This window comes from Sarcophilus harrisii, chromosome 2 (assembly GCF_902635505.1).
Source record: "Sarcophilus harrisii chromosome 2, mSarHar1.11, whole genome shotgun sequence".
Taxonomy (NCBI): domain Eukaryota; kingdom Metazoa; phylum Chordata; class Mammalia; order Dasyuromorphia; family Dasyuridae; genus Sarcophilus; species Sarcophilus harrisii.
The window spans coordinates 259,803,392-259,947,570 of NC_045427.1; the positions used below are offsets into that span (position 1 = coordinate 259,803,392).

The 144,179-nt window shown below is 34.8% G+C and overlaps 1 long non-coding RNA gene across 1 annotated transcript; it reads right to left on the minus strand.

Annotated features, from left to right (window-relative positions):
* Window positions 1-22,898: 22,898 nt before the first annotated feature.
* Window positions 22,899-109,708, minus strand: LOC116421545. The gene is made up of 4 exons (XR_004231949.1): window positions 108,971-109,708; window positions 32,633-32,759; window positions 31,428-31,616; window positions 22,899-23,207 (listed from the first exon to the last, which is right to left on the minus strand). It is a non-coding gene; the product is annotated as an uncharacterized LOC116421545 (long non-coding RNA).
* Between the last annotated feature and the right edge of the window lie 34,471 nt (window positions 109,709-144,179).

Sequence of the window (144,179 nt, forward strand, 5' to 3'; positions counted from 1 at the left end):
TGGTGCCTGCCCTATCTTTAGGGGGTCTAAATGTGTGGTTTGGATCAATATGAATTTTAGTGTCTGGGTTTTCAGGGTATTTCAAACAATCCAGTAAAAGATAGAAATGTTCCATGACTGAAGCAATTTTAATTAATTTAGAAGTTTTAACTAAACCACATGGCTGCATTTTACAAACTTATATACTCCCCCCCAGTCTTACCTCTACATGGTTTCTGCCTCAGGATAATAGGTAGTCCCACTCTCACTGTAATGAAGTATAAGCATCCAATCTTTACAGATTAGAGAGTCATAAGAGTTACTATAGTTATGGTGGCAAATATTTTAGAATACCTTTGTTTCACTCCTACCAGAGGCCCTGTTAATAGTTTTCTTTTGTGACTAATGAAAAAGCAAAGAGAATGCAGGGAGGAGATATCTGATCTGAAATTATTTGCCAGTAATTAGTGAATTTGATACCTGTGAGAAACAGGTCACATTCGTATTATCTGCAGGTGGTTTTCTCTAGCAATCTTTACACTATCAGCACATCTCTAATATTACTGTAGATTTCTTTATTTTTTTCTTCCCTTCATGAGGAAAAGAAATAAATTAAGAAGCCATACATTGGACAAAAGGGTTAGAGAACAATAGGCCAGTCAAATCAATCCTCTCTCCTGTTCTTCTTATATCCTGCAAGTAATTAATATCTATTGCATTTCTGAGTCAGCTTAGCCATCTGGAGCAGTGAATAGACAAAAATCTTCATTAGCCCCTTATCATAGAGGCCCTATTCACACTGCCCAAAGTCAAAAGCACAGTCTCAGTTTAAAGCTCCACTTTCTGGAGATTAATAATTGGGGCATGAAAGTAACCACTTGATGCTTGTCATTAAATTCCAGTCCCCAATCCCATACTTGATCTCCACCCAAACCTTTTGGCGATAAAGAAACTTAAGGTTATTTTAAGTTTAAAGTGAGAAATAGATAGAAGTGAACTGCCTTTTCTACTAACTAAATGACAAGAGTTTGATAATGAAAGAATAGAATACAATAATGATCATGATCTCATTAGAATATGAACTCCTTGAGGGCAAGGACTGTTGGGGTTTTGGGGGTGGGGGTGGGGGGGGGTTGAAGCCCCAATCCATAATACAGTACCTAGCACATAGTAGGTTTTTAATAAATGTTTGTTCATCATTTATTTGATTGATGATAATGAACTTCATAATTCTGTTTCAGACAATTCCTAATTGGTCATAAAAGGTTAACTGTTTAAAGAAAAGAAATTATGTTGGGTTTTGTTGGGCTTTTTTATCTTCAGCACTTTATTCTTACTTAATTTTCATAGTCTTCCAATCTTGTCATCCCCTTTCTCTCCATCCACAATGCCTATACTATAGTTTAGCCTCCTAATTGAGCTACTTGCTCCAATTCTCCCCTCCCTAGAGGCAACTAGGCTGTCCAGTGTACAGGATCCTAGCCTGGAATTAGGAAAAACTGAGTCCAAATCCAATGTTAGACATCTACTATATGTCTATTTCTAGATAAGGTCACTTAACTTCCATCTGCCTCAGTTTCCTAAATTGTAACATGAGAATAATAATAGTACCTACCTCAGAAGGTTTGGGGGAAGACTATGTGGTAATATTTATAAAGTGTTTAACACACTACTTGACACATAGAAGAGTCTTAATAAATGCTTGTTCCCCCCTCCAATACATACACATTTCCATCTGTAGTTACTTAAAAGATTTTCCTAAAATGCAAGTCTGAGCACAGGCATTTAATGTGCTTCATATTGTCATATTATCCTTCTCACGTTGTCAGTTTAATTCAGATCAACAAACATTTATCGAATTCCTACTATGTGCCAGGCACTATATTAATCAATCTTTTGGTGTCTTCTCTTCTTGATATCCAAGCCCTGACCATGTCTCTCTCAGGTACTGGCCCCAACATACCTTTCCAGCTCCATACTTTAACTGCTCTTTCTATACTCTATAATCCAGTTCAAAATGTACTTTTTCCTGTTCCTCATTCACAGAACTCCATTTCTTACTTCCAAGCCTTTTATATACTTTGAACTTCAGATACTCTTCTCATGTTCATCTCTTAGAATTCCTAGTTTATTTTAAGACTCAGTTCAAATATTACCTTCTACATGAAATCTTTCCTAATCTCCCCAGTGCCTGGGATGTGACCCACCAAAAATTCCCTCATATGTATATATTATATATTTTTGTATATCCCTTTTTATTTATATTTTATTTCCCCTAAAAAGAATGTCAGCTCCATAAGTACATGGCTTCTTATATTTTTGTTTTAGTATCACTGATGCCATCACAATAAATAGTGAGGCACTTAAAAAAAATAAAATTTGTTGGTTAATCAATTCTCCCTATTCCTACTATTATGCATTTGATATTCACAGCTTCTCAAAAGAAACTTAATCCTAAAGATCTTATGCCTAAATTCAGCAAGTTAGCACCTATATTGACTACCAATGCTTCTTTTCAAGATATTGCTTCCTTAGTTCCCTGTTGTTTGGAATTCCTTTAATAAGGAACAAAAGCTTCCATGATTCACAATAACTTTCATCAACTAAAAATTGGCTGTAGTTTTGAAAACATTGGAAAAGTCCACTCTGTAACAACTTGGAAAGCTGAGAATGATCCTTCATGCCATCTCTTTTTTCTTTTTTGTTTTGTTTTCTTTGTTTTTAAATTAAAGCTTTTTATTTTTTGAAACAGTGGACAATTCTTCAACATTAGCCCTTGTAAAACCCTGTGTTCCAATTTTCTCCTGCTTCCCCCATGCCCTCTCCTAAATGGCAAGTTGTCCAATATATGTTAAATATGGTATAAAAATATACGTTAAATCCAATATATGTATAGATATTTATACAATTATCGTGTCACACAAGAAAAAAAAGAGAAGTAAATTAAATTGCAAGTTAACAACAATAAAAAGAGTGAAAATGCTATGTTGTGAATCACACTCAGTTCCCACAGTCCTCTCTCTGGATGTAGATGGCTCTCTTCATCAGTGAACAATTGGAACTGGTTTGAAGTTGAATTGTTAAAGACAGCCATGTCCAGACATGATCATTGTATATTCTTCTTGTTGATGCATATAATGATCACCTGGTTCTGCTTATTTCACTTAGGCCTCACTGAAATCATTCTATTGGTTGTTTCTTACAGAACAGTAATATTCCATAACATTCATATACCACAGTTTATTCAGCCATTCTTCAAATGATGAACGTCCATTCAGTTTCCAGTTTCTTCCCACTACAAAAAGGGCTGCAGCAAACATTTTTGTACATGTCAGTCCCTTTCCCTCCTTTAAAATCTCTTTGGGATATAAGCCCAGTAGAAGCACTGTTGGATCAAAAGGTATGCACAGTTTGATAACTTTTTGAGCATAGTTTCAAATTGCTCTCCAGAATGATTGCATCCATTCACAATTCCACCAACAATGTATCAGTGTCTCAGTTTTCCCATATTCCTTCCAGTGTTTGACATTATCTTTTCCTTTCATCTTAGCCAATCTGAGAGATATGTAGTGGTATCTCAGAGTTGTCTTAATTTGATTTCTCTGATCAATAGTGATTTAGAGCACTTTTTCAAATGACTAGAAAGAGTTTCAATTTCTTCATCTGAAAATTGTCAGCTCATATCCTTTGACCATTTATCAATTGGAGAATGGCTTGAATTCTTATAAATTTAAGTCAATTTTCTATATATTTTACAAATGAGGCCTTTATCAGAACCTTTGAATTTTCCCAATTTATTGCTTCCCTTCTAATCTATTCCACTGATCAACTGGTCTACTTCTTAGCCAATAACAAATGGTTTTGGTAACCGCTGCTTTATAATATAGTTTCTAAAACTATAGTTCTAAAATTATATTATAAAAGCAGCAATCATCAAAACCAATTGGTACTGGCTAAGAAATAAAATTATATTACTATATTATAAAGCAGCGGTCATCAAAATCATTTGGTATTGGATAAGAAATAGAATAGTCAATCAGTGGAATAGGTTAGGTTCACAGGACAAAATAGTCAATGACTATAGTAATCTAGTGTTTGACAAACCCAAAGACCCCAGATTTTGGGAATAAGAATTCACTCTTTGACAAAAACATCTGGGAAAATTGGAAACTAGTATGGCAGAAACTAGGCATTGACCCACACTTACCACCATATACCAAGGTAAGGTCAAAATGGGTTCATGATCTAGGCAGAAAGAATGAGATATTAAATAAATTAGAAGAACATAGGATAGTTTACATCTTGGATCTATGGAGGAGGAAGGAATGTGTGACCAAAGAAAAACTGAAGATCATTATTGATCACAAAATAAATAATTTTTATTATATCAAGTTAAAAAGCTTTTGTACAAATAAAACTAATGCAGCCAAGATTAGAAGGGAAACAATAAACCGGGAAAACATTTTTACAGTCAAAAGTTCTGATAAAAGCCTCATTTCCAAAATATATGGAGAATTGACTCTGATTTATAAAATATTAAGCCATTTTCCAATTGATAAATGATCAAATGATATGAATAGACAATTTTCAGAGGAAGAAATTGAAACTATTTCTCACCATATGAAAAGATGCTTCAAGTCATTATTAATCAGAGAAATGCAAATTAAGACAACTCTGAGATACCACTGCATACCTGTCAGATTGGCTAGGATGACAGGAAAAGATAATGCTGAACGTTGGAGATGTGGGAGACATGGGATACTGATACATTGTTGGTGGAATTGTGAATACCTCCAGCCATTCTGGAGAATGATTTGGAACTATGTTCAAAAAGTTATTAAACTCTGCATACCCTTTGATCCAGCAGTGTTACTACTGGGCTTATATCCCAAAGAGATATTAAAGAAGGGAAAAGGACCTGTATGTGCAAAAATGTTTGTGGCAGCCCTCTTTGTAGTGGCCAGAAACTGGAAACTGAGTGGATGCCCATCAATTGAAGAATGATTGAATAAATTGTGGTATATGAATATTATGGTATATTATTGTTCGTTAAGAAATGACCAACAGGATGATTTCAGAAAGGCCTGGAGAGACTTACACGAACTGATGTTGAGTGAAATGAGCAGGGTCAGGAGATCATTATATACTTCAACAACAGTACTATATGATAACCAATTCTGATGGACCTGGCCATCCTCAGCAATGAGATGAACCAAATCAGTTCCAATGGAGCAGTAATGAACTGGACCAGCTATGCCCAGCGAAAGAACTTTGGGAGATGACTAAGAATCATTACATTGAATTCCCAATCCCTATATTTTTGCCCACCTGCATTTTTGATTTCCTTCACAGGCTAATTGTACAATATTTCAGAGTCCAATTTTTTTGTACAGCAAAATAATGGTTTGATCATGTATACTTATTGTGTATCTAATTTATATTTTAATATATTTAACATCTACTGTTCATCCTGCCATCTGGGGGAGGGGGTGGGGAAGGACGGGAAAAATTGGAACAAGAGGTTTGGCAATTATCAATGCTGTAAAATTACCCATACATATAACCTGTAAATAAAAGGCTATTAAAATAAAAGAAAAAGAAAAAGAAATGACCAGCAGGATGATTTCAGAAAGGCCTGGAGAGACTTACATGAACTGATGCTGAGTGAAGTGAGCAGGACCAGGAGATCATTATATACTTCAACAACAATACTATATGATGATCAATTCTGATGGACATGACTGTCTTCAACAATGAGATGAATCAAATCAGTTCCATTTGTTCAATAACAAATAGAACCAGCTACACTCAGTGAAAGAGCTCTAGGAAATGAGTGTGAACCACTACGTAGAATTTCCAGTCCCTCTGTTTTTGTTCACTTGCAATTTTGATTTCCTTCACAGGTTAATTGTACATTATTTCAAAGTCTGATTCTTCTTGTGCAGCAAAATAACTATATGGAGATGTGTGTATATATATATGTGTATATATATATATATATATATATATAATATTTAACATATACTTTAGCATATTTAACATGTATTGGACTACCTGCCTTCAGGGGAAGAGGGTGGGGGGAAAGAGAGGAAAAATTGGAACAAAAAGTCTTGCAATTGTCAATGCTGAAAAATTACCATACATATATCTTGTAAATAAAAAGCTATAATAAAAAAATAAATGCTTGCTGAATGACTGATGTAAATATATATATATATATATATATATATATATATATATATATATAGTTTTAGATCTGATACAGCTAGGCCATCTTCATTGCATTTTTTTCATTGATTCCCTTAAAATTCTTGACTGAATTCTTGACCAGATGAATTTTGTTATTTTTTTCTAGGTCAGTAAAATATTTTCTTGGGAGTTTCATTGATATGGCTCTAAATAAATAAATTTGTTTAGGTAGTATTGTCATCTTTATTATATTCGCCCAAACTATCTAAGAGCACTTGATATTTTTCCAGTTGTTGAGATCTGCATGTCATTTCTTTCTATGGTGTAAATGATTGGTATCTAATGATATTTTTTTTCTTAAGAACAGACTTTGGTACAGATTTTGAATATAATGAATGCCTTAAAAAGAAGGGAACAAGACATTGGGTATCCTAAAGAGGGAAAAGGACCTTGAAATAAATCACTCTCAGCAATTCTTACATCATTCCTGGCAAGTATTATTTTTATTTCAAATATTGGCTAAACTGAATGTGAAAAGGCCGAAGTCAAATCTCATTGTAGTTGAGACTATGTCTTTATAGCCAATTCCAGATTTTATAAATATAATTACCAGACTCTCAGGCAATTCTAAGCAAATCCCACTGAGATAAGTGTTTTTATAACTCACAATTAAAAGAAGATAGTACTATTCCAGTGAGAATCCTACAAATTCTGCTGCTATTTGGAGACTATTTTATTCCTGAAATACCTCCATGGACATGCTAGGCACTATCCAGGAGAATTATTGACATCTGGAAAGACAAGCTAATAGGAAATTAAAGACTGTTTTTGAATCTCTACCAAAAATAACTCAGAAGAGTGCACTTCAATTAATCAGGAGTTAGAAACCCTTAGTCTCCAAAGAACCACAGACAATGTGCTTGCTAATGCTGAAGAAAAAAGGAAAGTCCAGTGCTAGGTCACTTTAGGAACTTAGACCCAAAAGAAATGGAGAGTAAAGAAGCCTAAAGAATTTAGGCTTCAAGCAAGAAAAACTGGGTCTGATAAACAAATAAATAAATATGTATAGATAGATAGATATGTGTGTATGTATACACACACACATGGAATAAAAACACACGCAAAAAACCTTCCACTGATATCCCAATACTGAGAACCTTGTCTATCATAGAATAGACATAGGGTATACATCTGTTAATTTGCTAGCAATAGTAATGCCCCTTCATGTATTTTTGGCACCTTTGCTAGAGCGTGGGACCTTAGAGATTTGCCTAGAGCACTGAGAATTTAGGTGACTTTGTCACCTAATAGATACTAAATAATTATTGATTGATGGATCTTCTCTCTGTGAAATTATCTTCTATCTATTAAGGTGTCTTTAGGTGAAATTTCTATAAAATTCTGGGACTGATTACAATAGCAGGCTGTCATTGGCAAGCAAGAGATCCTAGAAGGCTTTAGGAAAACACTTATTAACTCAGATGTTGTACAGTTCATTCTCTTTGACAGGGGCAAAGCTCTTCATGTATCATGTATCAAAGCATGTATCATGGTGTTGATGGATAAGCAGAAAACCTTTGAACAAAGTTCTTCCTCTGGTGACAACTGTCAAGAAATGATGGATGATCTTGAATGAGAATCTTGGAAGTCTGAGTTTTTCTTTGCTGAATCAAATACTTTATATAAAAACAAATTAATATAGCATAAAATAATAGTAATATTAATAATAGTATTATTAGCAGTCTTTAGAAACTACTAGTAATTATACTAATTAATAAAATGAGAGTATTAATTAATATAAGTAGATTAATAATGATGATATCTTGCATTCCTTTGTGAACATAATATCTTTTTATTTTTTTTTACTTAATACTATTTAAATTTTTCCAATTACATGAAAAAAATAGTTTTCAACATTCATTTTTATAAGATTTTGAACTCCAAATTTTTTTCTTCCTTCTTTCTTTACCTCCCTCCTCCCTAAGACAGAAAGCAATTTGATATAGGTTATACATGTATATTTTACAAATATTTCCATATTAGTCATGTTGTGAAAGAAAAATCTGAACAAAAGAGGAAAAAAAAAACATGAGAAAGAAAAATCTTCTCCAAAAAATGAAAATAGCATGCTTTGATCCACATTCAGTCTTCATACTTCTTTCTCTGGAAGAGGATGGAATTTTCCAACCCAAATCTATTGGCATTTTCTTGGAACTATATGTATTACATTTGTGAATATGTAATGTTTATAATATATGTAATATATTATTCTTTTGTGTACATATATATGCATTCTGTATTCTGCACTGTATATTACATGTACATATATTATGTATTCTTTTGTGTGTATATACAAAGATTATAATGTAGATATTTTCTCCCCATTAAAACGCAAGTCCCTGTTTTTGCCTTTCTTTATATTACCATCACAGAGTAAATGCCATTTAATAAGTGATTGTTGATCATTTGATTAGGCTATTGATGCTCTGTTTCCTGGGAAAATGAAGACATTTTGTAAATGGGCAGTAAGCTTTGAAGGTCAATCAATATTTTTTCACCTATCTTTTTGTTCTCCCCTCAAATATTCATTGCTTCTTTCCAGTTCTAAGCCATGTCTCAACTTCTCTCTACCAATTTCTGTTCTTCTCTTTCTTCAAGGCCATAACTAGAACTTCTGTCTTCAAGGCCTTCCCAAATTGAACCCAACCAACTTTTGATATATTATTTAACTTTGTATATATACCCTTAGCAGTATCTTCCATTCATGTAAGAGAAATGCACATGGAAAAAAACAATGCCCCCAAAATGAAAAAACAAACAAAAACAATATTTAAAAATTCCCCCCAAGGAATCCATTCACATATTATACCATTCAGTTAAAAGGAAAAAGTCAAAATTTTCCTCCAGTGCAATTTAGGTACAATCCAGATTCTAATCCAGATTAGAGTGTGGGATCTAGTATCTATCAAGTCCCTTTCATCAGGTTTCCTATGAGACTCACTTATTTTTATAGATTTCTTGGCAAATGTCTTCTTTCCCCAATTAGACTACACATTCATTGATGTGAGGGATTATAACATTTATCTCTTTTGTATTTCACTACCCCATTTTTTTCCTCAGTGTTTTCTGCATGCAATAGTTATACATTTTGTGACTTATTTTATTGGAAAAGCAGAATCAGGATAAACTAACCAAATTTCTGAGCTGGCTCTGTTCAAAGGTTTCTGGAACAAAATATAGAGATGAAAAATTGGTTTACATAGCAGCCATTTTATTTGCCAGCTATAACATAGATTAAAGTTACTTAAACTTCATCTTAGTTTTCTTATCTGTAAAATAGGAATAGGAAGAATCTATCCTTTTGCTTCATAGTGCTGTTGGAAGGATCTGCATAAATGAAATGATGTGTGTAGATATAGCTAGAAAACTGAAAAGTGATCTAAAGATTATTTTTATCACTCATAATCATTATTTATATACTTCCTCAAAAAATTCATCTTGTTCATATATTTTAGCATTACTGTTACAGATTGAATCAGAATCAGTCTAAAGATTCACCAGACACTTGAATGCTTAACCCTGAGTAGTCCATCCTTAGCCTACTCAAAGCTTGGAACAGCTTAGTGTGGATGTATGGCAGTAGAGGGCACTATGAGTATGTATCAAAGCAAAACACCATTCCTCCCAGAAAAGAGGTGTTCAGCTCTATAAGTCATTATCTCAGAATGTATATCTTATGTTGTACTACTGCAATTACTGTTTCCCTATTGAACCAACCAATAACTTACTGGAGAAAATCAGTCTTTATAAAACCTGACAAGAGACTCAGCTCAGCCAGATCAAGAATATTAATAGGTAAAAATAGTGGAACATAACAAATAGGTGAAAATTGGAACAGATTTGTCAGCATCTCTCTAACAAATTATTTATATCATTGAACAGAGAAAATTATGTTTGCCTCAGCTTAGTTTCTGATCTGCTTTATGAGGAACTAGAAATGATGCCATAGATAAATATGGGATCAGATCTAGAACTCATAGGAAATATATATATATGCTGGGTATGTCACAAGTTTGAAAGACTCAAAGAATGAATTTCTAATCTATTTGAGAGGGAGGAAGATATCTTATGATTAGGGGGAAATGGAGAACATTACTATGCCCTGTTCCATCCCAGGCAATCAAGAGGACATCAATAAATACAGATTCAATATGTCTACTGTCATGTCTAAAATTATTATGAGCATGATAATGAATATGAAGACTATATAAGATGAAAATATGAGAACAGGAAGTCTTTCAGAAATGATTGGAAGATATATCTTTAAAACTATGCAATTAACTGGAAGCCATAGAGAATATAAATCCTGCTATGCCTAGGTTTTTTTTTATTTTATTTTTTCTTTTCAATTTCAAGTTTTTTTCCCTCTATCTGCCCCCACCCCCATCCATTGAGAAGGCAATAAATACAATACTATATGTGTGTGTATGTGTGTGTGTGTATAGTCATGCACAATATATTTCCTCATTAGGTATGTCTTCCCCCCCCAAAAAAAAAAAATGCCAAGATGACCTAGGTTCAAATCCTGCCTTAAAGACTTACTAGCTGTATTACTCTGGACAAAATTATTTAACCTTTCTGAGTCTCAGTCTACTTAAATATAAAATGAGGAGGTTGGATTTATTAACTAAGCTATATTATGATATAATATATTTCTGAGCAGTTTTTCTGGCTCTCTTCAGAGATTATTAAGCTATATTATAATCCTAAATTGATGATTTTACAATATCTTAGTCAATTAATGCAGAGAGACAATAAGCTGGGTCCTTTATTAACATGTCCAGGATTCAATTGTGTAGTATTCAGGAAATAATAAAGCTCTAACAATAGTAGCAAGAAGCTTCTACAAATACACACACAGAGAGACACAGACACAGATACAGAAACACACACACACACACACACACACACACACACCAAAATCACTCAGATTCAGCTAAATGGTGCTGTGGATAGAACTCTGGAACTGGACTCAGGGAGATGTGAGTCCAAACCCAGTCTTAGGCACTTCCTAGCTCTGTGACCATGGTCATGTCATTTAACATCTGCCTCAGTTTCTTCTTCTGTAAAATGGAGATAATAATAGGATTTACCTTTCAATATTGTTGTGAATATCAAAGGAAATAATATTTGCAAAGCACTTAGCACACTGTGTGTGCTTAATAAATGTGTACTTAATAAATGATTGCTCCTTCTCTTTTAATACTAATATTTTTTCAATGATGCTATGTGTGTTGTTTGTCCATCACTCTCAAAAATGACCAATGATATTATAATGATGTTTGATTTGCAAATGAATTACACGCAAATGAGGCTGAGTTGAACAAAGTCATCAATCTAACTGTCTCTTCCTTAGTCATTGAAGCCCAGTGCCAAGACATAAGTCAAGATGAATGGTGATGGTCCAATATGTAGTGGATGACTTTGCCATCTTCAATGTCTGGCCAAGGTCTAGGTGTTCCACAGTACTTGCTTTAGCTACCTTCTTGGCCACTGGATCAAATGGTTCCATATGTTCACTCTATATGTCTGTAAATCATGGAATACCATAAACTCCAGAGAATTAAAGCTATAGATAACACAAAGGACAATGAAGGCATGATTTTTAAAAATAAAAGAATGATATGTAATTTACAATGATTTGCATACACAAGAAATCATCTAGAATCATAAATTGAAATTGGAAAGTAACTTAGAGATCATCAGATCCAATGCCATCATTTTATAGATCTGTAATTCAAGAGGCCCAGTAAGACAGCTAAGGGACTTGCCCAAGATCACATAATAGTGAGCATCAAAAGGAGGATTTAACTCATCTTCCTGAATCTGATCAACCATTCTGAACTGCCTTCTAGAGGATAAAATGGAACTATACTTAGCTCATACCAACTTAGGAAACCTGATTGTTAAATTGTCTGTGTGAGTATACCTACAGAAAGCAATAAATATTATAAGTTCTCCATTTGTTGTTGTGTTGATTGTCTAGACCTTAGAAAGTTAGAGAGAAAATATTAATAGTGTAGATTATGGTTTAATATATATGCTTTTTTAAGAGAAAGAATTGTTAAACATTTACTGGCATATCCCTGCCTTGGGGCTTCACAGAGATGGAGCTACTCTTGAGATCAGAAGTCCAGCAGAAGAATTTCCAGAAAAACAATGCAACTAAAGTATATGTTACAATCAGAATTAACTAGGCAAAAATGTAAAGTACATAGAATTGGTCTTCAGCCCTTATTCTTTACTTTCTGTTTTCTTTTTCATCCCCATATCTGGAATAGGATGAGGCTAGCTAGCCAAATATTAAGAATTTCTATTCTCAGACATTAATTTGCAATCCAAGATTTACAACATCCCCAGAAAGTCTCCAATTAGCTCAAGCTTTGTCACAAAACTCATTAAATTTTGAATAATAATGATTTACTTGAATTTTAGGGTATTGGGAATTACACTTCTAAGAAGTACCCTATATGGGAGTCATGACACAGTATAGTTATTCTTGATATCAGGGAAAATGAGGCAGATGGATCATCTGAGTTCTGAGTGACAGAAATTTCTTGGATAAATTGAGTTGGGGTTGTGGAAGAAGGAAAAAAAGAAAGGGAGACAAAGAGAAGGTTTTCCTTTCTTAAGGAAAGAAAGAAAAAAGGAAAGAAAGGAAAGAGAAAGAATGAAAGAGATAGAAAGGAAGTATAAAAGAAGGAAGGAGAAAAAAATAATGGAGGCAGGAAAAGAGAGAGGGAGGAAGAGGTGAACAAAGGAAGAAAGGGAAGAAGGAAAGAATGAACAAAAGGAAGGAAGGGAGGGAGGAAGAAGTGAACAAAGGAAGGAAGGCCCTGTTTATGCACAGTCTCTGTTCACAATTAAAAGCAAGGCAACTTATCCTGTTTTCTTGCATCCTTCCTTTTATCACTTTTTTGTTTTCTCTTTCTTTAAGTTCTCTTTCATAAGGATCTTGAAGCAATTCTCAGATATTCGAGAATCTTTACTTAAGTCTTCTCATCTGGGTCAATTTCTTTGATGAGACAGGATCTAAAACGGTATTGCTAGGCATTTATCTTCAGTCATTTTTTTTCAATAAGAATTGATTAAATGATTGAAAAACACAAAGTAGAAGTTGATGTTAGTAACTCATATTGGAACATCTAAGAGAAGTGAAAGCTAATATATCTCGACCTCGAGGGAAGCATTTTGTCCAACTCACATTTTGCAGAAAAGGAAATCAAGTATAGCTCCCTCTCTAATTTTATCTTCTTTATCCTCACCCCTCCTCTCCTTTCATGGAGTAATGAAACTAGACCAGTGGAAGAGCAAAAGAGGAAGTAGACAAGAAGAAGTGATGACACAGGGAAAGAGGTGCTAAGGTCAAAGTCACAGGGACCTGACAATATTGTCTGGTACCAACAGCGTTCACCAAGGTACCAACAAGGTGAGTGAACCTTCACCCTCCTTTATAAAGTGATGAGCTTGCTAAAATGAGAAAAGTTTGGCAGTCTCTGCCAGTAACGTGACTGTTAATAATAAGAAAAGTACCAGCCATAAATGCTTCTATGTTCTCCTGAGTCCACCAGAGTTCAAGTTCATTTCATGTATTCATGAGTCCTAAGTTCAAAATTCTTGAATCTTCAATTAATGCCTGGCTGTGATGGGCAAATGAATGAAATATCAGTGCAAATTATATTCCATAATGTCTCAGGGTATCCCACAATTTAAAAATTGGTTTTGTCTGTTGTTTGAGCCCCAAGTCATCATATGTGCATAAATACTTTGCTAATTAGACAGAAGATGAAATTAGTTCAAAGCAAAGGCATTTAATAAAACTACAAAAGAAAACCCATAACAAAGCATTTTATAGCAGCAAACATTTCCTCCTAAACCCATTGTCTATGGGAAAAGCAGACACATAGAGGAAATTGTGTGTGTGTGTGTGTGTGTGTGTGTATACACACACACACATATATATTCTCTCTGTGTATGTATATGTTCCATGTGTGTGAACAGGAAAAGTAGCCCCATAAGAAATATGTGTTCTAGATCCACATGTGCAAGAGAAACTCATGCATGTATATATGTGATGCTACAAAGTTGTATCAAGAGCAGGAAGGTATGAGAATTAAAGGAGATTAAGAAATGCTTTTTGTAGTAGATGGGATTTTAGCTAGAACTTAAAGGAATCCAGGAGGTAGAAATGAAGAGGAAGAGCATAACAAGGATGGGAGATAACCTGGAGTCAAAAGATGAAGTACCTTGTTCAAGAAACAGCCAAGAGCTCAATGTCACTGAATCACAGAATACATAGGGGAGTAAAGAAAGTTATGAAATTGATGTAATGTCTGCTAAACTGTACTCTGAAGCCACTGAGTGGCTGAAGATGCAATCTCTCTCAGGCTTAGACACTCCAAATGCTCTTCTGTCAAATATGTAATCTTGAGCTATTGACTCAGCTGAAATACTTGACTGACTCTTCAAGGGGAAAGTGGATACAAGCATACTTAGAGAGAAATGCATATGTGAGCTTTTTCCAATTTTTTTTTATAAAAGGCAGAAAAATTTTGTCATAAGACTGGCAATAATTCTCTCCAGTATTGTTTCCTCAGAATCTTAACTACTGAGGCTTCTCATCTCCTCCTTAAGAAATCCTTGTCCTAAGTGCCAAGTTCTTCAGAACAAAGAGCAATATCCTCATCACTTCAGTTTGTTATTTGGTCTCTTCTTGATTAAGGGGTTTGAGTCTTTGTCCAAGTCCTCAATTCAGCTTATGATGATTATTTCATATATTTCCCAATTTTCCATCTCTAGAGACTACACTTCAAAGAAGCTTATTGTTTTTCAGCCAATAACTATCAATTTCCACTTCTTATGTGTGTGTCTTTGCTTTGGCTAATACAAGCTTATATCTGTAAATTACTCACTCCTTATCCAGTTTCTTTCAAGACTCAGCTCAAACACATTTTTGACAGGAAGCTTTCTCACGATCACTCAAATATACTAATACTTTCCCTCCTAAAAAGCTTTTTTTCCAATCTTCCCTTATTTCCCAGGTATACTAAAGCCTTCCTTCCTAAACATACCTCATATTTATAATGTCTAAGTGACATAACATAGTTGTCCCTTGTTGGGGAGACTCTTACTTACTCTATAGCAATGCCCACAGTATGATGGATAGAATAGCAGGTGATATGGAATACAGCATTTCAGATGAAGACGATAGTTGAGTTCACTAGGAGGCTGGAAGAGCTGGCTCACAGAGCTAAGGTTTGTTTGTTTGTTTGTTTGAAACAAATTTATCTTAGTATTTCCTCATAGTGGAAAATATTTCATAGGAAGACAATTACATAGATCTAGAGATATCTGGGTAGCTGGAATGGAGAAGGGATTCCAAAGGAGAACATTCCCAGAAGAATGCTACATAATAACAATAACAGAAGATATAGTCAACCCTACGGTTTGGGAAGAATGAAGTGCTTTTTCATGAATATGCTATTTCACCTGGATTTCCCAGTCATGTAGTATATGCATATCTCATATATGATCCCTAAAAATGCCTATTATTTCCACTGAGCTTATGCTCAACACAGGAAAAATGAACTCCCAGTCTATAGGCAGATAAGTATGTTCTTACTGTCCTTAATTTATTTCAGTAAATGTTCTCATTTTGAAATAAGCATTAGCTGTCAATGAGTCACATACAAATTAAAACAAAGCTGAGATACTTGTCATATTGGCTATGACATGCTGGAAAGGATGTGGAAATTTTGGGACACTAACACATTATTGGTGGAGTTGAGAACTGATCCAACCATTCTGGAAAGCAATTTGGAACTATGCCCAAAGGGCTATAAAACTATAACTAGCCCTTGACCCAGAAATCCCAAAAAGATTTTAAAAAGGAAAAGCATCTATGTACATCAAAATATTTGTAGAGGTTTTGGTTTGGTTTGATTTTTTCCTTGTTTTTTTTTTGGGGGGGGGGGTTCTTTTGGTGGTAGCAAAGAATTGGACATTGAGAGGATGTTCATCAATTGAGAAATGGTCAATATATTGTGTCACATGATTGTGATAGAATATTATTAGGCTATAAGAAATGAGAGCAGGATAGTTTCAGAAAATCCTGGAAAATTGCAAAGGACTTAGAATGAAAAATACTATCCATTCTCCAGAGAATTGATGAAGTTTGAATGCAGATCAAAGGATAGTTTTTAATTTTTGTTTTTCTTCCATTGCATATTAAAATTATTTTTTTTTCTTTTTTTTTCTAGTTTTGAGTTCCAAATTCTATCCCTCCTTCCTGATGCAGTAAGCAATCAGATATAGGTTACAAATGTGCTATCATGTAACATATTACCATATTAGTCATTTGGTACAAGAAGACTTGAATAAAAGAAAAAGAATGAAAGAAAAAAAGTGAAAAACAGTATGTTTCAATCTATATTCATACAGTATCAGTTCTTTCACTGTAGGCAGGTAGCATGCTTCTTCATTAGTCCTTTGAGATTGTCTTGCATCATTTTATTGCTGAGAATAGCTTTTATTCATAGTTCCTCACTGTACAATATTGTTGTTACTATGTACAACATTCTCCTGGTTATGTTCATTTCACTTTGCATCAGTTCATGTAAGTCTTTCCAAGCTTTTCTGAAACCATTCTGCTTATCATTTCTTATAACACAATAATATGCCATCACAATCATATATCACAGCTTGTTGATTCCCCAATTGATGGGCCTCCCTTCTATTTCTATTTCTTGCTACCACAAAAAGAACCGCTATACAACTTTTTGTATAAATGTTTCCATTCCCCATTCCCACTTTCTTTTAGATGTCTTTGGAATATAGACCTAGCAGTAGTTTTGCTGGATCAAAGGATATGCACAATTTTATAGCTCTTTGGGGATGGTTCCAAATTTGTCTTCTGAATCATCAAAGCATAGTTTAAAATATTTTTTAAAACTTTATTTTTCTTGAGGTTTTTTTTTGGGGGGGAGGGTCTGTGTGTTTTTTCACAACATGGCTAATATAGAAATATGCCTTATATGACTAAACATTTATAATTTATAATTTATAGCAAATTACTTGCCTTTCCATGGAAGGCAGAGGGGAGGAAAGGAAGAAGATAATTTGGAATGCAAAATTTTAAAAAGCGTATAGGTGGGGATTCATGAGCTAAATTTTGGAGAATATACTGACTATAAACTAATTAGAACTTATTCTTGCTTTCTAGATATACAAGGTGGACAAGGATTCTACTGCATCAAAAAAAGATGATTGTGAAATTGTATTTACATGTAGACCTTGTGCTTTTTCAAAACTTCTGGGATTCAATGAAAATATCATTATTTCAATACAGCAACAAAATCATCTGCTGATTTATTTATTTATGATAATAAAACTTTAAGCACTAATAGAACTATCAGGGCTTTTAATCTTTGTCTAAAAAAAATTACACTATTAGAACTGTAATCTTAAAGATTCTTCAGTCCAAACTTCTCATTTTTCAGATGAGGAAGCTATGACCCAGAGGGATTTAATCATTTATTTAAACCCTAGAACCAATGAAAAATAAACACCTTAGCTTGTATAGGTGACCATCTCCTCTTTATTATGTCCTTGGATGAATGGCTGAAGTCTCCATATATATCTTAGAAAAAATATTTCCTAGAATCTAAGTTAAGTAACTTGGTCAGCTTCATATGGTTGCCTATTCTAGTTGAGATTTGAATGCAAGTGTCCTGACTTTAATGTTATACTATATGGACCTTAAGTTCCAAGCCATAGTCATACTCTGATTAACTATTCCTAGATCATATTGACTAGAAAATAGGTGGAGGCAAAGGCATTGAGTTCAAATTCCATTTCTGTTAAAGTCCCTTTCAACTCTAAATCTTTGATCGTACTTCCCTGAGTAATTAGAAAAATTAAGAAAAGTCAATCATTCAGGCTGGATTGTAAGTATAAGAGGGAACCTGTTAGCACAGCAGAGAAAGCACTGAGTTTGGAATCAAAAAAATCTGAGTTCCAATCCAGCCTCCAATATTTATTAGCTGTGTGACTTTGAGTGACCCATTTAATCCTGTTTACCTCAGTTTTCTCATCTGTAAAATGAAAAACTGCTACAATGTCTTTGCCAAGAAAATTCCAAGATTCAGACATGACTGAAACGACTGAGCAACAAACTTGGCCTTGACTCTTTACTACTATAATATGCATATTCAATCACTGGTGAAATTTTATTTCTGCCTGCATAATATCTATTCATCTTGTCTCTTTTTCTCAGTTTGCTAGGCCACTCCCCTGGATCAGGGTTTCACCACCTCTCACAGTAGCTTCCTTACTGATCTTTTTCTTACTGGTCTCTTCCAGAACCAATCTATCCTCCACAGAGCTGCCAAAGTGTCTTTCCTAAGCATAGCTCAGACTATGTCACCTTCCCACTCCACAATCAATAAAATCTCATGATTCCCAACTATTTATAAGATCAAATACCATCTCATTAATTTTTCTTTCTAAATTTCTATTTTGTGTAAGTTCTTTAATGCATATTATTATTAATATAGTAGTACATATATAAAGTTTCAAATGAATATATGTATGTCTGTGTGAATAAACAGAGAGAAACAGAGAGACAGAGAAACAGAGAGAGAGGAAGACAGAGAGACAATTGGAGAGATACACAGAGAGAGATAGAGCACTCACTTTTATTTGTTTGCTCATAGGAATATAAAATCAAAAAAGTATGGACACCACTACAAGCAAATTGTCACCTTGAAGCCAATGGTGCCGAGATCCCCAAGTACATAATAAATGAAAAACATCAGTGCAATTTGAGGAAACTTGAATTCTGATGTTTGTTCTGATGTTAACTGAATTATCTGAACTTGAGCAATGTAATTAGCCTCTCTATGCCTCATTTTCTAGGCAGTAAAATGAAGTTTTGAATATTGATTCTTTTTATCTCAAAAGGGTTATAATTTTTGTATTAGATTTTTGATTCATTTGTTTGAAGAGCTCCTAGTGAAGAAACTCCCTTTGCTGCTAATGCAAACAGAATCTGTTGGGCTATTGATAATGTTAAGTCTAAAAGATAACATCCTATGTGTGTTGGAGGTGGGATGTGAACTCAGGTTGTCTTGACTGAAACATTCCCTTTCTATTCACTAGAAAAAAAATAGCTGAGCTACCTGTTAGGTATAGAGGGCCAGTATTGAATAAGTCCATGAACAGCTACAGTCCAGTCCAGGTATTATCTGAGACTTACTCTGTTAAGGTGAAAGATTCAAACTATCTTGGCTCACCACCTTCCTAACAACTGTAAAATCATAGTAAATTTAAGATAATCTTGATTATCTTAACAGGAACGAGGCATTTTAACTATAAAATAAATCAAAGACATCCTTGGTAAATGTAGGATAATCTTGACAGGACCAAGGCTATACAATGAATCAAAGACATATTTGAGGTAAATACATTAGCATGATAATTTCTGTTCTGTATTGATCAATAACACAACTACAATTCTGTTGATGTTGATGAGCATCACAAATATACTATTTAAAATTCTGTTTTTACAATACTATATGATGACCAGTTCTGATGGATCAGGCCCTTCTCAGCAACGAGATCAACCAAATCATTTCTAATGGAGCAGTAATGAACTGAGCTAGCTATGCCCAGAAAAAGAACTCTGGGAGATGACTAAAAACCATTACATTGAATTCCCAATCCCTATATTTATGCACACCTGCATTTTTGATTTCCTTCACAAGCTAATTGTACAATATTTCAGAGTCTGATTCTTTTTCTACAGCAAAATAACGTTTTGGTCAGGTATACTTATTGTGTATCTAATTTATATTTTAATATATTTAACATCTACTGGTCATCCTGCCATCTAGGGGAGGGGGTGGGGGGGGTTAAGAGGTGAAAAATTGGAACAAGAGGTTTGGCAATTGTTAATGCTGTAAAGTTACCCATGTATATATCCTGTAAATAAAAGGCTATTAAATAAAAAAAATAAAAATAAAATAAAATTCTGTTTTGATAATCATCTTAGTGTTTACAGTTAAGGTAGATATAGAAATGCCATGGAAAGAGGTAGCAAGTAGTTTTGTAACACTAGCCCAAAAGGTATATAAAGTATGATACTTAGATTAATAAATGGAGATTGCAAAGCATATCTTCTTGCCTGGCCTCGCATATTTATTTGCACTCTTGGTATTCACTGGAGCTGGACTCCCCAACAGTTATGCAGTTTTTTGTGAGATTGCTCTCTTGTGATTTTATATTCATAAGAAGTACAAGGCAATATACAAATGTTAACACGAAGTTTAATGAATTCTATCCCCATTATTACCCACCCATCCAGTCTTCCTCAACACAAGAACATTTGCTTGCCCAGAGGCCACCTATAAATGATTTTTGCCCTCAGTAAAACTCTAGAAATATATTGAAGACAGGCAATTAGCAGACTTTTTCTCCATTATTCTATATTTGAATAAAATCAGAGGGTAATATTCTAATGGGTTACTGTGTTTAAAAAATAATCATCCTTTTTTTTGGTAATTGAGGTCATCAGAACCAAGCACATGCTAGAGGCTTAGATGAAGGAGACTTATTTTGTTGGATTATATCTTCTAAAACCATCTTTCCTTGTACCTATTAGAAAAGTAATCATCTAGATCTCTGATGGAAACTGTGTTCTCTTACTTTTACAGCAGGAAACGTGGAGATTAGTTCTAATTATGATTCAGGGTATATCCTCTCTTATATGACAAGGACCCAGGGGAGACTCAGCCATCTAATCCAAATCCTAGGAAGTGAGAGAAGGGTTAAACTTTCTTCTTATCAAAACCCATGAAAGGTTTCACTGTATGGGACATGGGGTATAAACATAGAAGGATATATGAATGCACTGAGCTCATTTTAGCTGTGAAGTGATGTCTTCTCAACTGCTGCAATTTTTTTTCCACCACTTCTTTCCATTTTAATGAATACTAAATTCCATATGAACACAGAAAGGGCCTCATTATGGTGAGATAATCCTGACAACACCCTTTTAAAGGTAGAAAATACAATTGACACATAGAAGGAGATTGATTTAAAATATTTGTGAAATGATTAAATACACATTCGTCATCTGGAATAAGATGGAAAGAAAAAAAAAAAAGGTGTGAAAAACCCCATCTAGAAGTGCCTTATAAAGTAGAATCATAGGATTTACACTTAGAAGATACCTTAGAGATCAAGTTCAGTATCTTATAGATGAGCAAATTGAGTCGCAGAAGGGTAAAATGATGCTCTAACATATTGTAATTATTAAGTAGCAAACCCAGGACACTGGAATGCAAATCATTTACCATCATAGGATCCTGTCTATCCAATAGTGTTAAGTATGATGCAGTCTTCCTATGCAAGAAACTGAAGATCTTAGTGGGGGTAGGTGGCATGCTGTTTAATTTGTTAATTTGCTTAATCCCTAGTGCTATGTTAAAGTAAGATGTTCAAAAGACAAAAGCAGAATGGGAAAGTGAACAAGCTGTATGTTTAAGAAGATGTATGAGAACAGGGACTTAGTTTTCTGGACCACAGTTTTAAACATAGGCATGAGCAGTTTTTTTTTTTTTTTAAACATAGGCATGAGCCAAACACAGAGTATGACTCCCAAAGGCATATATTAAGAACATATGTATTCATAATTGAGAAGATATATTCCATATTGAGAATATATATTCTAAGTTGGGAATGTGTATATTCTAAATTGGGAATATCACTATTCTGGGTGCTAAGTGAATAAAAAGGAAAACCATTAACTATGATTATCAACATTTCTTAGATAATTTAAATGTTGAATAATAAATTGTTGCTTAAGGGCAAACTCTATGTACTTTCTTATTAGACTTTTCCATGAGGGGAGGCAGGTGAATGTTTTCCTGATATTGATTAACTGAGGTTGTTCTTTTCCTAAGTAAAATAGCCAAGGAAGAAAAAATCTTGTTTGATTGATTTTTCCTCCATAATGTAAAGGGGGAATAATGGAAACAAGAAGTAGAAAAATGAACTAGGACAATCTGGAGATCCCAGTTTCAGTAATAGTAGAGAGGGAAGGAGGAAGGAAAGAAGGAAGGAAGGAAGGAAGGAAGGAAGGAAGGAAGGAAGGAAGGAAGGAAGGAAGGAAGGAAGGAAGAAGGCCAAGCACACTGTTAAATTCTGGGGATAAAAGGGGGAAAGAGGCAGTTCCTACCCTCAAGAAATTTGTAATACATAAAAGGGAGGTAAAAAACTGAAGAGCTGGGGCAAAGTGGGTATGGAGTGTGAGGGCGGGGTGGTTCTGCTGGCTAGGAAGTCAATTTCTGAGCGTGAGCTCAGTCAGAAGTGAAATGGCATACCTGGGATCAGTCATAAAATGCTGGTTCTTACAAGCAGATTACCAAACAGATTAGTGAGTCTCCAGGAGGAGTGTAAAAAGTGAGTTGAGATGAGAGTTTAGTAAAAAACAGAAACACAAAGCAATTTACCAAATCCCATAAATATTTGTTCAACATCTCCTGTGTGCACACTTTGCTAAGTATTTGAGGAAAAAAGACATAGCCTCTTGCCTTCATGGAACATATAGCCTTTTAAGGGAATTATATACATAGACATAATTATTATTTAAAAAAAAAAAAAGTGAAGCCTAGTACTGTTTCCTTAATTGTACAGGCTACAATAGCCCAGAATGGAAATGCCAAACCAATCCCCTCACCTCACAGCACAGGGGAATACTCTTGGAACAGACTGCAGTCATTATGCTCTCTTCTGTCTGCACACTCTGTTGTACTTCCTCTCCCTACCACACTGAACTTCCTTAGATTGGTCTTTACATGACATATGTAATGCATACCTGAGCACATACTCCAAACCTCTTCAGCTCAGTAGGGATCCCCCAGGCTTCATACTCTGCTTGGATAAGACTTCAAGAACCCAGGGTCATTTTCTCCCTCCTCCTACCCAAAAAAGCATCAGAACAAGACTTGAATAAGTCATATAAGAGATATAAAAGAATAACCATTTCTCACATTTATACACATTCTTATGGTTCATAAAACATTTTCTTCATAAATTTTTATGTTCTGTAATTATTATCACTCCCATTTTATAGAGGAGTAAAGTAAAGCTTAGAGAAGTGGCTATCCTATAATTAATTACATTGCTAAAAACAGAGATAGAAATCTTGTTCTTCTGACACCAAACTAAAGGTTTTTGTGACTATATTCTTGGAAGAACATCTGGAATCCAGAGGGAATTGAATTCTCAAGTAAAGAGAAAGTTTGATACAGTTGGGAAAGCAATTGTTTTGGACACAGAGGACCTGAGTTAAAATCCCCTTTTCCCCCCAATATTTACTACCAGTAGGACTTTATTTACCAGTAGGTAAATCATTTAACTATACCAGGTATGTTTCCCTTTCCATAAAAAAGGGAAACTGCATTACATTGGAGCTCCCACAGTCCCTTTGTACTCTGGATCTGGGATTCTATAAGTCACCATGTTAAAACAAAATAAACAAAACTCTGAACTAAGATATAAAATTGGCAAGTACAAGAAAAAGGAGCTAATCCACATGGTGGATAATGGAGAACTGGTGGCTTATATTTAAACAAAGATTCTTATTCATCTATTCACAAGTAAAGATGACATTCCTAACTCAGTATGAGCTCTTAACCCACACTGAATTTCAGTATGGCACACAGAAAGAGGAAATTCATGACTAAAACCTTTGGGAAAACATACATTCTCTACTTTATCCTATTGGTAATTAATTTATTAGTCATGCTTAAAACATTACTTCCATTTACTCTATTAAGTCCTCCCACCAACGCTTGCCATAAGTTGTACCTAGGGAGTAGGATTTTGAGAAAAATAAAAGAAAATAAGCCAAGGGACTATTAATAACATAGACTTCTTCACATGATTCTCAAGCATATGATACAGGAAGAAACGCCCCCATACTTGTCACCAGGAAGAGTTCATATCAGGAAGATGTAAACAGTTGATTATGTGAGTCCAAATTCTATATAATACTCATAATTAGTCCTGAATGTTTGTTAAATACTGCATACAGCAATCACTTAGTGTCCATCTCATGACTTATCTACTGGGGTCCTAAATATCTGGTATATACATACCCAAGAAAACAGACAAAGGTCTTATCAAAAAGATATCAACAAAAAGATGGAGTTCAGGCTTTGTAACAGCATCATCACTATCAAACTTGCATGATCTTTGTACTCAAGACCTCAAGGCAACTTACAGCACAGCCAGGCACAAGAAACTCCCCAGGAAAGACATAAAGCTTAACATATCACAAATACATATAGACAGAAAAAGCCATCCAGAGCCCTGGTGCCATGTTGCTTTTCCATGAATTTTTTTTTTTTGTTCCTGAGTCTCTTATTCTCCTTCCTTGTGAGATAATTAGCTTTGCGGCTTTATTATCATTATTGGGAATTACCTATCTAGTCTATAATAAATATTAATCTAGAAGGTATGATCCTTGGGGTTTTTTTTTTCTCCTGCCTACAGACAATACCAAAATGGAATAAAAATTAAAATTGTCTTCATTAAAATAACTGTCAGCTTCTTCTGACTTCCTGCCCTGACTTCCCTCCCTAATTGATTTAAAACCTTATTACAAAGTCTTCTGCTTCTCCTCTTAAACCTGCTTCTACCTTACTTTCCAACTCATTAGAATCTTTCTTACAAGCTGGATGAAGGATAGAGTCAGAAAGAGGAATTATAATCAATTATTTTGGCTGCTTTTTCAAAGTTTCATTTCAAAGTTTTGAGGAAAAAAAAGAAAAGAGGCTGAAATCAATATTTAAAATGAGGTCATAGAAAAAGGTCTCAGTAATAGATTTCTTTATACTTCCTGAATTTTCAGTAAACATTGGTAATCACAAATTTCTCTTCATGGAAGATCAACATGACACAGGACTCTAATATTTCTGGATGGCTTTTCCTGTGTGTCTGTATTTGTGATGTGTTAAACTTCATGTCTTTTCTGGGGAATTTCTTATGCCTGACTGTGCTATAAGTTGCCTGAGACCTTGAGTACAAAGATCATGCAAGTCTGATAGTGATGATGCTGTATTACAAAGTCAGAACCCGCTCCTGTTTTTGACAAGACCTTTGACTATTTTCTTGGGGTATGTTCTCTAACCTGTAAGAGTATTTGTCCTGGCATCTCTGAACTCCATAGCTTACTCACCTAGATAATGTAGAAGGGAAAGTGGGGAAGGAACTTGGTTTTAGAAAGACCTGAATTTGAATCCTGCCTTAGATACTTATTAAAGAGTGACTTAATCACTCTTAACTTCAACCCTTTCACTTGTAAAAAGAGTGGGTTGGGCTAAATGACCCCTGTGATCCCTTTAAACTCCAAATTTCCAATCTTCCTTTGGCTATAAATTGTGCATGTCTAACACAAGAAAATGACTGAATTAATGCCAATTGATCTTAAGTAACTAATAATAATGGCATATTTTATTTCTATAGTGCTTTTTATCTTTTCATAGCACTTTCATTTGTGTTATTTCATTTAATGTCCCACAACATCCATTTGAAGTAGAAGGTAGGGGAAGAAATTCATAGATAAATAGAATTTGAGAGTTGGAAGGGGACGCAGCAGCCATCTAGCCTAACCCAAAATGGGATCACAAAATGTCAGACATGACTAAAATGACTAAATAACACATGCATGTGTGCATAAATTCATACATTATAATATATACAGATATATGTATATACATACATACATGTGTGTACATATATGCATGTGTCTATATGTGTATATAGAATAAATGGGTGATATAATTAACAATAATAATTTTAAAGAATTTTGAAGCTAGTTTTTCTAATGAAGCCCTCATTTTTCAAATATGTAGAGAATAGGATCAAATTTATAAAAAATAAAAGCCATTTTTCAACTGATAAGTGATGAAAAGATATGAACTATGCCCAATGGACTATAGAACCATGCATATCCTTTGACTTAATAATGCCACGACTAGGCATGAATCCCAAAAGAGATTTTAAAAATAAAGGAAAAGGACCTATATGGTCAAAAATGCAAATTCAAAATTGAAGGGATGCCCATCAATTGGAGAATTGGCTGAATAAATTGTGATATGTAATTACAATAGAATAATATTGTTCTGTGAGAAATAATAAGCAGGGTGCTCTCAGAAAAACTTGGAAAGTCCTCCATGAGCTGAAACAAAGTGAAATGTACTGTATAAAAAGAAATGTACTGTGTAAAAATAAAAGCAATGTTTATGGGATAATCAGCTGTGCTGTTCTAGCAATACAATGATCTAAGACTACTCTGAAAGACTTATGAAAAGTGCTATCCATACACAGGGAAAGAACTGATTATGTATAAATACATATTGTAGGTATACTTTTTTTTTTACTTTTTTTTTCTTGAGAGTCTTTTTTGGGGGAGGGGAGAACTGGGGTAATCTATGGGGTTTTTTCCCCCAGTGTAACTTTTATGGAAATGTTTTACATAACTTCACATGTGCCTTCTCAATGTGGAGGAGATAAGGAGAAAGAGAAGAATATGGACTCAGTTTTAAAAACAAATGGAAAAAATTGTTTTACATAAAATAAAAATAATAAAACATGAAAAAAAGCATTCCATAAAAGTTAAGTGATCTGCCCTTGATCACATATTAGTTTCACAAGCAGGATTTAAAATAAGATTTTCTTGATTCCATAATAATCCACATTTAATTCTCCATAAAGATTTTTCTATCCCTAAGAGTTCGTGATTAATAATAAAGAAATGAGAATTATTGATACCAATTATTTTGTTTAGATAGTAATGGAAACCAAATTAGCTGAGAGCTCACATTTCTATATAGGTTCTCACCTCACAATGACATTTATTATTATTTTTTATTGATTCTTTTTCTTTTCTAAGACAGACATTTCCCAATAATCTTGCCTTTTATAGAAACATCTCTCTTTAAAAAAGAAAGAAAGAAAGAAAGAAAAGAAAAGAAAAGAATAGTCTTTAATCAAAACCAAACCACAGCGTCATTTACAACATTCCTTAGACATAGTTGTTCATCAAGAGATACCTTCTTTAAGAGAAGGGTAGTCTATGTTAACATAGACCTTTTGGCAACAAGATTTGTCACTGCCTTTAACCAAATGTTGTCTCAGTTTCATTTCAATTTTTATGATAAGCATTACATATATTATTCTCTTCTTTGCACCACTACAAATCAGTCTTCCCACAAAGATAGTTGGTACTGGCAATACTGTGGTAGAGTTTGGAGTGAGGATGACAGGAGAGTTCAAAACCAGCCTAACACTTATTAATCATGTGATTCTAGGCAAATCACTTCACCACTATTTGCCTCACTTTTCTCAACTGTAGAATGGGGTTAGCTCTGAGGATTGTTGTCAGGAGCAAATGAAATCAGGTTTGTACAATACTTTGCATATCTTAAGGAATTCTATAATGCTAGCTATTATAATTATTACTATTCTAATTATTATCAAGAATTTTTCATATCTATTATTTTTATGGAATAATAATTTCATATTTATTGTTCATACATGCACATATTCCAATTGCTTCAGCAACTCCCTAATTGATAGGCACCCACTTTGTTTCCAGTTTCATTCATTTTTCTTGAAACAAACTAAAGAAAGAAGGAAGCTATTATTGGGCCACAGATTCCCAAAATCCCCAAAGTGGATATGGAAGATGAGTCTTTAAATATGTCAATTAATGTAATCTGGAATAAATTTAAGAAAGAAATTTCTTCCCAACCAAAACCTTTAGAAGACAAACTTTAAGATACACATATAACTCATCTATTAAAATAAAGAGAAGACTATAGTTCTTTTCCAACATATTACCTTTTCTAAAAACAAAAAAATCACTTAAATTTTTTAAATTTATAATTTTTATTACTGTTGCTATTTAATATGTGAATGAGATGAGGTTAGATCTTTCAAGACATTTGTAAAAATCGAGTAAGGCTTCATCTATTTCAAAGTTTGAGTAGTCCTGAAGGACTTTAAGCATTAAGTCAAGGGCATACTTAAGTCCCCTCCCTACTATCCCCTAAGGGTATACTTAAGTCCCCTTCTTGTTATCCTCCTATGACATCAGTGTCTTTCTGTTTTGGTCAAATATGGACAACTATGTACTTATTGGTCAAGTTCAATTTCTTGGGTAGTTCCTGCGGTTAGAATGCAAGATCCTCAGCTAATAAGGATGAGGGTCAGTGGTGGGAGGTGGTATTTGCATTAGGGATTAAAAGTGTTGACCCAGCCACCTACAGTGCTTCCTCCTTCGATTGTCTGCTTGATGGGGGAGAAGGGGGGGACGACGGGACGCCCGATTCTCTCGAGAACGTATAATAAACTTTGTTTTTCTAGAGATCTCTCAGCTTTTTTTTTTTATTAAATGTTGTCTGAACCACACATATGTATATACCCTTTGTACATTAACTAAGGTAAATGATTTAATCTCATCTTTTAAAAAATAAGTTGTGACTATTTTGCAATGAATTTTTTTTTTTTTTTTGTCATTGATTTCTTTTTTGTCTTTGACATTGATTCCACAGACATCTTGAATGGTTTTTCTTCATGTGATTCCAACTTGTTTTCCAAAATGTTTAAACTAATTCATAGCTCCTCTAAAAGTTTTTTTAAGGTTTCACTTTCACCACAACTCCTCTAACATTGATTATTTATATGTATGCCAGTTGTAATCTTATCATAATAATGTTAAAATTTACCTTAATGTATCACTTTAACAAGTTTCAATGTGCTTATGTTATTTCATTGTATACTCTCAATAGCCCCACAAAGTAGTTACTGAATACATTATTAATTCTTTTTATAGATGAAGCAACTGACACTCAGACAAATCCAGGGACTTATTCAAGCTCACACAACTAATTAATGTAGACCTCAGAATTGAAACTAGATTGTTTGAATTCATGACTCGTTTTCCTTCTACTATGCCATACAATTTCCTTTATATTAACAAATTCTAACCCAAGGTGAACCTGATTGAGTCAAATTAACACACTTGAGAAAAACTTTTCTAAAAAGTTATGCATTACCTAGAGTACCTGGATCTGGATCTAGGAGAGTTCACATCCAGTTTCAGACATTTATTAGTTGTGTGAGTCTATGCAAGTCACTTAAACCCAATTGCCTCAAAAAAAAAAAAAAAAAATCCTAGAGCCTATGGTAGAATATATAGAAACAGTTAAGCACAGTAGATGGAGAACTAGCCCCAAAGTAGGAAGATCTGTATTAAAATCTTGCTTTAGATCTTGTCTAGCATATGAACCTGGGCATATCATTTTTACTTCAGTTTTCTCATATGTGAAATGAGATAATAATAACACTTCCATTCTTTCTTCCTTATTATGAGAATAAATGAAGTAATAACTATAAAGATTTTTGGACGAGCCTTGGTCTTAGGTGGAGAAATGATGAAGGCAGAAGAGCCACAAGGAGGATCCCTGTTTCTGTCTCCATCTTCTATGTATCCTCTGTGTCTGCATCTGAGTCTGAGTCTGGGTCTGAGATCTCACACAAGGCACTTCGTCTTCCTTCAAATCCTGACTACAATCCCAGCTTCTATAGGAAGCCTTTCCTAATCCCTTTAATTCTGGTGTCTTTTTTTCCTGTGGTTTCTCTCCAATTTATCCTCTATATATCTTGTTGACACATAATTATTTACATGCTTTCTCTACCATTAAACTGTGAAATCACTGGGAACAGAGGCTGCCTTTTGACATTTTTTGTATCTCCACTGCTTAACACAGTGCCTAGTAATAAGATGCTTTATAAATGCTTCCTGGTTGATTGACAGACACAAATGGAAATAGAATGTTATGGCAGATACAGTACTGGTTGTGGACTCAGAAATATCTGCATTCAAATCCTGCTTGAGGCTTAATAACTATGCAATCCTTATTTGACTCTAATGTGCTCAGTTTCCTCATCTCTAAAATGAGGAGATGGATTGATGAGATTCCTTCCAGTTCCCCATCCATAATTATAAGATCACTCAGTTGCCATTAGCAGATGAACAGCAAGATTACTCATTTTTTAGAGTTATGATCCAGATCTTGTATCTTTGTAACCAGCAAGAAGGGTTTGTGTTACTTTGCAGAACTTCATTTGATCACATTACATGTGCAACTAGGTGAAAAAGACATACCAGAGGGCTCAGCTTACCTCCAAATTAGATGCTGGTGAGCATCCTCAGGAATCACTTGGCCTAAGCAAAGAAAACATCTAATTTTTTTTTTTTTTTTTGTGGGGGATTGGCTCTCTTGTGCCATTTAATTTCTCACAATGAATTTTACTAGCTGCCTGTCTCCAGTTATGAAGATTCTTGTATGCTGTGCATTTCTGTTCTTTCACAGTTAAATCACCACTCTTGCTATTTCTCTGTGACAGGAGTTTCTTGGTGTCTCCCAGTTTCTGTGAATGTGACAGCACCTCTCCTACTCCTGAAAAGTAGGTGGTAGTTTTGACAAGAGGGTCAAACTATTGTCTTGTTACTAAGCAAGCAACTATGACCTTGAAATGTGCGCAAGGTCCATCATGCTACAATTGATTCACTATCATCAGAGATGTGAGTAGGACTTTTTTTTTTTACTCAGGACAAATACCATAAAATATTCCCAGAACACACACATACAGACACATGCATGCACACATGCACACTCATTCAAAAACTGTTCTCAGTTGAGATACATCAAAGAACTTCCTATCTTATCTAATTATTGTCGCTAATCATAGAGGCAGTATGATGATACACACAACTCTGACATATACTGGCCATATGACCTTGTCACATCATGTCACAGGGCCCCCAAAACTGTCTAAAAGGATATTTTGAAGAGATTGATCTATCTGTGTCAGCAAAGGAAATTTACTCACTAGGAATTCCTGATGTCAATGAAATCATAGGTCCAGTCCCTAGCACCCTTCTCACTCCAAAAACAAAAACTAAAATACCCTAGATACTATAAACTCTTTCCCTTATATATTATTGAAGGACTGCCTTTTAGAACCCTAGAACAAAGCTCCAATTGTCACACCCTGATTATATCCTGACCTTGATTCTTAACAAAAAACTATTTGCACTAGAAGTACATAAGTTCCTTTATTACCATGACTGGTTTTAGCAAATGTTCAGGCCAACTTCATAAGGGAATTTATGTATCAAGCACATCCTTCTTGGAGGCCTCTCAAGAAAGGCAAACAGATGAAAAACACTTAATATTCAGATGTCTTGTTCATTCATAGAGGTAAATCCAATTATTCAGGCTCAGGCATTCTGATGAAGCAAGGAGAAGAGGCTGGAATGATAAAGCAAGGTATTTCTGCATTATTTATTTGGGCAAGTAATTTCCTTCAGCTTCTTCATTGCAATAAGAATAATAATGGACCTGTTTATCTATATCTACATCTATATATCTATCTATCTGTCTGTCTGTCTCATGTAAGTATATAGTAACTTTTAGTTTGTCCCACCTTTCCATCCTGCAGTCCCAAACTATATGACATTTCCTTGCCTTAAAAGATGATTAGATGGATGTGGCTCTTTTCAACAACAAGGTGACTCAAGCCAATTCCAAGAGAGTCATCTACATCCAGAAAGAGGACCATGGGGAATAAATGTAGGCTACAACATAGTATTTTCTCTATTTTTGTTATTGTTTGCTTGCCTTTTTTTCCTCATTTTTTTTCTTTTATGATCTGATTTTTCTTGTGCAGCATGATAAATGTGGAAATACTTATAATAGAATCACACATGTTTAACATATATTAGATTACTTGCTCTCTAGGGAAGGGATGGATAGAAGGGAGGGAGAAAATTTGAAACACAAGGTTTTGCAGGGTGAATGTTGAAAACTATCTGCATATTTTTTGAAAATAAAAATCTAATATTAAAAAAACAAAAAAAGATCAGAAAAAAACCTCAAAATCCCAGAAATCTATGCATATCCAAACTATTTTTAGAGGAGATATTGATATGCCTTATTTCACAGCAACTCCATGAGATTGGAATTACAAAAGAAAGAATTGAGGGTCTGAGGAGGTAATAAATCCAATAAATAATGGAGGATAAGCTCCACATCCAATTCCACTCATTCCAAATATACTATCTATGTTGCTTCTTCTTGGGATCTATTAGATTAGACCATCTCTAAATTCCTTAAATTAAATTTCAATGATTCTGTGATTTGATTTTGGTGGTGATGATGAATATCACTTGATAGAAGAATATTAATCAATTGCTTTTAAATCAAACTTTAACCATCTCCATTTACAAAAGAGAACTATATCTCTTGTTAATAGTTAGGGATATTACCTGTCAATATTATTCATATAAATTCCATGCCGCTCAGTTTTTAAACAAGATATTTCCACGTTTTCCTGCTCAAGAGAGGCACAATGGCTGGATTCCAGAATCACTGAATACCAAAGCTGGAATGATCCTGAAAAGTTCAAGTAAGTTATTCTATTACATTTTGAAGAAATAATTTCAACTTATATAAGGGAATTTCTATCCTAATATTCTATGGGACAGGGACAGAAAGAGAGAGACTGAGAGGGAGAAAAGAGAGGGAGGGAGACAGAGATACAGAAACAGATAGAGGGACAGATGGAGACAGGGCGGGGGGGGGGAGGGAAGAGGGGGTGTTCATGGTCTGACTCAGCACTTTTTTTTCTGTTTAAAAAAAAAACAAATCTTGGTCATTCAATTGTATAAGAATTGTCCCACCTTTCCATCCTGCAGTCCCAAACTATATGACATTTCCTTGCCTTAAAAGATGATTTAGAGTTAGAACAGAATTTATGGGGCATCTAGTCCAAATTTGTAACTTTATAGCTGAAGTACAGAATCACATAGACCAAACATGTTAGATCCTGAAATTGAACCTAAATCTTTTTACTTCAAAGTCAGCCACTTTTTCCTTTAGATCTAACTGAAGGCAGTTTAAGTCAGATTTTCTTCCCTAAACAATATACTGGATTACCCAGATTTTTGTAGCACCTTAGCTTGTTTCCCCAATTTTCTTTGTCAATATAATTGCTGCTTCTGCAGAAAGATTATTCTCTATTCAGTTTAGGTCAATCCCAGGTTACCTTTTTGTTTCTTGTAGGGGGGCATTTACCCTCAAATTTGTCACAGCTACAAGGTATGCTTCAGTCTTTCAGATCAGGGAGCTTTACATCAGTTTACCAACAGCAGGCTGGAGTACATTTCCTTCCCTCCTATATTCCTTTATTCTATTTTCTCTATTTTTCCTTATAGTCCTCTTGAAGAGGAAGCATAGAGTCTTGGGATTAGCAAGGTCCATAGATAAGTCCTGCCCTGATACATACATGCTATGAATGTATATGTCAGAGTGAATATAGGGAAGTCATCTACTATTGTTCCCTTCAATCAATTAACAAGTTTTATGTACTACATATCAAAAATTATGCTAGAGTGGGTAAATATGAAAACAAAACATGAATTAATCCCTCCATTTAGCAGAGTATACAGAGATAACTTTGTATATGAGTATATATATATATATATATATGCATTTATACATATATACACATACACATGTGTGTATGTGTGCATGCATATATGTATGGATATGTAAATGTAAATTGTGTGACTGTATAAATACACAAATATATGCTGAATAAATGCAAGATAAATATAGGGTAGTTAAGGAATGAAAGCACTACTACTAGAGGGGACAAAAAAATGTTTTCATGTAGAAAATAGGACAAGATATTGACTTGCCTCCAAAAAGGAGAAAAATCTTTTTTACCTTGAAGCAAGAATTTAACCATTTTTAATTATGATACCATCTCACACAATCCATAGAGGCTTAATCTAAAATTTGGAAAACTGTATCAAGACTATTGCAAAAATAATGCATAAAGAGTCAAATTTAAAAAGCTCTGAAAAAAATTCAAGAAAGAAAAAAAAAACTCGATGAGCGCACAGTATTGGCTTTAAGATAATAAGCCTGAGTACACAGACATTGCTATGATTTGGTTTCATATCTACATACTTGGATTGGGGGATTTGGAGGTGGAATTTTCTGAAATATTCAGCTAATAATCAATCATCCTTCCTTTGATTGAAATATCTGAGCCGAATATAAATATTCTGGGATCATAGCAAACTATTTACTTGTTCTTTTTTTTTTTTTAATTATTATGCTGAACTAAACAAACTCCATCAAAATAAGAATTTCCATTACCAAAGAAGATTGAAGGAAGGGGAAGTATCATTTATGAAATTGTAAATCTTCACTATATAATTTGTATTTTTAAAAATATAATAATTTTAACCTATTAGGTTCCAAGTTATAGTCTCCTCCTAACTCCACCTTTTGTCCTCTCTTTTTTGTATTTTTAAATGCTCATTGATAATTTTATTCTCTTCTTTTTGCAGCATAATCATTGGCTTATTATCTTCCCCTTTTCTGATTCCTCTCAAATTAAAGAAAAAAAATCCTTACTTTTAACCAATAAGCATAGTCAATAAGCAATAAGCCAAAAGCAAAACTAACCTATACATTAGATGTATTCATAAACATGTCTCATTCTGCACCCTGGTTCCATCAGATCTCGGGCAAAAGGTGGGTGCCATCTGTTCTCTGGAATCATAGCTGGTTAGTGCATTCACAGTTATTAAGTCTTCAAAGCTGTTTGTCTCTACAATGTTGTAATGTAGTTCATTGGTTCCAGGAAGCACCTTTACACTGAATTTTCATACTGCAGGAAAGGCACTTGCTGCCTCCTTCCCTGTCTCATTTCTCCTGTTTGAGCTTTCTGAAACTTCAGAAATACTAGCAAGTTTAAGGGGTAATATTTATATGGGTATTTCTTTTCAGTGTAGACATTCTAACTAATGTTGAGTGTTCCACATCCCTCTTACTCACATTTCCCCTTCTCCACTACACACACATCTTGGACACATATCCAAAATGTCAGTGCTTTTCCTAACATGGCCTTACTTGCTTGCCTCTGAGCTGCTTCCACTTATCACTTAGCCTGCTGTTCCTATTATATTAATAACTCTCTTGCACTGTCAGGACTAATGTGATCCTTTGACAAAGAATATATAGTAATTCACTAGAAATAGTACAGATAAGGAGAAGAATTTTAAACCTGTTCTTGAAAGTGTTAGTATGTTGACTAAAATACCTATATCTAGAGCTTTAAAAAGTCTAAATTGGCTAGGGGAGAGAGAATGAAAATTGTCTAACTTTAAGATAACTATTTAAATTGAACCTGGGTTAGATGATAAGCTCATGGTAGGAAATGTATGATTTGACTGGCATGTCTCTTTTTTCCAAAACTCATTTTGTTCATAGATTTTCAAGGCTGAATTGTTTGGTTCACAAGCAGAATTTATTTGTGAAAAACATACCATTTCACTTGGTGCCCAGATGACCGAAACCTTTTGGGATCCAAACTTCTTTCTCATGAATCAATTAATTAATAAAAAAAAAAATTTACAAAGCACCTATTATGTGTTGGGCACTGTACTGGGCACTAGGGACTCAGAGAAAAATGAAAGTCACTTTTCTCTTCATTGAGTAGATGGCCTAACTACTCCTATACTCAGGAAGTTTCAATAATATTAGATTGCATTTAAGATAAAATAGAAAGTCCTCTCATATAAAATTCTTCACAAGAAATCTATCTTAACCAATAGAGAAATAGGGGAAAGAGGATAAAAGCAAAAGGAGAGAGGGGTGATTAAAAGGAAAGCAGAGTAAGGGAAACAGTAGTTTAAGCAAAATAGATCTTTCAGGAGGGATAAGATGAAAAGTGAAAGAGAAGAATAAATAGAAGAAAATAGGGTGGAGGAAAACACCCAGTGAGTAACTATAAATGTGAATGAGATGAAGTCATCCATAAAACCAAAGCAGATAGTACAATGCATGAGAACTAATGAACTCTGAGGGCAAGTTGAAGTATAATTTTCTCACTGTTTTTGCTTTTCTTTTGCAATATGCCTAATATGGAAATGTGTTTTTCATTATTTCACGTATAATTAGCATCATATTTCTCGCCTTCTCAGTGGGCAAAGTAGGAGGTAGGAAGGAGAGAAAGAGTTGGAAACAACTTTTTAAAAAAAGAATGTTAAAATTAATGAACAATAATGTTTAAATGAAATAAAATCCTTCACAAAATAGCTCCAACCTATCTTCCCAGACTTAGTTCCCATTACCCCTCAAACTCTAGCATATCTGGATTCTAACTCATTTTCTATCCCTTGTTCATGATTATCTATCCACCACCTCTATAATGATAGACCCTCCCTCTTTCTTAGAATGCACTTATTCCTCACTTCTGCCTGGTAGAATCTCTAGCTCTATTTAGTCTCTAGATCAAGTGGTACCTCTTATTGAAGGTTTTCTTAATCCATTCCTTTAAAAATACTATTTTCCACTTCCCCCCCAAAAAATTGCCTCACATTTATGTTGTATTTAGCTATCTAACATTTTGTATAGTTGAAAGACAATTGCATTTGAAATCCAAGGATCTAGGATGAAATCCAAGGATCTAGTTTGAAATCCTGATTCCGCTTCTGTCTGTATTAAGGCTCTTCCACTCTCTGAGACTTATTTTCCTGACCTGTAAAAGGAGGAAGTTGGATTAGATGACCCCTTAAGTTCCTTAAATTCTAACCTTGTGAAGATCCCTGCTTTACACTCCTTTTCAGTAGACTATAAACTCTTTGGGGGTAGGGACTGTTATTTTTGTTTTTCTATTTTCACAGCTGAGCCCAGTGCCTGGCATAGGGTATATGCTAAATATATATATATATATATATATATATATATATATATATATATGAGCTGAATTAAATTTTCTTCCCTTACACTATTTTACAACTGAGCAGCTTTATTAAGCAATTGCAATGAAGAGTTTTTTCCACTTGAAAGCTTTTGATTGAGATTCAAATCCATCCAAGAAAATTATGCTACTGAGCTCCCATGGTAAACATCCACTCTGCTCCAGGAAGCTTATTCCTGTGAAGAAATAATGTACAAGAGCAGTTAACCCAAGGATCCATTCCTTATTTTCATCTGAAGAAGATGCCATCTTTGGTAAACAAGACTGCCCTTGTACATTTTTCAAAAGAACTCCTTGAAATAACAAGCTCTTGCTGCTAAACAGCTGAATGTCAGGATTCCTTCTCTTTCACACAATCTTGTAGTTCCCCTTTTCGTGCTCTAGAAACTACCTGCCACCTGGTGCCTTCTTAGAAAGGTATTGTGAAACAAATGCCTTTAGTTGCAGTTCTTTATAGTGTACATTATACCATATGTGAAATGGGTGACTTTCACATGACACTATAGAAAGAAGGGTGATCTTATTTGAATTGTATTGAATTGGACAAAAATACTTTAAAAAAATAATCAGTAGATGATTTCTTAAATGCATTCACTATCCACCCATATTTTTCAACATAACCATCCATTTATTAGATTTAAATCTACCCATACTTTTTTCTTTGACCTCTATCCACTAACATAATAAGTAAAAACACTTTCAGGGTTTTAAAATCTTTATCAAGTCATTTTATAATCTTTATTTTTAAATCTTTATAAGTCATTAAAAAATTGTGATATTTCCCCCATAGTCCCATTTTGATATATTATACTATTCATTCTTACAATCCTTCAAAGGCCACCTGCAAACCTCCTTCTTCATAAACTGATGCTTGCCCCTATCCCTGCAAGTTCACATCTTTCCAAAAAATATCTCTATCAATAACTCTTCCTTGAGTTATCGATAGCTAGCATACAGTGAGCTTTTCCTCATTCTATTCATAGCAGCACATATCATCTCATGAAATGATCTTATACATATTATTTATGTGATAAGAATTGTGGAAAATGGGAACTGGATAAAGAAATGGACATTGGTATAGACTATCACCCTCTCCTAAGGAACATTGACTGATGTAAAGTAATCCCTACAATGGGAAGTCAAAACACCTAGTCAGTAAATATTTGATTTCCTTGCCAAAACAATGGAAGCCAAGAACTATAGTCACCTAGCATACAAACTCATTTGCAAAATTTTATAGAGTAATAAGGTAGTAGTTTGTAAGAATTATCACTTTAATCAATAAGCATATACAACAAGCAACCACTATGTGTCAGCCCCTGAACAAGAAGAGTTAGAGAGTAAAAAGTGAGCGCTCAGAATTTTGGTCTGAATCCTAATTTATCTACAAGTCTTGGAATGTGTACAAAAAAAAGACAAAAACACTGGAAAATTCTTCAGCATTTCTATAACAATGTTCTTCATTAATGTCAGAGGAGCTACCTCATTTGAACTCCAAAATTTCATTGTCCAATGTACTACATGAGAAAGAAAGAAAATTAAGATAGGAAAAGTTGCTTTAGTAAAATATATTTATATAGCTTGAATACTGGACTTAGAGTCAGGGAGACTTGAGTGTAAACCTAATCTTAGATACTTACTAGATATGTGATCCTGGATAAGTCATTTAATATCTGCTCACCCTAGTTTTCTAATCTAAAAAACAGGGATAATAATGACATTTATTTTTCAGAGTTATTATGAAGATAAAATGAGATAATATTTGTAAAGTGCTTTGCAAACTTAAAGTGCTATATGACCTTAAGGAAGTTAATTACCTTTATCCCCCTGGAAACTTTATTACAAAAAATTACAGAAAAAGTCCCTATCTGTGATTGTCATTGGCAGGTAAAATTTCCTAATGGGTTATTACCAATAGTCATGAAATCAGAGTTCTGGTTCTATCTAGTCATTCTGAAGCACACCATAGTTTTACAATCAAATAACTGACTAAAATGTCTAGAAAATATAAATTGTTCCCAGTGGAATTAGTTTACTGACTTGTTGAATTGTAGAACAACATTATCTTCAAGGTTCTCCTTCAATTAGCTATCATTTGAATATATGTTAAGGTGACAAAAATTTCCTATTTAGGTGTAACAACAGAAGTAATAGTGTTGTATAACAGATTATGAATGCCATGTGAGGCTAGAATTGTTTATCTTTGTCTTGAAATATGTAGAAAACAATATGTGGATTGCAACAAACCCTAGGAATATTGCAGATCCTATTATATTAGATTCACAAATAATCAAAAGCATTTGACCTCATTGTTATCGCGTGTGCGCGCACACGTACACACACACACACACACACACACACAAACACACACACAAACACACAAAACTGATTGTTTCCAGATGCAGTTGAATAGAGAACTTTTAAAGCTAATTTATTATTTGAACAGGTACCGAAGAAGATAATAAATCATACCCAAAATTTAAGAAGATGAAGAGAATAAACTATATTAAATTTTAGAAATTACATTATAATTTCACTGAAGCATCGTTTCTTCCAAAGAAAATAGTGCTAATACTATTACAGTCGTTTTATATGATACGCCTGTGAATTATGAAATATCTCAATCTTCAAAGAATCAAAATTTTAGGTCACCCAAAGACCAAAAGAGTTGCAATATATCATATGTATAAATAGGCTATAGTCAATTACTGACAATGTTTTACATTTAAGAAGCAGCAAAAATGATATCATACATGATATGCATACTTGGGAAAAAATAGTGGAGTAGTAATTTAATAAAAATGAAAAATGGAAAGATGGACCAAAATGGCAGAGTAGCAAGAAGTAATATAACAAACTCCTCCCTCCCCCCAAAAAACAAAAACAAAAAACCTCCTTCAAGCAGATCTAGAAAATGTACTTGATTAAATTTTGATTGGACAATCCAAGAAATTATAAAGAAAAAACTCCCCAAAACCAGATGGATTTACAAGTGAATTCTACCAAACATTTAAGGAACAATTAATTGTAGTTCTTGTGACACAAATATGATATTGATACCTTATCAATGAGAGCAGAAATAGAGAAAGAATACTATAATCCAATTTTCTTAATGAATATAAAATAAAAAGATTTTAAATAAAATATTAGCAAGGATATTATAGCTACATGACACAATTATCATACACTAAGACAGGGGAGGGAGAATTTATATCAGGTATGCAAGACTGGTTCAGTGTTAGGAAAATTATCAGCATAATTGATCATATCAATAACAAAATTCATATGATTATATCAACAGATATAGAAAAAGCCTTTGGAAAAAATATAACATCCATTTCTATTAAAAAACACTACTGAGTATAAGAATAAATGGAATGATAAATAATATCCATCTAAAACCAAGAGCAAGTATCATCTATATTCAGGAAAAAATTGAAACCTTACAAATAAGATCAGGGATGAAAGCAAGAATGTCCAGAATCACCACTATTATTCACAATTATACTATAAATGCTAAGTACAGCAAAAAGACAAGAAAAATAAATTGAAGGACTAAAAACCTGCAATAAGGAAACAAAACTATCACTCTTTGCAAATAATATGGTGGTGAATTTGAAGAACCAAAGAGAATCAACTAAAAACCTACTTAAAATAATGAACATCAGGAAAAGTATGATATAAAACAAACCCAAAAAATTATCTGCATTTCTTTAAATACTACTAACAAAATCCAGAAGCTAGAGATAGAAAGAGAAATTCTATTTATAACTGCAGATGACATAAAATACTTGGGAATTTACCTCCTAAGACAAATCCAAGGATTCTATGAACACAATTACAAAATATTTTCCCCACAAATAAATACAGATCTAAGCATCTGGAAAAATAGTAATTGCTCATGCATAAGTCAAGCCAATATAATAAAAATGACAATTTTAAGTTAATTTACTTGCTGAGTGTCATACCAATCAAAATATCCAAGGAATTATTTTGTAAAGCTAGAAAAAATAGTAATAAAAATTATCTGGAAGAACAAAAGGTCAAGAATATCAAGGGAATCAATGAAAAAAAAATGTCAAGGAAAACAGTTCCAGATTTCAAACTATAGTATAAAGCAATACCCACCAAAACAACCTGGTATAGCTAAGAAACAGAATAGAGCTTCAGTGGAATAAATTAGGTACCAAAACATAGTAGTAAATGACCACAATAATCTAATGTTTGATAAACCAGAAATCCAAACTTTTGACCAAAAAAGAAATAGGATTATGGAGCCAAACAAAAAATAGAGAAGATTATAAAAAGTAATATAGATAACTTTGATTACAAACAGGAAACTGGAGTAAATTTTACAGCGAATTTCTCTGACAAAGGCCTCACTTCACAAATATATAAGGAATAATGCCAAATGTATAAAAAATAAAAGCTATTCTCCCACTGATAAATGATTGAAAGATATGAATAAGCAGTTTTTAGATAAAAAAATTTAAAGTCATCTATACTCACATTTAAAAATGTTCTCAATCAGTACTGATTAGAGAAATTAAGTTTAAAACAACTCTGAGATACTTCCTAAGTGATAGCTAATTGGCTAATATGACACAAAAAGAAAAAAATAATAAATGCTAGAGGAGATGTGGAAAAATTGGGACACTTCTGCACTGTTGGTAGAGTTGTGAGCTAGTAAAACCATTCTAGAGATCAATTTGGAACAATACCCAAAGAGTAATAAAACTGTGCATACCTTTTAATCTACCAATACCACAATTAGGTCTATATCCCAAAAAGATTTTTTAAAGGGGAAAGAACCTATTTGTAAGTGAAGATCTATAGTAGCTCTTTTAGTGGAGACAATAAATTGGAAATTGAAGGGATGCCCATTAATTGGGGAATATCCGAACAAATTGTGATATATAATTGTGGGATGTTGTGTGATAAGAAATGACCAGCAGAATGGTTCCCGAAAAACCTGGAAACCTAATATAAGCTCATGCAAAGTGAAATAAGCAGAACCAGGAGAACATTGCACACAGTACCAGCAACATCATAAGGATGATCAACTGAGAAAGACTTGGTTCCTTTGATCAAGACAATGATCCAAGACAATTCCAAAGGATCCATAATGAAAAATGCCATCTACCTCCAGAAAGAAAATGGTTGAGCTCTGAATGCAGACTGGAAGAGACAAAAAAAAAAAAAAAAAAAAAAACTTTCTTTATCTTTATCATTTTATTTTGTTTGACTTTTTTTTCAACATATATAATATGGAAATATTTTTATGTGAATTCATATTTTTTACATGAATTCATATGTATAATTGATCTAAACTTACTTTTTCAAGGATTTAGGAGATGAAGAAGGGCAAAGTAAAATTCAAATTTTACTTTAAAATGATTGTTTAAAAATTTTTCATTAATTAGGATATTTAATGAGTTTTTTTTTTATTTTAAATTAAGTTGCAGTGAATCATTTTTCCAGAGTGAATCAGCATAGAGAAGTTTGCAGAGCAATACTATCTCTCCAGGAAAAACTGTATGGACCATTCCAATATCTACTAAAAGGCTGTGGACCAAGACAATAGAAGGTCTCAGTTCCTTATCAGGGTATTTCAGTCACAATAGGTGCCATCTGACAAGTGGGTTACCCATTAACCAATTCTGGGTCACAAATAAAGCATGAACTTAGGAAGGACTCAGAGTGATGCTCTGGGAAGGGAATAAATTATACCTTGGAAGTGAATTGAGAAGAAACAAGTCCAGAAATTAGTAGTGATGTGGCTCAGATCCTAAAAGCAGAGCAGGTTCAGGGTCTCAGTTCTTTTCATTACAATCTGAATTCTGCTACAAAATGTCCAGGGCTGGAACCCCAGACTAAAGGGGAACCGGTGTTCCTGTCAATTTGAACTCACATAGCTCCCCAACTGATTTTCAGGAGTCAAGACTGCAAGCAGACAATTGCTCAGATCTAAATCCAGGTCAGAAACTTGAAGAGTTCCAGGTCAGGGAAGTAGGAAGCAGACTTTTGCCTTTGATCAGACCATGTCAGAAGCCCTGAAAGCATGCAGATCTTCAGCCTTTCCTTGAAATCCTGGAATAAGACAAAACTCAAAACCCCCAGAAACATGAATCATCTCAGATCTTTCCTTTAAAAGTGCACAAACTGGAAAGATTTATATAAATTGATACTAAGTCAAATGAGAAGAACCAGGAGAACATTGTACACAGTAACAATATTATATGATGACTGAGTGTGATAAACTTGGCTCTTCTCAACAATGCAGTGATTGAAGGCAATTCCAATAGACATGGGATGTAAAATCACAATCATATCCAGAGAGAGAACCATGGAAGCTAAATGTGGATTGAAGCATAGTATTTTCACCTTTTTGTTTATTTGTTTGTTTGCCATTTCTTTCTCATGTTTTTTTTTTCCTTTTTGGTCTGATTTTTCTTGCACAACATGACAAGTATGGAAATATGTTTAAAAGGATTGCACATATTTAATCTATATCAGGTTGCTTGTTGTCTTGAAGAAGGGGAAGGTAAGGAGCAAGGGAGGGAGAAAAATTAGAACATAAAGTTTTACAAAAATGAGTGTTGAAAAAGGTGAGCCAGTATTCCTGCCATGTATCTCTACATGTATTTGAAAAAAAAAATGTACAGAATGTCATCCAAGATATCCTATTTCAAGAAAGCTTAAAACTGGACAGATCTCTTTAGAATCAGAGAAGAAAATAAAAATAAAAATAATCTACCAGTCTCCTCCTTAAAGAAGCCCCCAAATTAAAATTACTGAGAATATCAAACTCAGTGTCCAGAGCTCCCAGGTCAAATGAAAAATTCCACAAGTGACAAGAAAGAAAATGGTACCAAGGAAGTACGTTCAAGATTATATACCAGAGAGTTGACACTTGAACTTCACTCTCTTTTGAACTGGTCAAAGGATGGAAGAATATAGAAATACACATACACATACACAGAGTTGAATGCAGAAAAACATTACACACAACAGTGAAAAGAAAGAGAAGAGAAAAAGGGGGAATTAAAGGGAGGATAGATTAAGGGAGGATTTATCCAAAACAAAACAAACTCTAAGGATTTACAAAAGTACTTACAAGTTTATTGTTGTTTTTTTGAGGCGGCAAAGTATGAGATTCTGAGGGATGCCAATAAATTAGGCAATGGCTGAACAATTATTGCATATAAATTGAAGGAATTTGTGCTATAAAAATAATAAAAGGAATCGTTTCATAGAAACCTGAAAAGATTTTTTATGAACTCATACAGAACTCACAGAACCAGGAGAACAATTTATACCACAACCACAATATGATAAAGAAAATTTAAAAAATATTAGGGACTTTGATCAGTGTAATGCCTATGATTCCAGAGGATTCATAATGAAACTTGTTACTCACTTCCTAATAAAGAGGTGAAATTCAAAATGTAAAATGAAATATTTTCTTGGATGTAGCCAATGTGGAAACTTGTTTTGCTTTACTATACGTGTATGTAACAGATATTTTTCTTTCTGAATTGGGCAGAGAAAGAGAAATGGTGAATTTGGGTTGATTTGACTGATCATAACAAGAAATAGATAATCTGAGGGCTATATTAATATCAAAATAACATTAAGAAATGTAGAAAATTATGTGAATCCCTGTGGAAGATTAATGGGAGGATATGAAAAAAGCCACTAGTGTCCCCTGAAAATTATTTCCAGTTTATCCTGTATATGTCTGGCTTAATTGTTGGCATGTGCAAAGCATTTACATATTAACCCTTGAGCTTATTGAAAACAGGGACTATTTTTGCCTTTATTTGTGTCCTTGGTACTTGCCACATGGTAGGTTCTTAATAAATGCCTATTGATTCAAAAGAATGAAGAAACATTTCTGTACAGTTGAAAGAAATATTCACTTTGATGAGGTAATAGATCCTTTAAAATATTATAACAATAGCTATGAAGCACTTAGAGCTTGGTCAGACATCAAAGACATCAAGGCCATCCACTGCTGCATCCTGGGCCATTGCTAGTTTTCATGACTTTTGTCTTGCCACTGGACCTCAGAGAGACTGAGGTTGACAACCTTATGCAATTCTGTGTCATTAAAATTCAACTCACTCACAAGTCAACACATCACCCCAAGATGTCATTGGTCTTCGTCGAAAAGGAAGAATGAATAACAACAACAATTTGTCCATGTGTCTTACCACACCTACTGAACTGTAGGTTCTTTGAAGGCATATCTGATCTATTTCTATCTACTCCAATGCCTAACACAATGAATCACACAAAGTAGGCATTTTGTAAATATTTGTTGAACTAATAGAATACAATCTTTCTCTAATTCTGAGCCCAGAATACCCCTGTTCATCAGTACCTGTTAAGTTCCTTCAAGAAGGTTATATAAGCATTACAGATCATATATTTAGGGCTGGAGCCAGACAAGCTCAGATTTTATCTTAGTCCAATTTCCTCATTTTTACTAGTGATGAGACTGAGTCCTAGAAAGGTTATAGAAAGTGACTGATCTACAGCTCAAAGTGTTCAAAGGCTCTTTATACTCAAATTGTCAAATATTAAAATATATGTTAATTTACTTTGAAAGATCACTTCAGATAGAATGCTTTTCATGCTCTATATAGCCTGCCTACCTCCACTAACAAAAAGAACCAGATCAAATTCAATTCAAGATCAACAAAACCACGATTCTGTGTAATGAGAGAAAGGGTACAGTGTGATGGGATAAAGCCCTGGCTCCCAACATAAGGCCAATACTACTTGATCTAATCACAATCAGTCTAAAGATAGGAAAATGCCATCAATCTGGATTCAGTGATCTGAACTTTATTTCCACTACAACCACACCTATCCGTAACTTCCAACATTCATTCTCCCCTTCTCTCCAGTATGCAAACTCCTAACTCCTTCTCTGATAAGGAACTGAGACCTTCTCTTGCCTTGGTCCACAGCCTTTTAGTAGATATTGGAATGGTCCATACAGTTTCTCCTGGAGAGATAGTATTGCTAGTGTCTGCAAACTTCTCTGTCTTCCTATGGTGATTCACTCTGGAAAAATGATTCACTACAACTTAATTTGAAATTTTAAAAAATTCATTAAATATCCCAATTAATGAAAAAATTTTAAACAATCATTTTAAAGTAAAATTTGAATTTCAAATGCTTTGTCCTTTATCTCCTAAATCCTTGAAAAAGTAAGTTTAGATCAATTATACATATATCCTCTGGGCAGATATAATATAAACATAAACTAGGCATCCAAGGCAGCAGCATTTCAAATATTCTAGCTTTTAGAAACTCCTAGCTTACCCAGCCCCAAATCTGTTAGTAGTTGTCCTTAATATGGTGGGCTCTGCCCTCCAAGGCAATGACAGATGTAAGGGCCTGACCTTCTTCCCTTTTCATGTTGGATGGGAAGGAATGAGTCACACAGGATGGGGCAGGAAGGGATAGCTTATACTTTGCATTGCATATCTCCTTATATTATCTTCTGCCTCAAACCTACTCTTTTTTTCCCCAAATTTCCCTGTACTGTTGAAGGCATCAACATTCTTTCATAATCTCAGGATTTTCTTTGAGTTGTCAAATTTTCTACCTTCACAACATTTCTGGCATCTGACTCCTTTCTACTCACAAAGCCATCAGTCTAGTTTAGACCTTCATCACTTCTCCCCTGACTATTATAATATTTTCTCAATTACTCTCCCCACCTAAAGTCTCTCCCTTTCCCAATTTGTCTGCCACATAAAAACCAAAGTGATTTTAATAAATCACTCATCTGTTTCACCATCCCACTCCTTTAACTCAATAAACTCTACAGTAATTGACTTAAGGATCAAACAATATTTAATCTGTATAGGCATACCTCAGAGATATTGTAGGTTCAGTTCCAGATCACCACAATAAAGTGAATAGCTCAATAAAGCAAGTCACAGAAATTTTTTTTTTGTTTCCCAGTATATATACAAGTTATGTTTATAGTATACTACAATCTATTACTTATATAATAGTATTATGTCTAAAAATGTACATGCATTAATTTAAAATATTTTATTGCTAAAAAAATAGTTCATCTGAACTTTTAGCAATTCATATTCTTTTTTTGTTGGTATAATGTCTTGTCTCAATGTACCACCTTCTGCCACTGAGGGGATGCAGAACTTTCCCTCCCTAATCATTATTGTACCATTGCTCAGTTCCTCCTATGCACAAAGATGGCCATTGTCAACTAGATGTTACCCCCTATGGTCATCCACTGCATCTGCACTATCCCAAGTCATCCTGACTTTTGTCTTGTCACTGGATTTTAACAGGTCTAGAAGAGAAAATGAGGCTGAAGACTTTGCACAACTATACCTCACTTAAATCCAATTCCCTTGCAAATTCAGACATCACCCACCATATTAATAGTCCTCTTCAGAAAAGAAGGATGAACAACAGAACATAGCCCTACCTCTATTGGATATATCCCAGAGACCCCACTTCTTTCTGACTTTTAGAATCATTCACTTCTTGGTCAGGAACTGTCTGCTCCCTTACTCCCCAAGGTCCATAAGGCCTTGACATCAGCCTTGTTCTCTTCACTTCCAGGACCTATGTATTATATGAACTACTATTGAATTTTAACTTTCTGTTATGTGTTGATTCCCCCAATTAGAATGGGAGCTCTTTGAGAGTAATTTTCTCAATGTTTGTATTTTCATATATTACAGTTTCTCTTAACGCAGACTTTCCCATTCCATTCCATGCAATAGATCAAAATCAAATTCCTTTAAGCAGGGATTTAACCAGACTATTTGCAGTACTGGTAATGGCCTTAACTCATCCTATTAAATAGTTATGCCTTTTTATCTCAGGCCCCAGGACAGCAGGTTGTAATGAAAGTATCCCTACAAACTAGATTCCGAGAGAGAAAAGAGTCCCAGTTCAGCAGGCAACTGCCATATCTGATGAGGCAAAGTACATTTTTGGCTCCAGTTATATTGTATATAGAAAAGTTCAAGAAAACTATGTGAACTTTAAAGAAAGGGAAAAAATCACTTTCCCAATTGTTATGACATGGTTGTAATAGGCAGTTTATTTTTGTGGAAAGCTAGAAGGGAACCTGGGCTTTTTCCCAAAGTTTTTCTTTCCCTGGGGACTCTCCAGAGGGCACAACAACCACTATTACATAGCTGAGAATTGTGGGAGGAGAGGTTCACTAATTCAACAGAAAGAAAGAAAAGGGAGAACTTAGGGAATTAATTACAGCCACTGAAATGGGCTCAGGGGACTTGATAGCTTGAAGAACTACTTGCTCCTGAGTGATCTACCCCTCCCCTAACCATTACCATTTCCACCACATGGTCCTTCCTGCCTTTGGAAAAAAAATCATTAGGACTGTCTGTAGTTAACTATGCACTCATTCGTCCTTACTATATAAGAAGTTATATTTGTTACCTGGACAGCTGAGGCATGGAAAAAATGCATAGCTTTCAGATAAAATCCTTAGAGATCTTCATTATTTCCTTAGTGTCTATCACAATGAATGCAAACAGTTCAGATTACATCCAGATTTCCATTATAAAAAAATTCCTAATTAAAAAATAAAAACTCTTCTTCTTTCATTTTCTTGCTATGTCCCAAACTTTTTCTCCCCTCATCCCCCACAGCACCCTGAAATCCTTAGGCTTAAACTTCTGCTCAGTCTCTGCCAAAAAAAATAGATGACAATGGAAAATTTGAACAGTTTTGGAATGAAGCAATGGATGGGGGAATGGACATTTTTTCCAACTTTAACTCAAAAGAAATCAGACTGTACATGTAAATACACCTACAGCATTTCAATTCCCCAACTGTTCACTTTGTATGTGGCTGATCCTCAGAGTAGTATCCCTATTTTTCCTAAAAATTTATGACAAAAAATTCCGTGACATTAATATTGTCTAATACACTTGTAATTGCTCAATGGCCAAATATGACTCTGAAGTGTGAAAAGTGAATTGCTTAATCTTGTAATGTTACAGCTAGAGTTTCCTGGGACTAAAAAAGTGAAGCAAAGAACCAGGAGGGCATTTGGATGTCAGCTTCACAAAATAGTTATTTCAGTTTCCTGAGTTGGCAAAAATGTTATATTGCTTAATGCAACAATGGTGCAACCACAGAGAGGGTTTCCCCCTTTTTTACTTTACGTACTGTTAGATACCCAGATAAAATCCCAGAAGACACTTGCAACCTGTCCCAATCTCCAGGAAAACAAAACAAAACAAAAAATCAGTTTAGGACAAACATCCAAGAAGCAAAAGATCACATATTGCATATGTTCATTCAAAAGTGATAAATGGTCACATCTTAGAAAGGGCCTTCTCCTTTTTCATTTCCTTTCCCCTATGATGTGAATCATAAATTCAACACTGGAAGAGACTTTAGAGGTTATTTTATACAACTTTTTTAATTTAAGAGAAAGGAAACTGAGGCCCAGAGAGATCAAATGACCTGCTCCAGATCATAGAGATATTCAATATAAGAACTAAGGTTTAAACCTTCTGATTCCCAAAGCCATCACTGTATGGACTAGCACATTACCTCCACCTTTGAGAAGCCTCGAACAGAACAGGCATGGTCATGAAGCTGAGCTTTCTATTTCAGTTCGTTCAAGAAATAACCACTGAGTACTTACAACAAATACTATCTTCTACAAATCCTGTGTGTGTATGTGTGTGTTTATGAGAGAGAGATGGAAAGACAGAGACAGAGACAGAGAGACAGATAAACTACAAGATGGTCAGAAAAAGTAATACAAAAACACTCTCAGGGTCTCTCTTAAAAACTTTGGAATTGATTGTTTCACATGAGACACTGGCACAGGATCACTCAGCAGAGCGTGCCCTTATATGAGAAGATGCTGTGCTCTATAAGCAAAACAGAATTGAATTAGCCCAAAGTCAAAGTGAGATGCACAAAATTAGAGAAGCCACCCCAAATGTTGATCGGGACTATGTGTGACTGATCTGTGGCAGGGCATACAGATCAAGCAGATGAATATGTGTGTGTACATATATAGGTAAATATATGTATATGTAAGCAAGCATATGCATATATCTATGCAAGTGTACATGAATGCATAAGTTTGTATATATGATACACATGTGTATTTATATGTGCACGTGTATGTATGTTGATATATGTATACACCTATACCTCTGAAAGGGTCAAATAAGATGATATAGGTAAAGTGTTTTGCTCATCTTAAAACATTATGCAATTATTATTCATAGCACCAATTCATTCAATTATGTTGTCTTTTTTTCCAGTAGGGGCATTTCTCCTAAAATAAAATGTATTCATAAATATAGATTAGAAACACTAATATCAATGTCCATCTAGATAGACATATATAAATATATATAATATGTGTATAAAATATATACATATATAGTATACATGTATATTTAAATGTGCACAGACATATGTATATACATGTGTTTGTATGTATGTATACACATCTATTCAGACAAGTGACAGAGTGGCTAGACAGAGCTTGAAATAAAAAAATAAAATAAAATCAGCATTCCAATCCCACCTCAAACATTTACCAGCTATGTGAATCTGGGCAAGGCATACAATCTCCCACATCAGTTTCCTCATCAATACACTTATAGCCATTGCCTACTTCACAGAGTATTATAAGGATAAAATGAAACAAAATGTGCAAAATATTTTGCTTACCTTAAAGCACTACATGTGTATATATACACACATATGTTATTTATTATCATTATACTTTATCCCCACCTCAGAAATCTGGTATTCACATGGTTGAATGTATTTATGATTAACTGTATTCATTCATATAATAAAAGCATAAGCTTGAGATGTTACCTAGTCCAACCTGTCTCTTAATATAAATCTTACCCACAATATCCCAGACTACTTATTAAGCAGTATTGTTGCTTAAAGATCCCTGGTATTAGAAAATTCTCTCTCTCTCTCTCTCTCTCTCTCTCTCTCTCTCTCTCTCTCTCTCTCTCTCTCTTTTTTAGCTCTAATTGTTAGGAAATTTTTGTTCTTATTTTTCCCCCGAGCTTAAATCTGTCTCTGGAGTTACCATGCATTCCTCTTAATTCTGCTCTTGAATTAAGCACTTTCTTCCCCTGAACCCCATTATATCATACCATCCCATTCTTTCTCAGAAGATAATCTTGTCTCACTCCTAATTTACCAAAAACTTCAGGCCATCTCTAGTGAGTTCTCTCATTTCTATATATCTTAATTCCTTCATCAAATCTCTCTATATCACCACCTCTCTTTCCTTTGCTAGAGTCTCTGAGAACAAGTTGTCCTTTTCTATTCTTGTCAAGACAAAACTCTCCACCTATGCTCTTGATCTCATCCCATCTATTGATCATGTTCTTCCTCTCTCACTTCTTCAATCTTCCATTTCCACTAGATTCCCTCCCTGCTAAAAGGTATAGCAAGTATAAGTATCCTTTAGCCTTGAAAATTTCATTTTAGCCTCCCATTGTCTCAAACTCTTAGCTCTTATCTTTCCTTTTTTCACAGAGACAGAGACAGACAAAGAGACAGAGACAGAGAGACAGATAAACTACAAAATAGTCAGAAAAAGCAATTTAAAAACACTCTCAGGGTCTCTCTTAAAAACTTTGGAATTGATTGTTTGACATGAGACACTGGCACAGGACCACCTCTACAAAAAGACAAACCTTTACAAAATCTAGTCCATACTTACTATCCTAATTTCCACCAAATCACTCCTTATCCTCTTGACATGTGGCTTCTGATAGCATTACTTAGCAAAACTACTCTTTTGAAGGTTACCAATGATTTCCTAACTGATAATATTGATGACTTTTTCTCTTTCTTATAAATTAGCTAAAATATGAGAGTAGGATTTCCACATATGGTACGTTGACAAAATCTCAAATAGCCTAACACTGGCCAAATTTTTTCTATTTTCTTTCTATCATTCTATGACAAAGTATGAATCATGACTCTTGACTCAAAGGTCTTTCTGTAAGTGACTTTGAATTTTTCCAGTGGAAAGTTCTACAAAAGACCCCCCAGAATAATGTGGAATAACATTCCTTCCTTCCTCTCCCCTGCTCTCCTCTTTTCTTCTCTCCTCTCCTTTTCTGTCTCTCTCTCTACCAAATACAATCTTTTCACTACTCTCTCCCTTGCCTGCCCACTGCTTGGCCAAGTGGCATCAATACCCTCAGGAGTTTCTTGCTCTATTTAAAACTTTGTTTATTTGCTGTCTGTACTTTTATAAAGAGTTTTATCTCCAGATAAGGATAAACTGGTTTCTCTTGCATTATGAATAAGCATTGACTATAAAAAGAGTGGTCTCCATGTGGGAGGGAAGGTCAAGAGTGAACTCTGAGACTAGTTGCCTTGGACTTAACTTTAAGTCTATATTAATGTGCCTCACTGGCTATACAAAGAGAGGTTTCATTATCAAGGATTTATTTATTTGGATTCTTGACTTCCTGTGTCTCTCTTTGAATGTACATACTTCAAGAAAGGATTAATACATTTAACTAATTTTACAAATACATTATTGTAATACAGATCCATATCTGATCAAATGCCAGAGCTAGAATATCCCTATAGTGATTATCTAACTCAAGTCCTTCAAAGAGTTATAGAATCTAAGGTTTGGAAGGGACATCAGAGATTTTCTAATAAAACCACAAATCTCTTCTGGAAATTACTTGACAAATAATCATCTAGCCTCCACTTTAAAATATTATTTTGTTTTTCTTTCCTAACAAAAATAACCACAGAGTACTTGAGCCAAAGAGAAATGAAATAATGGGTAGACCAAACAAGGAAGAAGTATAAAAAAGGAAGATAAAGAAAGGAGTTTTCATGACAAACTGTAGCCATTTTGCAATTTTGCTTGGGATTGGCCTTGTTGATAGGAATCGTAATATCAAACAATAATAGAATTACATATGAATAGGATATTAAAGATTGTCTAGTTCAATCTCCATGCTGTACACATATGGAAACTGAGTCCAAAAGCAGCTATATGGATAATCAACTTATTGCTCACCCCAAAAATAATGTATATAAATCAGTTAGAAAGCTTAAGGCACTATAAAAATGAAAGCTCTGTTTCCAATATTATGTTGTTGCAATCATGTTTACATGCAATGGAGACCTAGTACAAGGTACTATTTATTATTATTTATATTTAGTGTTCATCAAACTATTGCAAAGATGGATATAATTACTGATTTTTCCATAAGTGAATGACAGTATTAAAATGCCAGCCTTCAGTGGATTCATTGAAAGTAGGTTTGAGACAGTTCCAGTAGTAGACTGGACAATAGGGATGAGATGGACTTCTTCAGTCCTATGTGATTTTGATTTCTTCCACCAGATATTTGTATGATGAAATCTGTCTTTTAATTCTATATCATTTAGTGGTTATAAGAGATACAGAGAGAAATGGATAGACAGACAGACAGACAGATAGATAGATAGACAGACACAGATAAGACAGACATAAATAGATAGATAAAAAACATTTTAAGTGCTTACAACGAACTAGGTGTTGTGCCAAGAATTGGGAATACAAATAAAAGCAAATAACTCAGTTCCTGGGCTCAAAGATCTTAAATTCTAATGGAGAAAAGATAACATATAAGAAGGTGCCACAAAAGAAGAAAGGAGAAATACATGTTTGGTGAAATGACTAGAGATTTCTAAGAAATTCTTTGAAAGACTGGAGCACTGAGCCAGATAAGGTAAAAGTTGTTCTATCTAAAAGCTTAAAGTGCTTCCAAGAACAAAATACATTTTTTTCCTGTGGGGGATGAAAGTAATAGCTAGATTAAGTATGACATGGCTGAAGAAATTCAGGAAATTATTGCATAAGTCAACCTACATCAATAACATTCTTAAATTTCTGTAGATCAGGAGGAAGAGGAGAAGGAAGAGGAAGATGAAGAAGAGGAGCCTTAGAGTTGGAAAGAGCTAATTCAAATCTTTCTCTCATTTTTTACTATTTCTATAATGCTGAACAAGTCACTTAATCTCTACTTCAGTTTTCTCTTCTATAAAAAGGACCAAACAATGGCATCTATTTATTGTGAGACTCAAATGAGGTAATACCTTTTAATGTATTACTTTAAAGACCTATGTGAATATGAGATATTATTATGATTACTATTACTTCAAGGCATCAGTGTAAACTTCTAGATTGTGCATGTATCCAACTATGACAACACATCCAAACATTTTCATTTTTTGAAATTCTTTTTCAAGTTCTCCTGAAAAACTTCCACAAGGGGCCATGTTGATAAGGGCTTCTTTTTAGGTGTCTGCACGTCACATGTCTATCAATGGAACACATGAGGCATTTATCACATCCTTAGATTTCTATATATGGCTAACCCTTATTTTTTCTAGTCATACATTTTTTCTGATGACGTTTTTATGACAACTCTACTATAAAATTATTCAGGTATAATATACTGTGCCCTATTCATGTCCATCATTCACCTTTCTACTAGGTCTTTTCATGACTCATAGCTATATAGAATCTCTGAAAAATAAAAAAGAATTAGTGTTTAAAAGATGGGTCATTGAAGAGAAGCATCAGAAGTCATCACATAATTTGCTAAATACAATCTAATTAGTTTTGTTTATTTTGTTCAATTTTGGACCTAACTAATTGCTTACATTCATTTTCTGATGGATATATGGGGTATCCAACCAACTATAAATCCTTTCCTGGATATTAGGATTTATTTATCTCCTTTTGTTGTTATTAGTTATTGTTTTCTTTGTGGATAGCTAGGCTAAACTCTTTTAAATGATAGCAATAACAAAAAGAGCTAGTAGTTAATGGATAGTGAAATCAAGAAGGTTTAGGTCCTACAACTGACACCTACTGTCTATGACTATAAGTGAATCCTTTAGCCTCAGTACTCTAGGAAGCTCTCAGTCACAGAGGAGACTTTGGAAAAGGGAATTTCCTCATGTGGTAGTTATCCATATCAATGAAATCATAGGACTAGTCCTTATTTCCTTTGCATATCCTTTCTTTTTTATAGCTTTTTATTTACAAGACATATGTATGGGTAATTTTTCAGCATTTACCCTTGCAAAACCTTCTGTTCCAACTTTTCCCCTCCTCCCCACCCGCTCCCCTAGATGGCATGTAGTCTAATACATGTTAAATATATTAAAATATATGTTAAATACAATATATGTATACATATTTATACAGTTATCTTGCTGCACAAGAAAAATCTGATTTAGAAATAAGGTAAAATAACCTGAAAAGGAAAACAAAAATGCAAGCAGACAATAACAAGAGTGGAAATACTATGTTGTGGTTCACATTCATTTCCCATAGTTTTTCCGCTGGATGTAGATGTCTTTCTTCATTACTGAACAATTAGGACTGATTTGGATCATCTCATTGTTGAAGAAAGTCACGATCATCAGGATTGATCATGAATTTCCTCATGTGGTAGTTATCCATATCAATGAAATCATAGGACTAGTCCTTATTTCCTTTGCATATCCTTTCTTTTTTATAGCTTTTTATTTACAAGACATATGTATGGGTAATTTTTCAGCATTTACCCTTGCAAAACCTTCTGTTCCAACTTTTCCCCTCCTCCCCACCCGCTCCCCTAGATGGCATGTAGTCTAATACATGTTAAATATATTAAAATATATGTTAAATACAATATATGTATACATATTTATACAGTTATCTTGCTGCACAAGAAAAATCTGATTTAGAAATAAGGTAAAATAACCTGAAAAGGAAAACAAAAATGCAAGCAGACAATAACAAGAGTGGAAATACTATGTTGTGGTTCACATTCATTTCCCATAGTTTTTCCGCTGGATGTAGATGTCTTTCTTCATTACTGAACAATTAGGACTGATTTGGATCATCTCATTGTTGAAGAAAGTCACGATCATCAGGATTGATCATATAGTATTGTTGTTGAAGTGTATAATGATCTCCTGGTCCTGCTCATTTCACTCAACATCAGTTCATGTAAGTCTCTCCAGGCCTCTCTGAAATCATCCTGATGGTCATTTCTTATAGAATAATAATATTCCATAACATTCATATACCACAATTTACTCAGCCATTCTCCAATTGATGGGCATCCATTCAATTTCCAGTTTCTAGACACTACAAAAAGGGCTGCCACAAACATTTTTGAACATACAGGTCCCTTTCCCTTCTTTAAGATCTCTTTGGGATATAAGCCCAGTAGTAACATCGCTGGATGAAAGGTTGCATATCTTTTCTAAAAGGTTTCAGGGTTTGATGTCATCAATGTAATGCCCACTACTGCAAATGGAAACATCTGGACAGCCTCACCAGATAAATGATGAGGAACTGATTTTTATTTGGATGCTGCCCTGGACATGACAGTGACGAATGTCTTTGGCCAGCATACCTTTCTTTGTTTTATGCCACAATTGTTATTAATAATCAGAGAGTTACCAAACAAATTTATCTTTCAAGGAATCTTAAATAATTTTGACATATGCTTATGAGATACTTTGCTGGAATAGATCCTTTAAAACTGGAATTTTTTTAAATAGTCAATGAACCAGAAACAGAGTGGAATCTCCTATTAGTTATTCAGCCAACAGTTCTTAACCATGGCTCAAACTATAGACTTATGGAAATCAGATCTTTTGGACCCATTCTCAGAATAATGGTTTATGCTGTTTCAATTGGAAGTTAATAGGGGGATAGAGAAATATAGATTTTTTTTTCCCTTTCAAGTTCATGGACTTCTTATAGGTTCATCGACCCCAAGTTAAGAATTTCTGCTCTATAAATTCAGTCCTTAGTATGACTATAAAGATGTTTGTTTTGATATATTCTTTGCCTGCCTATCCCCTTATCATACCTTCAGAGCTAGTAATATTTATTAAACATCTATTACATATAAGATGTTGTGCTAGGTATTACTAAGACAAATAAAAAAGTAAAATACAACTATCTCTTCCGCATTGCTACTTTCCCCATCAGTTTCAATATATTGTGGGTCATACTAAGAAATTAAATGGGAATTTTAAAGGAGATCTATGGAAGCTTCAAATGACACACAAAGGCTAGTACACAACAAAGAAAAAATTTAGAAACTTTGAACTTCATAAGATATATATATATATGTGTGTGTGTGTGTGTGTGTGTGTGTGTATATATATATATATATATATGGATGTGTGTGTGTGTATATATATATATATATATATATATATAGTATTATCAACTATTTTATCTTTTAATACTGCAAACACCGCATAAAAGAAAAATTTTAAAATTCAGACTTCTCCAATACAAAGGGAGGCCCAAAATATTTTACAAGAATTTTCCAAATGAAGGGGGCTCTATGCCTTAATCCCCATGATGCGGAAGAGATAATTGTAGTCCCAACCATCTAAGAGCCTACCTTTTTTCACCAAGAATGCCTTCAGTTCATAGGAGGGTCTAGCATCCTAACATCTTGCTGCCTTCTGATTATCACAGTTTTCCCTAAGTGAAGAAAAGACATTCTCTCTCTCTCTCTCACTTCATACAGAGAAAGAGAGAGAGAGAGAGAGAGAGAGAGAGAGAGAGAGAGAGAGAGAGAGAGAGAGAGAGAGAGAGAGAGAGAGAGAGAGAGAGAGAGAGAGAGAGAGAGATGTAGGATGTTAGGATGGTCTCCCAATACTAGGCAGGGAGCATCCCTTTTTCTCAGTATTCTCTTGAAAGTTTCAATATAGAAATTTTCTCAACCTTCAAGAATTAGTGGATTCAATTTCATTTCTGTAATTATCCCCAACATGAGAACTTTTGAGTATCTGACTAGGATAGTGAGAAGGAGGATGGGATGGGAGGGCAGAAACCGAATTCAATCCTTCCTCTGACATTCATTATCTGCATAATACTGAGCATTGACTTGGACCTCAGTTTCCTCATCTATAAAATATTACAGTTGAATAATATGACCCCAGAGGCCCCTTCCAGCTCCAAGTCTACAATCATTTGACTTTCTTGTAATATGTGTTATAATTTTGAGAAAACTGGATCTTGTAGGAGAGCCTGAATGCAGAGAGAGATATTCTCGGGGGGGTGGGGGGGGAGTGGAAATTTAGCTGGTCCTCACTGCCTCCCTGAGAAAGTCACATTAAGATTGTTTTGGAGTTTTTGTTTTGTTTTTGTTTTGCCCAGTCTACAAACTTACACTGAACTTCCCCCGGGAAAGATTCATGAACTGAGTCTTACTTTGTAAAAATCTCTGGGGATTTTAGAGTCTGCTGGTTACTGTAGTTCTCCCTGGATGAGCTTTGCTATAGAAAATGTAACTAGTCACAACAATGGAAATGTTTGTTCCAGTCAAAGCTCTCTTTTCCTTATTTACCCCCTCTCTCTTAAATCTCTCTGACCTCCTACCTCCCCTCTTTCCACAATCTTAGCACCATGAATACTAGCCAAATGAGCTCAAATCCAATAGAAGTTCTCAATGGCTTAATGTCAGAATGATTGCTGGGCACAAATTTCAATTGGTTTTCTGAGTTTTCCTTCAGGAATGGGAGATGAGAAGAAGAGATTTTTTGAGGGGCTGGGAGAGAGCGATCTTTAAGGGAGGAAAGATTTTTGAGTATAATTCTGCTGGGGATGCTTCTCTTTCTTACACATTTTAACCTAAAGCTCTATCATTAACATTTTTGGAACAACTGAGAGAAAGGTTTGAGAAGGGCATCTTTCACTCACAGAGTCTATAAATTGTTGCAGGCAGAGCTTTTGGCTTCTTCCCATCAAACTGGTAAAAACATGATTTTTTGCAAGCCTGGAGAGCAGGGCCAAACTTTCCACTAGACTGATAACAGAACCCTGGCCACACCAGCACATGCAAGTTTTCAAGTCCTAACATCTCTGTAATCCTTGACAATAATATAAAGTGGCAACAACAAGGATTCTGCAGTAAACAAATTGGACCCTGCATTTCCCTTGTCCTTCTCTCTCTCTCTCCAGTACAATTTCCTATTGTTGAGGGCTTGAGAAAGATGGGAACAGAAGCTAGACTTTGGATCCCTCCCTTTTGCTTGTTGGTATTCTTTCCTAGACTTCCCAAGCAACATGGGATGTACAGAAGAATTAGCTCAGAGAACTTGCAAGATCTGTTTGAATCACAATTATAAGGCCATGCTGTTCTATGGACTTACAGATAATTTCAGATTCAGGAAACTTCTGGTATGGGCTGGCTGTGTGATTCTGGGCAAATTATTTAATGCACCTGGACAGCTCTCTAAGACTATTAGAGACTGCTGGATACAGTGATTTGAATGCTGCACTTGGTGTTTCAAACACTTACTAGCTGAGTCACATACTGATCAAGCCACTTAATCTTTATGTGTCTCAGTTTCTTCATCTGTAAAATGAAACTTCACAGAGTTGTTATGAGATTCAAATGATAACCTATGTATGCTTTCTAAACTTTAACTGCCATATAAATGCTAAGTATTGTCATCATAAGTTAAAGAGGAGGTGCTGATCTTCACTGATAAAGAAGTGCTTAACCCAGAGCAATGCCCTACAAAGATCAAAATGCATTTTTTTTTAAATATCAAATTAAGGAAGAGTGAACAAAGGAAAAGAGAATTTATTCTGAAGGTAGAGATCCCATTTACTATTACCATTACTATTACTTATTATTTTTGCCACTTACTAGCTATGTATTATTGTTGCTATTGTTCATGGTACAATTCTTCATGACCCCATTTGGGATTTTCTTGACAAAGATATTGAAATAATTTGCCATTTTCTTCTCCAGTTCATTTTACAGGTGAGGACACCGAGGCAAAGAGATTTAAGTGACTTGCCTAGGGTCACACAACTGGTCCCAGGCCACATTTGAACTCAGGTTGATGAGGCTTCCTGATTCCAGAACTGGCACTCTGTGCACTATGGCACCACCTACCTACCCACCACCTGTGCGGCATGGGGCAAAACATTTGGATGTTTCCTTATCTAATAAATCAGAAAATTGGACTAACTGACCTCTAAGCGTCTTTCCAATTCTGCAACAATGATTCTATAAAATTTTTCATGTACAAGTTTTCATCTAACAATTCAGTTCTCAGTGAAATAAAGAGAGTTATGAGTCTGAGTTTTCTTTCTAGCTTGAAGATTTCTTCATGAGGCGTTATTTTTTTGTTTGCATCCACTCACTTTCCATTCCTATTATCTCACTGTAAGGACATCCTATTATCTCCAGTAGACAGCTGATGGTACCAGTATCAGGAAAATTGCGACTCTATATTGCTTTTTTCTTTCAATCACATCAGACCCTTCTGAAGCTGAGACTCTGTGCTAATTGATTCCCTAAACAATTAAGCCAAGGAAAAAACTGGATCACCAACATCAAGCTGTGGCACTCTATAGGTTCTATTTAACAAAAATCACACAACTCTCTGGTTTTGACTTGATTATGATTGGGTTTTTTTTGTTTGTTTCTTTGGGGTTCGTTTTTGTTTGTTTTGTTTTTTGCTTATGTGTTTTTGTTTTGTTTTGTTTTGTTTTGGGGGGGGTGGCAATTGCTTTGAAAGTCTAAGTTCATCTTCTCTGTCCAGACAAAGGAAAGCAATGAAACAGTTCAATAAAGAACTGATTCTTGGCCTTTCTGTCTCAACAAACACATTTGAGAGAAAAAATAAATTCTATTGACAGTTCTTGTCGACTTCAATTGAATAAAATGACTCATGACAGGAATATCTGCCTCATGGCACATGGACAAGATTGAGACATGTGAGCTGAGGTGAAAAATAGTCTGAGGGTGTTGTTATCCAATCAGGGTTTGGACAGTAAAAGTGCAGTTAATGGGATCTTAAGTAGAAACTTCTGTTCTTTTGCTTATCATGTCATCTATCACTTAAAAAATAATGGCTAGTGATTAAAAAATTAAAAACACTTCAGCATAGTGGTAAAGGGAAAGAGATAGATTCCATCAGTGACTCAATCTTTTCTTTTGCATGTTCATTCTGACTTTGAATTTGTGCTTGACATTCCCTTTGGTCTGGGGTGTTCCTCCTCCCTCTCCAGATTTTTCTTGTGTTTCGTGATCCAGATAAAGTTCCATCTCAATTCCACTGATCCAATCCAAAAAGCAGTATCAATCACCCCTTGGATATAAGTTGCTCTGCTAGTATCTAATAGTTACCATCAAAGCTTGGGTTGGTCACAAAGATTCTAGGAGTTGTATTTCTTTCCTACTTGGGAAGGGGAAGCTAACCAGGTTTAGAACTGGAGGCAAAGAGTCTCCTGAGAGTGATGAAGATCTTTCAGGAGAGGACAAGCATGAGAGAGATGCAAAAATCTTCATCCACAGTGCAAATTAAATATATATATATATATATATATATATATATATATATATATATATATATATATTCCTTTTCCTCAAACCAAAGCCTTCTCTAAATATCATGGTAAGGGACCTCTAAACACACAAGTGAAGAGGTAAATGACTGGGTTGTTTTTATTGTTATTATTATTATTATTAATAAGCACTTGTTCTAGTAAGTAAATTACTGAAAAAAAATAAACAAACAAAACTGATAGTCCAACTCTTGCCCCTTCTCTTTCTTCATAGTGTGATATTGGCACCTATTTATAGTTGTGCCATGTTAAAAATTATGTTATAGAGTCTTTTTTATGGAACTAATCTTATTACTCATCAACACCTATGACTGACTTTGTCCTTACATTTCCTGATGTCATTCTGCTGATTGCAGGAGGGAATAGAACAGTTCTGAGAGTCACATAAGACAGAGGGAACTCTACTAGCAGGGCTAAGACATCGTCCCTCCCAGCCCATTAATAGTGGATTTTTTTTTTTTGGCTCTTTGAGAGCATAATACTGAATTGTTTCATAACTACATTTCCAAGGGCAAATTTTCTGTGAATTGAGCTAGTATTCAATCTTCCTTATCAGATATAAACCTAGCATAATGCCCAGGATTTCACTGGGTCCTGAGGAAAATTAAAAGGAGGGGGGAGGTTTCTGCCTTCAAAGAATATGTATTCTACTAAGAGGATACAAGAGGTAAACAAATATATAAGTAAAAGATAATTTGAGGAGGTCCTATCCTTCTATACATTTATATTCAATTCAATTCAAGAAATATTGATTGTGTTTAATATATGAAAAGTATTAGGGATAAAAAGGTGAAATTATCCACAGTATCTCAATCACTATATTCAAAGTGTAAAATATATGTAAAATATGCACTTAAAGAATTGTAATAAAACTTGGAAAGGGATTATATGAGTTGCCGAAGTCAGGTGACATGCACTATAATCATCACATTATTTAGAACTTTTCAATATAGTGCCTTTACTATTTTCTAGTGATTTTTTTAAATGATAGTCTCATCAAATAGATTAGAAATTCTTCTAGGTCAGGGATTACTTTATAAGCAAAATCTAAATGCAGTCACATTGGGGTTACCAGGGACTTCTGGGTGGCACAATGAATAGAATGCCAGATTCAGAGTCAGGAAAACTCATCTTCCTGAGATTAAATCTGGTCTCAGACACTTACTAACAGTGTGACCCTGCACAAGTCACTTCATCCTATTTGTGTCACTTTCCTTATCTATAAAATGATTAGGAGGAAGAAATGGCAAACCACTCCAGTGTCTTTGCCAAGCTAACCTCAAATGGGGTCACAAAATGTTGGACATGAGTGAAGCAACTGAACAACAAACATAGTTCTCAGCTTTTCTAGGGATTTAATTAATATATATGCTGATTGTTAAATTGAACTATTTTTGGAAGGATTTTTCCAAAGGCTACATTCATTAGAATGAGGTTTTTTCTTTCTTTCTACATAGTTTTCAAGTTAACAGTGTTAGTTTCACAATATCTATTCAAAAATTGTTCCCAAGTTTCTGTGGGTCAAATTGTGTCACTCATATCATTGTATTACTTTTGTCTGTGAGAAAGCTTTGGTTCCAGGACCCAGTTTATTTGCTGAATTTCTAAGATTTGGTGGGTGCTATTATTATAATTGTTACCTGTTGCAATTTACTAATGAATGAAATAATTAAAAGGGATCCTGGTGTATTTACATAGAAATACACATGAGACTGATGTATTATTGCATAGTCCTTAAGACATATTAGTTGTAAAATCTACTTATAGACTATGGTTTTCATGTATATTTTCATGTACACTTTGAATTTAAAATACTAGCATTTGTTCCCTGTGAGTTTAATGTTTCTTGATCCTCCCTCCTCCCATCCCCAGTTTATCATGGAAGAAATTGAGACTCAAAAAAATGAAATTACTTGACCAGTGTAAAGGGGAAAGAAGAGGCAAAACTAGGATTGTGGGTCAAAAGAAACTTAGATTTGTGTGACCATGAACAAATTACTTCCTTTCTCTGAACTGGTTTCCTCACTTGGAAAACCAGGATAATAACAACATTAAGTGTCATTTCACAAGACTATCATCAAAATGGACTGCAATAATGTATGTATAAGACTTTTCAAACTTCACAACAATATATACATCTATCCTTATTATCATTATAATCACCATCGTCATCATTACTGATATTTTTTCTCATGTATTTTCTCTCACAGACTTACAGTATCACAGATCCAAAAGTATGCAGCAGGAGAAGGAAACATCCCACTCTCCCTTAACCTATGTGGAGAATGTTAGTATGACAAAATAAACTGTAGAAATTTCCTTGTATATTGGTCTGCAAGGCACAGCAGAATCCGAATCCCTATTTACTACCTCTGGGCATGTCAACTGGCTCTTGTAAGTAAGGCTGTCCAGACTCTGGATGGTTCAATGCCTATCTTCCAGAAAAAGGAAGGAAAAAGATTTTTAGCATTCTGTGGTCCAAAGAGCCCTGACCATACTTGTTGCCCTTTAGTTGACAGAAGTGACAGGAAGGAAGGAGGTTTGTGTAGCCCAGAGACAGAGACAGCTGCCAAAGCGCCAATCAGCATCGTATGTAGGAAGTTTGCCAGGTGGGTTCCAAAACTAATATTCAACCTATCAGATCTCTTACTAGACCTTCCACTGGCAGCCAGGGCAGTGAGATGATCATAAAATAGTTTTTGAAGTCAAGATCCATTGGAGCTTCCAGGAGAACTCTGGGCTGCTGTTGTTTGAATCTGACCACAGTCACTTATGTTCATTCATTTACACGGATATTTTCTTTTCTGTCTTTCCTTAACAAAAAAAAAAAAAAAAAAGTACCACTGAATCCCTAACCACTAATGACAATTGCAAGTGCCTTCCAGATGGCCTTCTATCTTCATGAGTAGAAATTTTTGATTCTGTGAAAATACCCATTCTTTAATACTGGACCTTCTCCCCTTCCCAAATCACTTATTATTATCTCTGCAAATGTTTTATACTTACTTATCTATGTATATCCTATCTACCTATCTACCTTTATAATCCCTCTCTTACCTCATGAGAATATAAGTTTCTTGAAAGCAGGGTTTTTTTGTTTTTGTTTTTGTCTCTTTAATTTAGCACATTATCTAGTACATAATGCTGTTGTGTGGTTGTTTCAGTCTTGCCTGACTTTTTGTAGCCCTACTTGGAGTTTTCTTGAGAAAGATACTGGAATAGATAGCCATTTCCTTTTTCAGCTCATTTTACAGATGAGGAAACAGGCAATCAGAGTTAAGTGAATTGCCCAGAGTTACACAGTTACTAAATGTCTGAGGATGGATTTGTATTCTGGTCTTCCTGACAATAGGCTTGGGGCTTTAACCTTAAGTTACCAAACTGCATGCTGGCACTTTGTAGGCACTTAAAGAATGCTTTGTAGAATGAATGAATTTCATGATGATGATGATTAACCTTGGAAATTCAACAAACTATACTAAAACCAGAGTATCAACACAGAAAAAAAATTTAAAAACTGCTGCTCACAATCATCAAGACATAACATTAACTCATAAAATTTAGGAACATTGTTCTAATGGATGTTATTATATTGAATATTCACAAATTAGAAATTGAATGAAATGAAAAATTTTCAAAATATGAAAATCTACCAGAACTCAAAACCATGTGAGAATATTCTCTATCATTGTGGTATCAGATGTCATAAGATTCCAGTGTAAGATAAGCTTATATCCTAATACTTTAAATAATTAAAGTACAATTAATTTACAAATTACAAGTTTGTAAATTGGCATCTGTAAATTACAAATAATTAAATTACAAAAAGTAATCATATTATTCAGCAGCAAAAAAAGTCTGACAAACTTTTCCTAGAACCATTTCTTTATGAACTCCATTGAATAAGATAAGACTTATTTTTATGAAGTCTTCCAGTAGTCACAGTAACTGAATCCAATAAGAAGGCAGCTCAGTTGTGCAATTTGTTTGACCAAAGACAGCAGTTAACCAACCCAGCAGAGCACTATTTATTGGCTATGCCACACCTAGAAATTAATTTCCTATCACAAGTGTTTGATAGTTTCTACTGTAAGCCTGAGTCCACTCTCCCCAGGGGCCAAGTAGTACAAGGAAGTGAGGGGCAACTGTGCCTTTCTTCACAACAACCTTGATAGGTAGATAATATAAACATTATTCCTTCTTTACAAATGAGGGACTTGAGGTTTATAGAAGCCAAGCAATCAAGTTCACACAGACATTAAGTGGAAATAAACAAAACTCAAACCAGTTTTTTAAATTCCAATTTCAACGTATTTTCCATCATCATTGCCTCAGAAAAGGTCCTGATCCCTCAGGGAGTTATAATAGAAATTCCTTTCATTGTAAGAAAGTACCTGAATTCCTACTTAGCTATCATTCTTCACCCATATAATTAGTATTATTTTCCAACAAAAGACCTCATATCCAACATCATTTTGTCTTGTCCTCCCACCCCCAAGCTCCAACCATACTTTGGCCTCTGACCTAAAAAAAAACAAAAAAATGTATTAGTTTCAAAATTCAATGTAATCATTTTTCTGCAAAAAACAAGGGCAAGCCTAAAACAGAACTGCTAGAAAGTTGGTATCCTGCCAACTATTTGTCTCCTTATTCCCATCATTCCATCTATCATGCACCCAACTTGCTGGGTGGTAGCAGAGAAACTTTGAACTTTCTTTGGACCATCTTCCCTCACCTCTGATTTTTGATCCCCTTCAGTTTTCCCTGGACTAAATTCCATTGTTTCAGGGAAGACCTCTATGAAAAAAGCTATGTGAGCTTTTATGAAAGCAGATCAGGAGGAGGAAGCTCAATCTTAGGGATGGGAGTACTGGCTAGAAACTGGAAACTGAATGGATGCCCATCAGTTGGAGAATGGCTGAATAAATTGTGGTATATGAATATTATGGAATATTATTGTTCTGTAAGAAATGACCAACAGGATGATTTCAGAAAGGCCTGGAGAGACTTACACGAACTGATGCTGAGTGAAATGAGCAGGACCAGGAGATCATTATATACTTCAACAACAATACTATATGATGACCAGTTCTGATGGACCTGGCCATCCTCAGCAATGAGATCAACCAAATCATTTCCAATGGAGCAGTAATGAACTGAACCAGCTACGCTCAGAGAAAGAACTCTGGGAGATGATTAAAAACCATTACATTGAATTCCCAATCCCTATATTTATGCCCACCTGCATTTTTGATTTCCTTCACAAGCTAATTGTACAATATTTCAGAGTCTGATTCTTTTTGTACAGCAAAATAACGGTTTGGTCATGTATACTTATTGTGCATCTAATTTATATTTTAATATCTTTAACATCTACTGGTCATCCTGCCATCTGGGGGAGGGAGTGGGGGTAAGAAGTGAAAAATTGGAACAAGAGGTTTGGCAATTGTTAATGCTGTAAAGTTACCCATGCATATAACCTGTAAATAAAAGGCTATTAAATAAAAAAAAAAAAAAAGAAAAAAAAAAAAACTTAGGGATGGGAAGGACTGCAAATTGAACTTTGGGAAGATATAACATCATAAAATCATCAATCTTAAACTGGAGGGGAAACCAGAGGTCATTTCTTAAAGTTTCTTAAACTTTTTTCACTTATGATCCCTTTTTGCCCAAGAAAAATTTTATGTAATTCCAGGTATATAGGTATATTAAATGTTTATACAAATCAAATTTTTACTGATAATAAACAAACAAACAAACAAACAAAAAAGTCAGAAAAAGAGGCAACTAGGTGGTGCAGTAGATAGAGCACCAGCCCTGAGGTCAGGAGGACTGAGTTCAAATCTGATCTCAGACACTTAACACTTCCTAGCTGTGTGATCCTGGGCAAGTAACTTAACCCCAATTACCTCTTATGGAGTTGAGAACAACAGTTTAAGAAGCTAGAATCTAATCTAAAACCTGAGGCCTAGACAGGGAACTAATCTCAAGATCACACAAGACTAATCCCTTCTCTCTCTCTCTGTCACTCTGTCTGTCTGTCTCTGTCTCTGTCTCTCTCTCTCTCTCTCTCTCTCTCTCTGTGTCTCTCTGTCTCTCTTGTTATGCCTCAGTTCTCTTTAACTGTTCTGACTTGGTTTCCCTGAACTAGTTTCCTTTGTCTCAGTTTCCTTAACTGTTCTGTCAAATCCCCTTAGTCGTAAAAACCCACTCTAGTCCATTAAGACTGGGAACCATTTACTCTAAGGTTATAAATTGCTCCAAGATAAATAAGGAGAGCAGATCCCCTGTCCTCAAGAATTTACAATATCCCTCTAAAATATTCCAAGATACCTCACTGACATCTTTATCTCTGGGTATTCAGACATCCTGTCTCTGGGCTTTTAGGAGTTATGGTCTCCCCCCAACCTGACAGGAACTTTTACACCTTTTTACCTTCTTTGTCTCTAAAGAATATTTAAGGTCCTGAGATACACCCATTCTGGGCTTCATTCTTTGAGATGACAGCCCTGAGACCAGCATGGATTCCTTGGTCCCAGTATATCTTTATCTCTATCTGGCTGGATAATTTGAGACAAGAGTCCTGTCCAGTCAATTATACTCTCCAATTAATAAACTATCGAAAACTCTCTAATCTCTCTCCTGCCTCAGTTTCTCTAGCATTACACACACACACTCGCTCTCTCTCTGTCTCTCTCTCTTTCTCTCTCTATCTCTCTCTCTCTCTTTGTTTCTCTCTGTGTTTTTTTCTCTGGCTCTCTCCTTTTTCCTCTCTTTTTATTTATTTCTTTGTTTCTCTCTGTCTCTATCTCTCTTTGTCTCTCATCTCTCCACCCTCTCTCTCTCTCTCTTTCTCCCCCCCCCTCTGTTTCACACACACACACACACACACACACACACACACACACATACACAAACACACACACAGAATTTCTGCATCCTTGGGAGAGGGAGGTATCTCTTTTCACTAATATTATTGACTCAAGATCCCATTGACACTATTTTCTGCTTTGTTAGGGATAATTACTAGCAACCTCAGTTCCATTTAGTGACTAAGCATTGATAACCTTTTACAAAAATAAACTGATCTCAAATTCCAAATAATAAGAACAAATATGCAAACATTTCCCCAAAACCTCAGGAACACACTTTTCCTATACCATTTTGATCTCTGGTAGATAGGGCTCAAAATTTATTTTAATTCTTACACAGTTCCCACTAAGTTCATGTCCAAAGGTGGTATCTCTGCCAAAAGAGTCTCAGCTATTCCTGGATTGGAACCTGAAGATTACCCCTCAGTCCTGAGGACATTTTTCCTGTTTCCACCTGATGAATGTCTAGGGAGAAGGAGGGAAAGTTTTTAAAGGCCATAATTCTTTGAATTCTGCTGTGTGTGTCAGGAGCCCCTCCAGCTGGCCCAGATAGCCTATGATCTGGTATTCCCTGGTTGCCGTAAGTCTCTGTGGTGCAGAAGGTAGCACATCTTTCTCATAGATTTCCCTTTCCAGCCTGGGGATCAGAAATCCCACTTATCTAAAGAACTCCCAAGATTCCAGACATACTCAGTTTACTTTAGGGAGGTGACAACTCAATCTGAGAAAAATAAGCTCTCATTTATATAGGGCTCCATGGCAAATGATAGTCTGAGGAATCTTCTCTTCTTTTTGATATTCTTAGCTTCCCAGTTCTCAACTCTACCTGCATGGTCATAACTATTTCTTTTAGTGACAAGGAACTTGAAATTTTCTGCCACTCTATGCTAGTAATATCTGTGAGACACCAAGTCAAGGGGGAACCCTCTGGCACTTCTCTTTTTCATTAACCACCAGAGACACACAGACATAAGATAAATAATTTTAGAAAGTACAAAGTAGAAGGAAGAAAATAAGGCTTATTCTCCAATGCTGCCCAAACAAGTAAAAATGAGGAGCTCTGAGATCATTAGGGCCATCTCACTAAACTTTCCTTTTATATTTGTCTTAATATTAAAAGAAATAGATGCCTTTTCCTAATTCATAAAGATTTTACCCTTTCCAATAAAATCTGAACTTTACTTATCCTGTGTTAGACTTACATATAAAGATGGATCCAGGCATCCCAGAGAGAATGTTTCAGTTTTCCAGAGAGTAACTGTTCAGAAAACCATCATGAACTCCTTCTTTCTACCATAACCTAAAGACCAAGACATCAGAAATTCTCTGGTGTCTGCCTGGTTTTCACCTATATTTAATATCCCCTACACTATCTAGTCCTTCTTTACAGATATTGAAAGTCCCAGAGTCAGGGACTAGAGACAATAGATTCTTGAAAATTTCAAATCATTTATTCATTCATTCACTTTCCCTGTCCCTGCCTCCTGCATCTCTTCAATCTTAGATATCTTCAATAAATCCACATTAAATACAATTGGCAAAAAAAAAAAAAGACCTATTGTTTTTCAATAATGACAAGCTCATTGAATATTTCTTTGAAACACCTTTAATCCCAATAATAGACACCAAGTGCATAAGATATCCCTTTAGTATTGAAAGATTTGAATTTCTGAATTGAATGTTAACTACAGAAATGTCTAATAATTTAGTTGTTACCCTCCCTCCATTCAGTTTCCCCTTCTCCAATCTACTCTCCATACAGCGGCCAAAATGCTACACCTAAAACCCAGCCTGACTACACAAAAAAATCTTCTATTTGAAAAAGTTTTTTCACAGTCTCTAATTCTCAAACCTGATATCCAAGGGCCTCAACAATCTGATTTCCACCTTTGCAGTTTTTTCTTGCCTTTCCAGTCATTTTGTATTAATTCCCTTTATAAATTCTCCTTTTCCGTCAAACTAGTCTATTAGCTGTTTTCTTTGTATGATATCCAATCTCCCACTTTTGTGTCTTTGAATAGGTGTTCCCCTATGTCTAAAAGGCACTTCCTTTCTTTCATCTCTTGGAATCTTTGTTTCCCTCACGTCACAGCTTAGTTACCACCTCCTACTCAAGCCTTTCCTGATCTCATCAATTATTATGCTCTCTTCCTAATGAAATGACCTTGTTCAGTTTTTGATATTCTTTATATTTATTTATCTTCATACAGTCTGTATCCCCCAGAAAAAAAAAAGTTCATTTTCATATCTCTGTGTGCTGACAATCAGACACATTGTGGTATATATAGCAGCTACATAATAAATGTTGGTTAAATTTAATTTAACTGACAATGCAAAAACATGAAAAACAAATACTAATCAAAAGTTATTTGAGATGGGCTTCATTTTCTTTCTTTTATTAAAAAAAGGTAAAGACATGATGCTACCATCTTGGAATTACATAAAATTTATTAAAACTGACAAGATTTTTACATATCCATCATCTACTTTATCTTCAAGTCTCTCAGGGAAAGAAGAAAGATATGAAGGAAGGGAGGAAGAAAAGAAGGAAGGAAAGAAGGAAGGAAGAAAGGAAAAAACAAGAACTAAAAAGAAGAAAACTAAGGTATCAAGGAAGAAACAAAGCAAAATCAATCAACAAGTATTTTTTAGCACCTACTACATATCAAGGATTGTATTAAGCATAATCAATAAAAGTACAAAGTGTAAAATGACTCCATTCACAAAAAATTGCATTCTAAGACACAACAAATATATATGCAAATATAAAGAGAATAAAGATAAATTTTATATACAGGAATAAATAAAAAGCAGTTGAATGAGATAGTTTAGGCATTAAGGATACTGGGGGGGGGGTGCAAATCAGGAAGATTTTAGGCAAAAAGAATGTTTAATAAAAAGCTTCAAACCCATTTATATGCACAGAGATATGTCCTAACTTAGAAAATTGGACCTTTTGGACACAGAAGACATAAAACATTAAAAATAACCCCCAAATTTTACCACCTCAACTATCAGAAAAGTGAAGTAGTCAGTAAGTTTGCTGCCCAATGCTGGGCTCAATAGAACTTGCTATTCCAACTTCTAGGGATTGTTTTGACATTAAAATCTGATCAGTTCTTAAAATAAGGAGGCTGATCAGCTCCAAGGAATGTTAAAACAATTTGTGGAAAAACAGGGAATGATAAATATTCATTAAGAAACTTTCATTTCAAATGATAGTTTTACCATCTCGAAGTCTAAATTGAGGAATGGAGAGGGAAGGGGAGATTCTTTCCTAATCTGTTTCCTGAATTTGCAACAATAAATATATGAAAGAGGCCCCAATAGATTTCATTTCTATACATGTAAAGAAAGCATCTATGAATGCTGAAATTGTATATACATCTTTCTGGCTTTTGGCACACTCGTAGGCCAAACCTTGATTGCCAATAGCAAGCTGAGCCAGTTTTGCTGTCTTAGGCATTTATTTAGTGATCCCATGCATAGAGGTTCTACAAGAGAAGGACTTTACCCTGTATACATTCATTATTCTAAATAACAATAAAATAAAATTTGTGTTTTGAACTCCAAGGGATCAGAAAACATCTGAACCCAACCCAGCAAAATTCTATAAATTAAGCATGTTTAGTTTCAAATGAGAGTTGTCATTTCCAAAAGAAATTTGGGAAAGTGAATGTATTCTATTTAGAGCTTGAAATGTTCTCTCTTTTAACTGTTTGGAACCTGTCTCTAGGCTAGAGCCTTCTTAGACTTTCTGTGGGCAAGAGACTTTGGCTTGCTGGGTCACCTGAATTAACCACATCTCATAGATTTCCTTTGAACAAACCTACTGTAAAGATGCCTTGGGATCAGAGCTGAAAGGAGTAGGGAGGAGTATTTATTGCTCTTTCATTCATCCTGACAAGTGTCACTTGGTTTTGGCACTAACAAGTGCGAGAAACTTTCATGTTGGTTATTCCTAATGACCTTTATAACACTTTCCTTCTTTTCCTGGAATCCATAATTCTTGGACCTTCTGCAAGGAGAAAATATGGATTTCCTTTCTTTACTTTTTCCACACACCATAGTTATCTGCCTGACCCTTCAGGTAAACTTAAGAAATTCCTGAGTCACCCAGTCAGGGCAAGACTTAAATTAATTAGTTAAAACTCCTTCTCCATAGGTACAGATTTTGAATATCAATTAGGTTACAAGTTCTTCCCTCTTCCAATGGTCTGAGTCAATGCTGGTCTCTAGGTTCATGGCCCTATCTCCCTTCTCTCAAATCCTGGGGACCCCACATGAAAACCGCATAAAAATCTACCAGGAGTCACTGGTTTGAGGGAGAAAATAATTCCCCATATGGGATCCCAGTAAAGGGTGCAATTCAACCTAGGGATCCAGTGGACCTGTTTTTAGCACTCTCCCTAAGTTCCCTTTATCTGATGAGCATCTCTCAATAAAACTGGCTTGCTTTACTATCTTGTTATGAGCACAATGTTTCCTTGTACTTGGGTTTTGGGCATGCTGAACCTCCCTGTGTCTCTATATTTGTGCTCTCTTCAATGTCATTAATTCATTCCACAAAAAAAAAAGTTATAAAATACAGTTCATTCCAAAGGAATAGATGGAGGAAAGCATATGAATTTAATGCCTACAAAAAAGAGAAGTGTCATTTGTACCAAATTGCCTCTCCATTCTTATTAAATTGCATCTCTGAGCTTATTTGTATTGACATAGATTAGTAACAAGGAGCAAGGAGTTAAAAGAAAAATACTCCAACTCATAGAATAACCTATTTCACTTCTCCCAAGTCCTGGGGGACTCACCTGAAAACCCCATAAAAAAAACAGAAATTACTGGTTTGAGGAAGAGAATAATTCCCCATCTGGGACCCCAATAAGGTGCCCAATTCAATAAAAATTCAAGAGAATAAAGAATAAAAGTTAAAAGAAAAGCAAAGGATTTAAAAAAAAAATATATATATATATATATATATATATATATATATATACTTAACCTAAGCATAGTCCTGGCTGATTAGGTTCAACGGAATTCTGAGTCACAAAAAAAGTTGCAATAGACTCTAAAAGTACTACCAAAAGGAATGGGAATTTTGAATAAATGCTGATTTCAAATATACTTTGAAGCTGTAGCGGTTTTTAGGGAACTAATGTTTGAGGAAGGTATTGACTCCCTTTTTGATGATTGTTCAATAATGTCCTGCATTAAGTCAACTATTAAAGATTTTTTTTAAGTTTTTACTATTTTTTAAAGACTGTGATTGCAGAGAGTATAATATGACTTTAAACCAAACAAGTTGATTTAAAATAACTCCTATACAATTCTGTATCTAAGGTAACTGAAGCTGTATTATATATCATTGAAATAGACTAAAAGTGTTATTGAATAATGCAATTTTAGCCCATTGTGTAATAGTTATTATAAAATTGTTGTTATAGCATCACTTGACCTTCATCAAGGTTTGTTGGTTTAAAGATTGTCATTGTAATGAAGAAGGATCAAAAAATGTTTCCTCAGTGCAATACACATTATAGGAAAGTGCTATCTTCAATATATCAGGAAAAAATAAATAAAACAATATCTGTGTTATGTGTGTTGTCAGCTGGATGAATTTTCACCATGTTTTTGTTTGACTTCTTTCCCCATATCATATGCTAATTTTTTACTCATAATAAAAAAAATGGGACATATAATGATGTTAATGTATTTATAGGCTTTACGGGATTATGAATTTATAGCAGGATTGAACTTTTGGAATCATCTAACCTAATCCCTTCTTTTCATATGAAGAAACTAAAACACAAAGAGAGAAAGTTACTGTCTCAGGATCACTCAATTAGCAAAAGATGACTCTACCCCAGAAGGCATTCAGGATCTAAAATATTAGCAGCAGTTAGATGGTTAGATGAACAAAGCCCAGGGGCAGGAAAACCTGACTTCTAATATACCTCCTTCACTTTCGAGAGGTGTGACTTTGAGCAAAACATTAAACTTCTGCTTGCCTCAGTTTCTTCACATGTAAAATAGAAATGATAATAGTACCTACCTCCCAGAGTTGTTGTGAAGATAAAATAAGCTAGTAATAAGCTTAATATAATACCTAACAAATAGTAGGCACTATATAAATGTTTATTATTATTTCCCACTATACCAAGAATCTCTGGCTAAGAAGAGAATGTTATACACATACACACACACATATATGTAATTTTTAAAATTTTAGATGCACTCCTAGGTCTATAGAATGCTACTATTAAAATGAGCATATTTTGCCTGAGAGAAATCACATTTACCAGACATTAACCATTGTAGTTTGTTTTTATTTAGTAATTTTCCAATCGTGTCTGACCCTTTGTAACCCTATTTGGGTTTTCTTGGCAAAGATACTGGAGCAGTTTGCCATTTCTTTCTCCAGCTCATTTTATAGCTGAGGAAACCGAGGTAGACTTGCCCAGGGTCACATAACTGGTGTCCAAGGCCAGATCTGAACTCAGGTCTCCAGGCCTGGCACTCTGTCCATTGTCCCACCTAACAGCTCCGACATTTACCAAAAGCATCATTAATTTACCAGTGCCCTGGATCTAAGGAAACTGGATAGTTAACAATTTAATTTTAATGAAGCAGCTATCTTCCAAGAAAGTCTACAGCTTGAATCCCTAGTAGGCAAAGATAAGAATAGATGGAAGGGGAAGGCACTGGGTAGCTTGGAGGGCCAAGGGGCAGTACCATGGTAGTGGTCATTTGGGATGATATGCTAATAACAGCCGCTATAATATGTTAATAATAGACCAAATCTTTAGAGTATTTTCTTCCCAAAAATCCTATACAAATTATTGATGTTAGCATTTTTCTTCTCATTTCATAGATGGGAAAAAAAAAAACTGCATTTTGGAAAGGTCAAATAACTTGTCCATAATCACATAGCTAATAACTATCAGGACTGTCAGGTAGATTAATTTTCACATCTCAAGATACTCATATTGTTCTTACCCATTCTATTGGTTCTTCTGGAAACTTGGCATCTTCCAACCTTGCTGGTAGTAAGTCCTTAATAAAGGTTATTGTGATTAAATTATAATTACTCCCATTTATATGATCAACTTTAATATCTTTTACATGTATTATTTTTTCAGCCTTATAAGCAATTTTGTAAAGTAGATAGTATTTACCACACACTTACCACACTCATATCACAGAAAACTAAGGCCTGCCAAGGTCAAGTCACTTGCATGTGGTCACACAATCCACAAGTGTAAAAGGTAGGGTTTGTATTCAAGTCTTTCCAACAGCAAGTCCCTATCACTATCATATACCATGTCATTTTCTAGAGAACCTGAAACTAAAGGAAGCTTAAGATTGCAACTAGTAGATAGAGTGATACTCTAAGCCAGATTTTGTGCCTTCCAAACCAGGGTGCTGCTCTATATCACAGATACAGAGAGATCATTCTTTATTCATGACCATCATCATCATCATCATTGTATTTAACTGGGACTCTGAATCCCCTTGAAATTCACTCTGGAATCCTACCAGATTTTTAAGACTGCCAAAGCACAGATAAGCTTGGGAAGTCATTTCCAAGATGATTCCATTTTGCATGTGGGGGCAGATAGGAACCAGTTCTCCCGGAGCGTGCTGGGGAAGTTCACTTCATAATAAATGGGAGACCAGAACCGCAAACAATAACCCAACTCATTGTGATGTTCCTATGAGAACTTAACATCAGTTTTGAAATTCTACCAAACCATCTCTTTGCCTGCAGCCCTGCCTCTGTGGCCTTAGTGGTTCCTGGAGAAACTGAATAGCAATCTTAATTAGCCCTGGCAACTAAATTGCTACTGGCAGCTGGTCAGCAAAGACATAGATCACTTCCTAGTAGGAAACATCTCCAGGCAGCTTCATTCTCAAATGTAAATGGTAACAATGTACGGGCATCTATTCTGTCTGAGAAGCAGCCTGACCGTGATAGATAAAGAACAAAGGTTCAGAGATTTTAAGCTGGAAGGGACTTCAGGTGTCACCTAGTCTAACTTAATTAAGCAAGCAATATTTATTAAGCATCAACTATGTACTAAGCACTAGCAGTTATAGATGGCCAGCAAAGATTAACTCCTTTTTTCTAACTGTGCAAAGGTAGAACGTATCAAAGCTGACCTCAAAACACAAAGAAATAGGTCTTGCTTGTAACATATACTGAATGTTTGGCATTGGGCAAGTTACTTAACTTTTCAGCACCCTAAGTCTGACAAGGTTCAGTTTTCCATCTAGAAAGGGAGGTCTTCACTGGGAACTCCCTATGCCGATTAGATCACAGCAAATTTTTTAAAAAAAATACTGCGTGACAACCTATGGATGATGTCTACAAATGTGTTAAGACTAGAGCTGTGCTTTCATTAATGGCGGGAAGTACCAGATCAGGAACATCCCTATACTAAATGCTGCTTGGCATCTTCTTTGAAACTTTCAGAGTTTATTAGATGGAGTAAGAGGGTTGTTATGGTTAGAATTAGGCTTTAGTAAGATTAATTTAACAGAAGAATAGGAGATGGACTCGAGAAAAGACAGGCTATGGAAATTGCCCAGATATGAAATAATAAGGACTTATACCAAGGTGGTGTCAGTATCTGAGGAAAGAAGGAGGACCTCTAGGAAAGACATTACAAAGGGAGAATCTCTAAGCATTGACAAATGATTGGCTATAGTGGGCTAGAGTGAGGAGTCAAGGATGACACTTAGGTTCCTAGTCTGAGGGACTAGAAGCTCAGATTTTGAATGAGAAAGATGGTTAACTCAATTTTAGACATTTTGAGTTTCAGATGTCCATAAAAATCCCATATTGAAATGTCCAACAGGACGTGTGAAACAAGGTCAAGACAGTAGTTAAAACTGGACAAATGGATCTGAAAATTATCTGGAAGGAGAGGTAATCAAATCCATGGAAGCTGATGAAAACACCAAGCAAAGTGATAGAGAGAAAAGAGAAGATGGAACAGGACAGAACCTTGGAGAATATCCACAGCTTTGTTTGCCTGTGCCTGTTTATAAAAAGGATTTTTTTTCTCTTCTTTGTTTATTTGGGGGAAGTTGGAATGAGAAAAATTATATGATTTTTATTGGTTTAAAAAACTTTTTTAAAATAAAATTAAACTATAAGAGTGATAAACAACAGCAAAATCTGCCTCAATAACTTAGTAATTGCATGAGTGAGGACTAATGAATTAATATTTCAGAGTCTCAGCTCATCTATCAAATGGGCATAATGATATTTTAATTACCTAATTCAAAGACTTAATGTAAAGAAAGCACCTTGCAATTTGTAAAATAGAGATTAGAATTATGATTTTCTTAATGTAAGGTATTACAATAAATAATCTCTTCTACCAATGCAACTTGGTATCTTTTCTGCAAGTTTTAATGTTAGCAAGTAGTCTGGGGGTACTGAAAGATTACATGATTTCCCCAGAGATATAAAACCAGTATATTTTGATTATGATTACAATTATTATTTAGGGGCTTTATTTTTCATGTTGTTTTTATTTGTTCATTTAATAATTCATTTTTAAAAAGAAAAATAAACAAAGGCTACAGGTCACATTTATTTCAATATAATTTATTTCTTTTCAGTAGCAAAGTAGTTCTAAATTAAAACTCAGACACTGAATCTCTTTTTGCTTTTGACACTTTGTATTGATAAATTCTCTACCCTTCTCTCAATCTAATAAAATAAAAGTTACATAAGCAGGGAGTGTCTCACTTTGGTATTTGTCTCTCCTGTGCCTAAGATAGTATATGGTGAATAGTTAGCTCTTAGGAAATGTTTGTTTGATTGATTACAATTGTATGTGTTGCTTTTAATACAGAAAAAAAATTGAATCAAGTATACTTTTAAAAAATCTGTCTTCAGGGCTTTTTTACCACCTCTGTTTACCACCCTATACCTGCCAACTAGCATATACAGAAACATTCTCCCCAGTTAATCTATCTCTGGAAATGACCATCATTCTTCAGCAGTATGAGAGTTCATTAGATCATAAAGTTAAAGAGAACATTAGAAATAATCTAGTATGATTTCATCATTTTCAAGATTAAAAATAAACAGAGATCCAGAGAAATGGATTAACTTGCTCAAAGTTGCTTGGATAGCAAGTGTAGCACCAAGATTCAAATCTAGATCTTTTGATGCTAAAGTTCTTTCTCTTTTTTTGTTGTTATTGGTTTTTTTTTTCCCCACCATATTCCTCTAACTCAACTTTTATAAGCTGGAGGCAGGTTACATTGGCAAAGGAGGTAAGGGGGTTTGTTTTGCCTGAATTATTCAGGTAATTGTGGCTAAGAAAATAATCTCTTAACTGCAGCTAGGCATAGTTCCATGCATTCAAATTCATGCTATTCAAAGTTATAATTATGTTAAAGTAGTCATTGGTTCCAGCCAATTGAAAATTATGCAGTGTAGATTGTAGTAATACGAATACTTCTATGTATTCATTATTTATGGAACCTAGTTGTATTTTAGGGGAGCTGAAAGGCATAGCAAATAGAGATATAGCAGAACTCATGTTCTTGAGTTCAGTTTGGCCTCAGATACACTAGCGTTGTGACTAGCAAGTCACTTAATCCTGTTTGTCTCAGTTTACTCATCTGTAAAATGGATTGGGGAAGGAATGGTAAACCATTCCAGTGTCTCTGCCAAGAAAACTCTAAATGGGGTCACAAAAAGTCAGAAATTACTGAAATGATTGAATAACAAGAAGTTGTATTTCAACTAAGCTCCAGTGATAGAAGACCCTCCCCCTTAGTCAGCACTCTTTTCCTATTCTTTTATATTTCCTCTGAATGGAGCAACTTTGATAAGGCCAAGTTGGTTGATGACTCACCTCCTATGTAGAATGTGTCCAAATAGAAATGCTGCCACAGGCTGTATGAAGGTGATAAAGTAACAAGAGTCTTCAAAATTCCTAAACAACAATATTTCTGAAATTTACTACATCATTTTTCTGTTTATAAAATGGAGATTAAAATAACAATAATAATTAAAATGGAATTTTACCCACTCTGCCAGAAATAATTAATTTTTCAATATATTTTTGCCTTCATTTTCCTTCTTTATTTTAGGCCAAGGCTGCCTGGATTAAGAAAAGTTGCATTTAGAAATTCCTGGTGAAAAATCAAAAAGAAAACATCAACAAACATGTTTAAAAATAAGATAACTACCTTTACATTGCACTTTTAGGTTTGCGAAGTTCTTTGTAGGGCCTCTTTCCTTTGATTATCCCAATAAACCTGTAAGCTGTGTTTTACTTCCATTTTACAGACGAGGAAAATTTTGTTCAGTGAGAAGAAGTAATTTTCCCATTACCACAAATAGCTAGTAAATGTCTGTTGGGCTATCCCCACTTTTCTTGCCTTGTTTCCTGTCACTAGATGCTGATAACTCTGAAGAAGAGAGGCTGATAACTACATAGCCAATGTCATTTAAATCTAATTCACTTGCAAGTCAAGATATCATTCTCCTGATGACACTGATCCCTCTCATGAATGAAGGACAAATAATAACAACAACAAATGTTGGGGATAGGATTTGAAGCCAGTTCTTCCTACATCCAAATCCAGCAACTTTGCTGCTATACCAAATTATCTCCCAAGATCATAAAAGTCATTTAAAAGACTTTATAAGTGTTAAGTATTAAATATTATATATCAGTTATTAAGTCTAATTAAGGCTAGATCACAATACGCTGAGAAATAAGCTAGAATTGGCATCTAAAGAGCTGGATTCATATTCCATCCAATTCTGTCCCTTACTACATATGTGACATTGAACAAATCACTTCATTTCTCTGCATATCAGTTTCCTTAGCTGTAAAATGAGGGTGTTGAACTAGGACATGTCTAACATTCTTTCCATTCTAAATTTATAAACCTGAAAAATGTACTTTCCGTCTTCTGTTATTGGGATGGGGAACTATAGGAATGGAATTTTACTTACTCTCTCAGAACTGGTCAATTTTTCAGGTAATTTTGCCTAAAAATTTTTCCCTTTTCCTTATTGCAGGGAAAGGCTGCTAAGGTAATAAAAGCTGTATTTATAAATGACTCTGTAGAATTTATTAGAAAAAAAAGTAAGGGTAGTAATCATTGATCTTAGACAAACTTAAAAAAAATTCAATCAAGAAAGAAATCTGCATTATATATCAAATGTATTAATATTGTTTTAGATATATATGCCCGTATGTATATATCAGTGTATATACAAATGTATTTGTAGTATATATTTATATACTGTTAATATGTATATATATATATATTTATGTATGTATATATATTTATGTATACATAAATATATTTGAACTTAATTGCATCATTCTCAAGGGAGAAAAGGAGAAGAAATGGGAAAAAGAATGAAGTAAAAAGTGCATAGCAGAGAACAAAGGACAACCTACAAGGAAGCAAAGAAAAGATGGACAGTTATGGATGCAATGTTTACTATCATTATATATATATATATTTATATGTATGTTTTTTGAAATGGAAATTTATTGTTACATATTTTGAATCCTCTCCAATGTTCTCTTGGGCATGTGACAATGGTTTTTGTTGTTGTTTTTGTTTGTTTTTCTTTTCTTTCTGTCTTTCTTCCTTTTTATATTTTGTTTCTTTTTTCTAATTTTGCATTTAATTTTTAAATAAATACATTTCAAAAAAGAAATGACTATTAGCCAAAAAGAGAAAGCATCAATAAAACTTTCAAAACAAATAAATGTTGAAAAAAATGGAAGAAACTCAAAAGGGTCATTTTTAAGTTATTATGTCAGACTCTTCATGACTCCAGGTTTTCTTGGCAAAAATACTGAAGTGATTTGACCTTTTCTTTTAACATATGAGGAAGCTAAGGTAAACAGGGTGAAGTGACTTGCCTGAGATGAAGATGAGTCATCCTGATTCCAAGTCTAGGGATCTATCTGCTATTGCTATAGCTGCCCAATGAACATTACTGAAACATGTAAACATAGACTTGACATATTTTCATGCCATTTCTCCAAGTATGATATGGATTAACCCATAAAAATTATAATTCCAAGACATAATGAAAACAAACTGCTATATTTGAAGCTCTTCTGAAAAATTGCCTAAATAATATATTACAAATTGAACTATAAATTGTTATATTCAATTCAACTTAATTTGGAAAGATTAAAGAAGCTCCTACTATATGCAAGGCACATGGTAGAGACCACAGATATAAGGACAAAAATAGTTATTAATAGAAATAGTTACTGTCCTCAAGGAATTTACACTTTAGAGGACTTATAAATTTAAATAAACCCAACATCTAAAACTTCACAAAGATTGTTAAAACTAGGAAGAACCTTAGAGATCTTCCATTTCAATCCCCTTATTTTTAAGATAATGAAAATTAACCCCAACAGATGAAGTGACTTTTGCAGTCAGACAAATGATAATAATCATAAGTGACAATTATATTTTTACTATGGTCTAGGTGCTGATTTACAGCTATTATCTCATTTGTTTCTCAAAATATACCTGGGAGGTAGGTAATATTACTATCCCAATTTTACAGATGGAGAAACTGAAGCAAAAAAGAGTTGCCTCTAAGGCCAAAGGGTATCTAAGTGCCACAGTGGATAGAATGATAGGCTTAGAGTCATGAAGAGTCATCTTCCTAAACTCAAATCTGGCCTCAGATATTTACTAGCTGTGTGACTCTGGGCAAGTAATTTAATCTCGTTTGCTTCACTTTCCTCATATATAAAATGAGCTGAAGAAGAAAATGGCAAATCACTGCAGTATCTTTACCAAGAAAATCCTAATGAGGGGAGGGGGTCATCAAGTATTAGACATGACTGAAATGACTGAACAACAAGTCTAAAGCCAAATTTGAACTCAGGTCTTCTTGATTCCAAACCTAGTGTTTTATTCAAGGCACCATTTAGCTGATTACCTAACAGATAGGAGATTTCATTCTAGGTCTCCTGACTACAAAAACCAGTCTTTGTACCTCACATCACTTACTACAGTAAATAGCATACAGTAGATACTTAATAAATATTTACTGACTGACTACACAACTTTGCTTTCTGTAATATTTTACCCAACCCAGTGTTTTCTAGCATCTCAAAAATACTGGGTTGGATAAAATGTTAAAGGGATCAGTTTGTTCCAGAGGAACCATGTGTATGTGTTATATTTAATAGCCTAACTTCAAGATATAGAAATATAACATTTGAAATTCTATACATAAGGATATGAGATTATGGTAGAGAATTGAGGCAAAAAGATGCTATTGAGTGCAGTAATCTAGAGATAAATATTAGAGGCTAGTGTGGAGCAAAACATAATATTTTCACCTCTGTTTTTTTTCTTTCTTAGGGTTATTTTTTTTCCACTTTGGTCTTATTTTTCTTGCACAACATAAAAAAATATGGAAATGTTTTTAAAAGGATTGTATATGTTTAACCTATATCAGATTGCTTGCTATCTTGACAGGATAAGGAGGGAAGAAGGGAGAAAATTTTAGAACACAAAATTTTATAAAAGTGAATATGGAAAACTATCTTTACATGTATTTGGAAAAATAAAATACTATTGGGGGGGGAAAGAAATTTTCTCCCAAAACATTTTGCCAAGTATTTTTATTTTTGTTTTTCAAGAGAATAATAGCCCTATGGTACAGTGGACTGAATGCTGGTTTTGGAGCTATGGGGCCTGGGTTCAAATGCCAGCTCTGCTACTTGCTGCTACTATGACTTTGTCAAAGTTGTTGAAGCTTTCTGGGCTTCAATTTCCTCTTGAAACATGATCCTCTTGATGAAAATGTAAGCATGAGTTTTATGCATCAGTTTGTTTAAAATGAAATTTATTGTCTTCCTTTTTGATTCATTTCACTGTTTTTTAACCTTTTTATGGCCTAATCCTTTGGATAGATGTAATGAGTTTCTAAGAACTTTGTCAGGCTGGTCCTCAGAAGAAACAGATGTTGCATCAGGCCCCATTTTAAACTATTTTTTAGATTGTTAAGAGCTTCTAGCATTTAAACTCTATTTGCCTAGCCACCTAGGGTGCAAAGCTATCTCATAGCCAGGAGGAAGCATTCCTCAAATGACTTTGATCCTACACACAACTTTTATGATGTTATCTCACAGAGCATCAGTCAGCTTGAAAGCAAGCATTCTTTCATCTCTTATTATCTTTTGGTTATTGGAGAAGAAACAGGTCATAATCATTTTTACACATACTCTGTGTAAAACATTTAATACATTGATTATTGTTTCAAAACAATTGGTTTCCTTTTCTAATTCTATGTGCTTCATTTAATTCATTTAAAAATATTATTCTGGGGCAACATGGTGAAATGAAGACAGGAGACTGCCAAGCTCTCCCAGTCCCTCAAAAACCATATGAAACCAAGCCTCTGAATAGAATCTAACAGAATGAAACCACTCTCCAGTTCAAGATAGATTGGAAAAACTTCTCACTGGTGGTGAAAAGGATGTTTAGCCCAGTTCAGATAGACTCTGGAAAAGTTGGTGAGACAATCTTAATCACAGCAAATAAGCAACTGAGACCCTTAGTCTTGGCTCAGTAGAGAAGCAGATCAGTGGGACAGCCTTCAGTCCCAGCTCAGAAGGCTAACTCTGGGAAAGCAGGAGGTTTCCTGAAAAGAAAAAACGAAGCTACCCCCTACAAATACAAAGGGCCTCTATGCTCAAAGCCAAGTCTCAGAGTTGCACAGCAAGTTTGGAACAGTGCTCTTTCCTCCAGAAGCAGATTTCAAATATAAGAGGAAATACCACAAGAAAAGGGGAAAAATGAGCAAGAAACAGAAAAGAACCTTCTAAAAAGCTACTATAGGAAAGACCAAAACACTAACTCAGACAAGGACAAAATGAACACAAACAAAAACTCAAAGAGTGATATGAATTGATTTCAAGCCCAAAGAGGCTTCTTGGAAGTACTCAAAAAAGATATTAAAAGAAAAATAAGAGAGGTAGAAGAAAAAAATAAGAAAAGACATTAGAGATATGCAAGAGAGAGTCAACAGTTGAAAAAAGAAAAGTAATTCCTTAAATAATATAACTGGCCAAATGCAAAAAAAAAAAAAAAAATCCACTAAAGTAAACAACACCTTCAAAAGTATAATTAGCCAACTGGAAAAAGAGATACAAAAGCTAATCATACATTAAGAACTAAAATAGGGCAAATGGAAGCCAATGATTCTATAAGACATTAAGAATCAGTCAAACAAACTGAAAGGAATGAAAAAATGGAAGGAAATGTTAAATATCTCATTAGAAAAACAGCCAACGTGGAAAATAGACCCAGAAGAGACAATTTAAAAATTAGTGGTCTACTTGAAGTCCATGACAAAAAAAAGAGTCTGGATAGCATTCCTCAAGAGATCATGAAGGAAAACTGCCCTGGTATTCTAAAAACAGAGAGGAAAATACTCACTGAAAGAATCCATTGATCACCTTTGGAAAGAGATCTCATAAGGAAAACCCCAAGGAACAGAATTGCAAAATTAAAAAACTACAATCTCAAGGAAAAAATACTCCAAGCGGCCAGATAAAAACAATTCAAATATCAAATTACAACAGTCAGGATATGGCAGCTTCTACAATAAAGGAATAGAAGGCCTGGAATATCATATACCAGAAGACAAAGGACCTAGGGTCATAACCAAGAATTAACTATCCGGTGAGACTGAGCATCATCTTTCAGGGAAGGCCATGGATCTTCAATGAAGTAAGAGACTTTCAATCATTTCTATTGAAAAAGAATTGAACAGAAAATTTAATATAGAAACACAGGACTCAAGAGAAGCACAGAAAAGTAAACACGAGGAAAATATATATTATATAAAAGTTAAATCATTTACCTCCCTAGATGGGAAAACAATATCTGTAATGCTTGAGAACTATAAACTGGAGTAGATAGAGGGGGGTATTCCATGGATGGAGGTTGTGGTTGTGAATGAACACTGATATGATGATAGCCAAAAAAAAAAAAAAAAAAAAAAGACTTTAAGGGGTGGAGAAAGGTTTGTACTGGAAAAGAGGAAAGGGGAGGTATAATGGGAGAAAACAGATCACATGAAGAGGCACAAATGATCTATTAAAATTGAGAGAAAGAAGGGAGGGGATGAGCATTATCTGAAGTTTGATCTCATCAGTTTTGGCTCAAAGAGGGAGTAACTTAAGCATTAAGTTGGGTATACAAATTTACCTAACCCTATAAAATAGGAGTTGAAAGAGGAAAGAAAAAGGAAAGGCTGAATAAAAGGGAGGACAGAAACACGAGGGAAGAAAGGTAAGAGAAGAAGGGAGGATGATAGAAGATAAGTTAGTGGGGATGGCTCAAAAAAAAAAACACTACTAAGGACAGGGAAGAAAGAGAGAAGAAAAGTATATAAAGAGGGGAAAATAGGACAGAGGGAAATACAAAGCTGGTAATCATAACTGTGAATGTGAATAAGATGAACTCTCCCATAAAATGGAAGTGATTAGCAGAGTAGATTTAAAAGCAGAATCCTATAATAATATTGTTTACAAGAAACACATTTGACACAGTGAGATACATACAAAATAAAGATAAAAGACTGAAACAGAATTTATAATGACAGCTGAAGTAAAAAAAAAATGTGGAGGTAACAATTCTGATCTAAGATAAAGCAAAAGTAAAAAATAGATCTAATTAAAAGAGATATGAAGGAAAGTATATCTTAATAAAGAATACCATAAACAATGAAGTAGTGATGATATTAAATGTATATGCCCCAAATAGTAGAGCATACAAATTCCTAGAGAAGATATTAAGCCATTTACAGGAAGAAATAGATAGCAAAACTATATTAGTGGGGGATTTCAACCTTTCCTTCTCAGAATCAGAAAAATCTAAATACAAAATAAACAAGAAAAAAACTAGGGAGGTTAATAGAGCCTAGAAAACTAGATATGATAGATCTCTGGAGAAAACCAAATAAAGACAGAGAGGAATATACCTTTTTCTTGGCATTCAACAGCAAACTAAAAAAGCTAGGAAAAGAACAAATTAGGAACCCTAAATTAAATATCAAATTAGAAGTTCTGAAACTCAAAGGAGAGATTAATAAAATTAAAACTAAGAAAATTATTGAATTAATGAATAAAGCTAAGAATTGGTTTTATGGAAAGAAAAAGCAAAATAGATAAATCTTTGATTAATTTGATTAAAGAAAGGAAAGAAAAAAACCAAATTACTAATGAAAAGGATAAAGTTACCACCAATGAAAAAGAAATTAAAGCAGTATGCTCAACTGCATGACAGCAAATCTGACAATCTAACCAAAATGGACGAATATTAACAAAAATATAAATTTCGCAGGTTAACAAAAGAGGAAATAAATTACTTAAATAGTCCCATTTTAGAAAAAGAAATTAAACAAGCCCATTCATAAACTGCCTAAGAAAAAAATCTCTAGGGCCAGATGGATTCACGAGTGAATTCTACCAAACATTTAAAGAACAATTAATTCCAATACTATATTAACTATTTGGAAAAATGATTCCTTCCATGATACAAATATGGTACTGATACCTAAACCAGAAAGAGCCAAAACAGACTAAGAAAATTACAGACCAATCTCCCTAATGAGTATTGATACAAAAATTTTAAATAAAATATTAGCAAAGAGATTACAAGAACTTCTCAGCAGAATAATACACTATGACCAAGTGCGATATATACCAGAAATGAAGAACTGGTTTAATATTAGAAAATTGTTAGTATAATCAACCATATCAATAATAAAACCAATAGAAACCATATAATAATCTCAATAGATGCAAAAAAAGCTTTTGACAAAATACAGTGCCCATTGCTATTAAAAACACTAGAGAACATAGGGATAAAGGAAGCTTTCCTAAAAATAAGAAACAGTATTTATCTAAAACCGACAGCAAGCATTACTTGTATGTAGAGAAGCTAGACATATTCCCAATAATATCAGGGGTGAAACAAGGATGCCCTTTATCATCAGTATTATTCAACATTATATTAGAAATATTGGTTTAGCACTAAGAAAGGAAAAAAAATAAAGGATTAAGAATAGGCAATGAGGAAATAAAACTATCACTCTTTGCAGATGATATGATGATATAGTTAAAGAATCCTGGAAAATCATCCAAGAACCTACTGGAAACAATTCAAAGCTTTAGCAAATTTGCAGGATAAACTTATACAAATCAGCATTTCTATATATTACTGACAAAGCCCATAAGCAAGAAATAAAAAGAGAAATTCCACTTAAAATAATTCTAGATAAAATAAAATATTTGGAGATCTATTTAACAGGACAAATCCCAGAACACAGTTACAAAACATTTCTCACACAAATAGATCTATATAACTGAAAAAACATGAATTGTTCATGGATAGGTTGAGTGAATATAATAAAAATGACAATTCTACTTAAATTGTCTATTTGTTCAGTGCCATAATAATCAAACTGCAAAAAAATATTTTATAGATTTAGAAAAATAATAACAAAATCTATCTGAAGGAACAAAAGGGCAAGAATAACCAGGGAATTAATGAAAAAGAATACAAAAGTTAGCACCTTTGTACCAGTACCAAACTAAAACAATATTATAAAATAGCAGTCATCAAAAACCATTTAGTACTAGCTAAGAAATAGAGTGATGGATCAATGGAATAGATTAGATGCACATGACACAATAATCAAGGCCTATAGTAATCTAGTATTTGATAAATCTCCAAACTCCAGATTCTGGAATAAGAATTCACTATTTTACAAAAGGTGCTGGAAAACTGGAAAATAATATGTCAGAAACTCAGTATATAACTACATCTCACACCCCATACCAAAATAAGATCAAAATGAACACATGATTTTGGCATAAAGGATGATACCATAAACAAATTAGGATTTTTGGAGATCTTTGGAGAAGGGAGAAATTAATGACCAAAGAAGAACTAGAAAACATTATGAAAGGTAAAATGAACAACTCTGATTACATTTAAACCATTTCTGCACAAACAAAACCAACATAAACAAGATTAAAAGGGAAGTACTGAGCTGAAGAAAAATCTTTACAGCTAGCATTTCTAATAAAGGTCTCATTTCTAAAATATATGAAGAATTGTGTCAAATTTATAAGAATATATATCATTCCCCAATTGATAAATGGTTAAAGGGATATGAACAAACAATTTTCAGATGACAAAATCAAAGTCATCTATAGTCATGAAAAAATGTTCTAAATCACTATTGATTAGAGAAATGCAAATTAAAACAATTCTGAGGAACCACCTCACACCTCTCAGATTGGTTAAGATGACAGGAAAACATAATGGTAAATGTTGGAGAGGATATGGGAAAACTGGACACTAATGGAATGTCTGTGAAGTTGTGAGATGATTCTGGAGAACAACCATTCTGGAAAGCAATCAGGAACTATGCTCAAAAGGCTATACAATTGTGCATACCCTTTGACCTAACAGTGGCACTACTGAGCCTGTATCCCAAAGAAATCATAAAGGAGGGAAAAGGACCCACATATATAAAAACATTTGTAGCAGCTCTTTTTGTGAGCTGCTTTTTTTTTTTTTTTTTTTTTTTTTTTTTTGTGGTGGCAGATTGGAAAATGAGTGGATGCCCATCAATTAGGGAATGGCTGAATAAGCTGTGGTATATGAAAGTAATAGAATATTTTTTGTTCTATAAAAAATGAACAAATTGGTTTTAGAAAGGCTAGAAAGATTTATGCAAACTGATGTTGAGCAAAAAAAGCAAAACCAGGAACACATTGTGCACAATAAAAGCAAGATTATGTGATGATCAATTATGAAAGTCTTGGTTCCTCCAAAGCAATCCAAATAGACTTTGGACAGAAAATGCCATCTGCATCCTGAAAAAGAACTATGGAGATTGAAAGTAAATCAACACATGTTTTGTTCACTTTTTTCTGTTTTATTCTGTTTTATCCAAAAATGAAATAAGCTATTCCAGGAGTTAATGGATTTCTCTAACTCAAAATCTTTAGGAAAAGGATGAATGGGGCTTGTTGATGCCAGAATTGGGGAAGACCTGAGCTCAAATCTACTTTCAAACATTTCCTAGTTGAGGGACCCGAGCAAATTACTTTATCTTTGCCTGCCTCTTTTTCCACAGCTGTAAAATGGGAGTAATTATAGCATGTCATATGCTGTTATGATAATCAAATGAAATAATATTTTAAAGCAAGAGGTTATTCTTATTTAGCTGTGGGATTTCCGAGGTCCTTTAAAACTTTGAAATTCTAAGATTCTAGGAAAGGAGAATAAAAATTTTGTAGGTTCTTCTTTATGAACTGATTGGATCCTAATTAGGTCAAAAAAAAAAAAAAGGGGGAAGACACAACAAATTTCTGTTCATTCTGGCTTCTAGCCAGTCCTGTGGCCACAGCTGTCTAGCTCACTCACTCTGGATCCTAGCCAACCCTCATTTCAATCACTACATCCTTCTCTACTAGGTCATTATCCAGAGTATGATTTCTCTCTCTCTCTCTCTCTCTCTCTCTCTCTCTCTCTCTCTCTCTCTCTCTCATTTGCCACAAGAATGGTAACCTACTGAAATATTGATTTCTCCCTGTCTTGATTTTTTTCTTTAATTCGCCCTCTCAAATCAATAACCTAGCCACATGTATAAAAGATCATAGGAGTCAAAGATAGAAAAGTTTAAGATCTCTTAGAGAAATAGTTTCCACAAAAAGGATGGGTCAATTACTCAAGCACAACACCAGTATTTTACAGATGTGGAAATTGGGTATGATCTTCAGGTTAGGAAGGGCAGAGCAAAAGAAGTTAATACATGGTTTTAACTCAAGGGAAGTAAAGAGATAGTAATGTACTCTAGCTTCTCTCAATGAGTTCAAGATACCATAATCAGAGTATGATTCTCTATATAATTAAAATAACTGGTACATGGGATTTCTAATGGTAAGCTTTGAAAAGTCATGGAGAATCAGACAAATGATACACAAGAAAGAAAAATATTGCTCCATTTCTCAAAAACAGAAAAGTGGAGAGGGACATATAAAACTAAGGTAAATAAGTTTGATTTCTAGCAGAAATCTAGAATATGTTATTAAACATTAGAAAGGTACAGAAGGAGAGACCACCAAGAGTCAGCATGACTTCATCAAGAACATATCATGCCAGACTAATTTCATTTCATGATCCCTCAAGTAAGTGATGAAATCTTAATTCTACCCCATATCAAATTACATAACAGGTAGAAAACATTGATCCTGCCCAGCCACATGATGGAAATGGAAATGGAGTGGGAGGGGAAGGAGGGTTGGAACTTTGCCTGAAAGAAGAATGTATAAACTTTGATATGTCCTCTTCCATGGAGTTTATACACAGTAGAACATCCACCATCACCTACCTGAGGAGGTTGTATATGGGTCTGCACAGAAAGCAAACCATGGAGGAAAGAAGAGATGGATATTAATAATGCAGAATTCTAATATTAACTGGCTTCAACAGAAAGTCAAAAATGACACAAGGTGATAAACTAACAGTGAAATTCATAAGGAAGGGGAAACAAGCAATAAAATCAAATAAGGTCATGATGTAATCCCTATAATATATAAATATTTTTCTATGAAAAAGAGTACTCCAAAAGTTGTCATAAAAAACACAATATTATTCATTATGCAGCTCCTCCCCCATAATAGAAAATAGACTGAAACTCTCAAATGAGCCAAAGGAGAAATAAAACCATTAAAACAAAAAAAAATGGATAAAAAAATAGGTCAGAACATAGTAGTTATCAAACAATAAATCAATAAGAAAACAAAAGAATAAAAAATTTAGAATATATATTAGAAAATTACCAGTATAAAGAGGCTCAGAAAAAAAGAGAATGATATATTTGTCAATTGAAAATATAAAAGTATAAAAAATTTTTAACAGAAAACAAAATTAAAAGGTAACAATTTAAATTTCATATAAGCCAAAATAATTGACTTTCAAGATAACATGCATAAAGATGATTTGAGGATTATAGGATTAAAAAAACCCACAATAAATTAGTCTGCATACCACAATTCAGGAAAATTTACAAAAAACTACTTACAGAATGAAACCCTAAGTTTAATATTTTAATGTATGCAGTGGTTAAATTTCAGAAAGCCAAGGTCAAGTACAAAGTATTGCAAGCAACCAAGAGAAGTGCACATAAAAAACCAAATTTTAAAACATAGCATTATATAATGGTTATATTAGCATTACAAAATAAAGTGCTTTATGAAGTCATGGAGGAAGATAATTACCAAACTAGGGGATCAAGAAAACTTCCAGTAGAAGGTAGCATTTGTTCTATTCTTTAAAGGAAGTGAAGGAACTCAATAGATGAAAGAGGATAGTGTTTCAGCCTAAGGGACTTTTGTGATAAGAAAGAGATAGAAGTGGTAAAACAAAATACAATTAATATTCTTTTTTTCTGTTTATAAATAAGAAGGAAAACAAAAGCAGACCAAATACCCCATTTAGGTGAGCAGGCAACATGTCCTCTTCACACAATGCTAGAGCAAAGGAACTTTAGAGATAATATGTCCAAAACTCTCATTTTGTAGATTTTAAAGAAACTGAGGACTAGAACTAGAACTAGAAATGACTTTTTAATGATTCTCTGGGGCAAAGGGAAAAGAAATTAATATCTCTTCTTTAAGTACTTTTTAACTACTTAAAGAGAGCTATTATGTCCCTTTCAGTCTTATAACTGCCATTCTAAAGATTGCCAGTGATTTCAACCAATTCTGTGGTTGTCTGTGACATATAACGAGTAATTGAAGGAACTTGAACCTGGAAAAGAGTAGATTCAAGAAGTACATGATAGATATCTTTAAATATCCGAAAAGGTTATCATATAGAAAAGTGGATTAAATTCCTCTGTTTGTCCCTAGAGGGAATGAGTTGAAGTTAAAAAGAAATAGAGAGTTGTAAAGGAAATTTTCCTAACAATTAGAGTTGTCTGAGGTGGAATGGTATGTTTTAAAAGCTGGTGGGTTTCTTTCATTGGAAGTGTTCAAGCTGTGGCTAAATGACCACTTCTCAATTAGGTTGTAAGAGACCTTTTTCTCTTTTTTTTCTTCTGAGTATGGATTGCAGTTAAATGACTGCTGAGTGTTCTTCCAACTCTAGAATTATTGGCTTGCTTAAAGTCACATAAGAAATTAGTGGCAAAGTCAAGATTATAATTGTCTTGACTACAAATCCAGGGATCTTTCTATTCTACCATATTGTCCTTTGACTCAAGATGCTGAACTAGCCTTTTTTTTAAACTTACCCCTTGTCTGACCTTCAGGTTCTTCCCTTTGTAATTGTTTGGGCTGGTTAAATGTAGGATAATTTGGCAGAAGGAGCTTTCAAAACATGGTCCTGGAATGGTAGTCGCTTTGAGGGGATTACCTGATAGTCTATGTTTGAGCCAAATTCTCTCCCAGCTTTTGCCTCAAGAAAATCATCTGACGAGTGATCCTTTACAAGGGGGCTACATTTCCTCTCAGGCCTAACCAGGTACATTGTCTGAGCATGTAGGCACTTCAGCTGCATGAGCAGTCAATCCATTACAGGAGCTCTATTGAAACGAAATAGAGTGTCCAAGCCAAAGCAGAGTGGAGAATGAGACAATTACCTAGAGGTGGTGAAAGGATTAGAGACTGGATATAACAAGAGACTGTAATTGCTGGAGGCATAAAAAGTAGTCCTAAAGAAACTCATACCCATACAGTCAATTCTCCATAATCAGTAAAAATAAAGTAATAAAGTGGTATGACTGACTCAAAATAATAGGCAAACCAAAAATTATTTGTATGTGACATTGGAATGCATTTACTTCTTCCTAGAAATTAACTTTTCTAATCATGTTTTCCTTATGATATTAAAATAAGCTTACAGAATAAAAAATTAAAAGATTTGGCATCAAAAGACTGCTGACTCTTCCTTACTATCCCTATGTCCTTAGGCACAAATGATTTGGGGCTCAGTTTCCTCTTCTGTCTTTCTCTAAATTAATGTTCCTATGATTCTTTTAGCATAACACAGTTAATTTCAGAGGGATTCAGACTAGGCACAAACTTTAAATCAACAAGAAATCCTTAACTACCTCCTTTATAAAGACATTTGGCACACAAAGACAAAAATAATAGATCTTGTTCTCAAGGAGTTTATGTTCTAATTGGGAAATACAGAATATTCACAATTTTTTTTAAAATACTTGAAATGTAGCCAGCACTAACAATGGCAGGACTAGGGCAGGCTTTTCACAAGCATGGTACCTGAACTAAGTCCTGAGGGAAGCTGAGGATCATAAGAGACAGACACGAGATAGGGCAAAGGTATGGAATCAGGTACCACCATGTTCAGGAAATAGTTATACATATATATGTATGATGCATATGTTTGCATAAAACATGTAAACATGCAAGATTTAAGTACTTATGTAATCAAAAGTTTTCATCTACTCTCCTCCCCTTTTCTTTCTTTTACTTTCCTTCCCTCTCCTCTTTAATTAGATAAAAGGGAGATCATAGTTTACTGCACTTGCAGAAACCCTAAGGGTCTCCTTCTCCCATATTTATTTATTTATTTGTTTGTTTGAATTTTTCTAGATTGGTAAAAGAGGAGATTCTTCGCCTCAATTGTTCCTAGCTTCAATCACTAAATGGATGCAACCTCAGTCAAATTGAGATCTGTTAAACACCTTAGGTTAAAAAGGCCAAGCTCTCCCATTGAATCCAGGGCCATCTCCAGTCCTCTTTAGCAATATCTTACCACTGGACCCAGAAGGCTCTGGAGGAGAAAGTGAGACAGATGGCCCTCAAACAGTTCTTCTTCACCTCAATTCAGTTCATTTATATTCTCTTCAAAAAGACAATCAACAAATATACACAACATACATATTGCTATGTAACATTTTACATTATTTCACACAAAACATTGACAAATTTCCATACACAAACATGTCTATCTACTATATCATATATTTCTTTATAAACACCCCTGTACTCATAAAAAAATAGGTGTCTAAACCTCTAAACTGATGTAACTGAATTTGATTCTGTTTTCTCTGCTAAGGAGAATTCTTTTTCAAATTGAGAAAGATAGGAAAAATAGAGAAAGTTTTTTTTAAAAATTGAAGAGAGGAAAAGACAAAATAGAGAGGAGAATAAAGAAGAAAAGAGAAAAAAGGAAAAAGCAAGGGAAGGGAAGGTAAAGGGAAGAGAAAGGGGAAGGAAAGAGAAAGGGGAAGGGAAGAGAAGGGAAAAGGGAAGAAGGAAAGGGAAGTTAGGGATCCTGTGGAAGAGTTAGATGTCTGTTTAATTTGAGCAGAAAGTGGAATTAGAAACAATATGCAAAAGCTATGAGAGATGAATTGTAGGTTTCTATTAACTTCCTAATAATAAGAGATATTCAGAAAAGAAATGGGCTTTGTGGGATGAGACAAGAGAGAAATAAGTTGATTAATAATTTTAATCAATCAATCAACAAGCTTTGTTTGCTAAGTGCCTAGACAAAGTGCTAGGAGTATAAAAACAAGAGTAAATCTGTCTCTACCCTGGAGGAACTTCCTTTCTTTTAGGGGAGACAACTTGTTAGGGGTACTGTAGTTAGTACTCCATGCTTCAGACAGGGGTTATACACATGACTTCTGAGGCATCTTCAAACTCAGAGACCCACTAATTCAATCCTAGTCTCAGACTAAATTCCAACCAGATGCATCAGCTCTCTGAGGGCCTACCATGGGCAGATTCCCACTTTGGAGTCCATTCTTGCAGTCAAAACAGTGATGGGGTCCTTCCTCTGACTTGGACCATGACTTTTCCTAGACATAGGAAAAGGATTGTTGGAGGGAGATGAAAGATTCCCTCCCTCCTTTGCTTCTTCCTCTGGGGAGTCAGCCTACTGCCCCCGCAACACTAGGCTCCCAGCTTTGGAGAAAAGGAAATGTTCTTTCCAACTGTAGGTTTTAGCAACAGCCTTCAAGTGAATCATAGGCTTCAGTAGAACCAAGGGTCAGAAAATAAAATCTTCCAGAGGGTACAAAGAGGTTCTTCATTGAATGCCATCTTCCCCCCTCCTTCCAATCCAACCCTTCCCCCCAACTCCCACTACATACATACAAACTAAATAGGACAAGGAGGAGGAGAAGGGATTAACTCTCAGGGTTTCAGATATGCCAAAGGTTAGCAAAAGGGCACCAGCATTTGTTCTGGTATTATTCCTCCCAGCAGAACTAGCACAATTCCTTTGAAAATGCCCATGGAAAGTGTTTATAAAACAGGGTATCACTATACCAGGGGTCTGTTAATTCCTTCAGTGTTATTACTCACTGTTGTTGTTACAAATTGAGAAATCAGGGGAAGAAGCATGCCCTTGTCTACAGGTATGTTCACACAAGCTTTCCCTAAAACTTGGCACTGACTGGAAGAGAGAGGGTTAGGAGGTGCAGGTGGAGTGCGGGCCATGTGTGGAATTCATAGCAGAAGCTGCCATGTTTTGGTCCATGTTGATTCAATCCCTTTTCCTGACATGCTAGTACTTTGAACTTTGTTCCTGGATTCCGGAAAAATAGCCCAAAATAATTAAGCTAAGATAGAGGACAGAAATTCTTCATCCTTATTAACTCCATAACTCTTAACTTCCTGTTGATTTACCAATAATAGTCTATTTTAACTATTTGATAATTCAATTTAAAATACAAGGCAGTGGAACTGGGCCATAGAAACACAAAATTCTTAATTTAGTTCAATGAGAGTATGCAACAAGAATATAAATTAGAAAAAGTACTAATGGAGGTGGGAGGAGAGGAAGAGTCAAGAGAGGCTTCTCATAAGACAAAGCACTTTAGATGAGCCTTAAAAGGAGCTCAGGTACTGTAAGAGGTTGAGATGAGTAGGGAATGCTTCCCAATTCCAGGAGATAGGCTGTACAATGGCATAGAGATGAGAGATTGAATGTTGATTGCAAGAAATAACTGGCAGATTATTTCAGTTGGAATGTAGATTTTGAGAAGAGAAAATAATAATATAAAATTAGTCTGTAAAGATAGATTGGAACTAGATTGTAGGTTTTAAATGCCAGGCTCATATTTTATCCTTTAGACAATGGGAAACCATTGATAATTTTTGAGCAAAGGAGTGATATTGTTAAAGGTGGGCAGAGAAAAAAAATTTAGTTTGGCAGTTATGTAAAGGACAAAGGATTGAATTAAGTTAGGGAGATCATTATTAGGAGGTTATTACAGTAAAACTGCAAGTCATTTTTATGGAAGTCATTTTTCCTACATTTCTAAAAACCATACCACCATCTCTACAAAGATTTATATTAAAATAGTAGTTACACATATAGAGACAAGACTATGAAGATTGAATGAGAATCACAGCATAGTATTTTTTCCTTTTTTTGTTGTTTGTTTGCCTGCTGGGTTTTTTTTTTTTTTGTTGTTGTTGTTGTTCTTATTTTTTTCCTTTTAATCTGATTTTTCTTGTACAGCATGATAAATGTGGACATATGTTTAAAAGAATTGCACATGTTTAACTTAAATTGGATTACTTGATGTCCAAGGGAAGAAGAGAAGGAGAGAGAAAAATTTGGAATATAATGTTTTGCAAGAGTAAATGCTAAAAACTTTCATTTTTTTTGAAAAATAAAAAATATTATTTTTAGAAAAAACAGTAGTTTTTTTTCAAGTGGCTGAATTAGGCTGAAAAAATCATATCTGAAAAGCCTCTAGGTCATTTCAAAGATCTATGGTTACAAAATATTGATGGATATTATATGCAAAAGCTAGTTTCTCCTTTCTCCCTCTGGTCAATAAACTTAGGAAGGGCTTAATAAAGATTTACTCAGTCATGAAAGGACAAGGTTCTAGGATGTTAGGACAAAAATCCCATTAAAAACCATGATACTGACTTCTTATATTAATTCTAGAAAGCAGTATAGTGCAGTGGATAGAAAACTGTCTCTAGAGCCAGAAGACCTGATTTCAGATTATATTTCTGACTTTTACTACCAATGTAGTAATCAGTAATTCATTTCACTTTCTTATGCCTTAGTTTTCCTGTCTTTAAAAGTAAAGGATTGTATTAGGTCTCTAAAGTTTTTTCTACCTCTCAGCTATGATCCTTTGATTCTAAATTCAAATCTTCAGACAAGGGGCAGCTAACAATGTAATTCAAGCATATTTAAAGTGTCTGCTCGCTAAAAGACAAATAGCTACCTATAATGAGGAGAAAGGGTTTACAATAGCACTGGGCAGGTGACACTAGTCACTGACAGAACTCATAAGGGGGCTTTACCTTGAGAAATCTCTACTATGAGCTCCAGAACTGTCTGGTTGATGGATATTATCTGTAAATATGTTCTCTGTAAATTGGATTACTTATTTCTCTAAAAGAAGTAGCAGTATATGTAAATTCAGGAGAGCCCTCCTAAAGCATTAGCCTCTGTTCCCTCTATATTCTGAGTGCCCCATGAACATCGATGTTGTAAGTATTTATAGTGCTCTGAACACATATATTCTTTAATCCAATAGTCATATTTATGGAAGAAATCCAGAGGTTTATCCCTAGTTACATCTGCAACTTACTTTGTTCTGCATCTAACTTGCCCAAACCTCTCAAAAATCTCTTACCATTTTAGCTATGTATTACACAAGAGAATACAAAATGTGGAATTTATTTGATAGGCAATGATGAGCCACTTATCTTGCTTTCTCTCACATTGCTTTCAATAAAATATAAATATATTTGATATATATTATATGTGTAATATATAATGTATATTATAAATATAAATATAAAATATAAATAAAATATAAACTTCTTGAAAGCCAAGATGAGTTTGTTGTTTTGTCTTTGTATCCTGTATTATCCGGCACAGTGCTTTCCTAACAGAAAGCCATTTAAGAAATGCTTATTTTTTTGGACGGAATAATAAATCTATAGCTAGAAGGAGCCTCAAAGATTAGACTTCTAGTTCAATCCCTTCTTTTTATACATGGGAAACCTTAAGCTTATCCATGCAAATCAAGTGATTTGCTCAAAATCATAATCTAAGAGGCAGGATTTTGAACTGAGGTCTTCAGACTTTTGAGCTACTATTCTTTCCACTGTATCTTGAGGTCAATTGAATTGGATTGAAATGAAATAAAGTGAAATGAAGTTTTATAATCAAAGTGAAATGATATAACAACAACAATAAATTTATCTTTACTAACTTTGAAACCATAAAATACTTCTTATTTGATTTTCATAAAAACCCTGAGTCAGTCTATATACATTTAATAAGTGTTTACTTTGTGGCATTCACTGTACTAAGCACAAGATATCCAAAATACCACAAATGACAGCCCCTGTTTTTAAGAAACTCACAGTTGAATGGAGGAGACAACATGCAAACAATTATGTCCAAACAAGCTATATTGGAAATAATCAAGAGCACAAAGGCAGTTGAATTAAGGGGGATAGAGAAAGGCTTCCTATAAAATGTGGGATTTTAGTTGAAATTTGAAGAAAGCCAGGAAGTAGAGATGAAGAAGGAGGATGTTACAGATATAGAACAGTAAGTGAAAATACCCAAAGATACACAAAAGAATGTCTTTTTCAAAGAAATAGTAAGCAAATCAGTATCACTGAATCACAAACTTGTGAAGGAATAGATGATATAAAAAGATTGGAAAGGCTGATATAGATAGACATGTACATATGTATAGATAGAGACATAGAGACATAGGTTATGAAGATGTTTGAAGGTCAGGCAAATGGTTTTATTTTTAACACTCAAGGTGATAGGAAGCCCTCAGGATCCATGATTTTCTTTGCTCCATTCATTCATGTCCAATTCTTTGTGTCCCCATGGACCATATTGTACATGATTTTTTAGTTTGTTTATTTTTTGGCAAAGATACTGGAGTGATCTGCCATTTCCTTCTCCAGTGGATTAAGACAAAAAGAGGGGTTAAATTACTTGTCCGGTATTATAGAGCTAGTAAATTTTTGAAATCAGTTATAAATTTAGTTCTTCCTGAATCCAGGCCTAATACTGTCTACTCACTGCCTCCAACCTCTGCTTTAGGAGATCATTAATAGCTGAGTGGAATATAGAGGTGGAGTAGAGAGAAACTTGGGACAGGGAGATTAACCATCAACCTATTTCAATAGTTTAGTCATTTAAAGGTACTAAAGAATATCTCAATGTAGCCCCAACACACATAAAGATTAAAAACTCCAGTCTGCCTGGCATTACCTGAAGCTTAAATTCCAAGAGCTTAAATGACTGGTCTGTACTAACATAACTAGAATATATCTGAAGGAGATTTGAACCCAGTTTTTCCTTATTGTAAAGTTATGTTAATAAATAATAATGAATAATGATAATAGTTGCAAAGATTTATATAGTGCTTTTAGTTTTATAAATATGTGTAAAAGTTTTTTAAGCTGTTTACAAATTTTATCTCATTTAATATTCACAGCATTACTGGAATTTAAGTGCTATTACCTATTTTTAGATGAGAAAACTGAAGTTGAGAAGTTAGGTGTCTTGTTAGTGGTTATATTCACACAGTTACATAGTATCAAAAACAGGATTTAAACCCTGTCTATTTGACTTCCAGAATTTAGTACAATTCTTGGTATATAGTAGGCACTCAATAAATTCTTCTTCACTCCACAATACTAAACTGCTTCCACTTTCATGCCCAATGAAGCCAATTCACCAATTACCATAACTTTTTTTGGTCAGCATACTCACTACGTCTGTTTAAATGGAATTTCTCAGGAGTAGTGACAGCTGGATATTTATCTTTAATAGTGTTTTCTAGACTACACAGATGACATAAATGAGTCCTTACTCAACGCTAAAGTACATACAGCAAAGAACCTATACAAGTTGACTATAGAAAACTTTGGACCTTAATCAAGATTTCCTTTTTAAGTCACTATTCCTCTCCTGTATTTCAGTGTTCCACAGATACAATATTATATTAAATGTAGAGGTATTCCTATTATGTATGTAAGCTCCCTGTGGACTGGGACTCTTGCCTTCTCTGTGTTTCACATAGTGATTCCTGCATTCTGGGTATGCTTTTATTTTAGATGCTGTGTGCTTTGAGGAATCTGGAACATTGTTTTCTCGGTTGGAGTTATTTCTTATTTAAACTATCCTCTAATGAATGGGTTGGCTCCCTATGAGGATATAGTATTTAAATTGAAATTTTCAGTGCATTGATGCAGATTCTAAATTTTTCACATAAGATTTGTAAAAAGTGATCTATTTTCCTTTCATTGCTCTCTTTTGGTTACCCCAGGCATTTTTTATTAGCAGGAACTTTAGAGAACTCTGGTTGATATGATCTTGTCTATATCTATATTTATACATACTCAGGGCTAGAAAGAGGAGCCAAAATCTGCAAATTAAAAAAGAAAATTTACTGGATGAGTTAATACAAGAGTATTTTTTTCCTTCCTAAAATGTCCTGCATTTTACAACATTTTAATTACTTTGAAATCAGAAAGAAAAAAACCCCAAAAGCTAAGAAAGCCTATCAAGTTATCTCATTCTAAATTTATTCTTCACTCACATTCCTTCCTGTCAAAGTTCTCTGTTGACTCAGCCTTTGTTTACCCTTCTCTCTGTGGAGTGAATGACATATGCTAAAATAATGTCTCAAACTGCATACCGATTTCCAATTCTGGATTAGTCCATGGGATGCACCCAAGCATTACCACACATTTCAGGGAAATTATCAGGAAAGCATTTTTTTCCAAGTGTACATTGTTCGGGTCCAAAATGGTCCAGCTGCCTGACTATAGTCACAAAATTTACAGTAATAATAAGGTGGGGGGGGGAGAGTATAAATAGTTCTGAGGTCTGCAAATGGTGTCTTCTTGTGCTGGTTAATGCAGCATATTAGTATTTAAGTTAGTGATGTAAAGCAAAGTTATTTTTTTCTTTTTTCTTTTATTTTTTTAAGCTTTTTATTTTCAAAACATATGCATAGATAGTTCACTCTTGCAAAACCTTGTGTTCTGAATTTTTTTCTCTCTCCTTTGTCCCACACCCCTTCCCCTAAATTGCAAGTAATCCAGTGTGTTAAATGTATGCAATTCTTACATATATATATGTGTATATATATTTCCATATTATCATATATCCGTATTATCAGGCTGCAAAAGAAAAATCAGATCAAAAAGGGAAAACAATTAAAAGAAAACAAAAATGCAAGCAAACAACAACAAAAAGTTAAAATATTATGTTGTCATCCATACTCAATCCCCACAGTCCTCTCGCTGAGTGCAAATGACTCTGTCCATCACAAAACCATTGGAACTAGCCTGAATCACTTCACTGTTGAAAAGAGCCGCGTCCATCAGAATTGATCATAGTATAATCTTTACTGTCGCTGTGTATCATGTTCTCTTGATACCTCTTACTTTTTTTACTTCACTTAGCATCAGTTCATGCAAGTCTCTCCAGGCCTTTCTGAAATCATCCTGTTGATATTTTCTTATAGAGCAATACTATTCCATAACATTTATATACCCTAACTTATTTAGCCATTCTCCAACTGATGGGCATCCACTCATTTTCCATTTCCTTGCCACTGCAAAAAAGGGCTGCTACAAACATTTTTACACATGAAGGTCCTTTTCCCTTTTTTATGATCTCTTTGGGATACAGGCCCATTAGTGACACTGCTGCATCAAAGGGTAGTACAGTTTGATAGCCTTTTGGATATAATTCCAAACTACTCTCCAGATCAGTTCACAACTCCACCAACCAAAAAATAGTTTTCCAGTTTTCCCAAATTCCCTCCAACATTTATCATTACCTTTTCCTGTCATCTTAGCCAATCTGAAAGGTATGTAGTGGTACCTCAGAGTTGTCTTAATTTGCATTTCTCTGATCAATATAGTGATTTAGAGTATTTTTTCTTGTGACTAGAAATGGTTTTAATTTCTTCATCTGAAAATTATCTGTTCTTATTCTTTGATCATTTATCATTTGGAGAATGGTTTGCACTCTTATAATTTTGGGTCAGTTTTCTATATATTTTAGAAATTAGGCTGCAAAGTTATTTTTTTTCATAGGAAGGATAGATGGAATCAATAGAAGCACACTGGTGAAGAGACTTTCATAAATAATAGGGAGAGAAATGATATACTAAAGTCCACTAACTTTAAGCTAAATACTAAATCAAACAAGTTGACAATATCAGATAAAAGGTGTTAATCTCCTACCAAAGACCATGCTGAGCAAATCTATAACTAGGAATTCTAACAAACACCTGGAACAAATTTATTTGGATGAATACAGACATGAAGAGAAATCTCAGGAAAAAGGGCTTCATAAAGGCTGTTATTGGGACACCACTCTATAGATGAGACAGAGACTCTCTAATGATTCCTATGGGAAGAGAGCCTGGGACGCTGCCGAGGATGTATGAAGGAAGAGACTAGCCAGAAAAAGTTCATTGTGGGTTCAAGCCGGTCTTAACCAAACCAGCATACCCAATATTGTTACTGATCCCTGGGGTCTCCAATGAAAGAAATGGCATAGTTTCCAAAACATATCCTCAGAGAACATCAGTAAGATAATGTTGAATCATATAGATCTCTGGAGTAAGATGAGGGCTTCCCAGAATGTTAGGGAGTTGGCCCAATAGTCAACCCTAAGTTAGTTTCCTTTTTAAAGGGATTTAAAATCACATAATAACAATATTAGTTTGGAGGATTTGTGAAGAAAAATGGAACTCTATGATGTGGCAAGAGATTTATATAAACTGTTAAATCAATTACCATGAATCTTTTGTGTTTGTTGTATCTTTTGTAGGCTAAAAAAAAAAATGCTGTCCTGTTGTACATTATCACCTCAAATTCTTATACAGGATACATTTTGATATTTTAATCTATGTCTACAGAAACTTATATTCAAGCTACATTTAAGGCCTATACTGAGATTTCCTGTGGTAAATTCAGAATGAGAACAAAGGTCAATCTTTTGTGATTATATAAAAAAATTTGATTAGGACTCTACTTCAACTCAGTACCTGTAGTTTGGCTTCATGCTTAGTTCTACACAATTAAGTTCAGGGGACAAAAGTAAAAGTCAGTTCAAAAAGTGGAAAATAAATCAAAAGTTTTTTTATAAAATACACCAGACTTAATAACTCCCTGAAATAGAAACAGAGTCATGGTTAGTACTGTATATATCACTGCTTGAACAAATTCTCTTTTTTTCTGATTATTTTTATTTTTTTTTAAGCATTTATTGTCCACTAACTATATGTTAACTACTGTGATAGGTACTAGAGATATAAAGGGCAAAAATTAGTTTCTGTTCTTCATGGAACTTATCTAGAGATGGATGAAGAGCAGAGAAGAAGGATCAGAAACAAATAGAAACAAAGCAAAGTTAGAGAAACAAAAGAAGATCATGAACCAAGTAAAGTAAGTCAAAAATACTTATAAAATGAATACAAAATAATTTCAGGAGACAATAAGCACTCAGATAATTGAGAGGTCTTTGTATTAGAGGTGATACCTGAATTGGACCTTGGAATTCTAAACCAGGAACTAGACCTAGGAATGCTAAGAGGCAGAGGTGAGAACTGAGAACATTCCAGTTATAGGATACAGCCTGAACAAAGACCCAGAAGCTTTGTTTCAATTTCTGTATTCTGTAAAGTGAGAACCTTAAAGAGAAGCACTAATCTCTACAGAGATAAAAGCTTTCTCTCCAGCAGAGCCCAAATTCCTCACCCTCCTCAACATTTCCAGATGCCAGCTAATAAATAAAGACCTTTTTTTTTTTTTTTTAAATAATGTCAGGAGACATTTTTAGAACAATTTTTAGAAAGTTTGTGTCATGAAAGATTAAGATGTTTAAATGACTGATCAGAATCCATACACTTAGGAACGAGATAAATCATAGTCTCTCTCCTTATCACCATTTCCCCTTCCATTCAACTTGGCTTCATTTAAGTCTAAGGAATGGGATTCTTAACAAGACGAGAGTCCCTCTTTAAAAAAGAAAATTAAACATGCTGCAAAATAGAGCTGATTCACATGACTTCATTAGAATATTGAATTCTTTTATTTTTTTACCCAAATTACTTTGTGGATTTGCGCCAATCCAAATCATATTATCCCCAGTATATACCATGTGCTGCTAAGGTATGATTTACATTAAACATCCCCTTAAATGACTTGTACTCTGCCTGTTTTCTCTTCTCCTCTTTCTCTCCTGAATCTACCTTAGAAAAGACTTTTTTTCTTTGATTGTTTATTATTAACTTTCATTTACCTGTATTTAATTCTTGCAAAATATTTTATGCATATAACTTGATTATGGCAACAACCTTGTGAGGTAGGCAAAACTGAGATTATCATTTCTATATCATTCACAAAATCTGAGGCTTATATCATTCAGGCAATCTGAGTCTCAAAGAGAATTTCTAGATTTTAGAATTGAAAGGACTCTTGGATATCATCCCACTCAACTCCCTAATTTCCCCCAAGGAAATTTAGATTCACAAAAATTAATTGACATGGGTCACACAGTTAGTAAACCTACTGGCAGAGCTGCGACTGAAAGCCAAGTCTTTTAATTTCTGATCTAGTGTTCTTTCTACCGTCGGACCTTGTGAATTTCCCAAAGCCATTTTAATAATCAGTGATGGAACCAGGATGCAGTCATTTGATTCTCAGATCATGTTACTTCCCCTCATAATATATTGCCTCTCCTCTAAGACCTGAGAAATCAGTAATCCCAATTTGACAAAGGGCATTCCACAAGATTTTTGGATGGATTCTGTATAAAAGATAACCTTTTGTTAACGAAGTTTTTCTTTCTACATTGAATGTTGTAGATAAAGTTGTTTGTCTTTGCAGTATATTTTCCAAGCATGTATATGTGGATGATGAGGTTGACTCATCCATTAACAGAGCTAATTTAGTATTTGGAAGACTAGGAGAGAAAAGGTATCAACTTGCCTATCAAACTGCAGGTCTACAGAACCATTGTGCTGATCTCATTATTGTATGCCTAAGAAACCTGCAAAGTATTGCAGTGCCATGACAAGAAACCGAATCACTATCTTAGGAAGATTCTGAAGATCATCCAGCAAGATAAGATATAGGACACTGAGGTTCTCTCGAGCTGATCTTCAAAGTATTCTAACTCTTCTACAGAGAGCACAACTCTGATAAGTTGGTCAGGTTGAATGATCAAACATCTTTGCCCAAAATCTATGTAACAGAGAACTCACATGAGGCAAGTGCTTTTGTGAATGTCAGAACAAGCAATAAAAGGACACTTTCAAGATCTTTCTCAAGAACTTTTGAATCATTTGTGAGACCTGGGAAACACTGATACAGGTCTGCCCAGCATGGCATGCCCTCATCAAAAAAGGTGCTGTGTTCTATGAACAAAACAGAATTGCAATAGATCAAGGAAAAGTAAGATAGGTACATTTAAAGACATCTCTACTCAAAATGTTCCTAGGGATTATTTGTGCAAGACCTTTGGTAGAGCCTTCTGAGTTTGCGATGGTTTGATCAGCCACAGTCAGACACACAGTACACTGACCCCAACATAGTGTGTTCCCATTCTGTATCTTGTGACTTCTCCCATTCCCCACATGCTTCAGGCCCTCTTTCCTCTTCTCTCTGAGGGGCCTGGGATCAGGGAACTATGCTTCACTAGACCCAAAATCCCCCCAAAAAAATTAGAAAAGAAGGAAGGAAGGAAGGAAGGAAGGAAGGAAGGAAGGAAGGAAGGAAGGAAGGAAGGAAAGAAGGAAAGAAGGAAGGGAGGGAAGAAAGGAGGGAGGGAGGGAGGGAAGGAGGGGAGGGAAAGGAGCAAAGGAAGGAGGAGAATTTATTAAGCTCCAATTATACACCCAGAACATAATTGGCATTGTGCTAAACATTTTAAAAGCATTATCTCATTTGATCCTCATAATAATCCTGAAAGGTGGGGCTACTATTATTCTCAGTTTTACAGTTGAGGAAACTGAAGTAAATAGATTGTGACTTGCTCAGATTCACAATGTTTGTCTGTGTCTGAGGTTAGATTTGAATTCCTGAACTTAACTTAAGACCCCCAGCTGTGCTCAATACACTAAGCAGCTAAGTGGCACCATAGTGCGCAGAGTACCAGGTTGGACTCAGGAAAACTCCTCTTCCTGAGTTCAAATCTGGCCTCAGATACTTACTAGCTGGGGTCACCCTTCACTTAAGGGAAGTCACTTAACCCTGTTTGTCTCAGTTTCCTCATTTGTAAAATGAACTGGAGAAGATAATGATAAACTACTACAGTATATATGCCAAGAAAACCCTAAATGGGGTCACAAAGAGTTAGACACAACTGAAAAGCAACTGAATAACAATACCCATGTTTCACAGTAGTGAGGTTTTTGTTCATCTGCAAAACATGTTCAAGGCTGGAGGTTGGCAGAAATGGTATCTAGAGTAGTAATGTCAGTGAGATAAGAATTCTTTAACACAACATCGTTACATTCCTTATTCAAAGAAAACTGTTCTTCATGTCAGATAGGGGAACTCTGGAGCTTTTTACCTTTTAAACTGAGCAAAATACCAACACCAACACCACCACCAAGGACAAAGAAAGAAGCTGCCCAGCATTTCAGGAATGTCATTGCATAAAATTGCAGGAGGAATGATAGGGAATGATAGCATATCTTGTTTCCCTGACATAACTTTCAAAAATAACTTTCATGGTACAATAAGGTACAAAAGAGGAATTTTATGGGAGTTATTATAATTTGTCCAAAACCATTATTGTTGAATGAATCTCTTTGATGAGGGCATTTCTACCAGTGGAGATTGAAACCAGCATGAAACTTAGACACTTTCTTTGAGTACTGAGAATTTAAGTGATTTGCCTAGGATCACATTGCCCATAATGTGTCAGAAACAGGACTTGAACTCCGAACTTCTTATGAGATTGATTCTACCCATTATGACCCATGGTCTCCCAAAATGTCATTATTGAATGCAGATTGAAGCATTCTCTTTTTTTTTTTTTTTTTTTTTTTTTTTTTACTTTCTTACCCTCAGTTGGGTTTTATTTTGGTGGGGAGGACATCTAGGGGAGGGCCTGCATTTTTTGCATGCTAGAACCATGATTTATTGAGTCGAAATCAATTATCTTAATTAGATTAAAAACCTATTCAGTTCATTCAAGGCCTTTTTGAAACCACTCATATGCGAGGCCCCCTGTTAGCAGGATGATGATGGAGTACGATAGAAAGAGTATGGTGTTGGTAGTAGGTAGTTGAATAGCTCAGGGAAGAGGTAGGAGAAGAGCAATCTCTAAATCAAATAGTAGGAATGTAATAGCTACTAGGAAGAATTTTATAGAGAAAGGTAGACAGGCGGAGCCTAAGGGGTCAAAGCCACACTCATAGGGGCTTGACTTTTCTAGATATAGATATAATTGTGGTAGTCAAAAGGCGATTAGTACTACGACAGTTGCTAAAGCAGAATTGATTAGAAGGGTTAGTATTAGATAGATATGTTGCATCCTAGGATATAGAAATGTTTTGCATGACTGTACATGTACAATCTATATCGATTTGTTTGCCTTGAAGGAGGGAAAGAATTTGGTACTCAAAATTTTTAAAAAACAAATGTCAAAAGTTGTTGTTTATATGTAACTGAGAAAAAAAATTAAGAAGACATTGTTGGCTTCATCTTCATCATCATCATCATCAATAGAATGCAAAAACATTGAAGTTAGCAATTTTTTCTGTTTTGCTTCTTCATTCTGCCGTGTCTAGCGTAATGCAGACATTTGTATATTTGAATCAAATGGAAAAAAAAAATTCCCTTGCATTTCCCATACTACTACCTTTATTTGATCAATTCCCTTACAAAGTGTTTTGTAATTACTCATTAGTGTCTTGTTAAAACATGCCCAACAAATAATTTTTAAACACTTTATTAATCACCAAGCAAGCTAACTATACAAAGATGGGAAATAGAACATACTTACCCTCACATAGTTACAATCTAACAATGTAACTAACACAGATAAACAAGTTAGCTTTAAAACTTATACTTTGTAGAATCCAAACTTTATAAAATCCAAAATTCTTTATAGAATTCCAAACTTTTAGAAGCTGTGGGAAGCTAAATGTTTTATATGAGGTCACACAGCAAGGTAAACAAAATGGGTACTTGAAGTTCTGATGTTGCTGTATCTACTGAGTAAATTCTTCTACTGTCTATACCTCCCACTTCACTATTTCTCATTCATTGGGTACCCCAACCCACCCCCTATCTTGATTAATTAACTCAGAGAGGTCTTCAAATGGCAACCCAGTCTTCTGTTTCCAATTTCCTCCTGTGCTGAAAAGTAAATAGACCTGACCACATTTTCAAGTCATGGTGCATGGATCCTTTGTGCTTACCTCAGGTCAGACTCTTTTGGAAGGTCCCTGGGCCCAGGCCAAGTGGGGTATTCAGTTGCTTTGTTGTCTCTCATGACAACCCAACTAACCACAATCACAGCTTGGTCATTTTCATCATTCCTCTGCAAGGTGCTTGAAACACAGCCAACATTCTAACCTACTGGATTAAAGGAGTAAAAAGGGGGAAGGGAATGGGATTTAGAAATATTACCCTACATATATTTCTCCCTCATTATGACTACATGAGCTTCTTAATCATCAGGAACTCCAGGACCAAATTGTAAAACCATGGGTCAGATTGTAAAACAATTACAGACTAAAGTAAATTAGAGGAATCTTATTGCTAATCAGGCTTGAAATTGGCTCTTTTATTGATTTTGAGGGTGCTTTTAGCATTGCATATGTCTTGATTTTTTGCTGTGGTAAAAGCAATCATCCCAAATGTTTTGCTTCACTGCCCCTGCAAGAAGTTAGCAATGTGATCATGGATATAGAGCTGGTAGAAATTGTAGAGACCACTAAAATTAACTCTCTTCTTTAACAGATGAAAATGAACTCTGGAAATGTTGAATGGCTTGCCCAGAGTCATACAACTATTAAAAGTCTTAAGTAGACTCTGAACCTTTCTTGCTGACTCCAAGTTTAGTGGTATATCCATTCTTTGTACAATATTACGTCTAAAAAGTGTCAACCAACAGAGTATCATTAATAGACCATTATCTTGTCAACAACTATTTATTAAATACTATAATGTGCCAGCCACTGTGCTAAGTGCTGAAAAAATGAAGAAATGCAAAAATAATTTCTACTCTCAAGGAGCTCATAGTCTACTGTTATCTTTTGGGCCTACTCACTGTAGTTACTCATTATTATCTCTGTGCCACAACTTCCTATTGGATAGTTCATGAGTTTTTGGTTACTCTGAAATTGGATTTCCAATGGTCAAATATCCCCATGCTAAGCAAAGAACATTAGGAGAAGTGACTTAGATTGTTCAATATTTTCTTTTCAAGAGGACTCATTGTTTTAGGAAAGCATTACCATGAAAAGGAACAGGGGAAACATTTTCAAAAAAGGTTACAATGGCCTCATGGACAATTGAGAAAAAAAGTGCAAATAAGCATTATCAAGATGAAATGAAAGTAAGCATGTTACTATCTCTGACTTTCAGGGTCCTGCACCCTCTAATAATAAAACGCCTATGGGGAGAGGGCCAGTTTATGGGCCTCCTCAGAGTTACAGAACTTCACTGGGATGAAAGCATAGTCAAATAAATTTAGGCAGATTTTCCAGATTACAAAGATGGGGGTGAGACTCAGGCCATTCCCCTAACCCTCCAGGATGTGGAAGGAATGCAGATGTGTATGCATATGTTTTATACATACACACACAAATATATACATATATACACATAAATATGCATATATACACATACACATATATAGATGTGTGTATACATATACATATATGTGTATATATTTATAAATATGGGTATAGCTTTGAAGGTTGCAAAGGATTTTCTGTAGAAAAAACTTATGGTATAATAAAACTATTAGTAGCTCCATTTTACAGATAAAAATGTTAGAGAGGTGAGAAATTAATTCAATTGTTCAGAGTCATCAAGCTGGTAGATGGCAGTGAAGGAACTTAAATGCAGCTCTTTTCTGATTCTATATTCCTTCTATACCCACTTGGCTTCCTCTAGGTCAAAAGTTAATAAAGTTATTATTTGATGGTTTTATTAAAGAGAACTTATATAAATTGAATATCATACTTATTCTTTAACATCAAAATTATAAATAGTCACTTCTCATATCTCATTCCCATTTAGGGAAGGTTACTCCATGCAAGCACAACTTGATCTTATAGGTAAAACTCCCCAGGGCTTAAAAAAAATGATGTGGTAGCTGAACAAATTAGAGAATGATAGAACAAATATTGGTATGTGGGTATAATGCAATGTTATGGAATTTATTGTAAAAAGTGATCAAAGGAAAAATTTTGGAGAATTTTGAAAGATTTATATGAACAGATGCATAGTGAAGTGAGAAGAAGCAGTATAATGATTTGTACACTAACAAAACCATTGCAAAAGCAAACAGTTTTGCTTTAGAACTCTGACCAATGTAACAATCACTCATGATTCCAGAAAATGATGAGAAAAAAGGCTACATCTACTTCCTGAGAGTTGATGGGTTTATATGTAGAATGAAATATATTTTTGGACATGATCAACATAGGAATTTATTTTACTTAATATGATTGTATGTTACAAAAGTTTTATTTTTCTGCTTCTCTGACTCTGTCCTCTGATCAAGGAAGGAAGCAAAAATAAATGCATGGTAATTGAAAAAAAAAAAAACCCTCAATGTAAACAAAACCTCATTGCAATCAACTTAGTCCAGATACCATTTCACCTCAGTGTGGCCCAAGAGAAAGGTCAGATGGATGGAAAAATATGGGTTCCTTACCTTTCTTCAAAGTATATCTTGAGAGATACTTCCTACATAAGACTTTTAAATTCCCTCCAGTTATTATTGCTTTCTTGACATTACTTTTTATAAACTTTATTTAGTTATTTGTGTCCATATTTTCAAGCCCTACTCTCACTCCCAATCCTTGTAGAGTAAACTACCTCAAAGTAAGGACTATTCCTTTTGTTTTCAGTTTTTCTTTGTATCCCTAGCTCTTAGTGTTTTGTCCTCCAGAATACAGACACTTCTGGTTTGTTGAGTTGAAGGAACAGACTTTGTAGCTACCTGTGTCAGGCAAGAAACCTTAAAGATCTTGTAGGCTAAGACTCTCATTTCAAGTTCTTACCTCTTAATTTACTTAAAGCAAAATCTGGTCATGTTATCTTAGTGGTTAGCTTTTTTGCTACAGCATGTATGTACGTATTTATGTGTGCATGTGTAGGTATATGCATGTGTGGACTTAGCATAAGGAACAGTAATTATGCACATTGCCTCACACATTTTTATGAAGAAAAACTGCAGACATTCATTTTGGAGTTCAATTTGATTCCAAACCCATTGAATCATAGGTCAAAGAGGAAAGATTACCTATTCCCTGGGGAGCCTCACCCATTCATGGACAATATCATTGACATGTGCCTGTCCTTTCTGGCACCAAATAGATTTCCATATTTGGAATAAGTGTAATTTTAATATATCAGGGACAGAACCTTTTAATCGATTAAATCTTGGAAGTTGGAGAGCCTTTAATTGGAATATATGTCACCAAGAGCCTCTGTTCTGGGTGTATATGTGTGGAGATCATTTTCTGCAGCAGTGTACCATATATCTTTCATTGTCTTCCCCAATTTTTATTATTGGGATGATATTTCCATATCTGTGTTCTGGCATTTGAAGATAATTTAAAATATGCCTTTTAAATTAATTAAAAAATGAGAAACAGACCATGGAAAAATATCTTGACAACACCATCTATGAGAAATTGTCTTGGCTGCCGTGAGTTGCCTTTGACAGAGGGAGTTATCTAATCAGAAATGGAAGAGGACTTGAACATGGACAAACATTTCCTTGATGAACTATCCATATGCTGGAATCCTTGACTCCTATTTTCATGTCACAATCTTCATAGTATCAAATTGTTACTGTTTATTACCCCAGGACTAGTCTCTGTCAACACAAAGACCAAGGGAATGCCATCCATCAACTATTAAATGAAACATTGTAAGAGCTAATCCATTTTGATTTTTTTTTAATGCCACAGCAGACAAAGGGTCATTAATGTCTGTGATAATAATAGCTCTCATTTATGTAGTATTTGAAGGTTTTTTAAGTATTTTGCACACATCTTCACAATACTTATTTGATAGATGTTACAAGTATTCCCATTTCATAGGTGTGGAAATAGGAGTTCCGGAAGGGAACCTAATAGTTTTCCAGGACCACAAAGAAAGTCAAGGTTAAAGCTTGGATTCAAACCAGGTTAATAACTTCATTATATCACACAAGCCTAATCAGTCAGACAGAGGTCCATTATTTATCAAGTGCCTTCAAAAGTAGCCTGAGCAGTATATAAGGGAGACAGATTTTTTAAAAATGGACACAATCCCTACACTTAAGAACTTTAGATATTTTTTTAAATAAAGCTTTTATTTTCAAAAATATGCATGGATAAGTTGACAACATTGACCCCTGGCATATCCTTGTATTTCAGATTTTCTCCTCCTTCTCCCCATCCCTTCCCCTAGATAGCAAGCAATTCAATATATGTTAAACATGTTAAAATATATGTTAAAATGTATTGGTCATCCTGCCATTTAAGGGAGGGGGTGGAAGGAAGGAGGGGAAAAATTGGAACAAAAGGTTTGGCAATTGTCAATACTTAAAATTACCCATGCATATAACTTGTAAATAAAAAGCTATTAAAATTTAAAAAAATAAAATATATGTTAATTCCAATATGTATTAACATTTATTCAATTCTCTTGCTGCACAAGAGAAATCAGATTTAAAAAAAAGAAAATGAGTAATAAAACAAAATGCAAGGAAACAACAACAAAAAGATTGAGAATGTTATGTTGGGATCCACATCCAGTTCCTACAGTCCTCTCTCTGGATATAGATAGCTTTCTTCATCACAAGATCATTGGAACTAACATCAATCATCTCATTGTTGCAAAGAGTCACTGAACCTTAGATCTTAGTAGAGGAAGTAAGATAGAAAAACACATTTTTGTGGGCCACAATGATAAAAATACTTCATTAAAATGGTGATTCACATATAATAATAATGATGATGATAAGAAAGAAGGAGAAAAAAGGGAGAGAAGGAGGCAGAAGAAGAGGAAAACATAGTAATAGCGCTTTAAGGTTTGCAAAAATCTTTACAGCTGTAAGGATGGGGTGTGGTTACACATGTTTTTCTTGAGCTCTAACTCACATCATTCACAGGGTTATAGATTTCTAATCAAAGGGACCTTAGAGATCACCTAGTCCACTTTGCCATTTTGCAGAAGGTTCTGAGGCACATCAAATATAAAAAGTTTTCCACAAGCCAAATAAGAATATTAGGATTTCATCAGGCCTGCTGAATTTACATATCCCATTCAATTTCCAGTATACTACAGAAGAGAAACAATAAAATGTAATGGAAAGAGAACATCCCTCAATAATAGTCCCTAGTGACTCTAAGCAAGTCAAGTAACCTTTCTTTGTATTCTAGGCAGTTCTCTAAGACTATAGATTGCAGAAGGAGCTGAATCCCATTTGTAAAGGGAGTTTCCTTACCTTATAATAATGAAGCCACAGACTATACCAATTTTTCTTTTAATTAACAGAAGAGAGAGTGGGTGGTACAGAGATTAGAGAGTCAACTTCAGAGCTACAAGATGTTAGTTCAAATTCTACTTTTGACACACACTAGCTGTAGACTTGGGGAAAGTCACTAAATGTCCCAGGACTCCCGGCATCCCCTTAAAACTGTAAATGAAAGCAACTACTTTCTGCTTTGATGAAGAGAATTTCTTTTTCCAAAAACATCATAGATCTGGATTACAAAGCCCTTCTGTGTCAGAAATAGGATCTGAACCCATTCCATCCTACCCACTATGCCACCTCTTCAAATTATCCTAATCTTCCTATTCTCCCTGGGGTTTAAAAAAAAACAAGCAAGCAAATAAAAACAAAACAAAAAGAAAAATAAAGCAATTTAGGAATCTTGATCTATAGGGACCAAAAACTTCAGGACAAAGAAGAGTCATATGATTTTCTTATTACCAGTAGCAAGTCAGAGTTGACATTACAAAGGATCCAACTAAATTCTTTGTTTAGAACTCTTTAATGTAATCAAGACGGGGCAGCTGAGTGGTTCACTGAGATTGGAATTAGAAAGACTCCTCTTCATCAGTTCACAACCAGTCTCAGACACTCTTTGACTCTGAGCAAGTCACTTAACCTTGTTTGCCTCAGTTTCCTCATCTATAAAACGAGTTGGAGAAGGAAATGGCAAAACACTACAGTATCTTTCCCAAGAAAATTGCAAATAGGATCTTGAGGGGTCTGGCACAATTGAACAACAACAAATGTAACCAAGAGGTAGAAGTGGGGGAAGCATTTTTATTTCTTCATCTTCTCCCTGGACTGAACCATTGAGTGAATGTTTCAGATTTTTGGTTATCTTACCCATGAAATGAGAAGCTTCAACATTTTGCACTTAAGCATTGTATAAATGCACTTTATAAATTGGTGAGATGTTCATTGATCATAGTAGAGATCCATTGATCATAGTAGAAACCAGGAATGGCCTGTAAAAAGCTCTAAGAACATCCTGAAATTCAATAATTAATTTTTCAATGTATGGGGTTTATATCTTGGAATTAATGGCAAATGCTAAAAATCAGAGCTTGATATATAGTCTTATGTTGATTGTTCATACTTAAGGAAGTGAAGGAAAAAATGTCAGCAATACATTTTAAACTTAAAAGTGTGTTGTGTTGTGCATACATCTCCCCATCTACCCCCAGAGTTAACTCTTAAAGATTTACTAGCCCACCTCTGGTATAAACCCCAGTTTTTAGGGTTGTTCTGACAGAAATCAGGCTTAGATATCATGGTGGTAATTATCAGAAAACTTAAAGAGGTTTTGCTTTTATTTGTTTCTAGGAGTTTATGGGATTTCATTTGTTTTACTTTGTTTTTTAATCTCTGGCAAAAAGAATACAGAGAAAAGGAACATGATGGTATCACAAAGATAATAATAGAAGCCCAGATAATAATCCACTTGTAGATACAATCATTTCTGAAGAACCCTCTTCAACTCTAGCTTCCACAGGAGTACAGGCTGATGCTGTCACTAAAAGGCACTTATCTATCCTCAGAACACTGATTGCTTACAATCCTGAGCTCTTTCCCCAATCCTAGGGTCTGCTTCTCCACCATAGCTATCTACTCCTACTCATCTCCTCTGGGGCATATGTTGGCAGAAGCCCACAAAGTGAAAAGCCTGGGACAAACTCAGCCCCGAAAATGTAATCTCCCCTCATCAATGGCCCACCATTGTGGTGCCTGGTCAATTTCCACCCACTCTACTCCCAGTTATAGTTCTTAAAGTAAAGTTCTCACAGTTAAACTTAGCCTAAAGAGCAATGTTCCGCCTAGGACTACTTCTTCCTTCTCCATTTCTCAGTTGCTTTCAGTTATATGTAGCTTTATATGACCCCTTTTGGAGTTTTCTTTCCCAGAAATACTGGAATTGTTTGGAATTTCCATTTCCAGCTAATATTACAGATGAAGAAACTGAAGCAAACAGGATTAAGTGACTTGCCCAGGGTCAAACAGCTAGTGAATGTCTGAGACCAGATTTGAGCTCAGGTTCTGCAGACTCCAAGACCAGTGCTCTATCCAGTGTGCCATCTAGCTGGCCATGTTTAAATTTAAAAGAGATATGATTAGTGTCTCATCTGACTTGTTAAAAAGCTATAATTCACTCTCAGTTTCCTTTCCATCTTTATCTATAAAATGAGAGAAATAAAGTAGTAGATTTAGATTTCTTGTAACTTGTGCAAGATCATGCATCTGTAGTCTATGGACCCTTTCCTCTCTAAAGGTCAAAAGGTGAAAGCAACCTCAGGAAGTCATTCAGTCATACATACACACACACACACACACACACACACACACACACATACACACACACACATACTTTTATTTATTTAGCCCAGGTAATCTAAGTGACTAGTCCAAAGACTCATAATTAGCAGTAATCAGAACTGGAATTTTACCTTAATTCTGTCCTTTGATTCTAGAACAGAGCTCATTCCACTTGACCAGCATCTAATAGTCCATGATTCATGAGAACATTCTTCTTTTTCCCTCTGCTAAGTAGATGTCTTTAAAACAATTCTTTTTCATAATTATAGCTTTTTATTGACAGAACCCATGCCAGGGTAATTTTTTACAACATTATCCCTTGCACTCATTTCTGTTCTGACTTTTCCCCTCCCTCCCTCCACCCCCTCCCCCAGATGGCAAGCAGTCCTATACATATTAAATATGGCACAGTGTATCCTAGATAGAAATATATGTGTGCAGAACTGAACAGTTCTCTTGTTGTATAGGAAGAATTGGATTCAGAAGATAAAAATAATCCGGGAAGAAAAACAAAAATGCAAACAGTACACTCATTTACCAGTGTTCTTTCTTTGGGTGTAGCTGCTTCGGTCCATCATTGATCAATTGAAACTGAGTTAGATCTCTTTGTCGAAGAAATCCACTTCCAATCAGAATACGTCCTTATACAGTATCATTGTTGAAGTATATAATGATCTCCTGGTTCTGCTCATTTCACTTAGCATCAGTTCATGTAAGTCTCTCCAAGCCTCTCTGTATTCATCCTGCTGGTCATTTCTTACAGAACAATAATATTCCATGACATTCATATACCACAATTTACCCAACCATTCTCCAATTTATGGGCATCCATTCATTTTCCTGTTTCTAGCCACTACAAACAGGGCTGCTACAAACATTCTTGCACATATAGGTCCTTTTCCCTTCTTTAGTATTTCTTTGGGGTATAAGTCCAATAGAAACACTGCTGGATCAAAGGGTATGCACAATTTGATAACTTTTTGAGCATAGTTCCAAATTGCTCTCCAGAATGGCTGTATGTATTCACAGTTCCACCAACATTGTATTAGTGTCCCTGTTTTCTCACATCCCCTCCAACATTCTGCATTATCTTTCCCTGTCATTCTAGCCAATTTGACAGGTGGGTAGTGGTATCTCAGAGTTGTCTTAATTTGCATTTCTCTGATTAATAATATTTTCATATGGCTAGAAATAGTAAAACAATTTTTAAAGACTATGAAAGCAATGGGTAAAAAAATAATATGACCATTTAAAAAGAGTAGTATGGTAGAAAAGATTGTTGGGGTTCAAAAGGAACCTCAAAAAGTTGAGGTTGCAGACCAGTGGTATGAGGTATTTCTAAAGAATTTGCAAGCCTGAACACATCTCCAAGTCAAGGGGCAAAGTTTATTATACTTGTTATACCAATTGAAGTGAACTAAGTTCCAAAAGGATTTAACAAAGAACCAGGAGTAAGAAGATAAATTTATAGAAAAAGATAGAGAGAGCTGGTTCTGTGTGCCATTGACATGCTAATTTTATGACTTAGAGGTAGAACTAAGGAGTAGTCTGGAATGCACCTCACCATTTGTCTCAGAAATCCTGTTACCATTGACCAACAAATTGTTATCTGGCAGTCAGCAATGTTTCTAGGACTATATTATAGTATTCCTAAAGCCAAAAAACTTTAGGATCATTGACAAACATTGTTAGAACAATAGCACTCCTAAAGTCTAGGGACCTCAGGATTACTGCTATATTTCTCCTAGAAGCTGCATCCTATCAAAATGGTTATAATGCCAAAAAGTCCTGGATACCAGAACTATCTCTGTCACATATGTCTGCATGGCCCTAGTCAAGTCACTTATTTCTTGGAGCCCCAAGCCACTCTTAATATTGAAAATTGTAGAGAAAGATGCAGTTATATCAATAGAGGAAGTTTCCTGACTGAGAAATTTCCTTTATAATTGAAATCAGGAATCTGTTCCTAATCTCTTTTCTATCCTTCTAGTTTGGAGAATAAGTATTAGGATTTTAATTCTATGCTTCCTCCAAATGAAACTTCCAAGGTAGGAGGGAAGGGGTGGGAAACTGTATATTTCTTTATTCTTGGAAGATGAGGAAGAGTGTAGAAGGAGCAAGAGGGGGCTTGCCTGTTCTGGTCTTTGCTCAGATCCTTTATTCTTTCCCATTGTGTGTGTGACTACTGGGACACCAAAACATAGTCTAAAAAAAAGTTCCTCTCCTAAAATGTCATCACCGAAAGTCACTGAAATACTCTCATTCTTTTCCAAATTTATCTGGGAATTTAAACTAAGGTCTGAGATTCCCTGTTTTCCCCCTGAGAATTGATGAATGGGTAGACAACTGAGTGGGTGTGCTTTAAGTCACTTTCAAGGTTCTAGGAGTTAAGTCTGGAGGATCTGGAACTCCTGTGGGTTGGTGTATATCTTCTGTGCTCCCCTCCTTGGGGAGATGACTTTTCATTTTATTTTTGATGGTGCTACTAACAAGAGTTTCCTGCTTCCAGGACAGAAATTTTTAATGGTGTCTCATCTTTTGTTAATGACTGGTGGAGTGGGTTCTATCAAATTGGGGTCTATCAAATCATGGGCTTCTGCCTTTGTACTTTGCCTGGATTTGGGATAACTTGTATTATATAGATTTGCAGCTTTCCCAAGATATCCACTCTTGGACCCTCATTCTCCTTTATGGAAAAGTTTTTACCTCCCTAGCCCACAGAAAGGCGACAAGAATCTTTGCTTTCAGGGCAATAGCAACAGCAGCAAAATTGTCTGGGAAAGGGCAAATAATGGATGCTTTAAGAGTTTAGGAAAGCCAAGATTAGTGCTAGGCAAAATTAGGAATTAACTGGGACACACTATGTATGGGGGTGTACACTTACTCATGGCAGGAAATTCCACTCTATTGTGCATACTTATTTTGTGACAAATTTACATAGCTATAAAGAAAAAAAAATGTAACATTGTGAGTAGCTTTGAGTTTATTCATAATGTTATAATGTTTATTTTTTGCATGTTTCCCCCAGTTACTAATGCCTTCTTCCCCACCCCATACTCCAAAATGACCTTATATTTATTTTGTATGTCCCTATATTCTGACTACATGTATGTGCACATATTATCTCTTCCAATAAGCACCTTGAGGGTGGAGACTATTTTTTTGTTTTTGTTGTTGTTGTTGTTGTTAACTTTCTTGCACAAAGTAAAGGGCCTGGTATACAAAGATAGCTACTGAACCTATGGTTCAATGATATGGAGAACTCCTGGATAACGAAACTTCCTCTACCAACAAATCAGCCACTTATCTATTCCTTGAAGTCTCAGAGACTTGCCTTTAAGTACCAAGATTTGCCCAGGGTCATGTAATCAAGTCCTCCTGGCTTTGAGTCTACCTTTCTATCCATTATGCTACTTTATCTTTCTTCTCTATTGGTTTCCACAATAAGTTGAATAGAAAGAAAGGGCTGGATTGCCTTTAGGAAATCAAAAAAAGTTCTTCAATAACCCCAAAATTCATCTACATCTATTTTTAAATAACATTATAAGCAGTTTCCCCCCAAATCTGAAAATGAGTATCACCCAGAAGGTAATAAAGTGAAATTCCTGGTGAGTGTGAACAAGCTGCACCATATAACCACTAAGGAATTTCAGAATAGAACAGGAGTAGAAAAGTTTTATCAGGAAAATTATAATAGAAAAGATGTGCTGTTTACATAATTGGAGAGAACCAATGGTATTTTTAGAATATTAGAAGAAATCAAGGAAGGCCTCAAGCACATTGGCTGAATCATTTGTGGATTTGCCCAGTATAGGTAAGGATGGGTGAGTTATGATTTTTTATGTCTGATGATGTGTCTGAGAGCTTTTATTGCTTGCTACTAATGACACTGACAAAGACAATCTTCTTGTAGAGATAGCTATGTAATACAGTGGACAGAGTGATGGGTCTAGAATCAAAAAGATGGGGTTCAAATCCAGCCTTAGATATTTATTAGCTGTGGATTCTGGCTAAGTCACTTAATTTCTGTCTGCCTTAGTTTTCTCATCTGTAAAATGAGGATAATGATGACATCTGTCTCCTAAGGTTATTGTGAAAATGAAATGTAAGTGCTTAACATGATGCCTGGTACAAAGGAAATTAATAATTGCTTCCTTCTTTTTAGATCAACAGTTTTCAAAGTATAGTCTGGGGAGTCCCTCTGACCCTTTTAGGGGTTCTTCAAAGTCAAAGCTATTTTCAAATAATACTAAGATGCTTTAATTTATAATATAGCATACACTGATATTTCTAATACAAATAAACAAAAGCTCTTTGGTAAGGTCCTCAATAATTTTTAAGAGTGTAAACTGAGTCCAAAAAAGTTTCAGAAACACTGCTCTAGACAAAGATTAGCCTTGAAAACAAAAATTTAAATGAGACCATACCTAACAGATTCACTAATTTTTTTTCCATTCTGAGAACATTAATTCATTTTTAGTTTTATGACAAATAATGAAAAAACAATCAATATCATTAATTTTTAAAATGATCCTATTGCCTACATGCTAAATCTCACGAACAATTTTTCAAAAGACATAGTTGATTAGAGATGAGGAGGAATTTTGAAAGCAGTACAAGCTTTGTACCATTGCTTAACTAATTCCTTCCATGTCTGACCCCAATTATGAAATTTCCAAGAAGTGTCTTCTATGACTCATAAAACCATCTTTTTATCTCTAGATTTCCAAGCCAAAATAAATCAATATTGATAGTCATCTTTGTCATTATATCTTTAATTTTCCTGTCCTTGTGACATTCAGACAAATATTGATATGACCACTTTAGAGATGAGAAAACTGAGGATCAAAGCAATATGTGACATTCATATTCACATGCCTAGACAGTGACAGAATAAGGAATCAAATCTATATTTTCTTAATACTTTGGAGTCTGGTTCTCTTCTCCCATTCTACATCTGACTGAATCTCAAGATGAATATAAAGTAATATCCTGTGATTAAGATTTGTCTGTTTATTACTTTAGAATCCATTAAATTCATTATGTTATTTGAGTCATAATGAGTATAAATTAAATTCAAGTAGAATTAACCCTAGTTTTCAGAGAATTTGATTAGAATCCATGTAATAGGCTGAGGTTTGAGTTGATGCACTGAGGTCCCAAATATGTGAGGCTAAATAGTAATTGGGCTATACTCTATTAATATACATGATTGGATAAAGAATGGTCCCTGCCCACTCTCCGTGCAAGTCCTGATGTGTTATATAGGAAATGACGATCTGGGTGGGTGGAGGCAGAGAGAGACAGGAAGAGTAGCTGGGAGAGATTGGGCCTGGGTTCGATACTCCTAGCTGCTGGTCCTGTGGCTGCTGATCTAGCTAGCTTCTTGACTCAGCTACACACATTGCTATTGCCCATTCTCTTCCACCTCCGATCCTTCTTCACTGAGAATAAAGACTGACGATTTTCCCCTAACCTGAATTCCTGACTCTGGCTGATTTTAAAATACGCGATTTTCACAAATCCACAATTTTTTCAAATATGTAACTCCAAGGTCAGGCCTCAAGTTCTAGTTTACATGGATCGGGTCTAGTCTTTTAGAGGAAACTACTCTCCAAATCATGACTCTTTAGCTCATTCTGTTTCCAGAAAAGTTTCTTTCAGGAACCTTAGTATTTAGTTTATGTCTAGGTATTCACCAATGGTATTCACCAATGTGGATTGAGAGGACGCCACTTCCCCAAGAACTCAGTATAGCAGTGCATAACAATAGGAACACAGCCTTTATTATACCCTATGGAAAATTCAAAACTACATAAAGTACTTCCAGAAGTTTTAAAAGAAGAAATAACATTATCTTCTCTCTTGTAGTAAGTTTCACCTTCATCTCAGGAACCTATATAGTGTTGGAACTCATAGTGCCACCCTGTGGTTTAGATTCTTTTAGAAGAGAAACAAATTTGGGGTTGTCAGATATAAAACATCCCAACATTCCATTGAGTCCCTTATTCATTCTCACGACTCACACAAGTCTCCCACGGGATGGTATGATTCCAAGGGCTTAAAATCTACTCATAAGGAAGTTATTTCCAATTGCTAAAGAGGAGAATGCTTTTCTCTTTGGACCTGATCCAGCTAAATAACCTGTATTAGCAGCAAAAGGCAAAGTCCCAATTTTTTGCTTTCACAGCTGGCTCAGATTCTTACTGTTCCTCAAGCTCTAGGGGTATATGTATAATTCTTATCTCTCCAAGAGACTGAGTCCAAGAATTCCTTTTTCTTCTTCCTCTTTTTTCTTCCTAAAAGACTAGGCCTCCAAATTTGTCTTCAAATTCATAAAATCTCATATTTTCTCTGAGAAGACATGGTACTCTTCTCCAGAAGAAGAAGAAGGGAGGAGTTTGGGAGAGGAATTGAGAAGGAAGAGGAAGAGGAAGAGAAAGAAAGGAAAGAAGGAAGATGCAGACTCCTGCACAAAGAACAGCTTGCAAGACACTCTCATAAAGCAGTCCCCAGGTTTGAATTTAACTCAATCAGGATCTTGGGGGAGGAGGGTAGGGAAAAAAGGGGGAGTGAGGGGGAATGAATATGAAACAAGGAACTACAATAAAGACTTCTTTTATAGACCCAGAACAAAAGGAATGGATCTGATCCAAAACAGCAAAGTTAATCCATTAATCTCCAATTCAATCACTTAGATATCCTTAATCCTTCCAATCAGGTATCAACAGGGCATGTCTACACACTGTATAGTGCTAGGATTATTCTTAACTGTTTTGGGTCCTGGATCCTTCAGGCCTTCTGGTGAAGCCCATGGATATCTTTTTCCAGAATTTCTTATAAATGCATAAAATATATAAGGTTACAAAGGAAAAAATTTTTATTAAAATACAGTTATCAAAAGAAAAAATTTTTTAAGATCATAAGCCTCAGGCTAGGACTGTTCCTTGAAGAACAGAGCCTTTCTCTTAACCAAGGATTCACAACTTGGGTTTTTTTTTTATTATTATTTTGATAATTATATTTCAATATAATTTGCATCTTTGTAATCTTATGCATTTTATTTTTTTCCTTTTCTGCCTCATTTTTGATAGCTTTTTATTTTCAAAATACATGCAAAGATAGTTTTCAGCATTCCCCCTTGCAAGACCTTGGGTTCCAAATTTTTCTCCCTTTCTTCCCCCTATTCCCCTCCCCCAGAAAGTAAGTAACCCAGTATATGTTAAACATGGGCAGTTCTTTTATACATATTTCCACATTTATCCTGCTATTGTACATTTTATTTTATCCATTTAGACACATGATTCTCAGAATAGGTCCATGGGTTTCAATAAAGGGCCCCCTTTTCAGGGGGCCTGTAACATAAAAAAGTTTAAGAATCCCAGATTTGGAAAAAGATATTTCTCATCACATTGAAAAAGGAAATTTCCTCAAGAACTCTTTACACATCCATTTTCTTATATGATCCTCACAATATTCCCTTTAAGGAAGATACTGTCATCTCCATTTTATTGATAAGAAAGCTGGGGTTTAGAGAGGCTAGTTATTTGTCCAGTGGCATGCAATTTTTGAGTGTTAGAAGAAGAATGATGTCCAGGTCTCCTTAATATAAGGTTTAGTGTTCTTTCCATTAATCCATGTAAACACCAATAAATTCCTCTTCAATATAATATCCTATTTCTTCCTTCCCACTTTTTTCCTGAGATTTAATTTCCTCACTTGTTCCCTTTTTTTGGCATATAGCACCATTTCTGGTGTATATAGTCACGTAATAAATGTTTGTTAATTGATTCAACATCTCCCTTTCCATCAGCACCTTATCTACAAACATCCATATGTTTATTCAGGGGTATACTGGCAAATGCTGAAGAATTGGCTCTCCAGAGAGAAAAATGTACCCACAACACATGTTTAAGTTTAATCTTCATTAATAACATTTTCACCATCCTTTTCTTAAGTCTAGACAATCAACAAAACAATGCATCAAGCCCTGATTTGTAGTATTTGCCAATTTCCTCGGTAAAAATGTTCACACTGAAAATTTAATAATCAATTCTCTTGAACTTGTATGAACTGGTTCCAGCATATGCCTGGTATACTCTCGACTCTACTATCCTTTTATTTTCTGTTAGGATTTTTACAAGGTCCTAAATAAATGGAATTGAGGAGACAGTGGTTAAATCTAGTTTAGCATTGATTTAATCCTACAACAAATAATAGTTTCCTAGTGATATAATGATTGGTATGTATTCAGTGTACAGCATATAAGCAAGAAGCTTTCAGGGCTAGACACAGAAGCCCACTAAAAGTTCTCACAGGAGGGGACAGATTCATTCCATCTTCCACCTTTGTGCTGGCTGGAGGTTGAAGCTGGCAGAGGCAAAGGACTATTGGCATGAGCTCTCTCTCTTTTAAAAATTTATTTATTTATTTATTTTTAAAATAGTCTTTTATTTACAGGTTATATGTATGGGTAACTTTACAGCATTGACAATTGCCAAACCTCTTGTTACAATTTTTCCCCTCCTTCCCCCCACCCCCTCCCCCAGGTGGCAGGATGACTAGTAGATGTTAAATATATTAAAATATAAATTAGATACACAATAAGTATACATGACCAAAACGTTATTTTGCTGTATAAAAAGAATCGGACTTTGAAATAGTGTACAATTAGCCTGTGAAGGAAATTCAAAATGCAAGTGGGCAAAAATATAGGGATTGGGAATTCAATGTAATGGTTTTCAGTCATCTCCCAGAATTCTTTCGATGGGCGTAGCTGATTCAGTTCATTACTGCTCCATTGAAACTGATTTGGTTGATCTCATTGCTGAGGATGGCCAGGTCAATCAGAATTGGTCATTATATAGTATTGTTGTTGAAGTATATAATGATCTCCTGGTCCTGCTCATTTCACTCAGCATCAGTTCGTGTAAGTCTCTCCAGGCCTTTCTGAAATCATCCTGTTGGTCATTTCTTACTGAACAACAATATTCCATAACATTCATATACCACAATTTATTCAGCCATTCTCCAACTGATGGGCATCCACTCAGTTTCCAGACATGAGCTCTCAAAACCAAGGAGAGAGATAGGCCTCTAAGAAAGCTAACTGGGCCCAAGGAAGAAGACAAGACTTGGAAAGAAACAATAAAGGATTTGGACTTTTAACTCCTAGCTGCATTTGTGGTGATTACACTAAACTGAAACAAAGGCTGCCTTCAGAAGCCCCCCAAGAAACCTGCTCCCAGAGAACATTATATTTTAGAGAAGAATATTACACTTTTCTCTCTTTTAATACAATGAATGACACATACATGACTGTAATATTATAAACATTTGACATTTCCTCTTTACTTATTTATTCTTAAATTCACAAAGTGTGATTATGGCCCTCATTATTTTCATGAATTTTAATCATGGAACATAGAAAAAAGACAATGTGGTACAGTGGAATAAGTCCTAGCCATGGAGTCAAAGGATCTGTGTTTCAATCCTCTCTCAGATATTTACCACCTTTGTGATTTTGGAGAAGCCATTCTCTTTCACTGATTCTGTTTCTTCATTTAAAAGAAAATTGAAATGGTAATACTGGATGATTTCTCAGGTCCCTTCTGGAGCTGAAGCGTGCTGTAATCAGTTCCAACCAGTTTCTTATAGTCAAATTTTTAGTGTGGGCAGTTATATTTCAGAAATCTACAAAACATTTATTGTTTTTTTGGTAATCTCAAAATAAGAATGATGGGAGATATTAACAATGAAAATTCAACTTTGAATGGTGTTGAGCTTAAGGGATTTTTTCCTCCCCAGACACCAAGCTGTTTAATTTTATCGGCAAGCCCCTGTTTCCAGTTCTATGATTCTGAGTCTCCCCAGTACTAACATGACTCAGAAAATTCACAAGAACACTTCTCTCATGACAATTCCTGGTCCAGTTGAAGTGTTTAAAAATATAGCAAAAGCTTCCTTGCCTAGCAGTTCTCTTATGAATTTTATAGGGAGCAGCCTAGAGATATGGGTTGATTTTTTGATAACTTATTTAGAAAGCACCTGGAGATGTAGAAACCAAGATTATGTCTTGTTTTGAAATGTGAAAACCTAAGCTCAATTTGGGGTCTTTACCACAACTACTCACAGCTTCCAAAATACTACATCTTTGAAGAATATCCCTTAAGTAATTAGAAAAGAGTATTTCCAAAATTGCAGAACTTTAAAATTTGAAATTTTCCAGTACAACCTAAGTTTGAATAGGAATCTTTTGCATAGCATCACTGCAAGTATAAATCTACACAACCATTGCTGAATGACCTTCAGCAATGAATAGAGATCTCTGAAGGTCTCAAAGTATCCCATTCAGCTTTCCAATATTTCTAGTTATTAAGAAATTTGGCCTTGCATATAGCAGAAATTGACTTCTATGCAATTTCTACTAATACTTCCCATCCCCAAATTCAAACATGTGCTGCTAATAGAACAAAGCTAATGCTTCTTTCTTATAAAATATATTTTCAAATACCAAGTAATAATCACCATGACTCACTCCTCCAAATTAACAATTCTTAAGCCCTTCAACTGATCTTTACTTGAAAAAGCTCTCAATACTTTTAGCATCTTGGTAATTATCCTATAGAATTGGTCCATTTTTGTTATAATGACTATCCTGAAAGGTGGTGCTAAAATCCAATACAATGCATTAGCTATCTAGTCAAGGAAGAATAGACATGGGCATTATTCACCTGTCTCTACACACTATATTTCTCTTAATGTATCCTAGGATGGCATTAGCTTTTTTTGGTAGCTATAATGAAAGGTTGAGGCTGGTCTCTCGAGCTTCTGTCTGTTCAACTCCAAAAAATGTTTTTTGTTTTACAAATGCTATCTTTTGGTCATATATCAATTTCATTTCCCAATATATCTTTCTACTTTTTTTCCAACTTAGGTAACCAACTAAGTGATGAAGTTATTACAATGACTGATGGTGAGGAAGACAAAAGTTCAAATCCAACCTCAGGTACTCCCCATGTGATTTTGGGCAAGTCACTTAAGAGTTCACTGCTTCAGTTTCCTTATCTGCAAAATGGGATGAAATAGTATCTACCACTTAGAGATGTTATGAGAATTGAATGAGATATTATTTGTGAATTTCTTTACAACCTTGAAATTATAAATAAATGCTAGCTGTGATTATTATTACTTCCCAAGTTTGTGATGATAAAATGAATTAAAATTTATAAAGTATTTTAAAAATCTTAAAGTACTATATAAATGATAGCTATTAAAATTATTATTGCAATTGTCATCATAACAAAAAGCAAAAAAGAAAAAGTGGGGAACTGCTGTTCAGCAAAATTAAACCAACAATTAGGACTGATAGTATTTATTATACTCCATCTGTTTGAGTTCCATGCAAAGAAGGGAGAGAAGTGGTCTCGTCTCATATCTCTTCTTCAGATCAAATCAATAATGTATCTGAAGAATGTAGAATTCTTTTCCAAATACACCTCATTACTATCACCTTGTTTCTATAAGAAAATTCCATTCCATGGGATAGCATTATGCTAGATAAAATGATGAGGGGATGATTTCAGAAAAACTTGGGAAATCTTCTATGAACTGATCTATAGTGAAGTGAGCAGAACCAGAACAATCTACAAAGTAACAGCAACATTGTAAAGATAATCAACTGTGAAAGACTTGATAATGATCCTAAATGAAGTCTACCACCAGAGAAAAAAATGATGGTTTCAGAACACAGATAGAAGTGTATTTCTGTTTCCTTCATGTTGTTATTGTTATTTGTTTGTTTTTGCTCTGGTTTTGGGGGGGATGGGCAGCTAATGAAGAACTATATTTCATGACTTCATATATCATATAATGGCATCATATATTTTCTCAATGAATGGGAAAGGGATGGAGGGAAGAAGAAAACTTGGGGCTAAAAAAAAAATTCATTCCAAGTTTTACATGAGACCCTAACCAATCTATCAACAAATAAGTCTTTCAATAGTATGTACTATGTGCTATATGCTATGCACTGTGCTAGACACTAGAGACACAACACAAACATGAAACAATTTCTGTTCTCAAGAAATGTCTACTCTATATGGAAAAACAACATTACAAATGTAATTACAAATAAATGTGTAAGTACAAATAAATACAAACTAAAAACCATGAAACTGGAAGGAAGGAGTACTAGAAGGGCAACAGCATTTGGAGAGAATCAAGTTAGACTATAAGCCATGAAGTGATGCTGAGTAAAGTGAGCAGAATCAGGAAAAAATTGTACACAAGAATAGCAAGAATGAGTGACAATCAACTATAACAAACTTAGATCTTCTCAGCAATATAGTGAGCCATTACAATTCCAATAGACTTGGGATACATCCAGAAAAAGAACTAAGGAAACTGAATGAGGATTAAAGTATACTCTTTTTCCCTTTGTTATTGTTGTTGTTGTTTCTTTCTTGTGTTTTTCCTTTTGTTTTGATTTTTCTTTCACAACAAGACTAATATGGAAATATTTTTAAATGATTTTACATATATAACCTATATGAGATTTTTTGTCATCTTCAGGAGGGGAGAGGGAAGGAAAGAAGGAGGAAAAACATTTGGAACTCAAAATTTTGCAAAAGTGAATGTTGAAAACTACCTTTACATGTAATTGGGGGGAAATGCTATTAAGTGGGTAAGAAGTGATGATGAGGTAAAGTAGATATGTTAAGCAATAGAAATAAGGAAAGTACAATACATTTTAAGCATATGGAACAACGTGTGTAAAGATAGCGTATCATATGATGGGTTTAATTTGCAAAAAAAAAAAGATCAGTTTGGTTGGACTGAAGAATTCATGAAAAGGAGGAATGCATTTTTAAGTCAGGATCAGGTTCTGAAGAGTTTTAAATGCCAAACAGAAAATTCTGCCTTTGTTCCTAGAGATAGCAGGGAGCCATTGGAATTTATCATTATGGAGAGTACATAGTCAGAATTAAGCTTTAGGAAAATCACTTTGACTACTGTGTGAACAAGAGGGCAAAGAAATCAAAAACACCTATCCCTTTCCTGATGTTAGAGATGCTTCCATCTGAAAATGTTCAGTAATAGGATCTTATTGTCTTCTCAGACAACTCATTCCAGTTTTAGCAGACTAGGCAGGAGGAAAAACGAAAGAACTGGGCTGAAGAGGAAGATTTCTGGCCATTAGAAACTTGTTAACTTTCTTCATCAATATAAAAGAGGCATCTCTCCAGGAAAACAATTCTTTAATAAATTCTGATTAGAAATGAAAAAGTAACTTATGCCTCTAGATAGCTGGATCAGTGGATTTAGCTTTGGACTCCTCTTCCAACCATCTGTATGTTTATTTACAAATCAAATGTTTCTAAGACAGATATTTAATTCCTTCTGTTTATCACTCAATTGAGCACCAGAATAACATTAAAAGATCTTTGAAGAAGATGATGGTGGAGTGGAAGCTCAAAAAGTCTCTTCAGACAAACTCTTGCTCTTGCGATCATTCTCCTGTTTTGCCTGCCAGATATAAAAAGCTAACCTCCCCGTGCAACTGACGGGCAAACCTGGTTAAAGGATCTTTCTGAAAGTCTTTTCCCAACATCAAGGAGACATCATAAGGTAGTCATATGTGAGCACTTGGAAAGAACCAGGGACTAGGATATAACACAGGCAGAACTCCATTGAGGAAGAGTGCATGTCATAGGCAAGTGATCAGAATGTTATCTAGGTAAGGGCCCACCCATGTGTAACTCAGTTCAGATGTGTAATTTCTAACAGCTGTGTATGGAGGGTGGCCACTATGGAGGGGAGAAGGAAACAGGTAAGTGAATTCTTGACTAACTCAACACCATACAGGAATATCTTGGAATCTTTGGTGATAAAAACCAGTCGTAGTTTTGAAGGTACAGTTCCTACAAATATAGATGTAAATGATATAGATTTTAATGAATGTATATGGGTCCCAAGCCATTTATAAAAAGAAAATGTAATTTACCAAATCTTGTTTTACTGGCCCCAAAGAAACAATGCTTTCAATTCAGAGGAGTTTTTAATTTAGTGTTCTACTTTTAGAGTTTTAAAAAATGGTCCAAAGAATGACAGAAAAGGCTAGTATCTAGCATATAATCAGAAAAACAATTTATAAGGTATATCTAGGGCAATTAGGGAATTGAGGAAGATGACAGATAGGGCAATCGATTTAGAAGATGTGGCAGAAGATTGTGTCTAGCATCACAAGGCAACAGACAAATGAGCATTAAATTCTAAATTGCAAGCACTATGTTAGTACAAGAAAACTCACAGACCCTGCTTTTAAGAAGCTTACATTCAACTGGGAGGAAAGACAACAGGGGAGGAGACATCCAAGGAGCATGGTTGCAAAAGTCCAGAGAATCAGAAGCCCACATGACAAGCAGACAAATCCTGATTCCTCCACTTACAACCTTGCTGGTTTTAATTTCCTCGTTTGTATAAAGAAAGGATGAGTAATGTGCCTTTTAGACATCATAGAAGGGACCTTGGGGCATTGTATTATATTGCCAGTATAGTGGCAATGATAAATTTCTCCATTACTCTCATAGAAAATTTATTTTAATCCTAAATACATATGAACTGGACCCCAAAATGGAGATGTCTCTGCATGGGAAAAGGGAGGATTCAAGGGTAAGAGCCCAAAGCTCACATTAGTAGCAAATGGTGAAGTAGGTAGGAGCATGCATGAATATTTTCATTTCACTAGGATTCTAAAGGTTATATGAAGTCTTTATTGATATATCTCCTAGCTGCTAACACCCAAACCTCAATTTTGTTGTATTTATTTTATGTGAATATTTGTATTCAATTTTATGTGTGTATATGTTCCCTTATAGAATATAAACATCTTGAGGGCAAATACCGTTTCACATTTGCCTTTGTATGCACAGCAAGTGCTTGTTCTTTTAGCCTTGGCTGATTCCCCCTTATTCTGATAAAAGTGAAGAGCAAATTCGTAGAGTTCAAAGGGACTGAGATGTCACTAGACTGGATCATAGAGCTAGAGGGGAGCAGAGGGACTTTGTCCAATTCACACATTTTATTTTTATTATTTTAACTTTTGTTTTGGAGGCAACAAGGTTAAGATCACACTGCAAATAAGTGTCTGAAATTAAATTTGAATTCAGGTCCTTCTGATTTCAGGACCAGTACAGCTCACACATTTTACAAATGAGAAAACTAAGGCAAGGAAAGATAGTGGCTTATCTATGATCACAGAATTAACAAGTGGCACAACCAGGATTTAGGCCTATGGCCTTTGACTGTAGTTGAATGCATTTTCTGTTGCATCGTTATTCCTCTAAGTAACTTATTCTAATTCTTGAATTTTGCAAAAGTAGAAACTGAGAGAAAAAGGAAAAGAAAATTTTTTTGCTCAAAATAGTTTTCCCAGGTCCAGGACTAGAACTCAGATCTTTAGATTTGTCATCCAGTGTTAATTCTGGCATAGCCCAGCTGGGCTGAACTTCATTAATGCCATCATAGGCAGCTGTGACGCTGTTTGCAAAGATGACACATGCTTTTCATGTATTGAGCCACCCTGCCATGTGTGAGGGCAAGGAAGAAGGTGCTGCTCTGACATAAAAGAATGAAGGATTTATCATGAAGAGCCTTGGGGATTTTCCCCTATGTGGCGATGGAGAACCATATCACTGAGTCAGCATGATGCTATGTAACAGGCAATACATCTCTGACAGTGTGACTTGTTAACCTTGAGAAAAAAAATAGCCACAAGTTACCAACATTTACAATGTTGGTGTAGAGATTTTGAGTTAGAATGGACCATAGAATCTAGTCTAACTTCCTCATCCTATGGATGAAGTTAAGTTTAAAATTACTCAAATTACAAGTAATGAAGAACCCATGTTTTCTGATTCCAAATCCATTATTCTTTCTTGCTGAGAGAAGATTGACCTCAGACAGACAAAGCCAGAGTGGATATCCCACAAAGAGTGCAGAGTATTAAGGAGAAGAAAATGGGAATGAGGAAGGGAGAAAGGAAGGAGAAAAAATGATTAAAAATAACAAAAAGGAACCAGGATCTGAAATAAGGCAGCAAAAGGAAAGGAGCAAGTTGGAGAGGTCTAAGGAAAAACAGAGGATTGTCTGAGAAAAGGAAGGAGAGCAAAAACAACCTCAGATCAGAAAAGGGAGGAGAGCATTGGGAAGGGACATTTGAGAGGAAAAAATGAAAAAGATTGAGAGAAAGGGTTGAAAGATAAGAAGGGAGGGAGGAATGGAAAGGAAAATCAGAGATACCATCGAGTTAAAACACTATGAAATTTTTAACTATATTTTTATTGATATCATTATTATTACCTCATGTTTTCCTGGATACCTATTCTGATAAATTCCTCTAAAATGTCCTGCATTGCATCTTATGACAGAATTTCAGAAGGTATTGATGCTGGGTGATTACTCAGATAAATGTTGAATCTCAAAGTTGTGATATAGCTCAGAGATCACCCAGTCCAGAACACACCTGAAGAGCAGTTAGTTCCTTCTGCAATAATCTTGAAAAATGTTCATCTATATATTTTTTTAAAACCTGGAAAACCTTTTATTAACTGATACAAAATAAAGAGAATCTTGTATACAGTAATAGCAATACTGTTCAATGAAGAATTGTGAATGACTTAGTTATTCTCAGCAATGCAATGATCCAGAACAACAGCAAAGGATTCATCATGAAGCATACTATTTGCCTCCAGAGAAAGAACTGATTTTATTTGAATACAGACTGAAGCATGCTATTTTTCACTTTCTTTTTTTCTTTTATTCAAATCTTCTTGTGCAAAATCAATAATATGGAAATATTTTACATGATTATAAATGTATAATCTATATCTGATTTTTACCATCTAGGATAAAGAGGAGGAAAAGGAGGAAGCGATAGAATTTGGAGTTCAAAAAGTTTTTTAAATGTTAAAAAATGTTTTAGCATGTGATGGTGTAGGGCAAAATAAAACATTAATATGTTTTGTCCACTTAATTTTTTATTAATTATGTTTTTTAATTTTTAAAAAGAAAAAAAGAAAAACAGTAGTCCAACTTCTGCTAGAAGACCTACTGTGATAGGAAATTTCTACTTCTCAAGGTAGTTCATTCCCTTTTGTGCATCTCTAATTATAAATGTATTTTTTTTCTTAAGGTCAGAAAAGTACCAACCCTAGAGGGAGAGCAATCCTATCTTTGAATAATTCTCAACTTTTCTGGGTCTCAGTTTCTTCACTATAAAATGAAATTGTTCTTGATAAACTAAGAGCTCCCTTCACAGCTTAAACAATGACCTTTATGCCTATGAGAGAGAGGTATAATCTGGTTCTTTGCCATTTCTATTCATTGCTCCTAGTCCTGATCTCTACCGAGATGATCAGAACAATTCTTTTAAAACCTTTAGAACAACTATCGTGATCTTCTCTAAGTCTTATCTTCTCCAGGCTAACCAGCCCCTGTTCCTACTACTAATGCTACCTAGTTAATGATGTTAGTGATGTTAATGATACCTAGTTTTCTCACAATTCTAATCTTCCTCTAAATACACTCAGGGGAGATCTGGAAACTAGTTTGTCCTATTCTGGCTCCTGAGGGGCAATGGTTAAATTTTCCACATGAGCTTTTCCACCTCAGAAATCATTCAAATGCTACAAATGGGGCTTAATTTATTGTTTTGTTGGCTATCTAGATTTAAGAAAGTGATGAAGAAAATTTTAATATTGTAGATGAAATTTAAAAGCATGTCTTGCATTTCAAATGGCTGGTTATTAAACATTCTCACCAACATACTCCTGCATATGCTCCAGTTTGTCAGTGCCCTCCCTAAAATTACAGGGAGTGTATCTTGAATTGAAGTAAATTGCCTAACCAGAGTATTTGTGTAGTCAATCAGAGATTCATATTTTTATTAACAGAATTTTTAAGGTGATGGAATGATTATCACCTACGGGGATCTTTTAGACAGCAGATTTCCAGGACATTGATTATTTTAAGACTCATTTTTAAAAATATTTGCAACATAAAGGGTTGTAATGATACCAATGTCTTCCCACACCCTATTAAACAAAACCCCTGAGTCACTCTGTCAGAGTAAGCCCAGCTGTAATAGCCCAAAGTGTCTTTTCACCAAGAAAATAAATATGAATACTAACTAGCTCCAAATTCCCCATGAGTCTTCTCCCTATTCTCACCTAGTGTGAATCAGCACTAGCCTCTAGGCAAAGCCTCCTCACTCTTTTCCCCCAGTGCTTGCTCCTACTCAGTCCAGACAAGAATCCAACAAAAATCTATTGGATGGGAGTACCTTATTCCTTCTGGGTCCTAGAAAATGTGATCTATGCCCACCTTCCTTGCTTGCCCTTTGCTATTGTAATTATGTTGTTATTTTTCAGTCCTGTCTGACTCTACATGACCCCATTTGGGGTTTTCTTGTTCAAGTTACTATTGTACATTGCCATTTCCTTCTCCAGCTCATTTTACAGATGAGAAAGGTGAGGCAAATAGAATTAAATAACTATTCCAAAATCATATAGGTAGGAAGTGTCTGGGAACTCACAAAGATAACTTCCTGACTCCAGATCAGACATTCTGTCTACTGCACTAGCAGTATTATGTCTGCTCAATAAAGCTGCTTTGCTATACTTTCTTGTTGAGTGCTCTGTAATTCCTTGAACTAATCTTTGGTATTATTTCCTAAACTTAGAGTGTTCTGGTAAATATAAAACAACCAACTATGGGGGGTGGGGGAGAAATGTACTTATGACACACGTCTAAGTTCAATCTGCATTATTAACATTTTTTCCATCATTTTCTTAATTTTATCTAATTATTTCTACATAATTAACAACACAATAAATTAATACTTGATTTGTAACATTTGCAACTTTTCTAAACCTATTATCAGGTCAAGCTTGGCTAAATTCCTTACTTTTATAGATTGAAAAGCTAAAATTCAGGAGAAAAAAAAAACAGGTTTCCTCAAGTTTACCACTACTTCATAGCAAGGCAGCAGCCTAGGCAGGTGGCTGGTGAAATATAAGAAAGAATGGAATGGGGGGCGATTGGGGAAGGAAGATTCACAGTCATAAATAAACAGATCTCTCCTCTTCCTTTTATTCATAGGAGATAGACTTTGGAGAGAACTCCCAAAAGCATTTCGATAAATCCAAGTGGTGTATTCTTAATTTTCTAAGATTTCTTCCTATACAACTATTCACCTCCAGTAGTGACTTTTTTTTTCAATCAATCAGAATTTTTCCATTTGGTAAAGGTAGAATAAAGCATGGTGCTATCCCAATGACAATTGTGTTTTTAAAATATTTTAAAGGATTAAAATTTAGAAGGAGAGAAAAGTGGACAGTTGGAAACAAGATTGAGAAGATCAATGCTCAAGTAACCATAGGGTTATGGAAAATTAGAGCTGAAGGTATCTGAATTTTACTACCTCCCAAGTATAGTGCTAAATACTTAGAGGATACAATCAGCAATTTACATAGTCTCTACTCTCCCTTTTTATGTGGGAAGATGACATATAATGGGGAGATGGAAAACCAGGAAGGGAAAGTATGATTATGGAATCATGGGATGAAGATGACTGGAAAGTAGTGGAGCCTCTGGGATGTGTCAAGATAAGGCAAAACTTCACCTATAAGAACCACAGACCCCAGAGATTATAAATTGCAGAACAATGACTGTTGTGCATTGTAAAGGAAATGTGCTCACTGGGTGTTTTCTATATATATATAAAAAGAAATAAACAACGAAGATCAATGGCAGATTTCCACTTTATGCCAGGCGAGCTGCTAGATGCTAGTTAAACAAAGACAAAAGACATTAACTATAAAGTGGAAGGAAAGGAGAAAGAATATGAAAATCTCTAAATCTAACCTCCTTACTTGCAGATGAAGCAAATGAGTGAGAATGTAATAGACTGGTAAAGTGATTTACTTAAGGTAACACAACTAGCCTCTTCTCTCTCCACCCCCTGCTGCTCTTCAATCTCCCGAATTGTCTAGGAAATCTGTAGCCACCTGCCCCTTCTCTAGCTTAGCCATCAGCTCCATGATATGCCAGCAGGGACAAGATCCCTCCACTTTAATACTTAATGACTTGGAGAATAAATGTATTATTCTTTCTGGGGTATTAGCTGTTCTCATGTATGATCTAGGCTGCTGCCTGATTAGCCTGCAGGTGACAACAATGCCTCCTTGTTTTGAGATCACAGAGGTGAACTTGGAAAATGAGATCTTGCTCCCACCCTGGAGTGACTTCAGTGAGACTTTTACCACACAGAGAGGTTTTTTTTGCTATTCTGGGAATTACCAAAACAGTTCTGGTTTTCCAAAATCCCAAAGACAGTTCTTGTAAAATATCTTATCTCTGGGTTTATATTAATAGCAGAACCTGATTCATGCTGGCCATCAGATAACATATTCTTAAACTTGGTATATGCTTAAGAATTCTTGAAAGGTTGCTCTTGAGTCTCCTAGCCTCTTGTCAGCAGAATCTTGAATTTACTCTAGATTTCTGGTATGTGTCCCTTCCAATAAAAGTACAAGAAATGACCCAGGAAATTAGGTAATCATTTAGCCCAAGGTGTTCAATCTTAGCCATTGATTTTGGGTCAGTTTAGTTTTGGGGGTATGTGTGTGTATGAGAGACAGAGAGAGACAGAGAGAGAACCAGAGAGAGAGAGAGACAGAGAGACAGAGACTTAGAGAGAGACAGAGAAAGACAGAGACAGAGAGAAACAGATAGAGAGACAGACAGACAGACAGAGACAGAGACAGAAAGACAGAGAGACACACAGAGAGATGAACCCCTTTAGAATCTGGTGAAGCCCATAGATTCCTTCTCAGAAAAAAAAAATTTAATGCATAAAATAAAATAAGAAATCAATTAAATCAATTATGCAGAAATATAACTATCAAAAGAAGCCAGGTGAAGAATCTCTGGCTTAAAATTATATTTATGTATGTATGTGAGTGTGTGTATATGTATAACTTAAGAGAATGTCAGGCAGTCTCCTCCACCCCCAAAATCAACCATATTGCCTGTCATTCCATCATCATAGCTTATCATGAAGATTTTTTTTTGAAATGGAAGAAAGTCTATTTGTGTGCTGTTTATCTCAGTCTCCACTTAGACCTCCTCATTCTCTGTGCTCACCTGATCCCATCTCCTTACACTCTTATTTGATCTATTGAAACAGCCTTAAGAGCCCTGGCTTTTGCCATAGACCCTTCTACTTCACTGTTGAGATTGCTGACCATTTCCATCTACCTTCCAGATGAACTTTTTATTGTGTATTGTCTTCCTTACCTTTTCTATTCATATCTCTGGAACTCAGCACAAGGTTTGGTAAATGGTAAATATATTAAAAGCTCATTCATTCATTTATTCTTTGTGCAACATCAGATCCCAATTTACTTGACTATATGTCTTGCTTTAACAAACTAACCATACTGTGGTTTCACAAAAGCCCTGCTTTGTTCCTAGGTATACCTTGCTGTCCTGACGTTGTTCCACATGCTCTCCAGAGGAAAAGTTCAAACGTTATTTTCAGTAGCATCTCTTCTCTCCTGAGTGGACTAAAGAAAGCATGTCCTTAAATAATGCTTACTAGAAATTGGTAATGGTCTCCAATGTAGCCTCTTTTAGCTAAAATCCCTCCTGCAAATAGTATTTCCCAATCTCACTTATTGTTAATGCCTTCCTTTGATTGATGATCTTGAATTTATCCTAACTGTATCTTGTTTCCTTCATTAAGCAGTGAGCAAAAACAGGGATTGTTTTTGCTTTCCTTCATACCCCAGTACTCAGCAAGTGCCTGAGTATAGTAGGTACTGAATAAATGTTCCCTCACTTAACTTGGATAGTCAGAAAAGATAGAATGAGGAAAAGAAGGATATTTGAGCAGTGAGTGGTTAAGAAAAAGTTAAGGAAGAACTCAGAAATTAGTCTCTTGCAACTATTTAATATAGAGGGAGTAAGCAGCAGTCAAGAAAATAAGGAAAGCTGGTGTCTAACTGAACTGAGGTCATTAAGTCATTCATAAGCATCCCTGCAGGCTGCATATTGACTTAGTTTTAAGACACATTTTATTGTATTTTTATTTGGGAAATATTCCCCTAAAATTCCATTTAAATCTGTTTCCAACCATGTGTTTGACACCTCTACTCTAAAACACATTAAATAAGAGAAATGAAACATATAGACAAGAGATAATGCAGCTCAGAGAAAGATCACTGACCTGTGAAGTCAGGAGACTTAGCCCATAGCTGGTTCTGCCAATAATTAGCTATGTGCCCATGAACAAATAACTTCCCTTCTCTAAGTCTGACTTTGCTCATCTGCCAAGTGTCCTCATCATTCCAAGTTGTTTAAGTCTAAGACAGTGCTTAAAGATGACCAAAATGGTTGTTCTTGGGATATAGTGTCTAAAGGAAAGAAATGCTAGAAGCAGAAAAGCAGTAGAGGAAAGGTGTTCAGGGGAAAGATGACCAAGACCTATATGAGGGAAATTGTAATGATGAAGACAAAGAGAACTTGAGAAAATTCTGGGTGTTTCTTGATGGAGGGTAGGAGCAGAAGGAGAACTTTTTGTTTTTATTATTTAAGTAAAACCAGGATTAATGATTTCCTGGGTGTGACGTGTGAGCCATAATCCCTCATTCATTTATTCATCCGAACATTTACTAAACATTTATTATGTGCAAAACATCTGCAGTCACTGAGAAAGACACAAAGATACTCATTCTGCCTTGCCAGTGATTAAGATTGCATAGGGGAAAAGATGGCAAGAAATCAGAAATAACTCAGATTCTGAACACAAAAGATAAATGAGCAGTAGGTTGTATGCAATAGATTGTAAGCTTCTAGCCAGTCTTTATATCCCCATTTCCTAGTACTGTATAGTGTAACAACATTGTAAGCATTTAATAAATGCTTCTTGATTGGTCAATGAGAAAGAGAAATTGAACATAATAAGGGACAAGGAGAATAATTCAGTTTCAGTCACATTAGCTAAGATCCTCATTATAGCTATAAAGGTTTACAATGATGCTCTTAGACCACTGCACTTAGACTTAAAAAGTATTAAATTCAAATCCAGCCTCAGTACCATGCTAGCTATGTGATCTTGGAAACATCACAATCTCTCTGTGCTTCAGTTTTCCTATCTATACATTGGGGATAATAACTACTTCCTAGGAGTGTAGTGAGAAAAGAAAGTGAGATTATATTTATAAATGCTTTGCAAACTTTAAAATGTTATATAAATACTATTATTATATTTATTTATATATATATCTGCTTGTTTTAGATGTTGAATCTCCCACATCTTGGAAGCTTGGAAGTACATCAGTCACTCACAGGCCTAAGCTTAATGCTTATTGACATAGAAATTTTGACTTACTTCTTTTCCTCTCTAAGAAAGTTCTTCTCCTCTTCTTTTTCCTGAGATAACCAGGGTTAAGTGATTTGCCCAGATAAATGTCTGAGACCATATTTGAACTCGGATCCTTTTGACTTAATGGCTGATGCTCTATTCACTCTATCACTTAGCTGCCCCAGATTTCCCCCTTTTTAAGACAATCTGGTAGGCCCCTGATCCTATATTGATATAGACTTAATTCTGACATCTGATCTGCTTTAGTTCAACTGTAGTTCAAAATTTTCCAATTCAAATGATCTACTAGCCTCAGTTTCCCCTACTAGCAGGGATTATAGTACTATATAATTACTTCTAGCCAAATCCCTCATTTTTGTCAGGAGGAAACTCAAACCCAAAAAGGTCAAGTAACTTACATAATTGCATAAAGTAGTAAGTGGTGAGTTTGAACTCAAGTCATCTGAAATCAAATCCAGCCTACTTTTCATTGTACCAACTCATTTTGAAAATTGGGAAAATAAATTTCACAGAAGTTTTACCCTAAAAAAATCAGAATTTTATTTGGAAGAACTATGGCTTGAACCTAAGCAACAAACCACATATAAAAATTAGTGATGCTATTTCATACATTTGATACTTAATAAAGTCACCATTGCTTGAGGGAACCTCTTAACTTTCTTCACTGTTACTCATGCATTCGCAAAGGACATTACGGTTTCCTTTGTGGTCTCCAAAGAACAGATGTCTCAATACTTTGCAGTTGATATGACCCAAGTTATGAATAGAGTAAGCAGATATACATTGCGCCATAGGGCCAACTGAAATGGGACTGGCACGCAAACAGGGTCTCCCACAATGTGGAAGTTTTACTTGTGTGGTGTTTAAGTTAGGGAAAATCAGCCCCAAAGTAGAAGTCCTGCTTCATGTCCCCAGCCTGATGACCTTCCCCTCTGATAAGACGAAGGGAGGTTCAAGAGAAGGCAAATTTACTCAGGCAAAAGACAGACTAATAAAGGAGTAAGCATTGTGACATCAAGGAAATTCAATTTAAATAATATTTATTAAATGCTTGCTTTACATATATACACTATATCATATATTTATATAATAATAATATTATTATTTATGATATATTATATTACGGGATACAAAGAAGAAAAAAAACCCAAAATGTTCTTTGCCCTGAGAGAGCAAATACTCTGTAGGACTGAACTGGACAGCTAGGTTCTTAGTCCCACCTTTATTTCTAATTAGCTATAGGATCTTGGATAATACATCTCATCTCTCTGAATGTATTTCTTCTTTTGTAAGATGAAAAAAATTGGATTAGATTACCCACAAGGTCACTTCCAGCAATCAAAATGTATGTTTAGATTTCTTTTGAAAGGTATTTACTGTGTGACTCACTTTGTAATCCTTTTGGAATCTCCATTACATTCAGTTTGGGCTTTATTCAAGATTCAACTCAAAATAGCTATTTGTAGATGATCTTTCTGAGTCACCTTAGTACCTAGTCCCTAGTCATGGGGACATTTTTCTTTTTTTTTTTTTAAATTATTTATTTATTATTATTATTTAATTAATTAATTTATTTTTATTTATTATAATAACTTTTTATTGACAGAACCCATGCCAGGGTAATTTTTTACAACATTATCCCTTGCACTCACTTCTGTTCCAATTTTTCCCCTCTCTCCCTCCACCCCCTTCCCTAGATGGCAAGCAGTCCTATATATGTTGAATATGTTGCAGTATATCCTAGATACAATATATGTGTGCAGAACCAAACAGTTCCCTTGTTGCACAGGGAGAATTGGATTCAGAAGGTAAAAATAACCAGGAACCAAAACAAAAATGCAAACAGTTTACATTCCTTTCCCAGTGTTCTTTCTTTGGGTGTAGCTGCTTCTGTCCATCATTGATCAATTGAAATTGAATTAGGTCTCTTTGTCAAAGAAATCCACTTCCATCAGAATACATCTTCATAGAGTATCGTTGTTGAAGTATATAATGATCTGGTTCTGCTCATTTCAATTAGCATCAGTTCATGTAATGGGTACATTTTTCTCTGCAGTTGCCTTCCGTCTGATAGATAGATGGATAGATAGATAGATAGATAGAAAGAGATAGAGATAGTAGATAGATATATACATACATAGATTAGTAGATAAAGAGATAGAAGTATAGATAGTAGATACATACATACAAACATTAGTAGATAGATCTTGTATGTACCTACCTGCAAAGATGTTATTCCTTCCATTATAATGTAAGCTTCTTGAGGGCAGGGATTATTTTTATTTTGTCACTGTACTCTCAGTATTTAAAATAGCCTGCCATATAATAAACATTTAATAAATGTGTATTGATTTTTTTAAACAGTTAGTGTCATAGCTATTGATTAAATTTCAAATGAACATCAAAATACAGTCAGAATAAGTGACTGACTGCGTGATACATTTTAAAGGAACCATTTCCTCAAATGTTTCCTCTTCTACTTGCTCTAAAATCTCCTTTTTTATTTTATTCATGCATCCACTACTGATGAGGGTGCAAAGATGAGTAAGTCAAGATACCTACTCTCAAGTAGCTAACTTCCAAATAAGGGAACCAACATACATAAATTCTGTTGGCTTATTTTGTATTAGATAAGATGAATAGGACAACTCTAGGGCTTTTAAAATGCAGTTTCCACACAGAAGACATGATGACACAGAGCACAATTTGCCAGTTTTCAAGTATAGTTTGTGTAGCTCAGTAATTATAAACAAATCCTCTAAAATTTCAAATACCCAAACTGTATGACTTGGTTCATTCTCTTCACAGTAATCAACACATCATCCTTTAAAAGGCCCACTTAAAAAGAAACAAATAATGACATCTTGGAAGGTTTCTAGAAGCCTTCTGAAATAGGAAAAAAACCCACCATCACAAGTCCCCTTCAGGTGGGTCTTTGATGTCTTTCCTTCAGCCCCTCAGTCTTAACTTTGCTCTGCTGGTCCTTGGTAGTCATTATAAATAAGTACCCTGAAACCTCAAATATCCGAGCCTTGTTGGTTGGTTTGTTCTGTGCACAGAAGTGAATGTTTCACCATTTAATGGGTCTGCTTAAAAAACAAAACAAAAGGAGTCAATTCATCTAGGCAGGTTTCCAGGAGTCTTGTGAAATGGGCAAATACCTGCTTTGTGCTGCAGCCCTCTTCAGATGATATCTTCCCCCCTCCCCACTGACCTCTCTTCATTCTGCTCATCCTCACTTCTCACTCCAACCTCAGTCTGCAGCAAACAAACTTCTTTGAACAAAGTCTGTGATTCCTAACAAGTCAAGCAAAAATAGTTTCAAAGAATTGTATTGTGCTTTGCACTGTAAATAAAAATAGCAAACCAACTATTTTTGTAAGACTTCTGGAGCTGAGACTCAATTTTTTTCAGTTGCTTGCCAGGTACAGGAATCTGAGCAACTAGGGCTGTTGCCATTCCTAAATTGCTCATGGAGAGGAAGTACCATGGGGGAATATCTGTCTGGCTTTGAGAATGATAACACCATGTCATTGTTTCAAAAGAACAATGATTTTGTCAGTGGAGGATAGATTGGTACAGGGTGCCAAAAGTCAAAAGACTCAGTCTTTGTGAATTGCTTGCTATAGGCAAAAAGTAAGATGACCAAAAGCTAACTTTTTAGTGATGAGTCCGGGAACCTGGTGCTTAAATGGTGTAGGAACTGAGTGTGATTCACAGCATAGCGTTTTTCACTTTTTTTGTTGTTATTTGCTTGAATTTTATTTTCTTTCTCATTTTTCTTCCATATTGATTAGATTTTTCTTGTGCAACACAATAATTGTATAAATATGTATGCCTATATTCAATTTACATATATTTTTGCCATGTTTAACATATATTGGATTACTTGCCATCTAGAGGAGTGGGTGGGAGGAAGGAGAGGAGGAAATTGGAATATAAGGTTTTGCAAAGGTCAATGTTGAAAAATTATCCTTGCATGTTTTGAAAATAGAAAGCTGCAATAAAAAAAAATAAAACATAAGTTTCTAAAAAGACATTTGTAGAGGGAGGAGGCCAGCCAGGTGGCACAATGTCAGGTCTGAAGTCAAGAAGAGTCATTTTCCTGAGTTCCAATTTAACCTCAAACACTGACTAGCTG